Source organism: Muscardinus avellanarius (genome assembly GCF_963383645.1).
Source record: "Muscardinus avellanarius genome assembly, chromosome: 3".
NCBI classification, from domain to species: Eukaryota; Metazoa; Chordata; class Mammalia; order Rodentia; family Gliridae; genus Muscardinus; species Muscardinus avellanarius.
The window spans coordinates 97,035,743-97,177,550 of NC_137788.1; the positions used below are offsets into that span (position 1 = coordinate 97,035,743).

The window sequence follows — 141,808 nt, forward strand, 5'->3', positions numbered from 1 at the left end:
CAAAAGTGATGTACAGATTCAATGTAATACCCAGTAAATTACCATGGTTATTCCTCATGGACATAGAAAAATCAGTTCTTCAGCCATGCATGGTGGCACATGCTTGTAATCCCAGCATTCAGGAGGCTGACCGAAGGATCGCAGTTCACAGACAGCCTCAGCTACTTAGTGAGGGCCTCTGCAACTTAGTGAGACCCTGTTTCAAAAATAAAGAATAAAAAATAGGGCAAGGGGTGTAGCTCAGAGGTCAAATGCCCCTGGGTTCCATCCCCAGACCCGAAAAAAAAAAAAATCAGTCCCTAAATTCATTTGGAAAAACAAAAAACAAAAATCCAGAATAGCCAAAGTAGTTCTCAGCAACAAAAACCATGCAGGAGAAATCACAATACCTAACTTTAAAGTATACTACAAAGTCATAATAATAAAAATAGCATGGTACTGGCACAAAAACATATATATATATAGATCAATGGAGTAGAAGACTCAGAAACAAATCCACACACAGCCAATTGATTTTTGACAAAGGGGTCAAAAACATACACTAGAAAAAAGATAGCCTTGAACAAATGGTGTTGTCAAAACTGGTTAGCCATATGCAAAAACATGGAAATAAATTCCACTTTCTCACCTTGCACAAGAGTCAATTCAAGATGGGTTAAAGATTGGAAATTAGACCAGATACCTTGAGGCTCCTTGAAGAGAGGATAGGTCCAACACTGCAACACCTAGGCACAGATTTAAAAAAAAAAAAAAACTTTCTCAACAAGACCCCAAAGGCACAAGAAACTAAAAGGCTAATCAATATGTGGGATTGCATTAAACTGAAGAGCTTCTGTACAGCAAAGGAAACTATCAAGAGCCTCAACCAAGCTGGGTGTGGTGGCACATGCTTGTAATCCAAGCACTGGGGAGGTTGAAACAGGAATATCACACAGATGTGAAGCCAGCCTCAGCTATTTTGTGAGGCTATCAGCAACTTAGTAAGACCCTGTTTCCAAATAAAGTATAAAATAGGTCTGGGAGTATAGCCTGGAGGTAGAAAAGCCCCTGGGTCCCACCCCCACTACCACAAAAAAAAAAAAAGAAAAGAAAAGAAACCAGCTGGGTGTGGTGGCACACGCTTGTAATCCCCACTCTTGGGAGGTGGAGACAGGAGGACCGCACAGGTTCGAAGCCAGCCATTCTGGCTTGAGAGACCCTGTTTCCAAATTAAAATATAAAAGATAGGTCTGGGAGTATAGCCCAGAGGTAGAAGGGCTTCTAAGAACCCCAGTACCACCAAAAAAAAAAAAAAAAAAAAAAAAAATCTCAACCAAGAGCTAAGAGAATGGGAGAAGATTTTTGCTACTCTTCTTTGAACTACTCTTTGTAGGACTTCTGCCTCTTTCCCCTGCTTTAGACCCAGAATTTCAACAACCAGGCATTCTTGCTTGCTCTGTATTATTCCTATTAAAATTAGACAGATGTGTTCCTTGATATAAAAAACCTAAAAGGAGATAGTGACCGTTGTTATATGCCCATAATTTCTTCCTTGAATGAAATAATGAAAAAGGTAGAAACCCTTGTTGCAGTTACATAGTGAGTTCCATGGAGATTTGGGCCCAGGTCATCTCTATGTTGCCTGCCCCATCTTGAAAGGGACTTCAACAGTTCTAATACCCAGTTAATGACTTTCACCTATAGGACTTTCATTTAATAAGAAACAAAGAGTGAGTGCAACTCTTGGACTAGTCTCTGTCTCTTGATGTCACAAGTCCCATTTCATGGAAAGAATCAAAGGATGGACTAGGTCCACACACACAAACACAAAAGGAAATTTTTTGCCAGGTATGGTGGCACATGCTTGTAATCCCTGCACTTGGGAGGCGGAGACAGGAGGATAGCGCAGGTTCAAAGCCACCCTAGCTGAAGAGACCTTGTTTCCAAATAAAAAGTATAAAATAGGTCTGGGAGTGTAGCCTGAAGTTAGAAGGATTTCCAGGAACCCCAGTACTACCAAAAAAAAAAGGAGATTTTCCTAATTTTGTTCCTTCCTAAAACACTAGTGTTGATATTAGAATGAGTTTAATGATTTATTTACATATCTGTCTCCATCACTAAACAACAAAGTGTATATGAATATGCCCTCAGGATGAGTTCAGTGCCTGGCAGCTTGCTGAATAAATGGGTCTAGGAGATCGCGAGCAATGAAGTTATTTGCACATGTGGATAGCAAAGAATATTACTGACACATCTGAAATCCTCCCTTTAAGAAGCATCAAATATTATTCATATGACTCAAAAACATACACATGAACCATACAACATACCTCCATTAGGATTTTTAGATGGTCCAATGGTGCTATGCAAATTTGAGCACAGGTACCAGCTTTTCCTTCAGCCAACAGGTATTTCCACAATAAGCTAAATTTTCTTTCCTCATCAATTAAATGATGAAATGTCCATCTATCTCCTATACCAATTCCTTATTAAAATAATACATAATAAATAGATGATCTCAAAGACAAATTTTATGTCATAAAGATCCAAGGACTATTTTATCTACCTTAGCTCCACAGTAAATATCAGACTTTTCTCAAATATTGTGCTCTACCAACTGATACAATTTTAAGTCATTCATAAGCCAATTTGAAATACTATCTCTAAGAACTAAGAAACTCAGCACTAAGAAAACAAATAACCCAATAAAAAATGGGCAAATGAACTAAATAGATACTTCATGAAAGAAGAAATTCAAATAGCCAAAAAAGATAGCCTATTCAACAAATGGTGTTGGCAAAATTGGTTAACCAAATGCAGAAAAATGGAAATAAGTCTTACTTTCTCACCCTGCACAAGAGTCAATTCAAGGTGAATCAAAGACTTGGAAATTAGACCAGAAAGCTTGAGGCTCCCTGAAGAGGGAATAGGTCCAACACTGCAACACATAGACACAGATGAAAACTTTCTCAAAAAGACCCCAAGGGCACAAGAAACTAAAAGGCAAATCAATACATGGGATTGCATTAAACTGAAGAGCTTCTGTACAGCAAAGGAAACTATCAAGAACCTCAACAGAGAGCCAACATAATGTGAGAAGATTTTTGCCAACTACTCCTCCAATAGAGGACTAATATCTAGAATATACAGACAACTCAAGAAACTCAGCACTAAGAAAACAAATAGCCCAACAAAAAAATGGGCATGTGAATTAAATAGACACTTCACAAGAAAGAGATTCAAATAGCCAATAAATGCATGAAAAATGCTTAACATCATTGGCAATCAGAGAGATGCAAATCAAAACTACCCTGAGATTTCACCTAACTCCAACTAGATTGGCAATCATTCAAAACACAAACAACAACAAATGCTGGTGAGGATGTGGAGAAGTGGGAACTCTAATACATTGTTGGTGGTATTGCAAATTAGTGCAACCACTTTGGAAAACAGTATGGAGTATCCTCAGAAGAATGGGAATGAACTTACAATATAATCCACCAATACCACTTCTGGGTATCCACCCAAAAGAAAGGAAACCAAACTACCAAACTAATGCATGTTCATAGCTACACAATTCGCATTTGCCAAACTATGGAACCAGCCAAGATGTTCATCAACAAATGAATGAATTACAAAACTATGGGATATGTACACAATGGAATTTTACTCAGCCATAAAGAAAAACACAATTATATCATTTACAGGGAAATGGATGGAACTGGAGAGCATAATGCTAAGAGATTAGTCAGTCACAAAAAATAAGAAATCAGACGCTCTCCCTAATATGTGAAAGCTAGGGAGAAAATGGGTCATAGGAGGAACTCTAGACAAAGAAGGAGATAATATAGATGAGCAAATAAGGTGACCTAACTGAGTGGATGGGTGGCAGGAAGAAGGAAATTCTCTAATGTTCATGATGTACATTAACAAACGTATTAAAGTTAATCATTAAGCCAAACATGAGAAGGAGGGAGTGGGAGGGAATGGGGCAGAAATTGGGTAAGGGCAAATTAGGTGATGTATACATGTATGCCTCCACCATCTTGTACCCCATTAAGATGTGTGGCTACAATGCACCAATAAAAAATTTAAAAAGGAAATACTATCAATTATAAGTTATTAACTGTTTTATCATGTTTGGAATAAACTTCACATTACCCACTTAAAACCTATTACATTTCCAACTAAAATTTATTTATCTAAGATTGGATACAAAAAGAACAATCTTTCAAATTCTAATTTTTTTTTTTCTAGGAATGAAATCCAGGAGCATTCCACCACTGAGCTACATTGCCAGTGGTATTTTAGTCTTTTATTTCAAAACAAGGTCTTGTTAAATTGCTGAGGCTGATTTTAAACCTGCTATCCTCCTGTCTCAGCCTTCTAAGTACTGGGATTACAAGCATATGCCACCATGCCTGGCTCTAATAAATGTTTTTAGCTATGGCAAAACACAAGCTATACAAACTTCTAGTGAGGTAGTAACTATTTAATTGGCAATAATATAAAATGGTCTTTAGTGCTCAAGATCTAGTGGATCCTTATGTTATTTTGTCAGACTCGACCTTTAATGAAATGAATATGAAATATACAACACACATTTAAAAGCAGTTTTCTTTTATTTCCTTACTACAGTGGAAGTAATAAAAGTCTTGACTATTTCCACATAGCGACCAAAGCAGATAATAAGTTCTTCTATACATATATGATAATTTGGGGTTTTTGAGGGTCTGAAACATTGTTTACATATGTTATAATTAAGGATCTGGTCCCAGGAGTCAGGTGGAATTTAAATTCAAACGCCTATAATTTCTAGCTGAATGGCCTCTCTGGGTCTCAGTTTCTTCAAATGCAAAATGGAGACAGTACTAATATCTACTATGTAAGGTTGTTAAATAAATGACCTAAAACTAGGTCCTAAAACTAAATGACCTAAAACACTTAGCATTAAAAAGCACTCTGAATGTTAGTTACTGATATTAGTTGCAAAACACAGTGTTTGGTGGGCCTCCAAGTGCGTTCACTGGTATAGTTATTAGCAGTGTGACTAGGAAATAGCAGCTCAATGTCTGCCAAACAAAAACTAACATTTACAGAGCAGTTCAGCTCTGTATAAAGGATATATGTCTCATCACTAATTTTATGAAAGAAATATTATTATTTCAACTTTAGTTTAGAAAACTGAGGCTCAGAGGTTTATTTATCCCAACAAACCCAAATAGTATGTGGCAGAGCTGAGATTTAAACCAAAGATGCCTGAATCCAGAGCCTACATTCTATATTCTTAATTTCTCATGAAATTAAGCCAAAGAGTGAACATACCCCTGGACAAATGAAGCACCTTTTGTTAGCACTGTCCCCCAAGAGATACTTTATTAGGTTCTATTTATTAGGTTATCACAAACACTGTATCATTTAACCTTCAAAACAACTATCTTCTCAATCTTCATTATAAATCAAAAACTTTTCCTGTATTAGGTATATGATAACTATTTTTAACTGACTTTAAATTCCTTTAATCATCTATAAAGGAAGAGGATAAAGTAAAAAAAAAAAAACCAAAAAGATAAAATTTCTTCTCAGAATTTTTTTATTAAATGTATGTTGGGAACTGAAGGGTATCCTAGCATCATAAGAGATAAAACATACTGTTAAAGTTAAGGCTATAATGGAATGTCTTTCTTTTTTCTTCCTGTCAATAGAAATGTGAGCTGGGCATGGTGGTGCATGCTTCTAATCCTAGTACTTGGAGACTGAGACATGAGGATCGCAGGATTGCTCCCAGCCTCAGCTACTTAGTAATACCCTCTGCAACTTAGTGAGACCCTGTTTCAAAATAAAAATTAAATGGGACTTCGGGTGTAACTTAGAGTCTGAATGTCCCTGGATTCAATCTACAGTAACACACACACACACACACACACACACACACACAAATAGAAATGTGATCCTACTAGTCATCTCTCTTTTTCAGAAGAATCTTTCAAAGATATAAGTAAAACTGTAGCACCTCAAACAAAACACCTTTCCACTTAGTTTGACTCCCTGAAAAGTAAGTTTAAAGCAGTTAGGTTATGTTTCACTTTTATATGTTTGATCATGCCATTTTGGGATTGGGGAGAAGATGATGGGGGTAGGCTACTATTTACTATAACTTTTTCTTAAACACATAGGCTGTGTGTGTGTGTGTGTGTGTGTGTGTGTGTGTGTGTGTGTGGCTAAGGATTGAACCTTGGGGCATTCCACTGCCTAGCAATACCCCAGCCCTATTTTATTTTTTATTTGAAGATAGGGTCTTGCTAAGTGGCTGCGAGCCTCACTAAATTGCTATGGCTGACTTTGAACCTGCAATCCTTCTGTCTCAGACTCCCAAGTACTAGGATTACAGGCATGCACTATGACACCCAGATGCCCTTTTTATTTTATTTTGAGATAGGGTCTCACTAAGTTTCCCAGGCTGGCTTTGAACGTGTAATCCTCCTGCCTCCGCCTTCCAAGTAGCTGGTATTACAGGGATGTACCACAGTGTCCGGCTACAATACATAGACTATTAAAAGAAGGTCCTCAGCCAGGCGTGGTGGCTCAGGCTTGTAATCCCAGCACTTGGGAGGTGGAGACAGGAGGATCGCACAGGTTTGAAGCCAGCCTCAGCTACTTAGTGAGGCTCTCAGCAACTTAGTGAGACCCTGTTTCCAAATAAAAGTATAAAATAGGTCTGGGAGTGTAGCCTGGAGGTAGAAAAGCCCCTGGGTTCCATCCTTGGTACCACACACAAAAAAATGTCCTCATGTTAAAAATTAAAGAAATATGTAATTTCATGAGGAAGCAATAGACAACATAAGTTTGAAATACAAAGTTTAGTTCGAAGTCCTTTATTTTCTACCAGTAATAACTAAAATATAATGGTACTTAACATATATCAACTGCTGTTCTAAGTGCTTTTCATACATTAACTATTTTAATCCTCACAATGACCTAAGGAGTAGGTGCTATTCTTAATTTCATTTTATAAATATTAGAAACCTGAGTGGAGAGCAGTCACACAGCTTAGAAGGTTAGAACAAGAATCTGAACCAAGCAGATGTCCCCAGGGCCCTTTATCTTGGCCACCTAGTGATATTCAGTGACTTCCTGTTTGCCAGGTATGGGGCTCAGTATTTTTACTTCCTAAATCAGTAGATATTTTTTATACTAGAAGTTGAACCCCTGGGGGCATTCTACCTCCAAGCTATACCCAAATTTGTTTTAATTTTTCATTTTGTAACAGTGTCACAGGTATTTGCTGGGGTCTGGGGTGCAGGTGCCCAAACAGGGCCAGGCAGGTGGCATCAGGCCCAGCACATGGATAAGTGGGCCCCATCTCAGGCTGGCACTTACTACTCAACTCCAACTCATTGCTGCTATGGAAAAACTTGTATTTTTCTGTAAAATTTCTCACTTTTTAAAAACCTTGTGAGCCGGGTGTGGTGGTACTCTCAGTATTTGGGAGACTGAGTCAGGAGGATCACAGGTTTGTGGCCCCTCAGCTACTTAGTGAGGCCCTGTTTCAAAATTAAGAATAAAATATGGGGCTGGAGGTGTATCCCAGAGGTAGAATGCCTCTGGGTTCAATCCTTAGTACTGCAAAAATAAATAAATAAAAACCCTGGGAAAGCCAAACAAAATAATTTGGTTTGGAGGCTCCACCTTGCACCCTCTGCTCCACACTTTCTCTTTAAATTCTTTTTAAATTATTATTATTATTATTATTATTATTATTATTATTGTAATTATATATCATAGAAAAACAAAGGCATATAATTGCTCTGGGTGGAAAACAAAACTTCAGTCCACCAGGGGTGGGGTAGGCCTTGAAGTAGGAAAACTTTTTTTTTTTTTTTTTGCAGTACTGGAGATTAAACTCAGGGACAGTCTATCTCTGAGCTATATCTCCAGCCCTATCTTTTATTCTTTATTTTGAAGCAGGGAGAATCTCACTAAATTGTGGAGTGCCTCACTAAGTGGTATATATAGTGGTATTGGGGATTGAACAAAGGGGCATTTTTCCTTCTAGCTACTCCACCGGCCCTATTTTTTATTCTTTATTTTGAAACAGGGTCTCACTAAGTTGCAGAGGCCTCACTAAGTAGCTGATCCTTCTATCTCAGCCTTCCAAGTACTGGAATCCTCCTGTCTCAGTCTCCCAAATACAACCATGTGCTACCACACCAGGCTCAAAATTTTTCTTCTTTTTTTTCCTTTTATTTTTTGTGGTACTGGGGATGGAATCAAGGGGCTTTTTTCTACCTCTGGGCTATACTCCCAGACCTATTTTATACTTTATTTGGAAACAGGGTCTCACTAAGTTGCTGAGAGCCTCACTCAGTAGCTGAGGCTGGCTTCAAACCTATGTGATCCTCCTGTCTCAGCCTCCCAAGCACTGGGATTACAAGCGTGCGCCACCATTCCTGGTCAAAATTTTTCTAATATCCTTGTTTTTAACTGTTGTGGCTTGCTGAGCAGAGATTAACTTCCAAGATTAATTCATCATTCTGGGCTTGAGATACCAAACAAACAATATCTGGCCTCATTCAAACCTTGCAGATATATTTTTCCCCCAAGAAATTTAAGATTTCAATTAAAAAAACCAATAGGCATAGACAAACCTCATCTTGTAATGGAAGCTCAGTAACACCCTTGATCATCTTCTGTGCATGACTACAGAAAGTGTAAGGGTAGACAGTTCATTCCTATTCCCATCCTTTGTGATCCAGGAGTCTTTCTTTTTCTTTCCAAGGAAACTGGGCTCTACACTGATGTGAGTCAAGCACTTGGGCAGAGCTCCTCTGGAGCCCCTCACAGAGTGATGTCCCTTCAGAGTGATGTCAACTTTTTCCGGAATACCAACAGTCTGATTGCTAATGGATTGCTAATGGTCTTTGTTCTCACAGTGAATGTAGGAAATAGAGTGAGGGTCAGTATTCTAGATGGATGTTCACTAATCTTCCCATCAACCTAGTGCAGTAAGTAATATTATTACCATCTCTATATTATAGCTGGAAAAAGAGGGTTAGAAAGATCAAATGATTTCCCCAAGGTCACAAAACTAATAAGTAGGGGCATGATGGAGCATACACAAGTAGTAAAATTCTAGAGTTCACAATCTCAAATGTTACAGTAGGATTCTTATCTAAAGAAGGCCAATTGCTACTTAACCTCTCTCTACCTTGATTCCTCATCCATAACATAGGAACAATAATCCCTACCTCAGAGATGTGTTGAGATGGATAGATAGATGATCATAGATATCATAGGACACAGAAAGATGGTGTACATTATGATTTGTAATTACCAAGCAAAAATTTTAAGACAATCAAGAAACTCTGAGGATTTTAAGAAATGTATGAAGCATAGATCACTAAGTATATTGGAGACAAGAGCCATGGAAACTATGATATATAGATCTGAATATGAACCTTGCCACTCTCTCAGGAGAATTTCAGTTATAGTTAACTTCCTGACCCTCCAAATATTTATTGAGAAAGTACTATATGACACAGAAATCAACAACCTATAGTGCCTACTTTGAGGCAACTGAATGGCAACTACAATACAGAATGATAGTGCTGAGTAACACTAATCAGTTCTTAAGAATGTAGTTATTCTCAAAAAATAGATGACTTTTTCAAACTGGAATGTTGGTTGAAGTAGTTATTGTATGCCAATTGTTTTGACATAAAACAAATTTATGGGGAAGCAACATTCTATATAGCATCATTGTTTAATCACTAAGAAAGACCTCACTAGATAATTTTCTAGCCCCATACATTTTCTAACATTTTGTGCTTCATTATACTTATTTACTTATTTTGGTACTGTGGATTCAACCTAGAAGCATTCTACTTTCAAACTATACACCCAAACCTTTTTATTTTGAAACAGAGTCTCACTAAATTGCTGAAGTCAGCCTCCAACCTGCAGTCTTCCTGTCTCAGCCTCCCAAGTACTAGGATTTCTGGCATGTACCACTGACCTCAGTTCTATATTTTTATTTTTATTGACATACAATTTTACATATATTTTATCCCATGACTCATGGCATAAGATATATGAATAGTAGAAAGAGACCACTTACAATAAACAGTTCCAGTAATGAACAACTTCTTCAACATTCTTTTCAGATTTAAATGTAAAATATATCTTCCATTCATCCCAGTTCACTGTCATTAACCCATCAATATCCATGCTGTACATTAAAAGGAATATCTCAATAGAATTTTTTATAAATTTTCAAAAATCAAAATGACATAAAGTCAGAAAATCTGGGTTATATTAGAGCTCTGTCTATTATTACTTTTGTGATACAGAGTCCACCTAATATCTCTGAATCCTAATTTATATGGGAATCATTTCTTCAACACAGAGATATTATAGTATTAAATGAAACTATATCCTTGTAATTATAAAGAAGTCCAGAAATGTCTGTATTACTGCATCTCATCTTCTAGTGTTTCTTCTTCAACATTTCTTCTTTCTGTCTTACAACCTCATAACTTCTTTACCTTCTCTAGCAACAGAACAATGCTTTTTACACACTCAATTCTTTTTGTTTTTAGATCTTGAAAGAATTTTTATTTTTAAATATATAAAATGACCAATATCTGAAATGTCAAAAGAAGTCCAAATTCCCATGAAATATAATTTTCCATTAAGATGATAATGCTCAAGTCCATTTTAAGAACATTTTTGAAATTCTCAGAGAATTTCTCAAATACCTAAATGAAATTTAAAAATTTGGAGAAATTTAAAGCTCAACCAGAAGCCTTCTAGAATTGATAAATTCAGCAAATTAGTCAGATACACAATGGATTTACAAAATAGGCAGGGTGGTACATAACCTATAATCCCAGTACTTGGTAGGCTGAAATAGGAGGATTGCAGATTCAAGGCTTACCTCAGCAACTTAGCAAAGCTCTCAGCAATTTAGAAAGACCCTGTTTCAAAATTTTAAAAAGGCTGAGCGTGTATATCAAAGATAGAATAACCCTGAATTTCATCCCCATTTCCACCAAAAAAACCAACTTATAATAATCACTCTTCTATATACTAACCATGAGTCAACTGAAAAAATCTGGAAAACAGTTCCATTCACAATAGCCTCAAAAAATAAGATACTTAAGAATAAATCTAAACAAGGAGGTAAAAGACTTCTACAATGAAAATTATAAAACACTAAAGAAAGAAATTGCTGGAGTCCTTATAAGATAGAAAGATCTCCCATGTACTTGGACAGGCAGAACAAATATTGTCAAGATGGCCATACTACCAAAAGCAATCTACAGATTCAATTAAATTCCTATAAAAATACCAATGTCACCAGGCATCGTGGCACAGGGTTGTAATCCCAGTACTTGCAAGGCTGAGGCAGAAGGATTGCAGGTTTGCATCCAGCTTCAGCTACTTAGGCACTCCACAATTTAGTGAGACCCTGTTTCAAAACAAAGAATAATAATAATAATAAATTAGGGCTGAGCTTTTAGCTTGGAGGTAGAATGTCTCCTGGGTTCAATCCCCAGTACCACAAAAATACCAGTGTCATTCTAAACAGAGCTAGAACAAATAGGCCTAAAACTCATATGGAAGAACAAAAGACCCAAATAACCAAAGCAATGCTGAATGATAAGAACCAGGCTGGAGGAATCACAATACCTGATTATAAATTATACTATGGAGCTATGGGGGGAAAAAGCATGGTACTGGCACAAAAATAGACACATAGATCAATCGAAGAGAATAGAAGATACAGAAACAAATTATCCCACAGCCAGTTGATTTTTGACAAAGGAGCCAAAAACGTACGCTAAGGGAAAGAAAGCCTTTTCAACAAGTGGTGATAGAAAAACTGGATATCCACATTAGAAGAATGAAATTAGACTCTGCACAAAAGTAAACATAAGATGAATCAAAGACCTAAAATATAGACCAGAAAATTTTCAACTACTAGAAGAAAACATAGGATCAACTGTTCAACATATAGACACTGATAGAGATTTCGTCAGGAAAGATCCCTAAATCTCAGGGGGGAAAAAGAATCAATGAAATCCATAGCATCAAATTTAAAAGCTTCTGCACAGCAAAGGAAACAAGAATTTGAAAAGAGAGCCCAAAGAATGAGAGAAAAATCTTTGCCAGCTACTTCTCTGGTAGAGCACTTAATACCTAGAATATATAAAGAACTAAAATTCTTTTTTTTTTTTTTCTGGGAATGGAACCCAGGAACATTTGACCTCAAGCTACACCCCCTGCCCTATTTTTTATTCTTTATTTTGAAACCGGGTCTCACTGAGTTGCAGAGGGCCTCACTAAGTAGTTGAGGCTGTCCGCGAACCCGGATCCTCCTGTCTCAGCCTCCCAAATGCTGGGATTACAAGCGTGCGCCACCACGCCCGACTTAAAATCTTTTTTTTTTTTTTTTTTTTTTTTTTGTGGTGGTACTGGGGTTCCTGGAAGCCCTTCTACCTCCGGGCTACACTGCCAGACCTATTTTTACATTTTTATTTGGAAACAGGGTCTCCTAAGCCAGCGCACGCGGCTGGCTTCGAACCTGCGTGATCCTCCTGTCTCTGCCTCCCAAGCGCAAGGATTACAAGCGTACACCACCATGCCCGGCCTTTAAAATTCTTTTTTTTTATTTATTTTTTTATTGGTGCACTGAATTCATACATCGTAATGGGATAAAAAAAAAAAAAACTTTTGTAGACATACATGGACACATCGCCCAATTAGCCCCTACCCAATCCCCACCCCATTCCCTCCCCATCCCTCCTTCCCATGCTTGGCTTAGTGGTTGACATCTAGTATTATAGCCATTTATCCAAAATTAACAATGATAATCTCACAGAACAGTTTCATTTGTCTGATACCAAGCTTTTGATGACTTAAAGATAACGTTTCAATATTTCTTTTTGCTTTCTTTCTTACCAGAGAATACTTTTTAGGTGAAACTATCATACATTTATTTATTTATTTATTTATTTATTTATTTATTTATTTTTCCAAAAAAATCTGTCCTAACGTGGTATATGGATTCTAGATACCCAAACGATCTCGAAAAAGAACAAAGCTAGAAGATGTATATTTTCTGATTTCAAACCATATAAAGCTACAATAATTGAAACAGTGTAGTACTGTTATAAAGGCAGATATATAAACCATTGAAGTTAAATAAAATCCTAGAGATAAATTCTTCCATATATTGTCAAGTTACTTTTGACAAGGTTTCCACGAACATTTGGTGGAGGAAATAATAATCTTTTAACTAAATATTGTTGAAAAATAATAATTACATGAAAAAGAATAAAATTGGACCCTTACCTAACACCATATACAAATATTAACTCAAAATAGATAAAAGACCTAAATATAAATCTTAAGACTATAAACTTTTAGAAGAAAATCTGGGTCATTAAACCTCACAACATTGAAATTGGCAGTGATTTCTTGGATATGATTTCAATGGCACAGGCAACAAAAGGGTATACAAACTCCCTAAAAATTAAAAAAATATTGTATATCCAAAGACAATGTAAACAGTTAAAAGTTACTGATAGAATGGGATAAAATATTTCCAAATGCTATATCTGAAGGTATATTAATATTCCAACTAGAAATCCTAAAAATTAGCAAAAATAAAAAAAAATACAGTTTAGAGATAGGTAAAAGACTAACATAAATAATGAATCTCCACAGATAACCAATCTTAGTTGTCTGTTGGATGGAAAATCTTGTTTCTCTGGTTCTGGTGTGTGTTACTTAATTCTTCTTTGTAGTTAATCTCTTTGAGTATTTTCTCTAGCGCTGGTTTTGAAGACATAAATTCCTTCAGTTTCTGTTTGTCATGGAAGCTTCTTATTTCCCCATCTAATTTGATAGAAAGTTTTGCTGGGTAGGAAATTTTTGGCTGGAAGTTGTTTTCTTTCAGAGTTTGGAATATGTTACTCCAAGCCTTCTGGCTCTCATGACTTGGTTTGGGAAGTCTGGAGTGATTCTAATTGGTTTGCCTCTGAATGTCACTTGGCCCTTTGTTTTTGTTGCCTTTAAGATTCTCTGCTTGGCTTCCACATTGGTCATTTTGACAATTATGTGGTGTGGGGATCCTCTTCTCCGATCCTGTCTAAAGGGGGTTCTATAAGTTTCCTGGACCTGTGTATCAACCTCTTGCTCTATGTTTGGAAAATTTTCTGCTATTACTTCTTTGAAGAGATTGTTGATCCCTTTGGTTTCACCTTCTTTTCCCTCCTCTATTCCAATTATTCTTAGGTTAGCTCTCTTAAAATGGGCCCATATTTCTTCAATGTCAGATTCCTGCTGTCGGATTTTTTTTTTTCCAAGTTAGGAACTATGCGTTAATTTTTGGAGTTATCATCTTCTAAGAGTGAGATTCTATTCTCCATGTGGTCTAATCGGTTGTTTGTACTTTGAATTGAGGCCTTTACTTCATTAATTGCATCCTTTATCTCTTTTTGGCTCTCTATGAATTCTTTTCGAAACACCTCCATTATTTCTACAGTTATTTTCCTCATTTGATCTTCTAGAAATCTCAATTTCTGTTTTATCGGGTTCTGATGTTGTGGTTTTGTGGGCATTCATTGCTCCATTGTTATTCCTCTTTCCCATGATTTCGGGAGTTTGTGCCTTCTCTGGGTTCTTCCCTTGGGTCACTATGACTTCACTTAAGGTGTTCTGGATCTCGAGTCTGTGGTATCTCAGTCCCCACTACTCCTTTACTGGGTTGTATCGCAGAGTCTCAGACCCAGGGAGTCAATCGAGGCTGCTTTATACCATGGGGGGGTGCCAGGTTGGGCATTCTCCTATGGTGTGATATCTCTGCCACTGCCACTCCCCCACTGGGTCAAGTCCCTGGGAGTGTGTACTGGGATTTCTTCTCTAGGGGCTGCAATTTGACTCCCTGTTGTTGAGTGCGCTGATGGAGCTGTAGTGGACTCGGTGAATTCGCTGCTGCTGCCACCAGTGGCAATATGGCGCCACTGTCACGCCCTCGGCCATGAGGCTGGTGTATTTCTTCTCTGGTTTTGCGCTCCGCTCTGAGTCCCTGCAGGATGTGCTGATCCCAGCCCCTGGGAGTTTTAGATGCTCCCTGTGCTGAAAAATCTGCCGAATCCCACCCGGCTGTTCCGCAGCAGCTCACCTCAGCTCACTGTCCGCCACTCCTCTCTGGAGCCTGGTGATCTGTTGAGTGCATTCATCTGGAGCCATGCGGTGAACTCACCGCTGCTGCCGGCAGTAAGGCACTGCTGCTGCGTCCTCAGCCATGAGGCCGGTGTATCTCCTCTGTGGCTCTGAGCTCCGTTCTGAGTCCCCCTCCTCTTTGGGGGCCTAGTTCTGCAAGGAAAGATGGCGCCCACAACTCTGCGCCACAGCTCCGGCCGCAGAACTGCGATCTGGTTTCTTTCTGGTGTCTCGTTTTTCCAGCCCTCTTTTTCTCTGTCCCTTGTAATTACATTTTTTATTTCTCTGCTGATGGTGTTTTCTGACTATGAACGGTGCTGATTTTGTAGTAATAGAAATTGGTTGTTAGCGGGGCTCGTAAGCCCCGCTTTTCTCTGTCGCCATCTTCTCAGAAGTCCCCTAAAATTCTTAACAATAAAAAAATTCAATCAGAAACTGGGCAATTGAACCAAATAGACACTTTTCAAAAAAGAAATACAAATGGCCAAAACATTACTCTTCTAATTTTGCTTTCAAATTTCCAAGTTCTTGCCTCAGTCAACTCCCTTTCTCATTTTCTTTAGTCACTATTGCTAATCTTTATGCATCTCCTCAAACCACCAGTTTAATTCCTAACACCTTTTCTGAGGCCTCCCAAATGCTGGGATTACAAGCATGTGCCACCACGCTGGGCCCAACATACGTTTTTAGAAATTATTTATTTATTTATTTATTTGCAGTAATGAGGATGGAACCCAGGAGAATTCTATCTATGAGCTACACCCCCAGCCCTATTTTTTTATTCTTTATTTTGAAACAGGGTCTCACTGAGTTGCAAAGGGCCTCACTAAGTAGCTGAGTCTGACTATGGACCACGATCCTCCTATCTCAACCTCCCAAATGTTGTGATTACAAGCTCGCATTACCACTCCTGGCCTTTCCATTTTAAAAAATCTAAATAGATCAAGATATATAGTGTTTTTGTTGTTGTTATTGTTGTGGTTGTTGTTGTTGGTGGTGGTGGTGGTGTGTGTGTGTGTGTGTGTGTGTGTGTGTGTGTGTGTGTGTGTTGCTAGGGATTGAACCCAGGGCATTCTACCTCTGAGCTATACCCCAGTCCTATTTTTCATTCTTTAGTTTGAAATAGGGTCTTGCTTTTTGGAGGGCCTCACTAAGTAGCTGAGGCTGGCCATGAACCTGGATCTTCCAGCCTCAGCCTCCCAAATACTGGGATTACAGCATGTGCCACCATACCTGGCTTATAATGTTTATAAAGTTAACATAAATATCTCAGTTCTCCACCAAATCAATTTATACATTCAACAAACTGTGATCAAATTCCAAAAGGGGTGCCAGGCATGCCAGTGCATGCTTGTAATCCCAGTATTAGGGATCCTGAGACAGGAGGATCATGGTTCGTGGACAGTCTCAGCTACTTAGTAAGGCCCTTTGCAACTCAGTGAGACCCTGTTTCAAAATAAAGAATAAAAAATAGGACTGGGGGTAGAATGTCTCTGGGTTCAATCCCCAGTACCACAAAAAAAAAAAAAAATTCCAAAAGAAGAGTTTGAGTATATGTGTGTAAATATACTCATGTGCATATAACTAAACAGGCTGCTTCTAATTTATACAGAAGAGCAAAGGTCTAAGAACAGCATTGATGCTACTGAAGATGAAGAAAGACAGGACCTTAAAATGATTATAAGACATTATGTTAGTTCGCTTTTTGCCACAACCACAAAATGTCTGAGAAAATCAACCTAAGGGGGGAAAGATTTATTTTGGCTCATAGTTATGGCAGTTTCAGCCTGGGGTTGGTTAGCCTATTGCTTTTGGGCTCGTGACAAGTCAGTGCATCATGGCAGGGAGTGCATGGAGAAGCAAAGCCACTCACCACATGGCAACCAGAGAGAGAGAGACAGAGAAGGAACCATGATCTCTTCAAGAGCATGCCCCCCAACAACCTAAGTTCCTTCCACTCTACCCCACCTCCTAAAGGTTCTGCCACCTCCCAATACTGCCATGGGCTGGGAACCAAGCCTTCATTACTTGGGCCTCTTGGGGACATTTAAGATCCAAATTATAGCAGATATGTATTATAAAGAGATGGTAATTGATTGGTCATTGGTGTGGCATTGTAGTATTGATGCAAAACAGACAACAACCAGCATAAATTGATTGGTAATCGATGTTGCATTGCAGTATTGATGAGAAACAGACAACAACCAGTGTAGTAAAGAAACCAGAAACCACACCCATACACAGATAAAAATTTAATATATGGCAGAGCTAAGTATTTCAAATCTGTGGGGAAAAGACCAATCAATAGATGGTGATGGATTATATTTTTAAAAATGAGAATGAGCCACTATTTTGTAATACTCACAAGCACCAATTACAGGTGAATTAAAGAACAATGTGAAAAACAAAACAAAAAAATGTAATGAGATATATATAGGTAAATATCTTTATGTCTTAGGACAAGGAAAATTTTCTTAAGTACGATCAAAGAAAAACATGGACAAATAAGACTACATTAAAATTTTACATTTTTGCACAACATAAAGATATCTCAAATAAATTTTAAAATAAGCAACAATCTGGGAAAATATATTTTAATGCATCCTACCAACATGGGATTAATATCCAAACTTTAGAAAGGATAACTATAAGCCATGAAGAACAAACAATCCAGCTGAAAAATAGGCAAAAGACATGAAAGATAACTCACAGAAGAGGAATACCCAAATACATGAAGAGATACTGGGTCTCACTAGTAATCAAAGATTATAATTAATTACATTGAATGAAATTAAAACAATGATGACACAATGTTTCTGACCCATAGGTTTAGAAAAATTAAAAGACTACATGATCAAATGTTAAAGTGGAAACATTACTGGTAAGAATCTATTGGTACAACTACTTTGCAGAGCAATTTAGGCTATATGATCACAGTTAAATGGCCCTACAACCAAACAACTCTTCTACAAGTAATAGATAAAGACATGTATACAAGAATATTAATTACATCAATGTTTTGTTTGGTTTGGTTTAGTTTGGTTTTCACGTGGAACATATTGAAAAAGGCATACATTCAGACTATGCTTGGTGCCCTCACCACACCCCCGCTTCCCCTTCCACCCCTCCCAACAATGAGTGTCTAGTTTAACCATGCTATGTTCATATTTTTACACATATTCAAATGTAGCACCTCCATTAATCAACCTCAGCCTTCTTCCTCTCCTATCCTTCCATTATAGCTTTGCTGAGATTTCCCCTCCATTATCGGGAGTCCCTCTGGTATTCCTGATACTCCATAGTTACATCCCCACTACCGGGGAAAAAAAATTAAAAAGATCCCTCAGCTAGGCGTGGTGGCACACACCTATAATCCTAGTACCTGTGAGTCTGAGACAGGAGTATCACAAGTTCATGGCCAGCATCATCTTTTTAGTGAGGCCCTCCACAATTTAGTGAGACCCTGCTTCAAAATAAGAAATAAAATAGGGCTGGGGTAGAGCTCAGAGGTAGAATACTTCTGGGTTCAATTCTCAATACTACACACACACACACACACACACACACACACACACACTCATACCCTTTAAGCCGAGTGTGGTGGTGCACACTTGTAATCCCAGTACTTGGGAGGCTGAGATAAGAGGATCACAGGTTCGCCGCCAGCCTCAGCTTCTTAGTGAGGCCCTCCACAACTTAGTGAGACCCTGTTTCAAAATAAAGAATAAAAAAATAGGGCTAGGGATGTAGCTCAGAGGTAGAATGCCCCTGGTTTGATCCCTGGTACCACAAAAAAAAAAAAAAAAAAAAAAAACTCTAGCTAATGAATACAAAGTAGAAAATGTTCAGAAGCCAACATAGGAGATTCTAAGAAAGGTCAACTTAAATTAGGATGGTGGCAATGGAGAGGGAGAAGCAGACAGATCATGATGCATTGTGGGGGGAATTCCAAAGGGATTAAACCCAGGGGTGTTCTACTTCTGAACTATACCCCAGCTCTATTTTATTGTTTATTTTGAAGCAATCTCACTGAGTTACTAAGGGATTCTCCAAGTTTCTGAAGCTAGCTTCAAATCTGCAATCCTCCTGTCTCTGACTCCCAACTGTTGGGATTACAGATGTACGCCATCATGCCCAGCTTATGATACACTTCAAAACTTTGTGAAGGATCAGGTGAAGGGAGAAAATGATACCAAAAATAATTTTCTGGTTTCTGGCACAAATCACCTTATAGATGGCGTTGCCACTCTCTGAGAATGATTAGGGATAAGATCAAGAGTTCAACTTTAGATAAGTTTGAGGTTAGCCAGGCACAGTGGCACACACCTGTCAGTCCAGTGACTTGAGAGGCTGAGACGGAGGTTGAAAGTTTGAGGCCAATCTGAGCAACTTAGCAAGCTCTGCCTCAAAATAAAATTTAAATAAAAAGGTCAGCTGAGGATATAACTCAGTGGTAGAGCACCCCTGGGTTCAATCCTCAATACTGAAAAAAAAAGTTTGAGATGCCTGTGAGTCATCAAGTGTCAAAATTGCATGCACAGCTCAGGAAGTAAGTCTAAGAAGGAAATATAAATGTGCAAGTCATTGGTACACAAATAGCTTTTAAAGCTATAGAAGAGAAGAGGGCCCTAGATCAACTATGAAAAACTCTACGAGATAGATGTAGATGTTAGATTGAGGCAATCGCACAGCATTGTATAGTGGTTAAGCATGCAGCCTCAAATTCAGTCTGTCTGGACTTGAATAGTCTTGGGCAACTTACAAAGGTTCTCTGAGCCAGAGCTTACTCATCAGTACCGTTTCTAACAAGAAGTCTTTTGTGAGAGTTAAGTAGAAAAATGCCTAAACATAGGATCTGCATATAAAAAGTGCTTCATAAATTATAGCTATTGTTATTTTCATTTAAAGGGGACTGAGAAAGAGACATCAAAGATGTGGGAGAAAACAGGAAAGTGTATTATTAAAGAAACCATGGAAAGAGGTTGTTTTTAGAATGAAAGTCGCCAAAAATACCAAATGCTACTGAAAGACTTAGTAAAATGAAAAGATAGAACTGAAGAGTTTCTCTTGGATTTGGCGAGAAATGCAGCGGCATTTTGGTCAGTTGGTGGGACAGAAACCAATTGAGCAGCGTTAGAGACTAGATATATCTCTACCTCGTACTGTGCATAAAAATAAATTCCAGGAGGAGACCAAAATGTAAATGTAAAAGATGAACCTTTAACATACTATAAAGAAAAGGAGGAGAATATATTTGTGATCTCAGTGTAAAAAAGAATATCTAAAACAAAACATAGAAAGAGCTGGGCGTGGTGGTGCACGCTTCTAATCCCAGTACTTGGGAGGCTGAGACAGGATTAGCAGTTTCGTGGCCAACCTCAGCAACTTACTGAGACCCTGTTTCAATATTAAAAATATAAAAACATAGGGCTGGGGGTATAGCATGGAGGTAGAATGCCCGAGTTCAATCTTCAGTTAACACACACACACACACACACACACACACACACACACACACACACGAAAAAGAAAAGCCACAGATAGAAAATTCATCTTATTATCAACAAAAGGTAGTGGTCAGAATGTATAAAAAAATCCTAGCTGGGCATGGTGGCACACACTTGTAATCCCAAAACTTGGGAGACTGAGACAGGAGGATAGCACAGGTTCAAAGCCAGCCTCAGCTAGTGAGTGAGGTTCTCAGCAACTTAGTGAGACCCTGTTTCCAAATAAAGTATAAAATAGGTCTGAAAGTATAGCCCAGAGGTAGAAAAGCCACTGGGTTCCACCCCCAGTACCACAAAAAATAAAAATAGAAAAGGAATGTATTAAGAATCCTATAAATCAACAACAAAGAAAGACAAATGACTTAATAAATAAGCAAAGGATATGAACAGAAACTGCCACAAGACCTATAATTTAGTAACAGTACCACATTGTTATGGTCCCACCTTTACTACATCCTCCATTCTCTCTTCACTCCCGAGAGTCCATGATCTATCATCTTTTTTAAATTTTTTATTGGTGCATTGTATTTATACATCATGATGAGGCAAAAAATGCTTGTGTAGACATAAATGCACACATCACCCAGCCAGCTCCCTCCCAGTACCCACCCCACTCCCTCCCCATCCCTCCCTCACATGCTTGGCTTAGTGGTTGACTATGATATGAATTAGTACATCGTGCGCTTTAAAGAGTTTCCTTCTTCCCCCTCCCATCCCCACAGTTCGGTTTCCTTGTTTGCTCCTCTATAGGATCTCCTTTTTCACCTGGAGTTCCTCCTATGACCCCTTTCACCTTAGCTTTCACATATTAGGGAAAGCATATGATTCCTACTTTTTGTGACTGACTAATCTCACTTAGCATAATGTCCTCAAGATCCATCCATTTCCCTGTAAATGCTGCAATTGTGTGGGGTTTTTTTTGTTTTTTTGTTTTTGTTTTTGTTTTTTAGTGACTGAGTAAAATTCCATTGTGTACATATCCCACAGTTTTGTAATCCATTCATCTGTTGATGGACATCTTGGCTGGTTCCACAGTTTGGCTATGGTGAATTGTGCAGCTATGAACATAGATACACATGTATTAGTTTGGCAGTTTGGTTTCCTTTCTTTTGGGTAGATACCCAGGAGTGGTATTGCTGGATCGAATGGTAGATTTGTTCCCATTCTTCTGAGGATGATCAATCATCTTAATCAATACCTTATATATCCCTTTGATCCCTACCCCCTCCCCCATTTTCCTTATTCGCTTAATAAAGCCATAACTTTAATAAAATTCAATTATCCATATTCACTGCAACTTTTTCTTTTTTTGGTGATTCTTGGACTGGAACCCAGAGGCATTCTATCTCTGAGCTATACCTTCAGACCTGTTTATTCTCTTATTTGAAAACAGTGTCACTAAAATGAGGAGGGCCCACTAAACTGCTGAGGCTGGCTGTGAACCTGCGACCTTCCTATCTCAGTCTCCCAAGTACTGGGGTTACAAGCATGTATCACCATGCCTGGTTTCATTGCAATTTTATGCCTGAAGCCAATTTCAGCTATAGATACTCTTCCTCCAATGCAACTAAAAAACAGGTGCAAATTCAGATGAAAGTCTGTAAACATAAGTGGGAAAAAGAAGGCCCATCCAGTAGCTTCCATTTCTTCAGTGACGAATGAGCTCTGTGCCTATTTACTCCACTAGTATGCACAGCTTATGCGTGGTGAAGCAATAAGATAGGAGTTAGGATCCTGATAACTACAAAAATTCACGCCAGACCTAGACTGTAGAGGTTTGTGTGTGACCGAAATAAACTCAAACCTTACTCCACTGGTATTTCAGGTTTCCTGCCTCCTACAGATGATCCTAATTCTAAATAAAAAAATCCTCTAATCAATAATGCACAACTATTCAGAATAACAGTTAACCACAAAGGTGTCCATGTTAAACTACAATCAAAATAAATAATGGCTATGAAACTGTTAATTATATCAAAGTCAATATAACAAGTATTTCACATGGAATCAATATTTTTAAAGTGTTTTACTAATTTTTATAAGTATACATAATTATATTTATTAAATAAAGATCTTCATAAAATGATACATATATATATCATTAATTATGCAAATTGCCTCAGCATTTAATTTATCCAACATTCACTGAGTGTATGTAATTTACTAAACAGTATTTTGACTACTAGGAAAATGAAGGTAAGACAAAGAATCCCTAATTTCCATTGAGGAATTCAGAGAAATGAGAATCTAAACTTATATTTTCTTATTTTCAGTATTATTTTTATTTATAAGCATATTTTGTAGATTTAGCAAATGAACAAAAAGTATTTATTCTTTAGGAGGAAAAATTAACTTAAGCCCAGAAAAGGATTAGCTGCAACTTGGCTCTCTGAGCAGTAGAGGGCGACAGAACACCAGATCAACAACTTAATGCTTTTGTGGACGTTTTTGGCCTTTTTTTTGTAAACGAAATTCATTTAACCAGTATTTTTCCCCCAAAATCAATGACATATTTAGCTATGACTGCACAAAGTAAACAATTAATTCATAATAATATTCATGATTTAACTAAAATAAAAATAACAATTTTCATTTATTCTTGTACTTATCATTCTTTTTTACATTTTCTCTGTTATAATATTATTAAAACTCATTAACCATGGAAATACATTGCACTAGTCTTTCCTCACAAGTGTTTCAAATACAGTTTATCTGCTTTATTGGGCTCTTTCCAAATTTGTTGTCAAATTAATAAACTCCAGTGTGGTAGATAAACCAAACCAGCTGTGGCTGTTGACAGAAAAAAATAAAATCTTCAAATTACCTGTAAGTAGCATCTCTTTTCAGGGTAAAATATGATAACCCTAGTTTATGCTAATTCTTTTGGAAATTCATATAAAAATATTCATGTGATCAAAGCATTTTATAGTAACCATGTGTTTTCTACAAAAAATGAAAAGAAAAAAAATGGTGGCTTTCTTTATCCGAATGTTTTGTTTGTTTAATTTGCTTATTTTTTTCAATACTGGGGATTGAACCCAGGGGCTACACCCCCGGCCCTAATATTTTTTATTTATTTTGAAACAGGGCCTCACCAAGTTGCTGAGGCTGGCTGAGAACCTGTGATTCTCCTGTCTCAGCCTCCCAAGTACTGGGATTACAAGTATGTGTCACCATGCCCAGTCAGAATGTTTTAAAATTACTGTGGAAGCCAGGCTTTGTGGTGCATGCCTGTAATCCCAGTACTTGGGAGGCTGAGACAGGAGGATCACAGGCTTGAAGCCATCAATTCAGCAAGATCCTCGGCAGCTTAGTGAGACCATTTTTAAATAAATAAAAATTGGGCTGAGAATGTAACTCTGAGGTATAATCCCCAATAGCACAAAAGAAGGAAAGAAAGAAGAAAAAAGGGCTGAGAGCGTAACTCATTGGTAAAGTATACCCGGGTTCAATTCCCAGTACTACAAAAATAAAATGAAAATAAAAGACTATCTCTAGTAAAGGTGATGAGTACCAAGCAAAATAAATGAAAAAGAACAGACATATCATCATAAAATATTAGAACAGCAACTATTAAGAGGTTTTTCAAATTATTTCTTACTTTGGTAAGAACACATAAGATCTACCTCTTAAATATTTAAGTTATAGTACAGGGGTGTTAACTGCAAGCTCAATTCATATGACTCTCTAGAAGCTATTCACGACAAAGCTTTCTACTCCCTGAACAGCAACTTCCTGTTTCTCCTTCCCAAGCCCCTGGCATCCACCATTCTAATTTCTGCTTCTATGAATTTGACTATTTTATACCTCAAATAAATGGGATCATACAGTCCTTCTGTAATGAGTTACTTCATTTAGCACATCTTCCAGGTTCATGCACGCCATCACGAATGTCAAAAATTCCTTCTTTTTATGATTGAATAATATTTCATATTATGTACATACTACACTTCCTTGGTCTATTTATCTTTGAGAGACATGTAGGCTGATTCTATATCCAGCATACTATCAGACAAACACAGGAAGAGATTTTTTTTTAACTCTAGAGAGGAAGAGTAAAAAGGTCACATACCAAGGAATAGCAATAAATTAGCATTAAAATTCTTAATAGTAATGCTCTGTGCTACAAGAGAAAGAAAAGATGCCTTCACAGTTTTGAGGAGGAAACATTTGAATATAGATTTCTGTGCTCTGCCAAACTATAAATCAATGTGAAGGCACATTAAAGACATTTTCAGATTTGCAAGCACTCAGCAATTTCATCTCCCATCTGTTTTTTTTTTTCTCTTAAAATTATTTTGGATATATTCCAGAGAAGTGAGGTGTTAACCAACAAAGGGAAGATATGGAGTATGAGAAGGGGTGGATCTAGGAGTGGCGTTTAACCCAAAACAATTCCAGGGTGATGGTTGAGCATGGGGTTTGCAAAACAATCTAAATCAGGACAGGAAGTAGGCTGGCCCCAAATACAATGTCTCCAAGAAGAAAAAATAAATGTAATCTACACTACAGATAGAAAAACTATAGCAATGGATGATATCAGTGGTATGGTGAAGAAAGCATGTATTTTGCCTCTCAGCAAAAGAAAAAGGGAAATTCCAGGAAAAACAACAAAAAATGTGTAAAAAAAAAAAAAAGGCATGATACAAATATGAAACCAGTAAAAAATGTGGCATCATCTTAAGCAAATTCCAAACTTTATTTAATTTGGATACAATAACATTCTTCTCCTTGGAGACTAGAGATTGTGACCTTAGGCCTATAAAAAAGGAAAAGTCTTTTGTGTGGGGGGGGGGGGTCTGGGGATTGAACCCAGGTGCATTCTACCTCCAAGCTACACCCCTAGCCCCATTTTTTATTCTTTATTTTGAAACAGGGTCTCACTAAGTTGTGGAGGGCCTCACTAAATAGCTGAGGCTGGCCACCAACCTAGGATCCCCCTGTCTCAGCCTCTCAAGTACGGGATTACAAGTGTGTACCACCACGCCCAGCTGGAAAAGTCATTCTTGCACATTGTTTGATTATACAGTAAACAATAAATAGTCACAATAATATAAAGTGAGAAAGGGTTGACTTTTAACTTTCAAGATCAATCTATTAACAATACATGAAAGACTGGTTACAATAAGGAATGAATTTGAGCCAGGTGCAGTGACAAACACCTGTAATTCCATTATTTGGGAAACTGGGACAGAAACTCTCAGCAACCTGGTGCAACTCTATTTCAAACCAAAAGAATAAAAAAGGGGTGGGGTATTATTTGGAGGGAGAATGTCCCTGAGTTCAATCCCCAGTAAAACACACACACACACACACACACACACACACACACACACACACATAGTAAATTTAGAATTAACCCTGAACATGTAAAAATACAGCTGGGCATGGTAGCGCACACTTGTAATCTTAGTACTTCAGAGGCTGAGACAGGAGGATCACAGGTTTGAGGACAGCTTCAGCAAGTAGTTAGACTCTCATCAACCTAGCGAAACCCTGTTTCAATATAAAAATAAAATAGGGTTGTGTGTGTAGCTCAGAGATTGAACCCCGGGGTTCAATCCCCAGTACCACCAAAAAAAAAAAGTAAAAATAAAAATGCAATTGACAGAATATAGAGACTTACAAAGGTAAAAGGTGGAAGAAAGGGAAAAAAAAAGTGTCAGTCACTTCATCAAAGCACATGCGGAATGTGACTACTACTCCTTCCCAACTCAGGAACTAGCATCTGCTGGCATGGTGGCATGAGCCTGTAATCCCAGAACCTGAGAGGTGAAGCAGGAGGATCACAGATCCAAAGCCAACATGCAATAACTTAGTGAAACCTATTTCAAAGTGAGAAAATTTTTAAAAATTAAAAAAATTTTATAAAGGCTGTGGATGTAGCTCAATGGTAGAGTATCCCTGGGTTTAAGCCCCTGAACCCTGCCCCCCAAAGACCTAACATCATGCCTTGCAGTTAGTACCCTGCTTCCGCCAATGACATCCTACAGCTCTTAATCAGAAAACTATATACACACAGGTCAGATCATGTCATTTCTCTGCTCAGAACCTTTCAGTGGCTTCCCATTGAACCCAGAGTAAAAGCAAAAATTCCTTGTATCGATCCACGCAGCCCTCCGTTACCACCTCCGCCACCTCTCTGGCCTCATCATCCACCTCCCCTGGACAGGCAGCCTCCTCCGTGAGGCCCTGGCTGTTTCCCTGCCTGCAACTCTCTTCCAGAAGGTATCACATGGAACATTCTCCCAGCCTTTAAGTCTTTGCTCAAATATCACCACTCTAGGAGGCCAAATCTGACCACCCACCTTTAAAGTATTACCCCTGCCTCCGGGATTCCCAATCTCTTTTTCTGTGTTCTACTCTTTGTTTTACATTGAATTTACCAACATCTATGTGTCTGAATCACACCCCACACTAGAATATGCCAATGAGGCGGGAACCTCTATGTTGTTCAAATAGTGCGAATCACTATATAATAATAAATAAAAATACTTGTTGAATAAATAAATATAGCTTAGAAGTCAGGAAGTATTAGATAAGACTGATGGGACAAAACCTAGAAGTTCATCATTTAGAAACATAAAAGCAATCAAGAATGAAACTATAGTAATAACTACAAAAACTGGGAGAGAGTAGCTAAATCCTTGTTCTGACTCTAGGGGATAAATAGATAGTATCTTTCATTGTTTTGTTTTATTTTCTGGTGCTAGAGATTGAACCCAGGGCCTCATACATGCTAAGCAAACATTCTACCCCTGATTACATCTCCTCCCCTTTAATTTTATTAATTTATTTATTTATTTTGGAGTACTGGGGGTGGAACCCAAGGGCTTTTCTACCTCCGGGCTATACTCCCGGACCTATTTTTTTATATATATACTTTATTTGGAAACAGGGTCTTGCTAAGTTGCTGAGGCTGGATTTGAACCTATGTGATCCTCCTGTCTCAGCCTCCCAAGCGCAGGGATTACAAACATGCGCCACCACGCCCAGCCCTTAATTTTATTTTTGAGAGAAGGTCTTGCTAAGCTGCCAAGGCTGGCCATGAACTTGCGATAATCTTGCCTTAGACTCCTGAGTTGCTGGGATTACAGGTGTAGACCACCATGCCCAGAAGATAATGCCTTTTAAGTTAAGAAATCAAGAAATACCAGCAAAGGCATATCATTGAAAGTTTAGAAGACATTACTAGACTACTGAAAATGGAAAAAAAATGTTTCTATTTTATCTTTGAAGTGCTGGAGATTCAAAAATGGCTGCTTCTTCTACCTATGTACAGACATTTCAGTCAGTGATATCCACACACCACAAGGGTTGTCTACAAGACTGCATCTAGTAGTTGATGACATTGCAGTGGTCATAGTTTAGGTAAGCACACTCTCTGATACCCACACAATGACACTGCCTAATGGTGCATCTCTCAGGACAGGGCCCCACCTTAAGCAATGCATGATTGTAGATATGTTTGTTATGAGCATAGAAACATTCTTGTAGGATACACATTAGATTACTTGGAGTAGTGACATTTCAGAAAGCAGTTTAAAAGAATACAGGGATAAAAATCAGTATTTAATTTTTTAATCTTTTTACCATAAAAAGGGGGTTGAGGAGACTGTCTCTTTAATGTAGAACTGGGAAGTAGGGCAGAGAGAGTTGTATATTGAGCATAAACTCAATACTATTTTATTTTTATCATGTACATGTATTACTTTGGTGTACATTCAAAAGAATAGTTTAAATATTTTTTGGTGCTAGGGATGGAACCTAGGAGCATTCTACCTCTGGATTACACCTCCAGCTCTATTTTATTTTTTTATTATTTTAAAACAGAGTATCATCAAGTTCCTGAGGGCCTCTGTGAGTTACTGAAGCTGGCCTCAAACCTGAGCTCCTCCTGTCTCAATCTGTCAAGTACTAGGATTACAGGCATGCACCACCATGACCTGCTAAAGACAATAAATTTTTTTAAAAAAAATAAACAATTCTAGGTTCTCTAGCACAAACAAAAAAATTAGTTTCCCAAAGTTTCATAACAACTAAGATGATGTCAGCCTTGTAAATTTACAAAGTGGATATTACCAGTTGATCCCCATGGTGTAAAAAATGAAATGTTATAACACTTGGTTTCAAGCACTTCAACTTCTTGGTGTGTGTGTGTGTGTGTGTGTGTGTGTGTGTGTGTGTGTGTACGTGTTCCTTTATTAACCAAAATCGTCACTATTTGAATACCAGTACCACCTCTCCTATCCACCTGTCAGCCACTAGGAAATCTGTCCAGTAGTTTTGCATTTGATCTTATTTTTTCCTTCTGGATCACATGGCTTGGCTTGGCCTCTTTATGATATTGCCAAAAGCAAGCTTAATATGCCAGACCAAACATGGGTCACTAGACAAAGGAGATCTATTACTCTTACCTAAAAGAGTGTTTGCTCCGCAAGAAATCCTGCAGTTGTTAAGCCACGAGGAGGCCCCGGCTCTGGCAATGGTGCAGCCCGACCTCGAGGTCTGAGGAGCACCCACTTCTCCCTACGCTCACAGAGCCCTGGGAGAACCAGCCTCTCCTCCAGGGTGCTGTCAAGAAAGAGACCGGGTGGGAAGTTCTGTTGGGATATGCAGATGTACAAAGAGTTCTTTGAGATGTTTTTCTAGTTCCTACAAAACTCAAGGCCTGAGATTAAAATGATCCTGCGTTGCTTATTCATTCATCACCCTTGGCATCTGATACAACGACTCCTCCAACTCCTTGCAAGCCAGGAGGGCAATAAAGACAGCTTTTGTCCAGAACTCAGGCAAAAGAGAAATTCTGGTTCTCAACACCAATTTTTATCCCAGGAGGGCAGGAAAGAAAACAGGGAGCGAATATGAAAGAACAAAAGGTTCCTGTATCCTCCCAATGTCTTTAGAAGCTGTTGCCCTGGTTACAAAGATCAATCTACTACAACACAGGTAAGTGAGAAGCCCCAGACCAGGTGCCTATGACCCCAGCTCCTCCAGAGGCTGAGGCAGGAGGATGGTAAATTTCAGGCCAGTCTGAGCAACTTAGCAAGACTGGTCTCAAAATAAAATTTAAAAAGGGCTGAGAAGCTGGGTGTGGTGACACATGCTTGTAATCTCAGTGTTTGGGAGGTTGAGACAGGAGGATCGCAGGTTCAAAGCCAGACTCAGCAATTTAGCAAGGCCCTTTGCAACTTAGTGACCCTGCTTCCAAATAAGAAATAAAATGCTGGGGGTATAACTTGGAGGTAGAAGGCCTCTGGGTTCAATCCCACAATAATATAGAATAGAGCCGGGTATGGTAGCACATGCTTGTAATCCCGGTACTTAGGAGGCTGAGGCAGGAGAGTCACAGGTTCAAGATCAGCCTTGGCAACTTAGCAAGACTCTCAAACCTAGCAAAATCCTGTTTCAAAAAAAAAAAAAAAATTAAGGCCGGGTGTGGTGGCGCACGCTTGTAATCCCCGCGCTTGGGAGGCGGAGACAGGAGGATCGTGCAGGTTCGAAGCCAGCCGCATGCGCTGGCTTAAGAGACCCTGTTTCCAAATAAAAATATTAAAAAAAAATAGGTCTGGGAGTGTAGCCCAGAAGTAGAAGGGTTTCCAGGAACCCCAGTACCACCAAAAAAAAAAAAAAATTAAAAATGAGCTTGGGGTGAAACTTGGAGTTAGAATGCCCCTGGGTTCAATTCCCAATAACACACACACACACACACACACACACACACACACACACACACACACCTGAGGAGGTAGTTCAGTGAATAGAGCACTTGCCTAGCATTTGGGAGACCCTAGGCTCAATCCCCAGTACTATAAACACACACACACACATACACACACACACACACACGTAAGTGACAAGCCATTTAAGGTGGTTAAGACAATAAGTACCAAAACTTTTATCTGTACATTTTTATGTAAGTTTTGAAAAAAATGCCTGAAAACTATATTTAGACCCCACTAGGTACATTTATTATGTAGCTTTAGACATCTAACAATTACAGGTTAGAGGGAAAAGTTGGAAGCATAGCTCAGTCTTAGAAAGCATGATTAGCATGTACATGGCCCTAAGTCCCAACAGCAAAATATAAATAAAAGAAAAATGAGGAGGGCAGGTGACTTTTTTTAGAATTATTAATATTATACCATTTTTTCTGACATTTCTTCTCAAGGACTAATTACCCTTTGAGGTCATTCATGGTTCTTGAAAGAAAACCCCTATTATCACACAATCACCTACTCCTGTCCCCAGTTCTCTAAAGTTGTGTGTGGGGGGGCAATGGAAAAGAATTCAAATAAAACTCTGTGTGGTCTCAGTAAGGCCCCCATGCTGGACAGGAAATGAAGTGAAATACTCCTGCCTCCCCCTACCAGAGCCACAGGAAAGGATTGCAGGTATCAAGAATCTTTCCATGGGCATCTATCTTCCAGTCTCAAGGAGCTCCTCACCTCTCTGATTCTACCACCTACAATATACAGCCATAAGGTGGGCAGGGAGTAAGGACCCACAGAACTGGTTGTGGTTGGTTGGTTGGTTGGTTGGTTGGTTGGTTGGTGCTGGGCTCTTACCTAGGCAAGCACTCTACCACTGAGCTAAATTCCCAGCCTTCCGTATGTCCGGTGGAAGACTGCATGGCACTCCACTTACCTGTCTGTCCAGCTGTGTCCCATGCTGTTCTTTCCTGGCTCAGCCACACTAGTCTGCTTGTAGGTCCCTGGATTCCCTAAGTTCTCTCCTACCTCAGACCTTCATATGTGCCTAGAATGTCCTGCCTCCCACAGCACTTTGCCTTCTCATTTTGTAGGTCTCAACTTAAATACCACTTCCTAGCATAGGACTTTCTGAAATAGCTTCCTACCCCTACCCCATTATTTTCACCCATATATTCTATACAGCACTTCTCACAAGTTACACTTTAAAATTGTGGGCTTACTGGTTTGTACCTATATGGACAAAGAGCAATTAACTGTTTTTAATACACTTTTATTGGGACATTGTCATCTCGTATTGTCATGTAGTTCAGAGCGATCCTGCCATACGTGCACACGGCACTTGGTGAGCTTTTTCCCAGCTCCCTCCCCACTCCCCCTTCCCCATACATGATATTGAGATTGGCACTGGTAATTTCACGTGTGTAGATAACATCAATGGGAGTGTTTTTCTCCCTGATTCTCACCCCCCACACACACACCACACTCCTCCTAGACGCCCTCCTTTGCTCCACTGGAGTTTCTCCTCCATTATCTGAAGTCCCCCTGCTATCCTGATTGCTCCCTAGCTTCCATATATGAGAACAAAATATATTGCCCTTCATTTTCTATGACTGACTAATCTCAATATTCTTCAAGTCCATCCATTTTCTTTCAAATGACATAATTTTGTTATTTTGTATTGCTGGGTAGAATTCCACTGTCTGTATATTCCATAATTTTGTAATCCGTTCATCTGTTGATGGACACCTAGGCTGGTTCCATAATTTGGCTATTGTAAATTGTGCTATTATAGCTACGAATATATCATATATCACTATAATATATATCACTATAATATTCTGAGTTCAGGCACTTTTGAAAGATACCCAAAAGTGGTATAGCTGGATTGTATAGTGGCTCCATTCTCAGTTTTCTGAGGAAACTACACTGATCTTCATAGTGGCTGCACTAATTTACAATCCCACCAACAGTGTATAAAAGTTACTATTTCCCCACATCCTTGCCAGTATTTATTGTTGTTTGAATTCTTAATAATTGCCATTCTAATTAGGGTTAGATGGAATCTCAGTGTATTTTTTATTTGCATCTTTTAAATTGCTAATGATATTAGACATTTTTTCACATAATTATTGGCTTTCTTTTTTTTTTTTTTTTTTTTTTTTGGTGGTACTGGGGTTCCTGGAAGCCCTTCTACCTCCGGGCTACCCTCCCAGACCTATTTAACCCTCCTGTCTCCACCTCCCAAGCATGGGGATTACAAACTTGTGCCATCACGCCTGGCATGAGGTATCTATTTAATTGCCTGTTTCTTTTCTTTTTTTTTTTTTAATTTTTTGCAGTACTGGGGATTGAAGCCAGGGGCATTCTACCTCCAGGCTATACCCCTAACCCTATTTTTTATTCTTTATTTTGAAACAGGATCTCACTAAATTGCACAGGGCCTAAGTAGCTGAGGTTGACCACGAACCTGTGATAACTCCTATCTCAGCCTTCCAAGTAATGGGATTACAAGCGTGCACCACCATGCCCAACTATTTGCCCACTTCTTGATTGGGTTATTTTTTCTGTTGTTGTTGTTGTTGCTGCTGCTGCTGCTGCTGTTGTTTAGTGTTTAATCTTTTAAATTCTTTGTATATTCTAGATATTATCCCTCTATCACAGGAATATCTGGCAAAGATCCCCCATTCTGTAGGCTCTCTCTTTAGATTTTGATGGTTTCCTTTGCTGAACAGAAACGTTTTAATATCCCATTTATTAATTATTGTTTTAATTTCCTGAGTTTTCGGGGACTTATTGAGGAAGTCTCTACTAGTGGCTATATGTTGGAGTCTTGGCCCTAGGGCCTCCCCTAGTAATTTCAAAGTCTCTGGTCTAATTTCCAGGTCTTTGATCCATCTTGAGTTGACTCTTGTGCAGGTTGAGAGGTTGGAGTTTAATTTCATTTTTCTACAAATGGATAACCAGTTTTCACAAGACTATTTGTTGAAGAGGTTGTCTTTTCTCCCACGTGTATTTCTGACACCTTTGTGGAAAATAGCAGTTAACTAATTGCCAAACCATTTCCGTTTTCCTCCTGGGCATTCAATCAGCCTACATTTCCCAGCCTCCTTTGCAGTTAGGTCCAACCAAATTACTCTTCTGGTTGACAGAATATAGGCAGAAAAGACTACTGCCACGCCTAACTTGTAAAATTCTGCCATATGTCATTCTCCATTCCCTTTTTCCATTCATTAGCTTCATAGAGAAGATTCCAAAGACCACAGGAATATAGTCACAAAAGACAAGTGATCTGAGTCAACACTAAAAGGAGAATGTCTGAGACAGGCCATTAGCAACAGCCTCACCAGACCATGACCTCACCAAAAGCAAACTTTTACTGGGTTAATCTGCTGAGATCTGTGTGTGTGTGTGTGTGTGTGTGTGTGTGTGTGTGTGTGTCTGTCTGTCTGTCTGTCTGTCTGTCTCTGTCTCCCTTTCTTTCTCTCTCTCTCTCTCTCTCTCTCTCTCTCTCTCTCTCTCTCTCTCTCTTTCTCTCTCTCTCTCTCCCTTTGTACTGGGGATTGAACCCAGGGCCATTCTACCTTCAAGCTATACTCCTAGCCCTTTTAATTTTTAAATAGGAACATGATACATTGCTGAATTTTCCCTCCAGGCTGCAATATTCCTGTCTCAGCCTTTTAAGTACAAGGATTGCAGGCATGTGCCACCACACCTGGCAGCGCTTATCACTACTTGAATATATATATATATATATATATATATATATATATATATATATATATTTGTTATTTTTATGTTTAAAGCCTGCTTTACAAGAGGTTCATGAGCGCAGAGATTTTGTTTACCTTTCCCCCTGCTATTTCTTCAGTGCCTAGAGAGGAGGCTGCCAATGAGTGAGAATATATATTTTTTTAATATAAAAATTACCGATTCTCGGCCTTTTGGCTAAGATCAAGTGTGTGAATATACAAATTAATGAATGAATTCTAAACCAATGAGCATAAAGCCTTCCATGTCTGACTCAATTACAGTTATGATATATTTTTAATATACAAATGAATTAATGATTTCTAAACCAATGTGCATGAAGCCCTCTATGTCTGACTAAATTACAGCTATGAATATAATTTAGGAAATCCTGATGGGTTTCTGTTACTTACTAATTGGGTAATGTTGGGAGAGTTGCTTAATCTCAGTTTCTTCATCTACAAAATAGAAGAATAATGTCATTCATTTCACTGAGTGTGAGGTTTAAATAAATGAACATGTGAAATGCTTTGGCTAGAACAGTGCCTACTACTATATAATATAAGTGCCCAATAAGTGCTTGTTGATTTTATTGTTATTATTATAGAAATCTGGACTTTCACGGTTTAAATTGAGGAGGTAGAAGTAAGGGCCATTTTTCACATCATAAAAGAAATTTAAAAATCATATAAACATGTACTCAGATTTACACAGCAGGACTCAACTGCATGAGAGATTTAAAAAAAAGCAGCAGAGAAACTGAGAATAAAAGCCTTAGAAACCTATACCAATTAAAAATCAATTCAAGGTAGGTGTGGTGGCACATGCCAATGATCCCAATACTTGGGAGGCTGAAACAGCAGGATCACGTGTTCCTGCCATGGCTAGCCTCAGCAACTTAGTGAGACCCTGTTTCAAAATTAAAAGAGCTAGGGTTGTAGCTCAGAGGTAAAATGTCCCTGAGTTACAATCCCCAATACCAAAAAAATAATAAAATAAAATAAATTTCAGCCAGGTGTAGTGGCTCACACTTGTAATCCCAGGGACTCAGAAGGCTAAAGTAGGAGGATCTCAAGTTTAAGGCCAGCTTGGGTAATTTAACAAGATTCTGTTTTAAAAATAAAAAGTAAAAGGGGCTAGGGATATAGCTCAAAAACAGTATGTCCCTGGGTTTGTAAAAAGGATCAATTTTATTTATTTATTTATTTTGGTGGTACTGGGGGTGGAATCCAGAGGCTTTCTACTTCCAGGTAATACTCCCAGACCTATTTTATATTTTATTTGGAATCAGGGTCTCACTAAGTTGCTGAGAGCCTCACTAGGTAGCTGAGGCTGGCTTCGAACCTGTGTGATCCTCTCGTCTCAGCCTCCCAAGAGTGGGGATTATAAGCATGCACCACCACGCCCAGCAAAAGGATAAATTTTAAATAAAAATAAAAGAATTCTGAAAATGCAATGTAGCCAGTCAAATTTGATTAATAATGAAAAATTAGTTTAAATACAACACTTCAAGTCAGATATGGTGGTACATGCCTATAATTCCAGTACTTGGTAACTGAGATAGGAGCCTCAGCAACTTAGTGAGACCCTTAACAACATAGCAAGATCCTATTTCAAAATAAAAAATTAAATATGGCTGGGGGTGTAGCTCAGAGGTAGAGTGCCCCTGTGTTCAATCCCCAGTACCAAAACAAAAACAAAGTTAAAAATAAAAATAAAAAGGGCTAGGGGTATAGCTCAGAGGTAGAAGGGTCCTGGATCCAATCCTCAGTACCAAATAACAATAACAATAAGTAATACAAAAAAAACTTTTTAGGAACACTTCTACAATGTAATTTAAAGCCCATCTATACTAGCAAGTGCAACTCTAATCAGCAAAGGAGATAGAGTCCTTTTCTTCTCTTTGTTTTTTGTTTGTTTGTTTGTTTGTTTTTGTTTTGTTTTTGCTGTACTGGGAATGGAACCCCAGGGGCATTCTACCTCCAAGCTATACCCCCCAGCCCTATTTTTAATCTTTATTTATTTATTTATTTATTTATTTATTTATTCCAGTGTTACTGGGAATGGAACCCTTCTACTTCCAGGCTATACTCCCAGACCTATTTTATATTTTATTTGGAAACAGGGTCTCTTAAGCCAGAGAGGCTGGCTTCAAACCTGTGGCATCCTCCTGTCTCCGCCTCCCAAGTGCGGAGATTACAAGCGTGCACCACCACGCCAAACTTAACAGAGCTCTATTCCTCTTGTCCCTCTCCATATCATGCAACCACCATGCTCCTTTTTCACTACTAGTATCTTTCTGGAGGTGGCAGCCTCATTCTTGATCTAACCCAGGCATTAGTGCAAAGCCAATAAATTTGACCCATGTACAAATGAATGTGCTTGATGTGCTAGGTGTTAAGACATCAATTCTGCACTAAAAATAAAGCCAAAAGCTGAAGCAAAACACTGGATACTTTTGATAAAACTCTATTTTAAATCAATTGTGTGTACATTTACCTCTGCTTCTTTTCCTCCATTATCACCGAGGAAATTGCTTTTCTTTTGTTCTTTATCATCTGCACATTGTTCTGGTGTTTTTGCTTCATATGAAAACCATCAGGATTCTGTTACAATCTCTTCTGGCCAAAACGACTTGCCAAGCATGCAGCCGCCTTCCTGTTCCCACACAGCAACCCACCATCTTTTCTTAGTATTTCAAAACATGCCAAAGGAAAGAAATGACACTGGGTGTCTTGACAACCTCAAGTCTCAGCCCTTCTCTCCCTCAAACAAATAAACAGACAAAAACTAAGCTATATGCTTAGCCCTTTTAAAAATACTTTGTCCCTTTTTAAATTCATTTTTATTTTGAGGCAGTTCTCACTAAGTTGTTCAGGCTGGTCTCAAACTTATAATCCTCCTGTCTCAACCTCCCAAATAATTTTGTGTGTGTGTGTGTAACTGAGGATTCAGCCCAGAGATGTTCTACCTCTGAGCTAAACCCCCAACACTTTTTATTTTTCATTTTGAAACATAGTTTTGCTAAATTACTGCACACTAGCCTCAATTCCTGCTATCCTAATCCCAAGGACAGGTAAACATCCCCAAGCCCAGTTCAGCCTCTTAAGTATTTCTAAGAAATACTTGCTTTTTTACTCTAACTAATGTATTTTATTACAAGGCTGTGAGTAGTTCTTAATGGACAAACATGCTAATTCCTTAATTTTCAATTTCTTTATTATTAATAATACAAGGCAATACTGCTGATTTGACCCTACCTAGCTCAAATAACATTTGAAACACCATCAATTCTAAATATGTTTAAAGCAAACATAATAGCCAGTAAGTTATTTCCTGAAAAATATAGACTGTTTCACTCACTATTAACTTTTCAGATCACCTTTAAGATGTCATCAAATTCAGGTGTTCTTTTTGTTTTGTGTGTGTGGTTTTGCTTGTTTGTTTCATGTGTGCCTAACAAAGACATCATACATTTTCAAAATTACTAAATATTTCTTCTATCAATAAGACACATGAGCTGGGCGTGGTGGCGCACGCTTGTAATCCCCGCGTTTGGGAGGTGGAGACAGGAGGATCGCGCAAGTTCGTTCGAAGCCAGCCGCACTGGTTTAAGAGAACCTGTTTCCAAATAAAAAAATATAAAATAGATCTGGGAGTGTAGCCCAGAAGTAGAAGGGCTCCCAGGGATTACAAGCGTGCACCACCACGCCCGGCTTTTAATCAGCTTTAATGTAGAATGGAGGGAGAAATATGTGTTCTGAGCTTGCTTTCTTTCTTTCTTTCTTTCTTTCTTTCTTTCTTTCTTTCTTTCTTTCTTTCTTTCTTTCCAAAGGCTATATATTCTGATCTATAAACATTGTCTGAAAATCTGGCGCAGTACTTTAAACAACAACAACAGTGCCGGGCGTGGTGGCGCACGCTTGTAATCCCCGCGCTTGGGAGGCAGAGACAGGAGGATCGCGCAGGTTCGAAGCCAGCCGCGCGCGCTGGCTTAGGAGACCCTGTTTCCAAATAAAAATGTAAAAATAGGTCTGGGAGTGTAGCCCGGAAGTAGAAGGGCTTCCAGGAACCCCAGTACCACCAAAAACAAACAAAAAAAAAAAAAAAAAAAAACAATGCTTTCAAAGCTGGACATGGTAGCGCATACTTGTAAATCACAGTACTTGGGAGGCTGAAACAGAAGAATCACAGGTTCAAGGACAGTCTCAGCAATGTAGATGCTCAGCAACCTAGTGAGAACCTGTTTCAAACTAAAAAATAAAATAGGGCTGGTGGTGTGGTTCAGAGGTATAACTCTCCTAGGTTCAATCCCCAGTGCCACGCACACACACACGCTTACAAAGTGTCTAGCTGAAAAAACTATTACAATATTTTGGAATTGAGCCAATTTAACTAGAAGATTCACTCACAGAATAGGTTATTTTTGCTTTGGTTTATTTTATTTTATTTTATTTTGGGGGTCTGGGGATGGAACCTAGGGGCATTTGACCTCTGAGCAACACCCCCTGCCCTATTTTTTATTCTTTATTTTGAAACCTGGTCTCACTGAGTTGCGGAGGGCCTCACTAAGTAGCTGAGGCTGTCCTCGAACCGCAATCCTCCAGGTCTCAGCCTCCTGAAAGCTGGGACTACAAGCGTGTGCCACCATGCCCGGCTGCTTTGGTTTATTTTAAAGCATTTCTAGATTTACTAACTTGTGGAAATTATCTGGATCTTAAATAACAAATAAATACAGTTTGTTATGATTCAAAATTCTAAGTTGGTTTAAACTGGGTTTTATTTGTTGGTTTGGTATGGGAGATTGAACTCAGACATGTCGTACCTCCTTGCTACATCCCCAACGCTTTTTATTTTTTATTTGAAACAGGGTCTTGCTAAATTGCTGAGGCTGGCCTTGAACCTGTGGGTATATTTGTTGTTTCAGTTAGAATTACACACCGCGTGCCTGAAATAGAATAGATCCTCAAATAAATGTTTGCTGAGTGAGTGATCCCTTGGCATCAATACCCAACCACCAGATGGAGGAAGAGAGAAAGGCTCACACCCAGAGGTTTTTATGGGCCCCGCCTTGAAGTCATACACGTTCCATTGAGTGTGATTCAGCCTTACAGTTACATCTAATTGAGTGGAGACTGAGAAATAGAGTTGACCTCTCTCCTCAAAGAGAAAAGAGAACAGGCTTGGTGATGACCTAGAACACTATGCCATAGTCTATCCATTTGGTAACCAAATAGCCGTTTCATCCTTCTTCCCAAACAAATAATGCAATACCTAAAATCCCACTCAGTCACTGCATTAAGTTCAAAGCATGGGATCCCCAGGTCATGCACAGGATTTTCCATCAGCCCTGGATATAACTCCATATTATCTTCAGCCCAGTGATCCTCAACCAGGAGTAATTTTTGTATCCCCCGGGATCCTGAGCAATGTCTGGAGACATTTTTTTACTAGAACAACTGAGAGTGAGAGGGTTGCTGCTGCTGGCAACGAGTGGGTAGAGAAAGACTGCTGAACACTGTACCGTACACTGGACAGCCTCCAACAAATCAGTAGTGCAGAAGTTCGAAACCCGATTGTGATCTGTGAAGAAATAAGGTATCTCCTCTCCCCATCTCCAGCACCCAATATCTAACAAGGGAACGAATGTTTTGCAGCAAATACTTCCAGATGGATAAAGAAGATGCTGGCCCATTGCAAAGATAAAATTGTTGCTGGGCATGGTGGTGCACACCTGTAATCTCAGTACTTGGGAGGCTGAGTCGGGAAGGTTGCAGGTTCAAGGCTAGCCTCAGCAACTTGGCAAAACCCTCAGTCATTTAGCGAGAATCTGTTTAAAAAAAAAAAAAAGGCCAGGGGCATAATTCAGAGGCACGATGTCCCTAGGTTCAATCTCCAGTCCCCCCCCCCAAAAAAAAGTAACAGCCCTGAACTGGCAGGGAAGAAGTTCCTCTACTAGACACTGTTTCCACTCTCACTGAGAGTGCTCCTTGTGTGTGCTCTGTCTGTGTTCACTGGCTCTGCTGCCTGGAAGTTCTTCCTCTAAGCCCACATTTGAAGTTTTCAGGAACATGACCTCCCCGGGTAGAGTCCAGCCTTTAAAACAGGCTTGAGATTTCTTTAAGCAGAACAATCTGAAAGCACTTCCGATCAATTTGCTTCTGGCCAGTTCCCTCTGCCAGTAACACTATAGCTTCCTAGAAATGATTCTCCAGCCAGATTTATTTCTGTGCTTCCTCACTCCCAGGCCTCTGCTCCCCTCAATTTTTTTTTTTGGTGGTACTGGGGTTCCTGGAAGCCCTTCTACCTCCAGGATACACTCCCAGACCTATTTTATATTTTATTTTTGGAAACAGGGTCTCTTAAGCCAGTGCGGCTGGCTTCGAACCTGCGCGATCCTACTGTCTCTGCCTCCCAAGCGCGGGGATTACAAGTGTGCGCCACCACGCCCGGCTGCTCCCCTCAATTTTAAGGTGGCTACTTGGAGACCCTCAGACTCAGTAAGGGGCCATACCCCAAATCAAACCTTTACTCCATGGCTCAGTCTTAATGGGCCCTTCTTGCTCAAAAGCTTTTTCCATTTTATTTCCTATTCTTTGAAGTATAAAGTAGTGGTTTTTTTTTTAACTCCTCCTGGCTCCAAATTCTGGCATTCTGTATTTCTTCTTCATTCGTGTTTGGAAACCTGTTGATTATTGCTTATTTAGGTTTCTAATATCTTGTTAAATGTAGCTAGTAAATATCTCCTTCTAACATTTTGTTTACCACCGTGTGTGTGTGTGTGTGTGTGTGTGTGTGTGTGTGTGTGTTACTAGAGATTGGACCTAGGGGCATTCTACCTCCTAGCTACACCTCCAGCCCTGTTTTTATTTTGAAACAAGGTCTCATTAAGTTGATAGTGTCTCATTATTTTCTGAGGCTGGCCTCCAACCTGTGATCCTCCTATCTCAGACTTCCATGTGCTGGGATTACAAGCATGTGCCACCACACCCACCTATGGGCTTTACAGGCACATTATTTTTCTTCCAAATTATTGCAAGCAACTCTTATTAAATGTCTTGTGCTGTGGTTTGCATATGGCTCAAACCTCCAAAATTTGTATTGAAATCTAATACCCATCATTAAATAATTAAGAGGTGGAAGCTTTAAGAGGTGATTGAGCTCTGCCCTTATCAATGGATTAATTCATTATGCAATTAGTAGACTACTAGGTTAACTGGCTATCTTGGGATTGGGTTTGCTGTAAAAGCCAGTTTGACTGGGTCTCTTTTAAGCTGTCTCTTACCATGTGGTGTCCTGCACCATTTTGGAGCTCTGCCAGCAGAAGGTCCATTACCAGATGCAACCCTTCCACTTGGACCAGAAACATGAACCAGACTAAACCTCTTTCTTTACAATTTACCCAGTCTTTGCCAAGCACGGTGGCACACGCCTGTAATCCCAGTACTTGGAAGGGTGAGACAGGAGAATCACAGATTCAAGGACAGCCTCAGCAGTGTAGCAAAACTCTCAGCAATTTGGTGAGACTGTCTCAAAATAAAAAATAAAAAGGTTTGAGTGTGTAGCTCAGAAGTTAAATGCCCCTTGGGTTAAATCCCAAGTACCCCACATAATAATAATAATAATTATTATTTAATAGTATTAATAATTAATTTAATAAATAATAATATAATAATAATAATTTGCCCAATCTCTAGTAGCAACAGAACACAAACTAAGACATCTTGTCATGGGTTTCCATTTTCCAGTTCCCTTGTTGTCTGCTGTTTGCCTAAAGAGTTGGAGATTTTTATAATATCACTCTGCTTCTGTTACAATTTTTGTGTTAAGGCAATGCTAGCTGTTATGGAAAAAATATTCCAAAGAATCACAATAAGATTTCATTTCTTGCTGAGCATGGTGGCACACACCTGAAATTCCAGGAGGGTTGCAGTTTAGAGAACAATCTCAGCAGGTAGTGAGACTCTCAGCAACCTAGCAAGACCTTGTTTTAAAACAATAAAAAGTAAAAAGAGCTGGGGGTGTAGCTCAGAGGTAGAATGCCCCTGAATTCAATCCTCAGTAGCACGAGTGCACATGAGAGAGAGAGAGAGAGAGAGAGAGAGAGAGAGAGAGAGGAGAAAGGAAAGGAGAGAGAGAGGGATGGATGGAGGGAGGGAAGGAGATTTGCTCATGGAACAGTTCAGTGTACATTTTCTTGTTCAGGCATGAACAGGTCATCCTGCTTCACAACCACCTAGGGACGCAGGCTCATGGAGGCTCTGTCATCTTCAATATGTAACTTACAAAGTTTTCCTTAACATCAAAATCCAACAGGCAGGTGCCAGAAGTGTGGGGGTTAACTATGGGCCAGGCCTGGAATTGGTGCTGTCACCTCTGTTCACATCGCGGTGACCAGTGGGATGTAAAGTGGAGTGTGCATCTTCCAGGAAGTGTCCTTGAAGGAGAGAACATACCAGCTTCTTGCTGGCTGAAATGAGAAATGGTGGTGGAGCTGGGGCGGCCATCTTCAACCATCTGATGAAAACCACGCATTAAGGCTGATGGAGCAACAGAGCACAAGTTCCTGGCGATCACGGAGCTCCCACAACTGCTCCAGGACATTCACCTCCTGACTTTAATAACGCAAGAAATGCCAGGTGTGGTGGCGTACATGTGTAATCCCAGTACTTGGGAAACTGAGACAGGAAGTTCTCAGGTTCAAGGACAGCCTCAGCAACTAGTGAGCCTCTCATCCACCTCGCCAGACCCTGTTTCAAAATAAAAATAATAAAGTAGGTCTGGGGATGTAGCTTGGAGGTACAATGCCCCTGCGTTAGGTCCCCAGTACCACAAATAATAATAATAATTAGGAAAGAAATGAATTACTGGTATATTTAAGCCACTGCTGTTTTGAATTTCCTTCTATTTACAGCTGATCCTAATTTTAACTCACCTAAATGGTCTCTAATTGTTTGGTATGGCCACATTTTCTACTATCCATCTCCACCACTTCTTAGCAGTGACTTCCACTATTCCCTTCTCATACTACAAAATACTTTAAGAACTTTAAGATGATAAGTCAGGCATGGTGGCACACATCTGTAATCCCAGCACTTGGCGGCTGAGATAGAAAGATCTCAGGTTTGAGGACAGCCTTAGCAAGTAGTGAGACTCTCATTCACCTAGCGAGACCTGATTTCAAAATAAAAAGCAAAATAGGGCTGGGAGTGTAGCTCAGAGGTAGGATGCCCAGTAACACACACACACACACACACACACACACACACACACACACACACACACACACAGTCTCACATACACAAGAAAAACAAAACAAAACTGTAAGATGACTAATAAACCACCTGCCTTTGAGGAACTTATACTATAGGTATCATGTTCCTAAACCTGATTTTCAATTTTCATTTCACCATCCTATTCAAAGAAGTTGGAAATCTAAAAATTATACTTTCAGACTCCCTATAAGGTCTGTGAAAGAAAGACACATTTATGAAAAAAACAGATTCAAGTAAATGAAGGCTACCTTCCTGTATTTGTGGCCCCTTGTAAGTAGGTAAGGTGTAATAACACGAGTGTGATGTTCACATTCTTCTTAAGGCCTTCATGGTGTGAGGGGCAGTGTGCTGGCAACAGCAGTATCAGTGTCCTATGGTCACCTTCCTATCCCAGCTACGTGATAATCAGAATAAGCTAGCCTAATGCTCTAGTAACAAGTAATCCCCAAAATCTTAGTGGCCAAATGCAATAAAAGTTTCTTTCTGTCTCCTGCAGGTGTGCACAATTGCTCTCCATGTTCTCACTTAGAAATCAAGGATACTTCAACTTTGTGGCTGCAATATGTTAGCTTAGGGTCCTCCATGACTATTACGTCTGGGAAGACACAGTTTGGAAAACTGCTCACAGGCCTGCAACTGTCTCCTCCTGAACATCACACAAGTGGGCTGGGAAATGGAAACTGCCATATGCTGAGAAGTAAAAAAAAGAAAAGAAAAAAAAACCGGACTAGTTATGTTTATAATAAGTAATATGACTTTGAGTTTAATGCTCTGGGATTTCCACTCCTCTGGCCCTTTCAAGAACTTCAGAAGCACTGAAATGTTAGATGAAATCCCTCTGTTTTTTTTTTTTTAAATATCCAGAGTGGCTTGTATTCTTACGGTAAACCCTGGCTGAACCACATCTGTGCTGGTAGCTTTCTACCCCCTTACCGCCAACCATCCTCATCTTTCACAAAGCTGTCTTCTTTCTATAAACTACGTCTTTCAGGCTCCTTTGCCCTCTGGCTTTGGTTGGTTTAGGATCATGGGAGACTCCGGCAGGAGATAAGAAATAGGAGGTAAGAAAGATTGGGATCTTTATCCCTGCCTTTTAACTCTCCACCAGACTGTGGGTCCCTGGCTCCTCCCCCAGCTCCGTAAGGTCCTTCCATGAACCTTTCCTCATCTAAACACTTTATGATGTCTGTTTGACGCTGACGCATACCAGGGTGTTTAATAATCAAACTGTGAGTCTAAAAAAGAGTAATAAAATGTCTCCCATCTTCCAGTTTTACAACAGCTAGAGATCTTTATAAAATGTGAATCTGGAGCCGGGTGTGGTGGCTCAAGCTTGTAATCCCAGCATTTGGGAGGCTGAGACAGGAGGATGATAGTTCATGGACAACCTCAGCTACTATTTAGTGAGGTCTCTTGCAACTCAGTGAGACCCTGTTTCAAAATAAAGAATAGAGCCGGGCGTGGTGGCGTATGCTTGTAATCCTTGTTGCTTGGGAAGCAGAGACAGGAGGATCACGCAGGTTTGAAGCCAGATGCGCTGGCTTAAGAGACCCTGTTTCCAAATTTTGAAAAGTATAAAAATAGGTCTGGGAGTGTAGCCTGGAAGTAGAAGGGTATCCAGGAACCCCAGTAAAAGAAAGAAGAAAGAAAGAAAGAAAGAAAGAGAGAAAGAAAGAAAGAAAGAAAGAAAGAAAGAAAGAAAGAAAGAAAGAAAGAAAGGGCTGAAAGTGTTACTCAGAGGTAGAATGCCCCTGGGTTCCATCCCCAGTACCATAAAAAAATAAAATGTGAATCTGAAAATATCATTCTTCTGCCTTAAAATGTCAATGGCTCCCAATTATCCCCCATCACCACACCCCACTCTAAATTGCAACCAAACAGAAGTAATTTCAGTTCCCTCTGCAATGTGTCCTCTCTTCCTCTGAGCCTCTGCTCATGCAGAGTAGGGTGGAAATCACTCCCTTCCCCCACTGGCGCTATTCGCAAGAGTCACTTATGCCAGAAGACTTTCCATAAACCCACTTAACCTGGTTAGATGGTGCTATATTCTCCCACAGAAGTGTTTAGGCACTATCACACATAGGTAGCATTCAGTGTTACATGGACCAGCAACTGCCTTCTGACTATCTGTGCCCTCAACAGACTATAAGATTCGGGGCAGGCCCTGCAGCTCAGATCCATTAAAGCACTTGGCACATAATAGGTACTCAATAAATACTGAATGGTTCCTGAATATTATTGGAAAAGCTTGAATGTTACATTTTTCTCCTCCAGTTACTGACTTCTCTTTTCATTCACTAAAATCAAAACAAAGTAAATAAATTTTAATCACCCATGGTTCATTACGACTTCCCATCCACTTCCTAGACCATTTTAACTTAACTTTCCTACTATCTTTTTTGGAGACTTCTCTTGCCAAGATTACCAAAGACCTCCTAAATCTTCAATTCAGTAACTTCTTTTCAGTCCAAACCCTCCGGGAAGGCTGAGACAGGAAGGTTGCAGGTTCAAGGCCAGCCACACCAATTTAGTGAGACTCTCAGTAACTTAGCAGGACCTTGTTTTAAAATTAAAAAAAAAAAAAATTTAAAATGGAGGGTGTGTGTTCGGAGATGGAAGGCCCCTGGGTTCAATCCCCAGTACCAAAAAATAAAAAATAAATTTAAAAAATCTCAGCTTCAGGCTTGCTTTCTTGGTCTCCTCTGGCTGCTCATTCTTGGAAGGCTTCACAATTGCCTCTTCCTGCCGGCCCATTAAATAGTCTTCTCAGCAACTCACTCTTGTCTGCCTTTTGGGCTTCAGCCATCAGCAAATACCACAATCCCCAAATGCATATTTTCAGTCTTAACCTTTCACTTGAGCTAAGGTTGCCCCTCTCTTCCTGCAAGCAGTCCAGATAAAGGCTCAGTGTCTCGTCCATTCCAACATGAGCTCCTCCTGCGTCCATGCCATCCAGTTGTCCAGGTGACGAACCTCAAAGTCCCCTAACTCTTCCCACGGTTTATCCTCCCCCTGCTGGGCTGGCAACAAGCTTCACCCAGTGCCAAATCCCCACCCCCAATTTTCAAAACCCTGACTCTGGGTTTTAATTTCTTTCATCTAGAATACCTTTTCCCTCTTTATCTCAAATCCTACCATTCTCTGGCATTCAGAAAAATGGATGACTTCATTGCTTTCTCCTCTAAGTTCCAAATAGCTTGATGCTGTGGGGGTTTGTTTTTGTTTGTTTGTTTGTTTGCTTGAGGTTCTGTTGTTGTTTGCGGTACTAGGGATTGAACCCAGGGTTTGCAAAGGCTAGGCAAGCCTTCTACCACTTATCTACTGTCCCCAGCTCTTTTTTAGTTTGAGGCTGGGTCTCACTAATTAGCTCACACTTGCCTGGAACTTGTGATCTTCTTAAGGTCAGTTATATTTTATTATTGGGTCTTGGATACAGCCAGTGACTGACATTTTAGGCAATTAAAAATATTTTATAAGCCGGACGTGGTAGCGGACGCTTGTAATCTCTGCGCTTGGGAGGCTGAGACAGGAGGATTACACAGGTTCGAAGCCAGCCTCGGCTACTTAGTGAGGCTCTCAGCAATTCAGTGAGACCCTGTTTCCAAGTAAAAAATATAAAATAGGCCTGGGACTATAACCTGGAGGTATAAAGCCCCTGGGTTTCACCCCCAGTGCCACCAAAAAACAAAAAATATTTTATATGAGCCCAGCATGGTGGCACACGCTTGTAATCCCAGCATTTGGGAGGCTGAGACAGGAGGATAGCTGTTTGAAGACAGCCTCGGCTATTTAGTGAGGCCCTTTGCAACTCAGTGAGACCCTGTTTCAAAATTAAAAAAAAAAAAAAAAATAGGGCTGAGGGTGTTGCTCGAAGGTAGAATGCCCTGAGTTCCATCCCCAGTATCTATCTATCTATCTATCTATCTATCTATCTATCTATCATCTATAGAGAATAAACATATATTGAATAAATATGTATTGAATAAATATATACATTGAATATATATTGAATAAACATATATATATATTGAATAAATAAGTGAACTGAGAGAATTTTTTTCAATTGTACCCTTTCAGAGGTTGCTAAAAGAGAATGTTTGCGTGAAAAGGACAGAAATCTCAGTTTAAAACATTAACGTTAGGCAGGCGTGGTGGTGCACGCTTGTAACCCAAGCTCTTGGGAGGCTGAGACAGGAGGATCACACAGGTTTGAAGCCAGCCTCAGCTACTAAGTGAGGCTCTCAACAACTTAATGAGACTCTGTTTCTAAATAAAGTATAAAATAGGTCTGGTGTATACCCAGAGGTAGAAAACCCCCTGGGTTCCACCCCCAGTAACACACACACACACACACACACACACACACACACATAATTAACGTTAGCCAAGTGTGGTAGCGCATCCCAACATTTGGGAGGCTGAGACCGGGGGAATCACGACTGTTCACCGACAGCCTCAGTTACTTAGTGAGGCCCTTTGCAACTCAGTGAGACCCTGTTCAAAAAAATAGGGCTGGAGATGTAGCTTGGAGGTACAGTGCCCCTGGTTTCCATCCCCAGTACTGCAAAAACAAAACAAAACAAAACAAAACAAAACAAAAAAACACTTGAACGTTATGTAACCAAATCGTCACCATTTGTCCATTCCTTTTAACAACAGACACAGTATGTCCATACATGACAGGTAATTGCTATTCACGCAGAGAGACTTCTTTAAAAAAAAAAAAAAAAAAAGCCTGCCCTGCATAATTTGATTTCAGGCATTTCAATCCCCGATACGGGCAGACAATTTTTAAAAGGGAACATTATCATTTCAACTCTCTTAGGCTCTTCTATCTTTTATCCTGGATGACAGGAATTAGCTAAGGCAAACAAACACACAAGAGGAGACACCCGTCCGCAGCAGCAGCAGCAGCAGCGGCGGCGGCGGCGGCGCCCGGGGATCTCGGGCGGCCCTGCACGCATCTTAATCCCTTTCCTTTTTCCTGCTTCATTTCACATCTGGAGGCTCGTGGGCTGAAGAGTACTTGGAGGACATTTTCGTTTGGGGATTTCAATTTGACCCGCACGGGCCCAACTCTCCCTATTAACCGGGTCTCTCAGACCCAAGCGCAGGAAACCGCGGGAGCCGGGCGGGAGGGAGGGCGGGGCGAGAAGAGGGGCGGGGCTAGAAGAGGCGGGGCTAGAAGGGGCGGGGCTAGAAGGGGCGGGGCGCGCGGGAGGAGGCGGGGCGGCGGGAGGCCGCAGCTCTCCTTCGGGCCGGGCGGGTCTCTTTCCCGAGCCGCGCTAACGGCCCCGGGGCCTCCCGCGAGCTCGGAGGGCCGGCCGCGCCGCCCGGGCGTCCGCAGGGGGCGCCGCCTCGGCCCGCAGCTCCGCGCCGGCCCCGCCCGGCCCCGCCATGGGGCGCGCCGGCTCCGCGGCTCTGCCGAGCTGAGCCCGCCCGGCCGCCCGGCCGCCGGCCCCCGCGATGATGAAGAAGAAGAAGTTCAAGTTCAAGGTGGACTTCGAGCTGGAGGAGCTCTCCTCCGTGCCCTTCGTCAACGGCGTCCTCTTCTGCAAGATGCGGCTGCTGGACGGCGGCAGCTTCGCCGCCGAGTCCTCCAGGTAGGCGGCCGCGGCGGCATCCCGGCGGCGGGCCGGGATGCGCGGGGAGGGAGCGGGCCGCGCTCGCCCGGGACCCTCGCGAGGCCTCCGCCGCGGGCGGCCACGGCGGGTCCCGGCCCGGGTCTCGGGTCTCGGGGCGGGGGGAGCCCTCTCCGCTTCTGAAATGAGCCCCGGGCGGTCCTGAGGCAGAGGCCGATTCTATAGAGCGCAGCCAGGTGTGGCCGTGCGCCTTGAATAATTTCAGGGCCAGCCACAGATTGATTTTTCTTTTCAAGAAAATACAAAACAAAGACTTTTAAAAAGGCACTTGCGAGTTTCCCGAGGTCGAAGAGAAGGGTTAATAATTAATGTGTGTTTTGCCTACAAAAACTGATCGTAGACTATTTTTACACTAAAATGGTTTGCTTTTTATCTGTCATGCTATTAATAATGTAAAAGAAATAATGTCAATGGGTTGTGGGACTGCGGCCAGAAAATTGTCCACTATGTCAATATTGAAACCTCTGCAAGCCAGAAAATATGTCGTTGACTAAACCAAAGAATGGATTGGATTCTCAAAATTTAAAAAAAAAAAAAAATGGTCCGCTGAGGATAATTTGTCAAATTAAACTGTGGAGCTAGATGTGTAGACATTCAGCTAATTATATTGCTATCATTTTCAGCACTTGGTGCAAATGAAAATTGTACCAGTTACTGAAGTACTGAAAAGCCTAAATCAGTTCTGAGTGTCCTGGAGGTGAATGTGGCAGCCTTGTCCTGAGGCCTAGACTGTTGTGGGTCTTGCCCCATCCTGGAACAATTAGACCAGTGCTTCTGGCCCGGGGGTGACACCTGGTGGTCAGGACACTGTCAACGACCTCAAGTCAGTTTAGTTATTGCAGGCATTTGTTCAGCAAATGTGTCCACTAGGCCTTTTAAATACGCTGTCTAATTCTCACAGCAAGGTAGGTATCCCCAATTCTGTGGATAAGTAAATAGAGGCTCAGGAAACATAACTAACTGTCCCAGGGTCCTCACAGCTTATATGTGTAATGCCAAGATAATGATACAAGTCTAACTTCGAACAAGGTGATGCCAAATAGAGAAAAAGGTGTGGGCACTGTGCTAAAGAGTTTCTGAATAGGCAGCATTCAGGTGGTGTGTGTGTGTGTGTGTGTGTGTGTGTGTGTGTGTGTGTGTGTGTGTGTGTACTGGGGTTCCTGGAAGCCCTTCTACCTCCGGGCTACACTCCCAGACTATTATATATATAATTTTTTTTTTTTAATTTGGAAACAGGGTCTCTTAAGCCAGGGCGGCTGGCTTAGAACCAGCGTGATCCTCCTGTCTCTGCCTCCCAAACACGGGGATTATAAGCCTGCGCCACCATGCCCAGCCGTTCTAGTGGTTTTAAGTTGCAAGGGGTATAACTTGAATTGTGCTCTGCAAGACTTGTAAATGAAAAAGTTTGAGGATTCTGTGTTAAATTTACTCCTTCCTCTTAAAACTAAGCTCTGGCTTTAATTAAGGCGAATAAAGTTAAAGTAGTGCTTTGTAGAACCAAACAAAACACCATATACTTTGAGGGAAGTGATTCATAATAAGGAGCAGGAGCATATTGCCTTTGACGTTGGGTAGGGAGAGTTGGTGTAAAGCTAAGAACAAGAGTTTGGAATGAGGTGGGTTTAGACCTAAATCCCAGTTCCACCATGGTAAGCCTGTGGGGTTACGTATGCTCTCAAAGCTAAAATCTGTAAAGTTGAAATAGTCAATGACATATGGGGTTATTTTGAGGATTTGGTAGGATGATGTGCCTAAAATACCTACCAGTGCTTTTGCACCCAGTTGACATTTAAAGAGGAGACAAGGAACTTGTTCAAGAAAGCCTGTTTGCTTTAGATGTTATATTTAAGCTCTTTATCGTGACAACTGCAAAATTGTTTAAGAAAGATACTTCATATTAAAAGGGGAATAAATGAAGGCTGAAATACCAAAAGAAAGTGACTTATTTAAAAGTGGCACAATTTTTTAACTAGTGGGTACCAGTCTAGGCAGGGCATCTCTAATTAAATGATTAGATTTAAATTTTTAAAAATCCCTTTAGGAATTACTACCATCCGCTATGTGTACATATGTGAAAATACCAGTGTCAGTCTCAGTGCCCTGTATAGGGAAGAGAGGAGTAGGGGAGGCCGTCCGGGGGCCCCGCCAAGTGCCATATGCATGTATATCACTGTCAATGTGATTTATGTTTTGTGAGACTATAATGCACCAGTATAAACATATTAAAAAATTTAAATCCCTTTAGGGGACCCTTTTAAATCAGAAAGAGTTAACACTCCTGGTGCAGTGCTGCATGCTTGTAATCCCAGCATTTGAGAGGCTGAGACAGGAGGATCATGGTTCGCAGACAGCCTCAGCTACTACTTCATGAGGCCCTTTGCAACTCAGTGAGACCCTGTTTCAAAATAAAGAATAAAAAATCAGGCTGGGGGTATAGCTTAGAGGTAGAATGCCCCTAGGTTCCATCCCCAGTACTGCAAAAAAAAAAAAAAAGAGTTAACACTGTAGCATATCTCCCATAAAAATATGAAATTAATTATATGTAAAAGAGTTAACAGAGCAGGCCCAAGACTGCTGACTTTAGAAAGGCCTGCATACTGACTGTGTTGCCCATGGCCAGGGTCTGGGAACTGAATGGTAAATGGAGTATTTGTACAGTGTGGTTGATTCTGAACAACCTGTGAGATAGATTCTAGAATTTTGTTTCATGCTAGGCAAAGGGTGCGTAAGTAACGAGCCTAATAAGAACCTTGGGCACTGAGTCTCTAATGAGTTTCTCCAGTAGTACATGGCACAATTTGATGCCAGAGAAATTGTGTGCTGATGCTGCTTTGTATCCTGTCCTTGTAATCCAACCTGTGAGTACAACTAGATGTTGAATCCTATGAGTTTCTCCTAAGTAATCACCAAACCCAGGGTTGGTCTTGGGGACTCCCATGAATGAACCTATGTAAAATAACATTTGTTTTGTTGGCAAAAAGTCTTAGAGATAAGCCGGGCATGGTGGCGCACGCTTGTAATCCCAGCATTTGGGAGGCTGAGACTGGAGGATCGCGGTTCGCGAACAGCCTCAGCTACTTAGTGAGGCCCTCTGCAACTCAGTGAGACCCGGTTTGAAAATAAAGAATAAAAAATAGGGCAGGTAGTATAGCTGGGAGATTGAATGCCCTCGGGTTCTATCCCCAGACCCGAAAAAAAAAAAAAAGTCTTAGAGATACATAGAAAATTACCTTCACACATATTTGGTTTTGTGCAAAAACTACACATACAAATAATTCATTGTTCACCCAATATAACTGAGTACTTACTAGATTTCTAGCTGTTTGTCAGGGGCTGTGAGAAGTCCAACAAATAAGAGCCTAGCTGGTTGTAGTGGTTCCCGTCTGTGATCCTAGTACGTGGGAAGCTGAGACAGGAGGATCGGAGTTTAGAGGTCAGCCTCAGCAACTTAGTGAGACTCTTAGCAGCTTGGTGGGGCCCTGTTTCAAAATGAAAAATATGAAGAGCTGCAGTATAGCTCAGAGGTAGAATGCATCTGTATTCAATCTTCAGTAGTCTCGTCCCTATAAAAGGTCTAAAAGGGAATTACCTATACTTAATGAAATTAGAACAAAATTACTTGGCAGTTGAACACAGTATGACTTACTGCCTAATCAGTGGATCAAACAGTAGGTGAGTGTTGAAATTCTGAAGGTAAAATGTTTATTTACAGCCACAGTGGCTACTGAAAACCATATAGTGTTTCACTGGAGCATGCTGGGAGGGTGAATTTGCATTGTGAGGAGTGAGGTGGGAGGCCTGCTTAAGCAAGACATTAATAGTTGGTGCTAGATCATCCTGAGTGCAGAGAGTTCACATTGAACACGGCAGAGAGAAGATTAGAAAAAGACTCTGAGTGCCATTATAAGGAGTTTGCTTTCCACTGCTTATCGGATAAAATTCAATCTAGTGTTCTTGAACTAGGTTGTAATACGATGAAAGTGGTATTTAAGCTGGCCGGGGGAAGGGGGAGCTAATGCTGTTTGGATTCAAGTGGCAATAGGTTAGAGATGAAGAGACAATAGCCCGGGCAGGAGCTAATGAGAACCTGAACTCGGGTTTCTCATGTGACTGAGGAATGAAAATGAAAGGCCTTAATGCCCCTGAATGACTGAAATAAGGAAGCCAAGAAAGTTCTTTGTTTTGTTTGGGGTGATTATTGTATATGGTGGTAGAGGATACGAAGTGTTAATTGTTTGCTTAATGTGATTGAAGTGAAGGTGAGCTTCATAAAGCAGATGGAGATACATTTACCATGGCTGTGGGTTTCTTAGTTTCTGGTGTGTGGAGCCACACAAGCCTGCTTTGCTTTCTTTTTCTCTTTCCTCTTTTGTTCTTTTTTTCTTTTTCTTTTTCTTTTTTTTTTTTTGGTATTGGAGATTGTATTCAGGCATTTTACCTCTGAGCTATTTCCCAAGCCTGTATATGTGTCTGTCTGTATGCCTGTGCCTCTGAGCTTCATCCACAGCCCTATTTTTTTTTTTTATTGGTGCATTATATTCATTCATCATATTGGGGTAAAAACTTGTGTGTAGAGACATTCACACATCACTGATTTAACCCCTACCCAATTCCCACCCCATTCCCTCCCCTTCTCTCCCTCCCTTGCTCGGCTTAGTGGTTGACTTCGATATGTTTGAGTTCATTGTGTGTTTTAGAGTTTTCCTCTTCCCCCCTCCTTTCTCCTCCTTTAGGTTGTCTTGTTTGCTCCTCCATAGGATTTTCTTTTTCATCTAGAGTTCCTCCTATGACCCAATTCTCCCTAACTCTCACATATTAGGGAAAGCATCTGATTTCTTATTTTTTGTGACTGACTAATCTCACTTAGCATAATGTCCTCCAGTTCCATCCATTTCCCTGAAAATGATGTAATTGAGGTTTTTTTGATGGCTGAGTAAAATTCTATTGTGTACATATCCCACAGTTTTGTAATCCATTCATCTGTTGATGGACATCTTGGCTGGTTCCATAGTTTGGCTATAGTGAATTGTGCAGCTATGAACATAGATACACATGCATTAGTTTGGTTTCTTTTCTTTTGGGTAGATACCCAGAAGTGGTATTGCTGGATCAAATGGTAGATTTGTTCCCATTCTTCTGAGGATTCTCCATACTGTTTTCCAAAGTGGTTGTACTAATTTGCAATCCCACCAACAATGTCTTAGAGTTCCCACTTCTCTACATCCTTGCCAGCATCTACTGTAATTTGTGTTTTGAATGATTGCCATTCTAGTTGGAGTTAGGTGAAATTTCAGGGTAGTTTTAATTTGCATCTCTCTGATTGCCAGTGATGTTGAGCATTTTTTCATGCATTTATTGGCCATTTGAATTTCTTCTTTTGTGAAGTGTCTATTTAGTTCACTTGCCCATTTTGTTATTGGATGCTTTGTTTTCTTAGTGTTGAGTTTCTTGAGTTCTCTGTATATTCTAGATATTAGTCCTCTATCGGAGGGGTAGGTGGCAAAAATCTTCTCCCATTCTGTTGCCTCTCTATTGAGGTTCTTGACAGTCATTAGGCCGGGTGTGGTGACACACGCTTGTAATCCCTGTGCTTGGGAGGCGGAGACAGGAGGATTGCGCTGGTTTGAAGCCAGCCTCGCTGGCTTAAGAGGCCCTGTTTCCAAATAAGAAAATATAAAAATAGGTCTGGGCGTGTAACCAGGAGGTAGAAGGGTTTCCAGGAACCCCAGTACCACCACAAAAAAAGAAAATAATAATAATAATGATAATAATAATAATAATAATAATAATAATAATGATGAAGAAGAAACAGGGTCTTAGGCAGGCATAGTGGTGCACACTTGTAAGTCCAGTACTTGGGAGGCTGAGACAGGAGGATCACCAGGTTCAAAGCCAGCCTCAGCTACTTAGTGAGGCCCTCTGCAATTTAGTGAGACCCTGTTTCAAAATAAAGAATAAAAAATAGGGCTAAGGATGTAACTCAGAGGTAGAATCCCCCTGGGCTCCATCCCTAGTGGAAGAAAGGAAGGAAGGAAGGAAAGAAAGAAGGAAGACAGTCATTCAGGCTTGCTAAATTGTTGAAGCTGGTCTTGAACCTGTGATCCTCCTGTCTCAGCCTTCCAGGTATTGGGATTACAAGTATTAGCTGCCGCACCTGGCTTACGTTTGAGGTTTCATTAAGAACGTCAAGACAGAGTTCATTCTAATCTGCTTAAATAAAGGAAAATTTTTCTTACATATTTTAGGATTTTCCAGTTTGCCTTATTTTGTTCTTTTTTGTTATTGTTTTGGTTTTCTGGTTTTGGTGCTGATTGCTAAGTAATTTCCTAAATTTCACATGAGCTATGGCAAAAACACATGTAAATTCAGGGAGTGTCCAGGAAGCTAATGAGCACATCTGTGTATTGGAGCTTTTACTTTGTAAACAAGCTAAGATTTCTCTCTTCTTATTTTTTTCTCCCAAGAGAACATCTTTGTGTTTTCAAAATTTTAATTCACTGCATATTGTGTAGATCTTTTTGGTAATTGTTTCCTTTTGCAAAAGTAATGCAGATTCATGTGGAAAATTTAGAAAAGCAAAAGGAAAGGAACAAAACTGCTCATAAATAAAGCACCCAGAGCCGGGCGTGGTGGCACACCCTTATAATCCCAGCGCATGAGAGGCAGAGACTGGAGGATCGTACAGGTTTGAAGTCAGTCTCACTGGCTTAAGAGACCCTGTTTCCAGTATATATAGATATATATATATATATATATCTATATATATATATATCTCGGAGTGTAGCCTGGAGGTAGAAGGGTTCCATCCCCAGTACAACCAATAAAGCACCCAGAGATAATTACTATTCTTAATATTTTGGTGTATAATAGAGGAGCTTCTATTGATCTCCTTTTATACTTAAATACACATATCTCTTTCCCTTTACAATTATCACCTTTTTAAACCAAAATGAGATCTGAGTATACTTAATACATTCTTTCAATTAATGAATCTTCTCTATCATTATATATTTGGTTACAAAATGCTTTAAGTAGATGTAAATCATTCTATTGTTTAATTTTCATGATTTATTGATCCAAACCCCTTTCAATTTTTTTTTTTTTTTTTTTTTTGGTGGTACTGGGGTGGAACCCAGAGGCCTTCTACCTTCGGGCTATACTCCCAGACCTATTTTATATTTTTATTTGAAACAGGGTCTCACTAAGTTGCTGAGAGCCTCACTGAGTAGCTGAGGCTGGCTTCGAACCTGTGCAATCCTCTTGTCTCAGCCTCCCAAGTGCGGGGATTACAAGTGTGAGCCACCACACCCAGCTCCAAACCCCTTTTATAGTAGTCTTCTGACCTTCCTTTTTAATACTTTTATAAGTGAACTACAATAAACATCCTTGTACCCAAATTTGGTGCATATCTATTATTATTAATTTAGGACTAATACTTAAAAATGGAATTATTGAGTCATATATTCACATTTATAAGACATTTGGTATATATTATCAACTTACCCTTTATTGCAGTATATTAATTTTTTATGATTAAAAGCACTAATAGAGCCTGGCATGGTGGCACAATCTTGTAATCCCAGCATTTAGGAGGCTGAGACAGGAGGATCAGAGTTTGCAGCCAGCCTCAGCAACTTAGTGAGGCCCTTTGCAACTCAGTGAGATCCTGTTTCAAAATAAAGAAGAAAAAATGGGGCTGAGGGATGTAGCAGTAGAACACCCCTGAGATCCATCCCCAGTACCCCCCCCAAAAAAAGTCATTTATAGTGGCAAGTATCAAAAGTAGCCAAAATTAGAAAATGCTTTCTGACCATATGGCACATAGTTCTTTACACCCTGGATCCCGTCACCCCACTTCTGGGTAAATATACAAAGGAATTGAAATCAGTATGCTAAAGAAATAGCTGCATTCCCATGGTCATTTCAGCATTATCCACAGTAGCCAAGACATTGAAACAACCTAAGTGTCTGTAAATGGATGAATAGAGATTTTAAATGTGGTTTATCTAATGGAATGCTATTCAGCTTTAAGAAAATAAAGAAATGCCAGGCGTGGTGGCGCACAGTTGTAATCCCAGCATTTGGGAGGCTGAGACCTAGAGGATCGTGGTTCGCGGACAGCCTCAGCTACTTAGTGAGACCCTCTGCAACTCAGTGAGACCCGGTTTCAAAATAAAGAATAAATAATAGGGCAGGGGGTGTAGCTCAGAGGTCGAATGTCCCTGAGTTCCATCCCCAGACCCGCAAAAAAGAAAATAAAATAAAAAAGAAAATAAAGAAATCCTGTCATTTGTGACAAGGTGGATGAAGCTGGAGGACATTATGCTAAATGATATCATAAGCCATTCACAGACAGACAAATAGCACATGACTTACTTCTACATGGAATATGTGAGAGGTCAACTCATAGAGGCAGAGAAGAGAATGGTGGTCTCCAGGAACTAGAGCGGGAGGCACAGGACATTGTTTTGTCAAAGGAAAAGTTTCTCTAAAGATGAGTAAGTTCCAGAGGTATATTGTACGTAATGACTATAGTTGATCTTTTATACATTTGAAAATTGCTGAGAGTATTGTAAATGGCCTAACCATAAAAATAAATGAATTATTAAATATGCAAATTCACTTCATTTAACCATTTCAAGGTGTATGCAAATATCAAAACATCATGTAGAGGCCAGGCATGGTGGTGCACGCTTGTAATCCCAGCATTTGGGAGGCTGAGACATGAGGATCTCAGCTGCTTAGTGAGGCCCTTTGCAACTCAGTGAGACCCTTCTCAAATAATAATAAGTAGGGGTGTAGTTTGGAGGTAGAATGCCCCTGGATTCTATCCCCAGTAACACACACACACACACACACACACACACAAAATCATGTACACCATAAATACAATTTTTGTCAGCTATTCACTAATATAAATAAATATTTAGAAAAACTTCTTTATACCCTGGCCAGAAATGGGGTCATCAATTCATATTATTGTCATAGCTGTAATGCATTTACTTAAGCACTTAGCTAATGTACTTTCTTTTTTTTTTTTTTTTTTGCGGTACTGGGGATGGAACCCAGGGGCATTGTACCTCTGAGCTACACCCCACACCCAGTACTAATGTATTTTCTTAATCTTTACATTAATACTCAAAATAATCCTGTGAGGAGCCAGGCGTGGTGGCTTATGCTTGTAATTCCAGTACTTGAGAGGTTGATGCAGGAGGATCACAGGTTAGAGGACAGCCTCAGCAAGTAGTGAGATTCTCATCAACCTAGTAAGATTCTGTTTCAAGATAAAAATAAAATAGGGCTGGGGGTATAGCTCAGAGGTAGAACGCCTCTGGGTTCAATCCCCAATACAGAAAAATAAAATAAAAATAATCCTGTGAGGGAAGTGCTATTATTATATCATTAATACTAATAATATTATTACTGTTATTATTGCTGTTATTCTCATTTTAAATCTAAGGAAATATAAACACAAAGGGATGTTGAGAGTTAGTCAGCTAGTAAGTTCAGGGCTAAGAGATGTGCTGGTTCTAGAAACTACAATTACTATCATTATTTTTTTGGTGGCACTAGGAATTGAACCCAGGAGTGTCCTACATCTGAACTATACCTCCAGCCCTATTTTATTTTTTATTTGAAACAGTGTCTCACTAAGTTAGCACTCATTAGCCTTGAACCAGCAATCTTCCTGTCTCAGCCTCCTAAGTACTGGTATTGCAGGGATGCGACCCCATGACTGGCTCCAGGGACCACTCTTAATCACTAGACTCAACTTATCATATTTTGTGTTGTATGCTTTCTCAATTTTGTGTTTTAGAAAAATAATAGATAAATATATACATGTGTATATGTGTATATATATACGTATATATATTTATTACTTTTTCTGAATGTCACTTGTTGAAAACTGGTTCCAATATGTACTACCACTAAATAGGTTACTAAACCTGGCTTCTTTACGTTTGCCTCAAGATAGTTGTATATGAAAGATAAGAAACAATACTTATGCCCATGCTGTTTTCTTCAAGGTGTGGCTTTCCAGGTCTAAGTTAGCAAAAGTTAGTTACATTCCTAGATTTGTTTGTTTGTTTGTTTGTTTATTGTGGCACTGGGGATTAAACCCAAGGGCATTCTACCTCTGAGCTACACCCCCAGCCCTATTTTTTAGTCTTTGTTTCGAAACAAGGTCTCACTAATTTGTGGAAGGCCTCACTAAGTAGCTGTGGCTGGCCACGAACCTGCGATCCTCCTGTCTCAGCCTACCAAGTACTGGGATTACAAGCGTGTGCCACCACGCCTGGCTTAGATATGATTTTATAAAAAGTATTGTTAATACCATTTTATGCTAGTAAATTAATATTCACCAATGTTATCACTAAGCCATGCATAGTAGGCATTTTATGAACACTTACTAGAAAATTTAAGATATTTGGACAAAGGATCTGTTGTAGATTTGCTAAGTGTGACAAATATAGAGATCCCCAAATTAGATATATGAGGAAGTCATATGGGGAAGTATATGGTATCCTGTGTGTATAACGTATAAAAAATATGTTCAGTTTGGGTGTTGGCCTTTGAGGGACATTATCAAATGAAGCTCTAGGGAAGACAGTGGATCCTGGGGAATCTTGAAGTATGTTAATAACAGAGACAGGGGTTAGTTTTGAGAGACGATGGTCTTGAAACACTAAAAAGTCAACTTCTATATTTTATATTCCTAATTTTATTTAATTCTCACAAAACCTCTTTAATTATTTTTGTGGTACTAGGGATTAAGCTCAGGAGCATCTACCTCCAAACTACACTCCAGCCCTATTTTATTTTTTTATTTTAAACAGGGTCTCGCTAGGTTAATGAGAGTCTCACTACATCATGAGGCTGTCCTCAAACCTTTGATCGTCCAGTCTCAGCTGCTGAAGTACTAGGATTACAGGCATGCAACACCACCCCTGGCTACAAAACTTCATTAATAAAAGTGGGAAACTATTGATCCTCTTGGGTTAAGAGAGAATGTCAGGTGCTGTAACACATATAATTTTTAAAAGTAAAAAGTAGTTTAAACAAAATAGAAAAAAAAAAAAGCTTATTTCTCTCTCATATAAAGTCAAAGCTGCCAGTCTGCTCTGTCAAGTTGTCAGGGGCCAGGCCTCTTTTTTTATCTTGTAGCTCTCAGGATATTGTTCTGAGGGACTAACCTGACTTACCCACATCCGAATTCCAGCCACTGGGAATGAGGAAAGGGTAAGCGGAGGTCCCTTCTGCACACAGTCACTGACCAACTTAGCATGGGGCCATATCCAGTGGCAAGGAAGGATATGGAATGTAGTCGTTGCAGAGTGTCCATATACCTAGAAACAATTCAGTTATAATAAAGGGAGGGAGGCCTCTGCTACACCTCCCTCCCTTCCTCACCCCGTCCTGGTTGAACACAGAGTAAGCACTGGCTCAAAGATAAGCAAGGGCTCTACTTGCTGAGCTGCATCCCCACCCCTTATTATTTTTAATTTTGAGGCAGGGTCTGAGTTGCCTAGGCTGGCCTCGAACTTACAGTCTCCCTTCCTCAGCCTCCAGAATAGCTGGAATTGCAGGATGCACCACCAACACCCAGCTTATACCTCTTATTTATTTATTTATTTATTTATTTATTTATTTATTTATTTATTTATAGTACTGGGGATGGAACCCAGGGGCATTTTACTTCTGAGCTACAACTCCAGCCCTCTTTTTTCTTCTTTATTTTGTAACAGGGTCTCACTGAGTTCAAAGAGCCTTACTAAGTAGCTGAGGCTGTCTGAGAACCTCCATTTTCCTATCTCAGCCTCCTACATCTCTGTTAGATATGAGAGAATTAATCCTCAAAAAATTTGTTCACGGTCACACATCAACTAAATACAGTATGTCTGAAGGACTGTCCCCTAAAGGAAGTAGACTTATGCTGGGTACATCAGAGGACAGAACTAGGAGCAGTGGTGAGATGTTAAAGGAGCCATGTTTTTATTTGGTATAACATTAGAACAAATAATTTTCAAGCCGGGTGTGGTGGCGCACGCTTGTAATCCCAGCATTCAGGAGGCTGAGACCGGAGGATCGCGGTTCGCGGACAGCCTCAGCTACTTAGTGAAGCCCTCTGCAACTCAGTGAGACCCGGTTTCAAAATAAAGAATAAAAAATAGGGTAGAGGGTGTAGCTTGGAGGTCAAATGCCCCTGGGTGAACAAATAATTTTCAACATTTACGACAATAGTGAATAGGCTACCTCAGCGCTTCTAACGCTTGAATGGCCTTGTCCATTTGTCAGGAATGACGTTCTTCATTAGAGGAGGGTTACCTAAGTGATTCTTAAGGGCCCCCCCTTTTTTTTTGGCGAGTCTGGAGATGGAACCCAGAGGCATTTGACCTCCGAGCTACACCCCCTGCCCAATTTTTTATTCTTTATTCTAAAACAGGGTCTCACTGAATTTCCAAGGGCCTCACTAAGTAGCTGAGGCTGTCTGTGAACCGTGATCCTCCAGTCTCAGCCTCCCAGATGCTGGGATTACAAGCGTGCGTCACTGCACCTGGCTTTCTTAAGGCCCTTTCTAACTACAAGGTTCTATGATTATACTCTCAATCTTATCTCCTAATATCACTGTTCATAAATATTTCTTTTTTATCCAGGACTGGTGAGCCTATATGAGCCATATGTGTGTGCATTTGTTTTCCACCCTTTTCTTCACACTTCTTTTAGTTAATAGAAATTTCAGTCATTTTTAAGACCTAGCTATAATGTAACATGTCATCAGTTTTATACCCACACCTGTCCTAACCTACAGTCCACCCACTTGTTTCTCTCCAACCTTACTGCACATACTGTATCTTAATAGGTTGGTTATTTGTTGAATGAATAAAAAAACTCGCCTCACCATCCCACTATGACTTCCTCTCGGTCAGTTCTTAAAATTGTTTCTATCAGTCCTTTCACACCCAATTTGTTCTTTTAATTACCTTAATGAAAACTTACTGTTTAGTATAAAGATTGCAGTAATAAAAATAAACAAGAAAAATTGAAGAGGGCAAGAAATGTTTAAATGGCTTCTCTTCCTTTTTTGTGGCAGAGGAAGTGAGGAAACAGAATGGCAGAAGGAACAGCGTGCAGAGCCGCGCCAAACAGCACAGTGTGCTGAGGGCTCTGTGCAGACAGCCGTGTGTTATGCTGCTGCACATAGAGGGAGAGAGGCCGTCCTTCAAGGGGTCTAGGCTTGCGTCCATTCTGTGTCTAGGGAGCCAAAGCAGAGGAGTGATTTATGCAGAGCAGCAGGTTGCTTTGGGCTGGAACTGAAAAGAATTCTCATCTGACGGGCCTCTTTAGCTCACTCAGTTACAATCAAAAAAGTGTGTTAAGAGTCATTGGTATAATGATAAAGGGTCAGCAAAGCTTTCACAAGTAATTGAAGAGGAAGATGACTGAAAGCAAGTGCAAAGGCCCAGCTGAAATTGTAAAATATGTATTTTAGTGACGACAGTTATGCACATTCATGAAATTTCCTCTGGCAGTACTCATAGATTAGGTGTAGAAGAAAATGGACAGTAGGATTGATTCTGGTTTAGGAGTTCATATTTAGATAGAAAGGCCAAAGAGACAATTCCATTCTTATTGGTAAGAATAGAATTTAAGGAATCAGGTGTGGGGTCTACATATTGTAAGGAAGGAAACCAGGCTGGGAAGATACATCAGGAAAATACAGACAAGCTGGAGGGCGAAGGCCTCAGTGATGTTGGAGGAGTGTGTACGGAAGCAGTGGTGCTGACTGGGTCGGAGGCCGGGTGGGGGTTGTGTTCAGAAAGTACGATATTAGTTTGCGATTACTTCACTGAGGCAGTGCAGAGAGGTGGCAACGTCCAGGGTGTAGGTGTTGCTGGAATGGTGTGAAGATTGAGGCAGGGCAGAGACCCTGAGCCTAGGGCATTAGGTTATTTGCATGGTATTAAACTAGCAGGTATGATTACAGGTGCTGGGGTGAAGACAGAGATTGCAAAACAGATACTTTACTGTGCTATCAACTAGGAGAAGAAGAGCATGACATAGCCAGGTGTCTGTGCCTCAGGCTCTTAAGCCCGTAGCTTGAAAGTATAAGGGCTATAGCCTGCAAGTGACAAGTTTAAAAAGTGCCAAGCTGCCTGTGGACCTGTGGGAGATGGAGGTAGAGAATAAACACCACTAACTGCAGGGGCACAATACCAGCAGTGTCCTCGGAGCTTCAGGTAGGCAATGAGTGGGGTGTTGTGTGAAGAGGAGAGTATGAGTTTGTTTAACCCGAGAACAAAGGTCTCAGGTGGTGTAGCAGAATGAACTGGGAAAGGGGACAGCAACAGAAGGAATCAGCGAGGAGAGCGAAAGACAGGGCGGAGGGAGAAAAGCTGACAGGACTCCCATGTCTGTCTTTTCCTGTGGAGTACAGGGATGAGAAGTATAGACAGAAGTGACAGGCCTCAAGATTTCCAATATGGACGTGAAATCGTTTATTATTATATCTAGTATATCTAAGGCCCAGGAGAGCCAAGGTAGCTGTTCCTTCTAGGAGTGCAAGGATGAGGTCATGTACCTCTTGTCGTCCGCTTCCCAGGAGGCCTTGCCTCCTCCTGTTTTATTTATTTATCTGCCTCACAGGCTTCCACATTTTGGCAATTATGCACAAAGCTTCCATAAATATCTGCATGCAAGTTTTTGTGTTGACGGAAGATTTCAACTCATTTGATTAAATACCAGAGAACGTGATTTGCTAGGCCACAGAAAAGTATTGCCCACCCACCCCTTTTAAAGGCTGGTTGTTTCACAGTATTTGTGAGGCAAGGAGGACAATTACTAGTATTCTACTTTGTTAATAAGTTAAAAAAAAGCAAATGAATTACTCAAGATTACGCTGGTAATAAGTGATGGTGCAGAAGTACAAATCAGGATTTCTGCCTGCTAGCTTTTTTCACTCTTGTGTGACTTCCTCATTACATAACAGACAAATAATGTAGATTTCTTGCCCATGGTCTTAATTCTAAAACTGTCACATTGCTATTAAAAAACTGCAGTGAATTTGTGCCTAGAACTGGGCGGGAAGAATAACTGAAAAAGTACAATATTTGTTAGATTGTTTTAGAGTGACGAGAACAATACTGGCATGGTGGTGCGTACATGTGATCCCAGTGACTCAGGGCTGGGGCAGAAGGATCACAAGTTTGAGGAAACTTAGTGAGACCCTGTCTCAAATTAAAGAATAGAAAGGGCTAGGGATACAGCTCATTGGTAGAGCATGTCTGATTTCAATTCCTAGCACTGCAAAGAAGAAAATAAAAGTATGATATTATTAAAGTTTTCTAATCTAACAATTTTGTTTATATTTAAAATGTATTCACTGGGCATAGTAGCACATACCTGAAATCCCAGCACTTGGGAAGCTGAGACAGGAGGATCACAGGTTCGAGGACAGCCTCAGCAAGTAGTAAGACTCTCATCAACCTATTGAGACCCTGTTGCCAAAAAAAATAAAATAAAATAGGGTTGAGGGTGTAGCTCAGAAGTATCATGCCCCTGGGTTCAATCCCCAGTATCATAAAAAAATAATAATAAAATTAGGGCTGGGGATGTAGCCCAGAGGTAGAATTCAATCCCCAGCACTACAAAAAAATAAAGTAAAAAATAAAATGTGTTAGGCCAGCAATGAAAAGGCAGTCCATAGGAGGGGAGAAAATATAAATCATATATCTCATAAGGGATTAATAGACTAAAGCAGTACTACAACTCAGTAACAACAAACTTGATTTTAAAATGGGCTTAAAGAACTTAGAGATTTATTTTTTTTAAGTTATACAAATGGTCAATAAACAGAAAACAGAAAATAAGTGTTGGCAAGGATAAGGAAAAATGGGACCACTTTTTGTATTGCTGTTGGGAATATAATATGGTACTACATGGAAAGCAATATGGCAGTTCCTCAAAAAGCTCAAAATCACATGATCTCATAGTATCATAGGGGTTACAAGCGTGTGCTACCACGCCTGGCTATTTTTTTTCCTTTTAAACTTTATAATTTAGGAACATTTTACCATAAATTTTTTACAGTATCATTGTTGAGTTCAGTCAGTCACCCTACCAACTAATGTGATTTAGCAAAATACAGACATACAGGCTTATATAATTACTCATTTTTATTTTACAGTTTTAGGAAAGTCCCTCTGTCATCAGATTAACATTTTAGCATCTGAGGCTTGCCAGACCATTTTTAAAAGATGCTGCACTAGAAGATGCTTTCTGGTCTGAGATAGCTTCAGGTTGCCTGGTCCTGAGGTCACAGTCCTGCAAAATGAAGACTTACACACACGTTCATGGCAAACCATCTGAAGTCTTATCACCAGGCCTGTGATTGTGCAGGGAGGGAATGTGGAAGGTGCTACAGAGCCCGAGCAGAATCCTGGCCATGGATGGGCTCCCTGAGGACACTAAGTGACAGGGATACTATGAGAAGCCTTGCCATCCAGGGCTGCAGGGAAGCCGTGAACCCTGCCAAGGAGGGAGTGGCTCTGGAGATCAACTTCTCTCTCTCTTTAGACATGACCTTAAAAAGTTGCCCAGGGGTCCTTACACTGTGATCCTCATGCTTCAGCCTCCCCAGTAGCTGGCATTACAGGAAGATCAGTTTCTTGATGAGCAATAGCCAGGCAGATCTGTGGCAGGGCCGCTTAAGCCTGTGTGTGGATAGAAGGCCCACATGTTGAGTTTGTCTCTTTGCCTCTTTTCTTTCCCAACCCTATTTTCTGTTTCCTTACAAGAACCCAGTCACATTTAATCATACTTGTGTAAGAGGGCTTGCATTGCCAGAAGCAATCCCATTAGTCAGCAGTGGGCCTCTCTTTTATTAAGTGAAAAAGGAACTGAGTCCAAAAGTACTCTAGAAATAGAATGGTGGTTGGTAGGGACCAGGGGACTGGGCAGTTGCCAGTTCAGTTTGCCGAAATGAAAATATTCTGAAGATGAGTGAGCCAGGCTACCTCTGAGATACACACCAGCCCCCGCCCCTGCTTTTTTTTAAACAGGGTCTCAGTAAGTTGTTGAGAGCCTTGCTAAGTTGTTGAGACTGGCTTTCAACCTGTAATCCTCCTGTCTCAGCCTCCCAAGTACTGGGATTACAGGTGTATGCCACCACACCTTGCTGAATATTCTTTTTTTTTTTTTTTTTTGTGGTACTGGGGGTGGAACCCAGAGGCTTTCTACTCCAGGCTATCTCCCAGCCCTATTTTTTATTTTATTTGGAAACAGGGTCTCACTAAGTTGCTGAGAGCCTCACTAAGTAGCTGAGGCTGGCTTCGAACCTGCACAATCCTCCTGTCTCAGTCTCCCAAGCGCGGGGATTACAAGCATGCACCACCACGCCTGGCCTGAATATTCTTAAAACACTGAATTGGACACTTTAAATAGGTAAATTGTATAGTATGTTAATTATATCTGAAGAAAGTTGGGTTTTGGGGGGGATTGTTTGTTTTGATACTGGGGATTGAACTCAGGGGCATTCTACCTGCAAGCTACACCCCCAGCCCTATTTTTTATTCTTTATTTTGAAACAGAGTCTCACTGAGTTGCAAAGGGCCTCGTTAAGTAGCTGAGGCTATTCTCAAACTGCGATCCTCCTGTCTCAGCCTCCCAAATGCTGGTATTACAGTGTGTGCCACCACAACTGGCAAGAAAGCTGTGTTTTATAAAAATATTTTTTGACAGAATCCCATTAAGCCAATCTAATTCCTTGGACAAGCCCATTCTTTCATGTAGTAAATACATGTTTATTATCTGTAGTAAATACTATTCTAAGCAATTGAATTAGTTCTGCTGTTTTTTGCTTTAAATTTTTATATTATGAAATTATTTAGCTAGGCATAGTGTTGCACATTTGTAATTCCAGGACTTAGAAGGCTGAGACAGGAGGATCACAGGTTTGTGGCCAGCCTCAGCTACTTAGTGAGGCCCTCTGCAACTTAGTGAGACCCTGTTTCAAAATAAAGAAAAGAAAATAAGGCTTGGGTTGTAGCTCAGAGGTAGAAAGTCCCTGAGTCAATCTCCAATACTGGAAAAAAAATTGTTTTTCTTAGTGTTTATTCTCCTATCTGTACAATGATTATAAAGATTTTAGTATCCCAGTTTTTATTAAGCTGCTATAATTTATGTAGTTGCTGTTATTTTTATTAAGTTTAGTTTTTAGGGTCAAATTTTATATATCTAAATTTCATAAACAATTCATAATTTTTGTGAAAGTTCATAATTAAGAGTAAATATTATGTATCATTTTAGCCAGTGAGCTTAATGTTTATTATTGCTATCAATAATATTCATTATAGATTGAATAAAAGACCTCATTTCTCTTTTTTTCTTAGCTAATTTTCAGCATTGCCCTCCAGCTCTATATTAGGGCATAGGGAACAAAGATCTCCAGGGTCAAAATATCCTGCTTTTAGTCGACTTGATAAGACAAAACCATGAGGGTGTGCACTGTGGAGAACGTGGTGTCCAGGAAGTGAGCAGAGCAGAGCGTATTGGGGCTGTAGAGAAAATGAGGGGGCTTTGTGGCATCACAGGAGCTAAGCAGGAGTTGGAGTATGGGCGTTCATGCCGCCGTACTGTGTAGGCATGTGTGTTATGCGAGCTGCTTGCTTAACTCGACTTGAAAGTATGTTGGGGCCAGTTTTGCTTGGATAAAATCATATGAAGATTAGATTTAATTCTGTATGCAATATGATCTTACACCCATGCCTTTTTGTGATTTTAAAATTGTAAAAAGGTCAGTATAGAAAATTAATGAAATGTATAAAATTACGAGAAAGAAAAAATATTACCCATAGCAGTAATTACAGTTAACATTTTGTTTTTCAGGTCTGGGAATGGAACCCGGGGGCATTTGACCTTCAAGCTACACTCCCTGCCCTATTTTTTTTTTTTAAAACAGGGTCTCACTAAGTTGTGGAGGGCCTCACTAAGTGTCTGAGGCTGGCTTTGAACCTGTGGGATCCTCCTGTCTCAGCCTCCCAAAGGCTGGGATTACAAGCATGTGCCACCATGCCTGGCCAGTTAACATTTTTTGATATAGCTTTCTAGTTTCTTCCCATGCCTTTTTAACATAGTTGAAACCAATTTGCATACACAGTTTTTTTTAGTATTGATTGATTGATTGATTTGTGTGGTATGGGGATTGAACCCAAGGACATTCTACCTCCAAGATATACCCCAGCTCTATCTTTTATTCTTTATTTTAAAACAGGGTCTCACTAAGTTGCAGAGGCCCTCACTAAGTAGCTGAGGCTGGCCATGAACCTGCGATCCTCTTGTCTCAGCCTCCCTAGTACTGGGTGTGCACCATGACACTCACCTAGTATTTATTTATTTATTTATTTATTTATTTATTTTGGTGGTACTGGGGTTCCTGGAAGCCCTTCTACCTCCGGGCTACACTCCCAGACCTATTTTTACATTTTTATTTTGGAAACAGGGTCTCCTAAGCCAGCGCACGGCACGCGGCTGGCTTCAAACCTGTGCGATCCTCCTGTCTCTGCCTCCCAAGGGTGGGGATTACAAGCCACGCCCGGCTAGTTTTTATTTTTTTTAATAGCCAGGTGTAGCCGGGCGTGGTGGCTCACCCCCGTGCTTGGCAGGCTGAAACAGGAGGATTGCACAGGTTTGAAGCCAGCCTCAGCTACTTAGTGAGGCTTTCAGCAATTTAATGAGACCCAGTTTCCAAATAAAGTACTAAATAGCTCTGGGAGTCTAGCTCGGAAGTAGAAGAGCCCCTGGGTTCCACCCCCAGTACCATGGGGGGGGGGGGAATAGCCAGGCGTGTTGGCCCACACCCATAATCCCAGCAGTTAGAAGGCTGAGATAAGAGAATCACAGGTTCAAGTGACATTGTTTGGTCCTGTCTCCTTCCCCAAACCTCCCCTTTCCCTTCCCTCCTCCCTATTTGCAAAGCCAAGTTGTAGAACCAACGTCTGTCAGCAAATGAATGGATAAAGAAAATGTGGTATATCCACACAATGGAGTTTAACTAAGCCATAAATAAGAACAAAATTATATCATTTGCAGGAAAATGGATGGAATCGGAGAGCATACACAAATTTTTATCTTGCTTTTTAAATGCTTTGTAATATAAGCATTTTCATGTTGTTAAAAGCTTTAGTATATGTTATTTTAGTAGTCTCATACATATATTCTTTCATGACTGGAGTATAAATTAAGTAGCAGCTCTTTTGCTTTGTATATTCCTGTTGTTTCTGGCTTACTCCCTCTATTGCTGATGCTGAGCTCCTTCCCTCAAGCATCTGAAAGTGAGGTGCAAGCAAGGTGTATACCACGCGGTAGGTGGCTGAGGGATTGCACATAGAACAGAACACAGGGGCCAGAAGATTGAACCTTGGCAGAAAAGCCCTAATTCAGGAAATTCAGGGAGCATCACAGGAGCTAAGCAGAGGCTGGAGTAGGGGGTGTTCACCCTGCCACAAGTGAGGAGACGTGGGTGTTCTGAGAGCGCTCTCTTGACAATTGGCAAGTGTCTGGTCAACTCAGAAACTCGTTGAGTCCTCGGAACAAAGTCAGGCTCATAGTGAGCATGTGCTACGGCTGCAGAATCAGAGTATAACAGGTTTTTTTTAGGGGGGTGTTGTTAATGAAAAGAAGTGGAATTAAGTCAAAGGGTGAAGACAAGAACAAGGAGCAATTTATTTCACACTTTTTTTTTTCCTTTGGTGGTACTGGGGTTCCTGGAAACCCTTCTACCTCCAGGCTACACTCCCAGACCTATTTTTATACTTTTTTATTTGGAAACAGGGTCTCTTAAGCCAGCTCACGGGCGGCTGGCTTCGAACCTGCGCAATCCTCCTGTCTCCGCCTCCCAAGCACGGGGATTACAAGCGTGCGCCACCACGCCTGGCCACACATTTATTTTTAAGAGGGAGTAGAACATGATTATAATCATTATTGGGGCAAAGGAATAATTTTAAAAAGGGGATACAAATTTAAAAGAATACCAGGGCACAGTGGTGTGCACCTATAATCCCAGTACTTGGAGGCGGAGACATGACTACAGGTTCAAAGCCACCTCTGCAACTTAGTGACACTTGCAGCAACCTAACAAGGTTCAGACCTTGTTTTCAATAACAAATAAAATTGGGCTGGGAGTGTAGCTTGGAGGTAGAATGCCTCTAGATTCAATCCCCAGATACACACACACACACACACACACACACACACACACACACGAACACGCGCGTGTGCGAAAAACCAACTTCTAATTGAAAATCTTAATTTTTTTCTTCTGTCTTAAAACCCAGTCACTGTCAGACATGGTGGTGCATACCTTTAATCACAGTACTTGGGAGGCTGAAATGGGATATCAGGTTCGAGGACAGCCTCCATAAGTAATGAGACTCTCATTAACCTAGCAAGAACCTGTTTCAAAATTTAAAAAAAAAATTAAAAATGGGGCTGAGGTTGTAGCTCAGAGATAGAAGCCTCTGGGTCCAATCTCCAATCACACACACACACACACACACACACACACACACACAAGCAAAAAAAAAAAAACAGTAACTGGGTTCAGAAGAAATTTTCAGACTTCTAATAAAATGCTTTATCCAAACATCACTAAGAATCTGGCAAATACCCAATATTTATTTTATCTTAATGAGGAACTATCCAGAGTATCAATCTGAGGCTTTGCATGTTTGCTTTGTTTTATGTAGTTATCACTAACATGACATTAGAATAAACTCATTTAGTGACATCTTTCTAGTTAAAATTTTGTTTCCTTGGTCACAAACTGTATCCACAATTCAATACCATTTCTGGGAATTCTGTAGTGCTGATATCTAAATATAAACTTCTTAACATTTTATCTTATGTAATTAACTATTTTTGGCCAGTTCAGATTTCCATAAAGTTATTATTGTTGTTGTTTTGTGTGTGTTGTTGTGTGTTTGTTTTATTTTGGAACACGGTCAGCCAGGCATGGTGCACACTTGTAATCCCAGTACTTGGGAGCCTGAGACAGGATGTTCACAAGTTCACAGCCAGCCTCAGCAATTTAGTGAGGCCCTCCACAACTTAGACCCAGTTTCAAAATAAAGAAATAAAACAGGGCCAGAAGTGTAGTTCAGAGGTAGAATGCCCCTGGGTTCAACCCCCAGCACCATCAAAAAAGAGGCAACTGGGGGTATTGCTTGGAGACAAATGCCTCTGTGTTCAATCCCTCCTACCACAAAAGAAAACTTAATTTAAAAAAATAAAAAACCATAAGTAATTACTTTTATAGTTTCTGTTAATGGAAAGATAATCAAGCTACTGTAGATTTGCAATTACACATCATTGCAAACTGTAAACTCTCATAGTACTAATAATATGTAAGGCTTCCTGAAGCAACCAGGAGCTCAGCAATAACTGTAATATTAGCACTTACATTTCCTCATTGAGAAACTAACTCAGTACCAACTGGTCAAGATAAACTTGGTAGCACTCTGCTAGTATTGTACTTCCTGCAAAGAAGCATGAGTTCACTTAAAATAACGAAGAAGCTCTTTTAAACATGCATTGCACTGTAACTCACCTATCCTGTTGAAACGGGGGTTCTTGTCTACGGAGAGCGAAGAATGACACCCGCAGACCTCAGGAAGGGGAGTAAAAGGTTTATTGGAAGCAGCAGGGAATGGGGCAAGGTGGCTGAACACCCCCAAAGGGGCTGGAACTCTGGGTCCAGCAGCTGCCTTCAGGACAACACTTGAGAGTAGCCCAAGCCGAATTGCCTTCAGGTGCAGGCTGCTTTCTTCCGGAGTCCGCGCGATCTGCCAGAAGGGAATAGAGAAAAGTGGCCGAACACCCCATAGGGGCGGTCGGAACTCCGGGGTCCAGTAGCTGCCTTCAGGGTCACTACCCGAGTGTCCAGCCACGTGCCTTCAGATGCACTCTGCCTTCTCTCAGTGCCAACACGACCTGCGAGAGAGAGAGAGAGAGAGAGAGAGAGAGAGAGAGAGAGAACAGCTCCCCAAAAGGGGAGGGGGTCCCGAGCGGGAAGTCCCCTACTTTTGCCATCTGACTGGCCGATGCCTGACCGCTTGCAAATCCGTTTGTGGTTAGGGCGACTTTGAGATTTCAAGGAGAATTTGCATAGGACATTTGCAAGTTCTTTGAAGGGTCTCCTTTCAGGAATGCCAGACTTGCTTGGTGGGTTTGTTGATTAGGAAACTCAGGATGGCTTTGTGAAGCTCTGGCCTTCTTATCTCCTGAGCCTTTGGAATTTCAGGCATTTGTCGCCCCTCAGGAAACTCAGAAAATTAACTTTTTTCTACCAAGGCCTTTTCCCTATCTGCCTATTTCCTTTCTATCTCCTCACTGTTCCCCTGGGGTTTTCTTCTGTGTGATGAGCCGTGCCAGACAGGTCGAGTTATGTCATGTAATGCATAAACAAGAGGCTTATTTGTACTGACTGTGGTCAGTGTCAGCAGGAGGTTCCACAGAAAGCTGTGCCACTCAAGAAATACCCCAGCATGAACACTCAGTACAGACCTTTCATATCAGCCCTCTTGGAACCTCATCCTCCACCGACCAAAGAGCCCTCCTGGGCTCCTCCCAGACAGACCTTCCTTCAAAGTAGAGCAGCTAGATTGTGTTGCTGTGCCTTTGAATGCAATTTACTCTATCTTCAGGAGCTTGCCTCATTGTAATATCAATATCGTAAAGATAACCAAGAGAGTCAGAGCAGACCTTTTAACTGGAAAGGTGTCACTCAATGAGTTTATTGAAACAAAGCAAACACAATGCCCATTGTACAGCTATCCTCTCGCAGTGTTATTGGCTCCTTACACCCATGGCCTCAAGAATGTCAACATTCTACAGCCTTCTTATCTAAGTATGTCCTGGTGGCCTAAAACAGTTCTTTTGAATTCACTACTTAATATCCCTTTACCAGAAAAACCAGATACATTTTATTCCTCTGATATTATAGATTATCCTTTTGATCATTTTATTTGTAATACCTCTGCTGAGAGGACTTTCACAATGCATAACAATTTCATTAAAACTTATTTCATTCTGTTTTCTATTACTTCTGTAGATTTCTTTGTCTCTTTTGAATCATAAGCAATGGCCACAGCAACATTATCCTCTTAGTCCTCTGCTTATTTCATGTCAAACTCAGCAGCTTCATCTTTTTATCTTAGAAATACTTGGCTTTCCACAACCTCAACACTAATATTCTGTTGCTTTGTTTTTTGTAAGTGGCTAAGTAACTGTATAAAACTCATAGGAAATTAATGACTCACATAACGGAAAGCATTTATTAATGTGACTTTTGTCTCCGTTGCCAAGTAGTCTCTGTGTGTTTCCATGGTAACAGGTCAGTATCACAAACTAACTATGCCACTTTTTTTGGTTTGTTTAGTTTGGACAGCTCTCTCACAGCTGTGAGTGTGTATGTGCATGCATGCATGTACACATTAAACACTATCACAAAAATTCTGAGTAATTGCCTAGGCACACAAACAAAATCTTTTTTTATTTAGATTGTCTAATAATCTAGAGCTATTATTTTGATGTTACAGACTAAAAAGGTTAAACTTAACATATCTGTTCCTACTTGAGTTCTAATTAAGAATAGGCCTGTTAGCAATGTTTAAAGCTTATACATTTAAAAATTGTATTTATAATATTTGTTCACATGATATTATACATAACACAGGAGAGCTGCCAGAAACAAAGCAGGGAAAAAAGGAAAGTAGGACCCTGTCTTAGGGAATGAGGACCGAATGGGATGAGGGAGGAGGCCATCTCTCCCTGGGTGACCCTGCTCTGCAATAAAGGAGAGAGGAGCCTGAGGTCTTGAGGGAACCAGGCCAGACCAGGTCATGAGGGACACCAGACTTTCACCCGAAGGCAGTTAGGGAAGGATTCATAGAGAAGGTAATGACTATACCAAATGAGCGAGGACTAAACTGGTGAATGTGTGGAAGATGAAAGTTTGCAAGAGGAAGAAGACATTATGAACACGAGCACACAAATGAGAAAGGTACCGCAAGCAGTGGGTCCAGAGATAAGACTAAAGATAGCCAGGGGCTTAATCACTGAGATGCCAAGTTAGGAGGCTGAACTTTTTTTTTTTTTTTTTTTTTTTTTGGTGGTACTGGGGTTCCTGGAAGCCCTTCTACCTCCAGGCTACACTCCCAGACCTATTTTATATTTTGAAACAGGGTCTCATAAGCCAGCGCGGCTGGCTTCGAACCTGTGCGATCCTCCTGTCTCCGCCTCCCAAGCGCGGGGATTACAAGCGTGTGCCACCACGACCGCATCTTCCTTGTATTTTAGAGGATTTAGTTCAGCCTCCTTGCCGGGCGTGGTGGCGCACGCTTGTAATCCCCGCGCTTGGGAGGCGGAGACAGGAGGGTCACGCTGGTTCGCTGGTTCGAGGCCAGCCTCCCTGGCTTAAGGGACCCTGTTTCCAAATAAAAAGTATAAAATAGGTCTGGGAGTGTAGCCCAGAGGTAGAAGGGCTTCCAGGAACCCCAGTACCACCCCCCAAAAAATAAAACAAATAAAATAAAATACGAGGAAGCTGTGAAGCATTTCAAATAGAGGAATGACATCACCACATTTCTACTTTAAAAGGAGTTCTCTGGTAGCAAGGAGAAAGGTAGATTTATTTGAGCAGAAGCCATTAAGAAGGCTCTTACCATATTTCAAGGGAAAAGATAGTGAGCATCTAAATTAAGGCAATAGTGGCAGACATAGGAAGGGCTTGATTTTCTGAACACCTAGGAAGTAACATAGGCAAGAATTGGGAGCCTGTACCAGACACTGTGGCCCAGGGGTGACGTCAGTTATTCATTTGATCAGCAAATATTTATTGAGTGGTCCCTGTGATTGGTAGACTATGTCCATAGGACTATGCTGGACCCTATAATTTCTGTCTTTATCATTCCTTGGTTTCTTCTTCAATAAGGATTCTTTGTTATACACTCGGGAGGTCATTAACAGACAAGTACACTTTTTGCAGATGTAATTAATCCAAACCTGATCTCTTGGATGGCGTCTTCATCCCCAGGAACTGGATCTGAGCTTATTTGTGGCTTCATTGGGTGGCGCTATGCAGATCGTGAAAACTACATAAAGTATATTCCAAGGCATTTCATCCATACAGTAATCCTTTTTTTCTTTTTTTCCTGTTCTTGTGATACTGGGGATTGAACCTTGGGCATTCTACCTCAGAACTACACTCCTAGCCCTGTTTTATTTTTTTATCTTCAAACAGGGTCTCACTAAGTTGCAGAGGGCTTCACTAAGTGGCTGAGGCTGGCCATGAACCTGTGATCCTCCTGTCTCAGCCTCCCCAGTACTGGGATTACAAGTGTGTGCTACTACACCTGGCTTTTTTTCCCCTAAGACAAGGTCTTGCTAAGTTGCTGAGGGTCTTGCTAAATTCCTGAGGCTGGCCACAAACCTGTGATGATCCAGTCTCAGCCTCCCAAGTGTGGGATTACAGGCGTGTACCTCCACCCACAGTTCCCACCTTCCTTCTTTCTCTGCACCACCATCTTGCAGCTTTTCTTAAAGCTGAAGAAGCCTTGTGGTCCAAGGTGGCTTTTGACACTCTTACCCCTGGTTTCCTAGGCAGAGGAAGGAAGCAAGGGTAACAGGTAAAAGACTCACTTCCTCTTTACCTTTCCAGAAGTCACATCTAGTTACCGTTATTTATTTCTCATTAGTTTATACTCAATCCCATGCCGACCCCTACCTTCAAGGGAGATTTGTAAAATGTAGTGTTTTTAAGTGGACATGTGCCAGTCTGAATAAAATTAGGATTCTTTTTTTATATACATATTTTTTATTGAAAATAAATGGTATACATTTAAACTGTACTTGGTGCCCTCTACCCCCCACCCCCGTTAAACTTAAGATTCTGCTAAGGAAGAGGAGAGACTGCATAAAGGATAAGCATAGCAGTCTCTACCACGTATACTTATGAAGGCAAACCACTTAACTAGTTTAACTAGATAGTCTGCTCTATGATGGACAGATGTCAGGGGCCTTAAGCCTTACCTAGAAGTCAAGAGTACCAGGTAGAATGCTAGTTGGCAGGTGAAAATAGAAAAAATTACTATGTTCTCAGTCTATAAATGATAGGTAAGGCCATCAAAGTAAGCAGATTAAGCCAAGGATAGAGGCTTGGTGGACAGCAACATTTTAAGTAGTCAGAGGAACAAGAAATAATCGCAGAAGTAGAAAGAAACAGGAGTATTTCCGAATGTATCAGAAGAGTCAAGTATGATCACTTAAAAAGTGCCCATTAACTTTGTTCCTGACTGGTGGGTGGTTTCAATGGAGCAGTATCAATGGAACGGCAGGGGTAGGAGCCTGATTGGAGATACTGAAAAGTAACTGGGAGATGAGGAGATGAAAAATGTCTACACTGTAGATCTTCAGATTCTAATTCTAGCCCTTTTTAACTGTGTGACCTTGGACAAGTCACTTAAGTTTTCTGTATCTTAATTCCTTTATAAAATGAAGCTACCAGTACCCTTTCCATTACAGTTTTGAGGAATAAGTGTGTCACAGGCTTAAAGCAGTGTCTGGTGTGTAAAAAGCACTAAATAAATTATCGTTAGTATCATCTAAGGAGCTTGTACCTGAAAGCAAAGAAGTGATAGTAAGTAGAAAGGAGCAAGGGGTTATAGAAGTATATTTTCCTCCTTAAAATATGCCATATTCATTATTAAAACTTATTTTATATCTCTCTTCCACATTGCAATTCTTCTTCATTGCAATTATCTTCCCATATTTATAATTCTGTACGGAAGTTTCTTATAATCTTGTTTCTTCTCAAGCCTACCAGACTTAATGTTGGCTTTCTCCACTCTCTAGCTAAACTAGATGAGTATTTCTGCAAATGCTTCTTTGTTTTTTGAAGAGAAACATCCACATAAAGAGTCCATTTGATTTTTTTAACTTTTGCTACACAGGCTAAAACTGCTCTTTGTTTGCGAAAATGCATATAAAAGCTGTTGTGGGTGTTTATAAATAAGTGTGTTTTAAACTAAATAAGAGCCGGGCGTGGTGGTGCACACTTGTAATCCCCGCGCTTGGGAGGTGGAGACAGGAGGATCGCACAGTTTCGAAGCCAGCCGTGCTGGCTTAAGAGACCCTGTTTCCAAATAAAAATATAAAAAATAGGTCTGGGAGTGTAGCCGGGAGGTAGAGGGCTTCCAGGAACCCCAGTACTACAAAAAATAAAAATAAAAAATAAACTAAATAAGAGCTGTGCGTGGTGATGCACACTTGTAATTCTAGTACTTGGGAGGCTTAGACAGAAGGTTTTCAGGTTCACGCCCAGCCTCAGCAACTCAGTGAGGCTCTCAGCAACTTAATGAGACCCTGTTTTGAAATAAAAAATAAAATATAGGCTGGGGTGTAATCCAGAGGTAGAATGCCCCTGGGTTTCACCCCCAGTACCAATAAATAAGATGTATTTCTATACCTAGTATGGTTACCAGGCCTGGTGGTACATGCTGGTAATCCCAGCTATACAGGAGGCTGAAGTTGAGGATCACAAGTTCAAGACCAGCCTGGGCAATTTATTGAGACCTTGTCTCAAAATAAAAATAAAAGAGCCAGGTGTAGTGGCGCACACTTGTAATCCCAACATTTGGGAGCCTGAGACAGAAGGATCGCAGTTCGAGGACAGCCTCAGCTACTAAATGAGGCCCTTTGCAATTCGGTGAGACCCTGTTTCAAAATAAAGAATAAAAAATAGGGATAGCTCAGAGGTAGAATGCCTCTGGGTTCCATCCCCAGTACCATAAAAAAATAAAAATAAAAGGGTCTAGATATATAGGTCAGTAATAGATGCTCCTAGGTTCAATTCCTAGTACTGAAAAAAAATATATGGTCAAGGAATTACTGATACTTTACAAACAAATGAAAAGTAAAAAAACTTAAAGCAAGGTTATTATTATTATTATTATTATTATTATTATTATTATTATTGTGGTACTGGGGTTCCTGGAAGCCCTTCTACCTCCAGGATACACTCCCAGACCAATTTTATATATTTTTTATTTGGAAACAGGGTCTCTTAAGCCAGTGCGGCTGGCTTCGAACCTGCGCGATCCTCTGTCTCTGCCTCCCAAGCACGGGGATTACAAGCGTACACCACCCGGCTAAAGCAAGGTTCTAGACCTGCACAATACTAATGAATTTTTGTATTCATGATGTAATTATTAGAATAATTGGCTTAATAACATTTTAAGGTACTGCTATAATTTAAGTCTTAAATTTGGATCCAGAAATCTTATGTGGTAAAAGCTTGGTCCCCAGCGTTGTACTATTTGAAGGTAGAGAAAATTTTAAGAGGGCCTGGGAGAGGGCTTTAGGTCCCTGGTGTTATGGGGGTGCCGGACCTTTTTTCTTCCTCTGCTGCATTGATGGGCCATGAAGTGAGCAGTTTTGTTTTACCACGTTTCTGCCATGATGTTGCTCCCTGGCCACAGTCCCAGAGCAATGGGGCCAGTTGATCATGGACTTGCAAAAGCGGTGAGCCAAAATTTAACCCCTTTCTCTTTGTAAGTTGATTTATCTCATTTATTTTTTATGGTGATAGAAAACTGACTGACACAGCTACCATCTGATTTTCATATTTGACAACAAAAGGTTTATAGTGGGTTTAAGTGATTTTAAGAGTTTAAATGTTTTATACTTTAGCTCTCATTTTCAGATTTTTCAAAAACTTGAAAAAGTTTTTTGAGTTTGTTAATTTAAATTTTATTTTAACAGAGTTAGAAATGTACATAATCTAGAGCATAGATTCCCAAAGTGTGAAACCACCTCAGGGTGTGGGGGGTACACTGGACCAATAGGGAAAGGGCTGTAACTGGGGGTTACTGGGAGGAGGTGCAACTCGGGGGAGGGCACTGAATAAAAATAAGAGGGTAGTGGAAGTACCCAGGGGAACAGTGAATAGTTTGTTTGTTTGTTTGTTTGTTTACAAAAGGTCAGTAAGCCAACAAATTTGTGCATGGATTAGCATCTAGGCACACTGTGGAAGTAGCGGTCCCAAATGGGGGTTATCCATTTCCCACATAGCCTAACAAGGAAGGAGCCAGGAGAATAATTGTGTGGACTTCTCCCTCCTCCTGCCCTCCATCCTTCTGGTGTTGCCCTTTTCACACATTTAAAACTAGAGGGCAAAGAAGCCTGGTTGATGTAGTCCACAAACACCAGGGTAGAGTGGAACTAGAATGACAAACAGAATGTCAAGCCCAGTAGTTTTGATTTTCATGAGCACTTTTTAGTTCCCTGTGTATTCTTTTTTTTATAGCATCTTATTCCTGTATGCTAGATGCAATATCTATTTTTATGTCTCTGAGGATTTTTCTCCTTCTAACTGCATAGTTCAAGTCACTTTTTTTCTATTCATTCTGGTCTCTGCCTTGCTTCCCTCATGTGCCTGCTCATACTTAACAGAGGCACTAGAAGTTAATCAGCAGTTTTGTGCACGTGGAGGATGCTGGCCATCTCAGGTTTTTACTATAGGTTGAGCTGGCTGAGCTCATTAGATCGTATCATAAACATCATCTGGATTCTAGAAAATACTCTTCTCAAACCTTCTTGATGAGTATATTTCGGCCTGTTGAGGAGCCAGGTTGGCAGAGGAAGCTGGACTTGTCAGCGTGGAGCAAGTGATCTTGGCTTCCTCCACTGTCGGGCCTTCCTGCCATCTGTCACCTGCCCTGAGTCAGGCAGACCAGGGATTCCTCTGCTTTACCTAGTAAGTAAAATAAATCTTAGTCTTCCAAAGGAGTCAGGGTCTGAGTGTTTCTAAAACAGTTTTCAGTCAGTCCTTCTGCCCTTTGTCCCTCTTTTCTATTTCAGAACCAATTTAAGTTTGCTCCATTAGCTTTCAACGTAACAGCATAAGGTTCAGATTTCTTCAATATGCTAAATTAGTTAATAACACTTGTCTGTCCCTGAACACTATTTTTGTTGCCTCTCTGGCTCTTTGTCCTTGTGAGATAATGCCTTGATATTTTCTAAGGTAATATATTCTGGGGAGGGAGTAGAGGCTAATGCATGTTCTCTACTACTAGAAGTTTATATGTACTTTCATTAGAAATTAAAATAATGGGTGTTTAAATGTTATTTATTGATACTTAATCCTATGTCACTGGTCTTGGTGATAGAAACAATCATGTGCCTTGAAGCTAGCATATTCCTAAAGGGTCCGGGACATCAGTATGTCTGCATACTTTTCAGGGGAGCTCCATAGACTATGGTTAATGTCTTCAGCAAGTCTGCAAACTAAGAGATATTGAGAGGGAAGTAACAGTTTAAAATTCTGGTTTTTCTTCCTTGTTCTATTCACTGATATCTTTAAATTTACTTATCCATAAAACCAAAGTGATTGGTCCTAATACAAATTCATTTTATTCACTGAGACAACTACAAGTTGACCCTCCCTTCCCCATCACATTCACTGACAGGGTTTGTCCTACATGTCCTCACACCTTTATCAAAACCTTCAAGTCACCCAGTAGCCGCTAGCACTCCACAGAAGCGACTGTACTTAGCCAGGCATGCTGGTAGTCCTAGTACTTGGGAGACTGAAACAGAAGGCTCGCAGATTCATGGTCAGCCCCAGCCACTTAGTGAGATCCCAGTTCAAAAAATAAAATAAAATACGACTGGGGATATAGCTCAGAGGTAGAATGCCCCTGAGTTTATACACACACACACGCGCGCGCGCGCGCGTGGCTGTACTACTTATTTGTTTGTTTGTTTATTCTATGCCTAGTTTACTTATTACTTTTGTAAGAAAATCAGAACCCTTCATCCTGTGCTCTTTTGCCTAAATTGATTGAATTGATAAGTAAATCAAGAGAAAGCTCTTTCCTTTCTCCAGTTTTCTCTTTATATTCTCCAATTATCTTTTTTCTTCCTCTATTAAAAATAATTAAGCCAGATGTGCTGGCGCACCCTTGTAATCCCCGCGCTTGGGAGACTGAGACAGGAGAATCACGCAGGTTCGAAGCCAGCCTCAGCTGGTTTAAGAGACCCTGTTTTCAAATAAAATATAAAATAGGTCTGGTAGTGTAGCCCAGAGGTAGGAGGCCCCTGGGTTCCATCCCCAGTACCACCAGAAAAAAGGAAAAAAAATTATCCTTGCTATCTAAGGCTAAGCTCTCTGAAACTACACAGAACAGTAGACAGAACAGCATGTACAAAAGCCAGGACACTTGGAAGAGTGAAGTTGTTGGAAAAAAATACATTGATTTTTATTTGTGGACAAGGAGACATTAGAGTTAAATGGGCCTGATTTGAATGCCAGTTCTGCCCTTGTACCAACTGACCTTGAGTTAACTTCCCTGAGCACTTCATTTTTTATGAAGTGAGGAAAATGCCAGGTATAGTAGTGTTGTGATGATATTAAATAGAGTGTGATATGCATTCAATAAATAGTAGTTACCACTGCTGAAATAGCTGGAGTAAAACTCAGAGTAAATATTTGATAATACTTAACAATATGTATCTGTATATTTCTATCTCTTGCATTACCCATAAACATAAGCCCTACAAGGATAAGAACCCTGACCTTTTTGTCTTTGTATTTCAAGCATCTAGCATATACCCAACATACATAAAATAAATGTACATTGTATATCAGATGGATAGTGAAGCATCAACTTATACTGACTGAATTGATAAGTAAATTTGCCTTTTTCAGTTTCTTATAATTAAAACTTTCCAGCTGAGTTTTAGTGACTCACACATATAATCTCAGCTACTCGGGAGGCTGAGACATGAATATTGCAAGTTTGAGTCTAGCCTCAACAATTTAGCAAGACCCTGTCTCAAAATAAAAAATAAAAAGGGCTGAGGATGTCTCTCCGTGGTAAAGTGCTAATGGGTTCAATCACCAGTACCAAAACAAATCAGAAAACAAGAGCCTTCCAGAGAGTCTCAGGTCACGTTAGGAATTCAATTTCTTCCTGTTCCATTATTGATAAATATTGGCTTTTAATATATCACTTTGCATTATAGACGTGAGTAAACTGTTTATGTCCTCTTAACACATCATCAATAATAATTAATTGGCCTTTTTTATTATTCAGGGAGGTGGTGCAAGCAAACTGCGTTCGCTGGAGAAAGAAGTTCTCGTTTATGTGCAAAATGAGCGCCAGTGCTGCCACCGGCATCCTAGACCCGTGTATCTACAGAGTATCTGTGCGGAAAGTAAGAAGACAGCCCGTTACTTCTCCCCTCTTAGAGGCCATAATTAATTCCACAGTCACTAGCTCACTTTATTAGCTCTGCTTTTTCTTCAGAACTGTTATATATAATTTTACTTAACACTTATAGCAGTAATTTAAATTCCTGTGGCAAATATGAAGAATCTGGAGTCATAAATCAAAATATTCAGAGACTTTCATCTCTATCACTGTATATAAGAATGTTAACCTTATTTGTATTAGTTTGGGGACAATATGTGTCTGTATCCTGCCACTTATTAAGCTCTTATTCTTTGATAGGCATAGTTCTGGACAATATGTATGTATGTATGTATGTATGTATATAATCATGTCTAATAACAACCCTGTAATTTGGTGCTACTTTCTGGAAAATTGAGACTCAGAGAAGTAAAGTTACTTGCCCAAACTTATATAGTTACTAAATGGAAGAGGGACTCTTAACACAGATCTCTCTGATTACTATTCCATGTTTTGTTTTGTTATAAATTTTTTTCCTAGAGCCTGGCGTGGTGGCTCACACCCTTGTAATTCCAGCACTTGGGAGGCTGAGACAGGAGGATCACAGGTTTACAGCCAGCCTCAGCTACTTAGTGAAGCCCTCTGCAACTTAGTGAGACCCTGTTTCAAAATAAAAAGGAATAAAAATAGGACTGGGAGGTAGAACGCCCTCGTGTTCAATCCCCAGTACCACTAAAAATGTTTTAATGGTAACAATGGAGGTGACGCCTCTGTGGAGAGGCGTCAATTCTAGTGGGTGAAATCATTCATCATCAGTGTATTAGTATGCTTACCCAAGAAAGTAATGTAATCTCTCCCTGGTAATCAAGGTTCTTGCAATAAACCAGGATAGTCTTTAGCAGTTCTTTAGCAAATAAATAAAACATGAGCTTCTCTTCTCACCATTTGTCTGGTTCTGATTAAAGTCACATGCTAGAAGGAGACACGGTGCCATGTGCCTCTGGCCCCAGCTACTTAGGAGGCTGAGGCAAGAGGACCACTGTAGCCCAGGAGTTCCAAGCCAGCCTGGACAAAATCACAAAGAACAGTAACTTTAAAAATAATAGTTACATACTAAGGAAAACTTTTGGTCATTTTGGGGGGTTACAAGAGGTCCAAAAAGTTGAATTTAAGATCATTAGATTTTTACCATTTAGATATTTGCCCTCATATAAATGTCTAGTTTGGCTTTATTTGACATATATTTAATTTTAATTCCTTAATTATATGGTATCCTTAAAGTATTTTCTATCTTTGGCAGGAATTAAAAGGTGGAAAGGCTTATGCAAAGGTAAGTGGATATTCTTTAACTCTTGGAACTTGGAGTACCACTCATTGATACCTGTAGCTTAAAATTAAAATGATTTCCTTTAAGTTTGTGCAAGTCTAACTTGTTTTAAGTAAAGGATCTTGGAGATGAATAATTGGATTCAACAATAATTTATAGACATATTGTCTAAATGCTCATTGTGGGATGTTATTCTTTAGGTTTAGCTTCCCTACTATAGAGGATGACCTTTGGCTTTTTTATTTATTTATTTATTTTATTTATTTATTTATTTATTTATTTTTGGTGGTACTGGGAGTGGAACCCAGAGGCTTTCTACCTCCGGGCTATACTCCCATACCTTTTTTATATTTTATTTGGAAACAGGGTCTCACTAAGTTGCTGAGAGCCTCACTAAGTAGCTAAGGCTGGCTTCGAACCTGTGCGATCCTCCTGTCTCAGCCTCCCAAGCGCGAGGATTACAAGCGTGCTCCACCACGTCCGGCTGACCTTTGGCTTTTTTGAAGCTATAGCTTGCTGATAATTCACACGCAGGTTCATTGCAGGCTTCAGCAATGTAGTGGGGCTGTCTGGAACTTAGTGAGACCCTGTTTCCAAATAAAGAATAAAATAGGTCAGAGAGGTAGATGGCCCCTGGATTCTATCCCCAGTACCAAAAAATAGATAAACATTAAAATTTTTTTAAAATTATACAACCTAGCTTATAAAATTCACTTTGGTTTGCAGTTCATTTCTGCTATTTCATCCCTCCTATGTGTGCTCTCTGTTCTCTTTTCCTCTCACCCCTCTCTCTCTTTCTCTCATCTTTAGCGGCCATGCTGCCATCATACAGTTCCTGGAGTGTCCCATGGTATTTCAGCTTTCTGCCTTGTGACTTGATGTTTGTTTTTCTCCTCCTCTTGTTCTGTCAACTCATGTATCATTAAATACTCAGCTTAGTCATCCCTCCCCGCTAAGAGCTTTTCTTTTCCTTTTTCTTGTAATTGTGTCTTCCTCTATCACAACACTAACCAAGCTATATTATTGGGATTTGTTTTCTTTTCTATTTTCCCACATTAAACAATAATTCTGTAGGGACTGGGGATGTGGCTCAGAGGTAGAGTATTTCCCTAGCATACATGAGACCCTGGGTTCAATCCCCAACACCACACAAAAAAAGGAAAGACTTTATATTCCCAGAGCCTAACATTTGCCTGGAATGTAAATGCTGCAAACTATTTTCAGAATAAATTAATGTCTGCCACAGGGGTGTGTGTATGCACACATGTCTGCTATTCTCACAAGACAGTTATCTCAGTGAAGCCAAAGAAAAAGTCATAAGAAAATATGGATGCCTAGTACCTCAGTAGAATGTAGGCTCTTTGAAGGCAAAGTGTCCGAAGGCAAAGTGTCCGCCCTGTCCATTGTCTTCCTGTGTCTACAACAGAACTAGGACGTCAAGCTGCTCAATAAATGTCTGTCTCATTCATTGGCAGCCTGCAGTCTGCAGCGTCATATTCACTCCCACCCTTTCGTGTGTTTTCTTAGTAGGGACTATCTTAGTCAGTGGGCCACTGTAGACTGTGTGACTTGAACAACATTTGTTTCTCACAGTTGGAGCCTGGGAAGTCTGAGCTCACACTGCCAGCAGAGCCAGTGCCTCGTGAGAGCTGGCTTCCCAGTTCGTCCTCACGTGGCAGGTGCAGAAAGAGAAGCAAGCTCTCTTCTGTCTTCCAAAGAGGTCATTAGTCCAGGGCTGGGGGCATAGCTCTGGATTTTGTTTGCTCTTTGTTTTTAATTTTTGTTTTTTTTTTCAGTTTTGGTGCTGGTGATTGAACCCAGGGCAGGTTCTACCTCTGAGCTACACCCCCAGCCCCATTTTAAAATTTTGAAACAGGGTCTCACTAAGTTGCTGAGGCTGGCTACAAACCTGCAATCCTTCTGGCTCCACCTCCCAAGTACTGAAATTACAAGTGTGTACCACCACATCCAGGTTAGAGCTCTGGGTTTGAGCCCCAGCACCACAGAGGGGCCGGTGGGAATTAGTCCATTAATGAAATCTCTGTCCTTATGACCTAATTGCTACCCAAAGACCCCACCACTTAAAAGCATCCTTTTGGGAATTAGAGGTTCAGTGTATGAATTTTAGGGAAACACAAGCATGTACTCCTAACAGAGACTGATCAGGGTTTTTTTTTAACTTAGTGACAATATAATACTAGTATACAGTAGTGGATGGTAAACCAGTGGATTGTCTTTTAAATATGTTAAGTGTCTGCCACATGCCAAACATTTTTCCTGGCACTGTGCTAAGTACCAGAACTACAGCAGCAACCAAAGCACACAACAATTTCTATATTTATGGAGCTCAGACAACAAAATACATAGGAAAGATGTATGGACATGATGTAATCACTAAGGAGAAAAACAATGCAGGTAAGGGGAAGAGGGTAAGAAAAAGGAGCCAGGCATGGTGGCACATGCCTGTAATCCCAGCAAATGGGAGGCTAAAACAAGAGAATCGCCAGTTCAAGGCCAGTCTCAGCAATTTATCCACACCCTGCTTCAAAACATAAATTAGATAGATAGATAGATAGATAGATCGATCGATCTAGGAGTATAGCTTGGAGGTAGAATGCCCCTGGGTTCAATCCCCAGTACCAATAAAGATGGGGTTGTGGAGAGGAGGAAAGGACTTATTTTAGGACGGTCAGAGAAAGGCTCCTTTAGAAAGATGACATTGAACATTGACACGAATGCAGTGAAAGAGAAAGCTACCAGACCATCTAAAAGAGTGTTCCAGGAAAAGAACAAGAAGAGGTAAAGGCCTTGAGGTGACGCTGGCATTTTCAAGGAGCAGGATAATGTGGCTAGCAGAGAAAATGACAAGAGAGAAGAAACAAAGTTGGCCAAGGACAGAGAAATCAGACAGGGTACATAACTCTTCAAGAAGTTGTTGTTTTCTCTTTGGGGGAAAGTGGGGCATAAAAATGACTCCATAGCCTGGAGGGAAATGGATGAGATTTTGCTTTGTTCACTTGGACAAGAGAAAATCTAGCATATCTGTGTGCTAATGAGAACGATCCAGTAGAGAAAGGGAATTTTAAAATGGCAAAGAGCAGAGAGAACTGCTGAAGTAATGAACTTGAGCAGGCAGGAGGACAGTCGGCCGCGGGAACCCAGCCAGTTCACCCACAGTCTGGAGGTGGGAGGCGAATTAGCACACGGGTGCAGGTAGGTGAGTGGATGTGGCTAGCAGTGAGAGCTTGTGGAAGTTAAGTGCTCTTTTGATTGCTTTTATTTTCTGAGTGAAATAGAAAACAAGGTCATCAGCAGAGAGGTCAGGAAAGAGGTGTTGGAGGTTCAAAGAGAAACAGGTTGTGTCAGTAATGTAAGATCAAATAACTTGGGTCAAGCTAGGAGCGGTGGCACATGCCTGCAGTCCCAGTACCTGAGAGGCTGGGAAGGAGGATCACAGGTTTGAGGACAGCCTCAGCAACTTAGTGAGGCTGTTTCCAAATAAAAAATAAAATGAAGCTAGAGGTGTTGCTCAGAGATAGAATGCCCATGGGTTCAAAACAATAAGTTACAGAAGCGCCACATGCTCAGCAGGTGTACTTAATCCTAGGCATATCCAGGCTTTTTCTGCTGACATCTTGTCCTCTCGGAGGCAAAAAGACCAGAGTAACCACGGGAAAGTTCGGCAGATGCCACTTACTACATTTGGGGCTTCGACTATTCTCTAGGTTCTTCTTCTTTATTCCTTTTGTATCATTTAAAAGCTACTAAAAAAAGCCAGGCGTGGTGGTGCACACTTGTAATCACAGCACTTGGGAGACTGAGACAGGAGGATCGCACAGATTCGAAGCCAGCCTCAGCTACTTAGTCCATTTGCAACTCAGTGAGACCCTGTTTCAAAATAAAGAATAAAAAATAGGGTTGAGGGTGTTGCTCAGAGGTAGAATGCCCCTGGTTCCATCTCCAGTACCACAAAAAATAATTAATAAATAAATGCTACTAAAATAAACCGGGTATGGTGGCACATGCTTGTAATCCCAGCATTCAGGAGGCTGAGACAGTAGGAGCGTGGTTTGAGGCCAGCCTCAGCTACTTAGTGAGGCCCTTTGCAACTCAGTGAGACCTGTTTCAAAATAAAGAATAAAAAATAGGACTGGGGGTGTCACTCGGAAGTAGAATCCCCCTAGGTTCCACGTCCAGTACCGAAAAAAAAAAAAAAAAAGCTACTAAAATAGATAGGTATGATGGCACAATCCTGTAATCCCAGTACATGGAAAGCTGTGACAGCAGGTTTGAGGACAGCCTTAGCAATGTAGCAAGACTCAAAAACCTAGTGAGACCTCATTTCAAAATAAAAATGGATTGGAAGTGCAGCTCCGAGGTAGAATGCCTCTGAGCTTGATTAGTTATAACCTAACTTCATAGTTTATTAATAAAAGACTCTACGTAGCCGGACGTGGTGGCGCACGCTTGTAATCCCAGCATTTGGGAGGCTGAGACTGGAGGATTGCAATTCGCAGACAGCCTCAGCTACTTAGTGAGGCCCTTTGCAACTCAGTGAGACCCTGTTTCAAAATAAAAGAAAAAATTGGACAGGGGGTGTAGCTCAGTGGTCAAATGCCTCTGGGTTCCAACCCTAGACCTGCAATAAATAAATAAATAAATAAATAAATAAATAAATAAATAAATAAATAAATAAAAGACTCCACATACACCTAGTCATTTAAAGTAGACTTAGTCTGTGTGCCACTTGGAAATGAAAATAGGGTAGAGCAGGTTGAGCAACGTCAAGGGAAGGCTGTAGAGCAGCCTTTGGTGACTGCAGAAAACGGGGACCAAACCTAGAGTCATAAGGAAACAGATCAGGCTTGAAATGAACTTCTAGGGTAGCTGCATGGGGGTAGGTGTGGGCAGAGCCATGAGAAGGGAGGGAGAGCTTCCATAAAGAGGTTTGGTACAAAGACACTCAGCAAGGCAGCTCTGCAGAAGAGTAGGGGGAGAAACGGGGCTTATACCCAAGAAAGTGTGTGGATGTCTTAAATCATTCTAGTTCTCACACGGAGGATGAAAACTTAATAACCTACAACTACTGGCAGTTAACAGTGGTTCACTCAGCACAGAGCATGAACTTAGGTGTTCTTGCGCACGATCGCGATTGGTGTGCTGGTCTTTTCCAGTGTGCTGCCCGTGCCTAGGTGTTAGCTCTTTGATGTATATTAGTTTACTCTAACAGTGATGTGTTTATTCTAATGTACACAGAAAAATGTATGTCTAGCACATCAAATTAATGATATCAAAGATAGCTATTCTTAAGACAAAAGTAGAATAGGTAATAATTTTTATAAAAAAGCAAACCAAAATCTGAGTTTGGTGGCACGGACTTGTAATCCCAGTACTTGGGAGGCTGAGATAGGAAGATCTCAAATTCACGGCCAGCCTCAGCTACTTAGTGAAGCCCTCCACAAGTTAGACCCTGTTTCAAAATAAAGAATAAAAATAGGGCTGGGAGCATAGCTCAGAGGTAGCATGTCCTTGGGTTCCACTCCCAGTGCTGCAAGGAAAAAAAAAAAAAAGCAAACCAATTTAAAAACAGATATAAAGTAAATAACAGAACAGGCAGAACAGGTATTGTTAGGATGGCAGAAACTACAAAGGACCAAAATTTGAGAAAATTTATTTAGCGCATGAGTTGAATGTTTATTTTAAGGAAGATATTATAGAAGCCTACTAGATAGTCTATTAATATAATTCTCTTTCTTTTCATAGCTGGGCTTTGCAGATCTAAACCTGGCAGAGTTTGCTGGATCAGGAAATACCACTCGTCGCTGTTTACTGGAAGGCTATGATACCAAAAATACAAGACAAGATAATTCCATTCTGAAAGTAAGCGCACTTCAAGATTGGCAGGCCAACAGCTGAGACGCTTTGCTTTTAAATAAGCGCAGGTGTATACTATCAAAACAAGCTGTGAGTCAATACTGAGACCATAGCTACACCGTGGAAATGTGTAGGGAAAACCATCCAAGTCACAAAAGCAGAAAAGAGGAACAAATGCGATCACATTGGTGGTCCTAAGGTTTTTCGTCAGTGCTGCAGACCTTCAGTACACATGCTACTATGGCATAAACGGTCCTTGGGAGGAAGGAGCATGATGAATAAACAAATCCCCTAAGATGTTGATAGTTTCCAGAGCAGCTGTGGTGAACTCACAGCAGTCACAAAGTTCTCAACCGGGCACGGTGGCACGCACCTGTAATACAAGTACTCAGGACGCTGAAGCAGACTTGCACGTTTGCAGCCAACTTCAGCAACTTAGACTCTGGCAGCTTAGCCAGACCCAGTTTCAAATTAAAAAGTAAGAAGGGGCTGGAGGTATGACTCAGAGGTAGAATATCCCTGGGTTCAATCCTTGATACCAGAAGAAAAAGAAAAAAGAAAAAAAAAAAAACAGAGTTCTCCTGTAACTCGGAAGTGACAGGCAAAACCCACTTCTGGATAGCTGCCCTATTTTCCCCAAATACCATCAGGAGCCTTGTGTTCTGGTAATTACCAAGAAAATATATACTGCACAGGTTTGATGGAAGTGTTAAATGAGATCAGTTGAAAGAATATTTAGGAAGTGTCTTGTGCCTAGTAAAACTCACTGGATAAACCTTTTGCTGTATTTTAGTTTAGTTTACCTCATGATGATTGATAGGTTACCTAAGAAGTAAGGGAAATAATTCTTGAAAAGAAATTGTATAGTTTTTGTCCAGGAGTTAGTAGAGCAAAGATTAGCTTATACTTGTGGCTTTCAAACTTTGTTTTCAGTATTTGGCTCTGAAGATATGGAAACACAGCCAGGAGTGGTGGCACAGGCCCGCAATCCCAGGAGTTGGGAGGCTGAGACTGGAGTAGCATGGCTTCAAGACCAGCTGCAGCAATTTGGCAAGGCTCTCGGAATTTAACAAGACCCTGTTTCCAGATTTAAAGAAAAAAAATTTTAAAGGAGTTAGAGGTATCACTGAGAGGTAGAACACCCCAAAGTTCAATTCAGATGCAATTATTTTGTGTGGTTTTGGCACTAGGGATTGAACCCAGGGACATTCTACCTCAGAGCTGTACCCCAAGCCCTATTTTATTTTTGTTTTGAAACAGGATCTTGCTAGGTTGGTGAGAGTCTACTTGCTGAGGTTATCCTCTAACCTGAGTTCCTCCTGTCTCAACCTCCCAAGTACTAGGATTACAAGCATGTGCCACCAGCTGGATGGTTCTTAAAAGGTAGTCAGCAACCAAGGATTTTTTTTTTTTCCGGTACTGGTGATAGAACCCAGGGGCATTCTACCTCCGAGCTCCACCTCCAGCCATTTTTTAAAATTATTATTATTCTTTATTTTGAAACAGGGTCTCACTGAGTTGCAGAGGGCCTCACTAAGTAGCTGAGGCTGTCCACGAACCATGATCCTCCGGTCTCAGCCTCCGAATGCTGGGATTACAAGCGTGCGCCACTATGCCCGGCTCTTTAAAAACGATTTTTAATCTAGGTCTATTTAAAGCAATAATTTCATATTGGATGTAACCCAATTCGATGATCATTTTATTTAATGCTTTCTAAATGGAAAATATTGAACTAGCTGCTGTGGAAGCAGCTTGGATTCACAGAACATAACTTCTGCTCTCAAGAAATCTTTGACAATCATTTGATTTCTTGTTCTTACATTTAGGTTTTGATCAGTATGCAGCTGATGTCTGGTGATCCGTGTTTTAAAACGTAAGTTGTTGTGCAATGGACGGGCTTTTTATCTGGAAGTACAATAGAGATTTGTTAAATGTTTACATATTAATGGTTTGTAGCTTCTGTGGGGGGCGGGCAATGGGGATTGAACCCAGGGACATTCTACTTCTAAGCTACAGCCCAATCCTTTTTATTTCTTACTTTAAAACAACATTTCTCTAAGTTGCTGAAGGTCTCACAATAAGTTGCTGAGGTTGGCCTCAAATCTTCTATCCTCCTGTCTAAGCCTCCCAAGTACTGGAATTACAGGCATATGGCACAGGACCCGGCTAATATTTTGTAGCTTTTACAGGCAATTAGTTCCCTTTCCGGGAGGCCGACCTGACCTTCAGAGAAGTTACTATTGTCTATTACCAAATGACCTCTCCACACTCTAAATTATTTAAGTTATAGGTCTTTTGTCATCTTCAGGTTTGGGGCAAAAGCATACAAACTGAAAGTTGTAATTTGAGTTCTGTGAACTTACACATTTCTTCAACAGATACTTAATACATGTGTTATTTTATTCAAGGCCCTATTCTAGACCCTATAGAAACACCATTGAACAAAACAGGCTAAGTCCCTAACATCCTGGAGCCCATACTCTAAGAGGAGCATGCATATTAAACTAGCAAATAAATACATAAGTATGGTGGTGAGTGCTTTGGCGAAGAAGTAAAGCAGGGAGCGGGCCACGCGGGAGCGACGAGCTGTTTCATCGCATCATCAGGAGAGGCCTCCCCGGTAGAGATATTTGAGCAGACACCTGAAGGGGATGGGAGAGCAGCCACGCAGATATTTGAGGAAGGAGCATATAAGGTAGAAAGAACAAGGGCAAAAGCCCTGAGGAGGACTGTTCTTGGCAGGTTCAAGTAACCAGGATGTCTAGAGCAGTGAGTGCAGAGGAGGAGACAGGAGTTGAGGTCAGATGGCAGAGTCTTGTGGGTCATTATAATAAGGACTTCACTTATTCTCTGAATGAGATAAAAAGCTAAGGGACACCTGGCTCAGTGGTGCACAGCTATAATTTCAGGTTTCAGGAGGCTGAAGCAGAGAGATCGCAAGTTCAAGGCCAACCTGGGCAATTTAATGAGACCTGTCTCAAATCAAAAATATAAAGGGCTAGGGATTGTAGCTCAGCAGTAGAGCACCCCTGAGTTCAATCCCCAGTCCTCCCCCCCAAAAAAAATTGCTGATGAAAAAAAGTATATTTTGAGAGAGAGAGATTGTATATTGTATTGGCATAATCTGGCAAGAAAGAAAACCCAGGGATGATGTAACTCTTGAATAGTAAGGTTCTGAAGATACACAGTGCAGAAGAAAGGAAATTACCATTTCTGTAAATGGTTTCATAAGTGCATTCTACCTCTGAGCTACACCCCAACCAAATTTTTTTATTCTTTTTTTTTTTTGTGTGTGTGTGTGTGTGTGGTACTAGGGATGGAACCCAGGGGCTTTCTACCTCTGGGCTATACTCCCGAACCTATTTTTTATATTTTATTTGGAAACAGGAGGGTCTCACTAAGTTGCTGATAGCCTCACTAAGTAACTGAGGCTGGCTTTGAACCTGTGTGATCCTCCTGTCTCAGCCTCCCAAGCACTGGGAATACAAGTGTGCGCCACCACACCCAGCTCTCTTAATTTAATTTTTGAAACAGCTCTGTAATACTGAGGATGTTGAGACTCAGATCAAGCAACTAATTGTTGGGTGCAGTGGTGCACATCTGTGATCCCAGTAGTTGGGAGGCTGAGATAACAGGATCACAGGTTCCAGACCAGAGCCTGGCAACATAACCAAACCCTGTTTCAAAATAAACAGGGCTGGAGGTGTAGCTCAGAGGTCAGGTGACCCTGGAGTCAATCCCTAGTGCCTCCACACACACGCACACAGTAACTAATTTGTCCATAGTCCTAGGACGCACTCACTGGCTCAGCACATGTTTATTAATTGCCTGCCACATGTTAACATTTACACAGTCAAGGATGAGTAGGAATTTACTAAGCACAAGAAATGGGCAGAGGCATTCCAGGAAAACAATTTGCACAAATTTACAGCATGGTTATAGTGCATGGAATATTTATAAGATGTCTAGTGGGTGACTCTTCTTCGTTTTCAGGTTCATTTTTCTCTACCACTGAGCTATACACTCTGAACCCCTTTTTACATATTCTCTCTTGGGGGAAGAGGAATTGGGGATCAAACACAAGGTCTTGCATATGTTAGGCAAACACTGCGCCATGGAGCCACATCCCTGTCCCCACATATTCTTAGCATTATTATAAAATGCTTTCTCTATATATATAATTGAGCCGTATCAAGGGATTTCTGATAAGGGATTTTAAAACATTTTCAAGACAAAAAGTGTAATAGAACAAAAAGTGGCACATGATGGACACTCAGTTGGTGATTCAACAATAAACTGAGTTGTCTAGGGAGACAGGCCCGCTGCTGCGGCCCAGCAGAGATTCTAGAGTCTTAATCTGCTGTACCGTCAATCCCCATGATCAGTGAGTTTTCTCCATGAAGCTTAGTTGCCCCAATCTTAGAGCTTCATGGTCCCTTCAGTCACCTTTCAATTTTATCTCAGGTCACCACAGGATAATTTCTAGGAAGTTGTGGATTTCCTCTGGAATATCAACTTCAAAAGATTAGGGATATTTTATAGTGAAAATCCTCATATCAAAAAAAAAAATTTATTCTGGGCATAGTAATACATGCCTCTAACCCCAGCACTTTGAAAGCTGAGACAGGAGGATCGTAGGTTCGAGGGCAGCCTTAGCAATTTAGCAAAACAAAAATGGGGGAATGAAGTCCTGGGTTCAATCCTTACTACCAAATAAAAGAAGAAGGAGGAGGAAGAAAATTAATGTTAGAAATATTAGAACTTGAGCCGGGCGTGGTGGCACATGCTTGTAATCCCCGCGCTTGGGAGGCTGAGACAGGAGGATTGCATGGGTTCGAAGCCAGTCTCAGCTACTTAGTGAGGCTTTCAGCAACTTAGTGAGACCCTGTTTCCAAATGAAATTTAAAAAAGGTCTGGGAGTATAGCCCAGAGGTAGAAAGCCTCTGAGTTCCACCCCCAGTACCACCAAAAAAAAAAAAAAATTAGAATGCAAACCTGCTCCTCCTTGTTTCACAGCTTCTACGTGGAATAGGAGCCTTGAATTAGCCAGTGACAGTAAATCATCACCTATTCCCAGAGAGTCCATACTAAAACGCAAATCAAACTACCAGGGCTCTCCATAGACTCTTCCTGGGGCAGGTATATTGTTTATAGAGAGAAAGGTAGAGATAAAGTAAAACATGGGCACGATTTAAGAAGCTAGTGGTGCACGCTTGTAATCCCAGCATTCGGGAGGCTGAGACAGGAGGATCCAGGTTCACAGTCAGCCTCAGCTACTTAATGAGGCCCTCTGCAACTCAGTGAGACCGTTTCAAAATAAAGAATAACAATTAGGGCTGGGGGTGTCACTTGGAGGTAGAATGCCCCTGGGTTCCATCTCTAGTACCACAAAGAAGCAACAGCTACGGTGTATTCATTCGAGTCACCCCTCCATGCCAGTCTGGTATGGAACTGTACCTATCTTCTGTATTTCTATCTTTCTTATAAACTTCTTTAAATCTTAAAAAAAAAAAAAAAAAAAAGCAGCAGCAGCTAGTGGGCAGGAACAGGAAGGTCCTCCTCCCAGCCTCAGCTGCAGAGGCCTGTGTCTTCTTTCCAGCTCAGAGATGCCTCCCTGAATCTGGTAGAGCACCTCCATTTCAGTGCTGTGCACGCACTGGTAATTTTCAATAATTTTCTTTCTAGTACATTCCATGGAAGTGGTAACCTCTCTGTTCTCACCATTTTGTTGTACAAGAAACATTTCCCCTATGAATTCTATTCAAGTGTTTCAAAGATGCTTCTACATTATTTGTTGATTTTTATTACTTTCTTTTGTTTGTTGTTTTTGGTTTTTGCAATGCTGAGAATTGAACCCAGGGGCATTCTACCTCCAAGCTCTCCAGCCCTATTTTTTATTCCTTATTTTGAAACAAGGTCTCACTAAAGTTGTGTAGGGCCTTACTAAGTAGCTGCGGCTGGCTGCACACCTGCAATTCTCCTATCTCAGCCTCCCAAGTACTGAGATTACAAGCATGCGCCACCATGCCCAGCTGATTTTTATTATTTTTACTCTCAAAAAAACTAATATTATCAGGAAGCTTACCAAGGCTTTGTAACTGGCTACAGCCAATCCCTAACAGTATTTCAGACTTTCAGACTCACCCATGCTTCAAGCTCTGATCCTTAGAAGTCTTTCTTTACAGGCCTCCGTCTACATCAATGTCTATACCAATCGCTGGTGAATCTGAGTCTCTGGAAGAGGATAGAAAAGGTGGAGAGACTCTCAAAGTCCATCTTGGAATAGCAGGTATGGAGGTATAGCTTACTGTTTTTTGTAATGTGTGAGAACCTGTACTACTTGATCTTCTAAATGATTTCCAAAGCCCTTCCAGATTTAAAATTGGGGGGCAGTAAGTACCAACAGTTTTAATTCTGAAATTCTCAGTGAAGCCAGTGCTTTATTTTGACTGGAGTCGTGTTCTATGACAGATTGAAAGCTAAATGTTGCAGTTACACACACACACCCCCATGCAACAGGCGACAACAGCAGTTTTCCTTCCCACGCGCCCAGCCTCCCCTGCCAGTCGCCTCTCAGGTGTTGCTTCTCTTCCAGAAAGTTTTTCCTCTATCAGTGGTTCCTAAGCCTCAGTGCACATCAGAATCACCTGGAGGGCTTGTCAAAGCAGACTGCTGGCACCAGCAGCCACAGTTTTTGACTCAGTAGACATGAGTTGGTGCCTGAACCACATGAGTGGTGTATATGTGTATACCACTGTCTTAACCAGTCTGACTTTGAACTCCCAATCCTCTCACCTCGGTCTCTGGAGTATCTGGGATTACAGGCAATCCACCGCCACACCGAGCCCGGTAATGAATGGCAACTGAGCATTCTCAGGTGTCTCAAATCCACACCTCTAGCTCAAGTCTTCCTAACTCACATTTTTCTATCCCAGTTGTCCTCTCTTTCTAACCTTCCCACATCTTTCTATCCCAGTTATCCTGCACAAACGTCTGCTTAGTGACTGTCTGTCATTTGTGCCTGCCAAACATCTCTCGCCGTCAGCTTGGTTACTATGAAAACCTTCACTTCACCCTGTTGCCAAAGTGATCTTCCCAATTGTTTCCCTCATTAAACTCGCAGCAAATTCTGCAGCAGCAGGCGCCCGCTCCTCTCTCCAGCTTCTTTCCCCTTCATACATCGGCACCACTGCCAGCTTTACCAAGCCATTTGCTTCTCCGTGAGCAAGGTTAAGCGCGTGCCTGTGCATCTCCTTCCTCATCCGCCTCAGGCGTTCAGAGATGTTGCTGCAGCCCCGGCTGACCGCCCCTCTGAAGTCCTTCCTCTGCCGTTACTTGCACTGCCCTTTGGAGCTCCCGATTTCTTTTTGGTGCTTATATTTTACTGCTTGCAACATTGTATTGCAGACATTTGCTTCTACCTCTAAACTCTGAGCATGTATTTTGCCTTATTTATTTTATATTCCTTATACCTTTGTACCCTCCATACCTCTGGCACCTGACTTGATACGAACTTAATAAATATTTATTGAATGAATACATTCTGAAAACCAGAAGATAAACGGGTGAGTTAAGATCTGAGCCAAATCCAGGAGGAGAAGTTTGGCTCTATATGAACCAACTTTTTGAGTGGGTTTTGCTGGAGTTAACCTTCGGGTTTAGGACGGCTGTAGTGAGGTGCTTGGGATACTTGAAGTCTGCCCAGAAATGAGTAACCTTTTCAGAGCACCAGGTCGCTCCAGTAGCTTGCTTATTTGGCAGCATTTGTTGGTCCAATTGTGTACAAAGTCATTTATAGAACTGCTGCTATAATAACTATATTACTCAACTGCTTTCCTTCTTCTAATTTAAAAACAGTTCTAGTTTCCAAATATTTCATCCTAATGAAAACAATTACAGTTCTGCATTCTGTGGAAGAAGCCAAGTTCTGGAAGCACATAATTGACATCTGGAGCGTGCATGTGATAGGGAACTACTAGAAACGACTCTGGCACTGCTTTTTTGTACATTTACTCTGAAACTGACTACCATAATCAGTTTTGTAAGAGTTTTATCCTTAGTGCAATATTCCATACTGTGTTGACTAAACCAGCATTGCCCAAATTATAGCCTAGTAATAATCTACATTAACATTAAAGTAACGTTTAGTTTACTGCTGTGATAGATTACTGAGAAAGCAACATTTCCTCAAAAAACACACAAAAATCCAGCAATTTTGGGAGCATTTATAAGAAAATTCTGACTTATTTTTACTAAAGGAGTGCTGAACATGAAAGCTATAATATTTTAAGATAGAGTGCTATTGAATTTATGAAAATACTGTAATTCCTCAATGAACTAAGGTTGTGTGTGTGTGTGTGTGAGAGAGAGAGAGAGAGAGAGAGACAGACAGACAGACAGACAGAGACAGAGAGAGACTGAATTCAGTGGCATTCTACCTCCAAGCTACACCCCCAGCCCTATTTTTTAGTCTTTATTTTAAAACAGGTTCTCACTAAATTGCAGAGGACCTCACTAAATAGCTGAGGCTGGCTGCAAACCTTCAATTCTCCTATCTCAGCCTCCTGAGTACTGGGATTAAAGCATGCACTGTCACACCCAGCCAAGTTTTTTTCCTTATAGTATTACTTCCATTGTATTGATTGATTGATTGATTGATTGGTTGGTTGGTTGATTTTTGGTGGTACTGGGGTTCCTGGAAGCCCTTCTACCTCCGGGCTACACTCCTAGACCTATTTTATACTTTTTTTTTAAATTTGGAAACAGAGTCTCTTAAGCCAGCGCGGCTGGCTTCGAACCTGCGGGATCCTCCTGTCTCCACCTCCCAAGCGTGAGGATTACAAGTGTGCGCCACCATGCCCAGCCATTGTACTGATTTAAAGGGACTTCTATCACTTTGTAATTTATTTTTCTTGATAATGAACCTGACAGAGAATAAAATCTTCAGAGTAGGATACAAATTGGCCAGTGACTTTTGGCGGTAATAGTAACATCACATTATGACATATTGCAGATCTTTCAGCAAAAAGTGCCTCTGTTCCAGATGAACTTGGTGCCTGTGGACATTCCAGAACATCAAGCTATGCAAGTCAGCAATCAAAAGTATCAGGTAGAGGCTAGCAGTAGAGTTGAATCCCTTCTTGTTCTAAAGGGGCTTAGAATTGCCATGATGTGGGAGAACAACATTAGATCAGTGTGTCTGATATTAGTGTTATATCAAAAGTTATTTTTCTTTGACAGGGTACAGCACATGTCACTCCCGGTCATCTAGTTTCTCTGAGCTCTGCCACAGGAGAAATACCTCAGTAGGAAGTTCATCAACAGGAATTGAAAGTATTCTAGAGCCTTGTGATGAAAATGAGCAAAACATTGCTGAACCCAATCTTGACACAGCCGATAAGGAAGACACAGCCTCTGAAAAACTCAACAGGTATCCTTTTAGTTTAAAAATATACTTAGATTTAAAAAATAACTGTGTGAGGCCTTCCCTCTCCCTCACAAAAAAACAGCCTTTATTTTCATAACATAATTAATAAAATGGGGGGACTGTGTTTTTTTGAAGATGCCCAGTGAAACAGGATTCTGTGGAATCTCAGCTGAAGCGAGTGGATGATACCAGAGTGGATGCAGATGATATTGTGGAGAAAATACTGCAGAGCCAAGATTTCAGCCTAGATTCCAGTGCAGAAGGTGTGTAGAGAACTGTTAAACAGAGTTCTGCAGTCCATGTTCGTGGAACCCACTGGGTCATCAGGAATGTGGCAGTACATTATGTTATCACTGCATATTTGTAAAATATATTCCATGCCCATGAAAATCTGAAAATCTCAAAATAACTTTGTAGCTCATTTATCTCTGATAATGAATATTGAATTTGTAAGACAAACAAATTTTAGTTAAGAGATCAATTTTAAGAGGTAGTTTAGTGATAGAGCAAGTGTTTAATATGTGTGAGTCCTGGTTCAGTGCCCAGAACCCCCCAGAAAATTAAAACCAACATTAAAAAGAGTTGTTTTTTTTGTTTTGTTTTGTTTTGTTTTTTTTGAGGTACCAGGGGTGGAACTCAGGGGCATTGTACCTCCGAGCTACACCCCCAGCCCAATTTTTTTTAAACAGGCTTCTCACTGAGTTGCAAAGGGCCTCACTAAGTAGCTGAGGTTGTCCGTGAACCACGATCTTCCCGTCTCTGCCTCCCAAATAATGGGATTACAAGCGTGCGCCACCCCGGCCGACTAAAGAAAGTTTTGATTTGCTCTTTAAATTATCCTTCAGTGCCTACCACGTTCATACAGTAGATATCTACATCTGTGTCTGTCATGGTGCTTCAAGTCACCACTATAATTTGGAGGGTTGGGGCAGTGATCTTGAAACAATAGTGAATAATAATAGTTCTTCAGATCCTCCTTAGCATTTTCCCTAAAACTGGAAATTTCTGTGCCACTAACTGGAAAGGTACAATTACTCATGCTTGTGGTATATAGAGTACCCAACAATAGTTTGGTATCATTATGTAACTATTTGTAAGGGGAAATAATTAAACCTTCTGAAAATTTGTAGGAAGGACTGTCTGCATTACTCAGTTAAAAGAAAAAAAGATTTAGGAAAATTAATGAGAAATAATTGTTAGGATTGCTTTTAAATTTTTTTTTTTTTTCCTTGCGGGTTTGGGGATGGAACCCAGGGGCATTTGACCTCCGAGCTACACCCCCTGCCCTGTTTTTTTATTCTTTATTTTGAAACCAGGTCTCACTGAGTTGCAGAGGGCCTCACTAAGTAGCTGAGGCTGTCCGCGAACCACGATCCTCCAGTCTCAGCCTCCCCAATGCTGTGATTACAAGTGTGTGCCACCACACCCGGCTTATAAATTACCTACTTTAAAACAGTATATAACTTTGATTTTTTAATCTTTTATTTCTTTAATAAATTTAAATGTAAAGTTGGAATTACTACAATATAAATATTATTTGACATTAGTCTAATAATTGTAAAAAAATAACAAAATTTTAAATGTGTATTACAGAAGAAGGACTGAGATTATTTGTGGGTCCTGGGGGAAGTACAACCTTTGGTAGTCATCATCTTCCAAATAGGTATGTAATCCAAATAGTACCTTATTTAAAATACAGAGAAATACAAGAGAGAGAGAGAGAGAGAGAGAGAGAGAGAGAGAGAGTGTGTGTGTGTGTGTGTGTGTGTGTGTGTGTGTGTGTGTGACTAGCATTTGAATGTAGGGGTGTTCTACTACTGAGCTATACCCCCAGCCCTATTGTTTATTTTTATTTTGAAACAGAGTCTTGCTAAATTGCTGAGGGTAAACCTGCAATCCTCCTCTCTCAGCCTCCCAAGTACTGGAATTATAGATATGTGCCACCATGCCTAGCTCATTTTCTCTTTAAATCTACATTATACGGATATAATTTACAACGCTGGCCACACATGACCAGTGGCACAGTCCTGTAATCCCAGCTGCTTAGAAGGCTAAAGCAAAACTGCAAGTTGAAGGCCAGCCTGGGCAACTCAGCAAGACACTATCTCAAATTAAAAAATAAAAATGGCTAGGATTGTAGCTCTGTGGTAGAGCACTCCTAGGTTCAATCCCCAATACCACAAAAAGAAAATTTTAAAAAGACACTGCAGCCAGGCGTGGTGGTACACACCTATAATCCCAGTACTTGAAAGGCTGAAACAGGAGAAATGAAGGTACAAGGACAGCCTCAGCAAGAATGAGACTCTCATCAACCTAGAGAGATCCTGTTTCAAAAGTAAAAATTAAAAAACAGAGGTAGAGGTGTAGCTCACATATAGAATATTCCTGGGTTCAATCCCCAGTACTACAAAAAAAAAAAAAATTGTATACTAACTAAAAGAATTCTCTGGTGGAGCTCTGTAGTGTATACCTGTAGTCCTAGCTACTCAGGAGGTGGGTGGGGTCAAGAGGATCACTTGAACACAGAAGTTCAGGGACATAAAGAAAAGGCTGGGTGTGGTGGTGCTCACCTGTAATCCCAGTATTTGGGAGTCAGACTGGAGGATCACAGGTTCGAGGCCAGCTTTAGCAATTTAGCAAGACCTTGTTTCAAAATAAAAAATAAAAAGGCTTGAGCCGGAAAAACACATTTGAAGAGAATATATCTTGCCAAACTTTGTTGATAGGTCAAGAATTGGAAATATTACTAGATTATTGAGGAAATAAATAAGGATTAAGGCCTAGACTCATCCAGTGTATTTATTATAAAAACTTAATATTCCAAGCTGGGCATGGTGGCACACGCTTGTAAACCCCAGCATTCAGGAGGCTGAGACAAGTGGATTGAGGTTCACGACCAGTCTGTTACTTAGTGAGGTCCTTTGCAACTCAGTGAGACCCTGTTTCAAAATAAAGAATAAAAAATAGGGCTGGGTGCAGCTTGGAAAGCCCCTAGGTTCCATCCCCAGTACCGCAAAAACAAAAAACTTAATATTCCAAGTATTTTCTATCTGTGATACCTTTAAACCTTACAGAAATCAAATCTAGTAGAAAACCATCAAATGCACCATCTCTTGGAAAAGAGTTACTTAGAACAATTTCAAACAACATAATATCTCAGCATTTTGAAGGTCTTATTCTCCCTTGCTGTTTTAGGGTGGGGTCTGGAGCTTATGAACAAGTTGTGATCAAACGCTAGAAGTCAAGCCGGTAAAAAGAAGCATCCCTGTGAATTTAAGATGTGGGCAATTGGTGTATGCAGTTAATCAAGCACTTAAGAAAAAATGAACCTATTTAAAGATGAAGTTCATTCATCAAGAAGAGAGCGCCCACCACTGGCTTTCCTACCCAGTGAAAGGGAGCGTCTGAATGGTAGTCTTGAGCCAATGTGCCGGCGGCATGAGCCTTACAAGTACACCAGAAGCCTGCTCTCTCTCAGAACATCTCAGTGGGAAAAACAGCATAGACACATCTGAGTATAATTTTTGTATTTAAGTATCTGTGATCGAGGTGCTCAACAAATTTGGGCTCTATGTTTTTCATTTTAATTTTTCATTTGAGAGACTATGTGAATATAATTTAAGCCCTAGAAATTCTGTCAAGATAGTAATTCCTCTTCAGAAAAATTTTCATATTATATTACCAACAGTATTGTACTAAGCTTATTAACTCCTTTTGATGTGATGATTGATAAAAAGCACGGGTGTTCATGCATTGGGAAAGTGTTATACTATAGTTTAAACATGTAAAATGCTTAATAATAATTCTAAATGTATCATTCATAAATCAGTTGAGAAGTATGTTTAAGTCTAAGATAGGTGAATGGATGTGATGCTGTATTATGTGGCATATAGTGTTATTTGTCATTAATATTAGATGAGCTAGAGAACCCCCGCTAGCACTGTAGAAGAGTTTCAAAATAAGCTTACTAGTCAGTATGTTAGACTACTGTGAAGTGCCCTAACAGAAGAGCCATTTTAATTCACTAAATTATTAAGATCTGCTGGCTTCAACGGTCAAAATTTAGAATAAGGGGAAATTACAATATAATCAGAAACAGAGCATCCTTTTCTGTGGAAATTGGGACTTACCTGAAACTGAAATTTGGATGTGGAAGGCCTGGTGGTTTCTGTTTTAGTTCCCTGTGATCAGATACTGTGTTTTCTTCTTTACCAGAAGTTCATTGTTTTGAGGTAGGACTAGACTGTGACGTGTATCAAATATAGCTTTGTATCAGATATGAACATCTGATCTGGATCCAGTTTAACAGCGTAGCAGATAAACCTTAAGAGTTTTTCTGGTATTACATGATAGTTTCCATATTGAAAGATCAGAACTTTCTTGGACCAACTTAGTCACTGAAGAAAAATGTAGATTCTGTAGAACTAGTGACATCCCAGTCCTTATTTTAAAAATCATGTCTAAGAAAGATAATGTATCAGAATAGAATTACTTTAGCCTAGGTATTTTCATGTTGGCATACTAAGAAGACAATTATTTTATTATCTAAATTTAAAAGTTTGGAAAAATTGAAACTGTTCATTTTAGGACTTATTTTTAATATCTTAAGGATTGGATATTCCATATTAATTTAATACTGTTTTTACTAATAGATTCTGAAATCTTTAAGAAGATGATACCCTGTTTTAGAATATTTTGAATATTGAGAAGATTATCTGAATCAGTTTTACTTTTTATTTTGTAAATATATTTTGAGGGGGGGAAAAAAGCGACCTGAACATTTTAGTCTAACTAAGGAAAATGTTTACTTATGAGGTAAAGACATACTGTCAGCCGGGCGTGGTGGCGCATGCTTGTAATCCCAGCATTTGGGAGGCTGATACAGGAGGATCACGGTTCATGGACAGCCTCAGCTACTTAGTGAGGCCCTTTTCAACTCACTGAGACCCTGTTTCAAAATAAAGACTAAAAAATAGGGCTGGGGGTATCGCTCGGAGGTAGAATGTCCCTGGGTTCCATCCCCAGTACTGAAGAAGAAAAAAAAAGACATACTGTTTATTTAGGTAAACTGATCCATTCATTATATATTACAGAAAGAATCAATGTTTAGAGATAGGAATATAGGAGTATACTGTTTAGAGAGAGATTTATTATGACATATTAAAGGCATATTTTCTATTTTCAAAATATTATTTCTAGACTATTTTTATTGGCGCTTCTATAAATGATTTCTCAGTTTTAAAAATGATAAAACTAGGATGTAAGCCTGGTTCAGCAAGGACACTCGTGACACATCTTGAAAGTGCTGTAATCAGGGCAGTGTCCCGTCTTATTTATCTTTCCCTGGCCCTGGCCCTGGCCCTTTCTTTATACAAGATTAGTTCTTAGTATTTAAAATGGTACAGAGTTCTTTTCTGAAAAGCAAAATGTGAAGAGGTTCTTTAAAGCATAAAAAGCATGTATTTATAGTTTTAGCAGCCACCAAATACATCTTGATAGTAGTAAGTATAAAAATAATAAGCAGAAACATTGATTAAGAAGGAAAAAGAAGTCATGGCCATGACCTCTGTAATCAGTGAAAAGTCTGGATTTGTTTTCTTCTAGTGCCCATCAACATACTTCACATTCAGATTTCAGTACAGTCCTATCGCACTGTTTGCTAAAGGTTGCCTAAGTCTGCCTACAGTGCTCCAGTGTTTCTTTTCTTAGAGCATGTATTGTTAATCTCTTAGCCCTGTTACTTATTATGTTTAACCATGAAAGAAAGCTGCTTATCGAATACAAAGTCCACTTTAATTCTTTTTAAAGTTTAGAAAATTGGACTTGGAAAACTAGATTTTTTTAATTTTTTTCTTAATTTTACATTTTAAACTAGATTCTTAGTGAATTAATTTTTTAACTATTTAGTCAAATTTTAAATGGCTCAAGATGAGAATCTGCAGATACATAACTTTTTCTAATTCTATCCTAGAGAAAAACACCCATGACATTTTAAAAGCTACTTATTTGTGATGAGATTAAGAGTCTTAAGTATCTTGCTAGGAAAAATGCATAGGCTGGTCAAGGCGCCCTCTGCTGCTGATGTCCAGGCGGGATGTGAAAGAGCAGAGGGCAGAGAAGGCCCTGGGCCACCAGTTTCCCAGTTTCCCTTTTTTTTTTTTTTTTTTTTTTTTTTTTTTTTTTTACTCTGGGGATTGAACCCAGGGGCATTCTGCTCTGAGCTACTTCCAGCCTTTTGCTAGTCTGGCCTCAATCCTGTGATCCTCCTGTCTCAACCTCCCAAGTACTGGGATTTACAGGCATGCACCGCCAGGCCCAGCTCTATCAGTTTACACTTTAATGGTTGACTCCCATTGTGGTGGTTTTGAAGGCTTCTTCATAAATGCAAGTAGTGTGAATTAAATGCAAGTAGTGTGAATTAGTACTTATGATATAAAAAGGTCTTGGCCAATAATCCCAAACTCCACCTTCCTATTCCAACATAAAAGTATCAGAATAATATCCAAACTAGATTCTTCTTTATGGGGTTTTGTACAAAACTGTGAGCCACAACAGGTTGAAAGCTGAGTTCCTTAGTTGCTAAAAGGAAAACAAAACCAAAAAACTCTGCTTAGTCTGCATTTAAAATGTTTGAATTTAAGCAGCAAGTATCCAGAAGTCAACTTAGTTTATTTTTGGCAGTGCTGAGACTTGAACCCAGAGCCTCATGCATGTTGGACAAGCACTTTAACCACTGAGCTATCTCTTCAGCCCTCAGAAGTCATCTAACTAAACCACTTTGTGAGCTCAAGGGAACGGTATTATTCTTCAATGAAGTGCTCTGAAGTGTAAGGCTTCCAATATATATAACAGAGCTCTGAGAGACAGACTGGGCTCGTATGACAGGGTTGCATTCTATTTTCTTAAGTCTTTAATTTAGGAAGTTCAGAAATTATGCTTGGTCAGTTCTCTTAGATGGTACGTGATATGAATATAATCAAGTACACTAGTTGAAATATTAGGCCACTGTTTATATGTTGGCTTAGGTACTGTGCATAATATTCATACCCGAGATGTTAAGGAATATAAAGTATAAAATATCTAAAATACAAAGGATAAAATATTCTGTATTAAGCCTATTTTAAGACTACCCCAAAATAAAGGCCTTATTACCCATATATATCTGATTTTCATAAGATAATGCATACACTCTAAATGAACATGTAGGTGATCTAGGTAGCTACTCTCCATATGACAAAGCTGATCATTTTTTTACTTTATTGACAATGTATTCTGCCTTTTCCAGTGTTTGTGTTTATCTTGCATATATAAAATAGAACATTCTCTTGATGATATTCATTGACCAAATCCCATGCAAGGGAAACCATTTAGTTATATACATACTTGACTGTTTTTTTAGAAGTACATTTGGGGGCTCACCTTCCTCTTGTGTGTTTATTTGACCCTTTGGAAGTTATTTAAGTGTGTGGATAATCATGTAGATGTTTATGAAAGGTGTTACTGATGACAGCAGAATGGATCGGTGGCAGCACTTGCCTGGCATGCACAAGGCCCTGGGTTTGATCCCCAGCACCACCAAGAAAAAAGTTATTGAAGTGATTCCATGAGTATTCTGTTATAATACTTGGAGAATGACCTTCATGTTTATATATTATTTTTTGTTTTAAGTGTACAATGATAATCCAGGAAATGTTTCCTTTTTTTAACAAAAACAAATTTTTTATTTGTAAAGTGTTTGTAATAATGTAAAGGTGACTCTTATACATGTTCAATAAAAATCTATATTAAAAGTTTAGATGCTCTTCATATTTTAAAATATTAATAAAGACTATCAGAAAACTGTGCCAAAATAAAAAGAACAGAAGCAAAACTCCAGTATAACTTTTATTACAGATAGTATCTGACATGAATGCTTCCAATGAAGACATCTCTTTGAACTCTTAAGCCACCCATGCAGGGACTCAGCAATGGCTTTGGAGTAGGACAAACCCCCCTCTGAACCTGTTTCCTCATCTAGGATGGAGATAACACAACAAAGTCTTATCAGGTTGTGACAAACACATGAGTTAATATTAAGAGTATAGCCAGACGTGGTGGCGCACACTTGTAATCCCAGCACTTGGGAGGCTGAGACAGGAGGATCACACAGGTTTGAAGCCAGCCTCAGCTACTTAGTGAGGCTCTCAGCAACTTAGACCCTATTTCCAAATAAAATATAAAATAGGTCTCCGGGACATGGTGGCACACACTTGTAATCCCAGCACTTGGGAGGCTGAGACAGGAGGATCACACAGGTTCGAAGCCAGCCTCAGCTACTTAGGCTCTCAGCAACTTAGACCTTATTTCCAAATAAAGTGTAAAATAGGTCTGGGAGTATAGCCCAGAGGTAGAAAGCCTCTGGGTTCCACCCCAGTACCACCAAATATATATACATATACACACACACACACAATTGCAGGTTTGAGGCCAAACTGCAATTTAAATTTAGCAAGACCTTCAGCAACTTAGCAAGACCCTGTTTCAAAATTAAAAATTAAAAGGAGCGGGGCGTGGTAGCACACGCTTGTAATCCCAGCATTCGGGAGGCTGAGACCGGAGGATCACGGTTCGCAGACTGCCTCAGCTACTTAGTGAGGTCCTCTGCAACTTAGTGAGACCCTGTTTCAAAAATAAAGAATAAAAAAATAGGGCAGGGGGTGTAGCTCAGAGGTCAAATGCCCCTGGGTTTCACCCCCAAACCCGCAAAAAAAAAAAAATTAAAAATTAAGAGGGCTGCAAGTATAGCTTAGGCTATACTTAGGCTTGATCCCTAGTCACCAAAAAAAAGTACGCCAAACATTTTAAAATAAGTTAAAGTCTAAAAAGGAAACAATAAGAGCATGTCACTTAGTAGGCACTCAGTGTTGGCATGAAAAATCATACCAACACACCTCCTCAGCCAGTATTCAAATTATAATAGCAATTTAAGGTTAATAAAGAAATACAATTTATCCAGGCATAGTGGCGCACGCTTGTAATCCCAGCATTTGGGAGGCTGGGACTGGAGGATCGCGGTTCGAGGACAGCCTCAACTACTACTTAAGCCTTTTGGAACTCAGTGAGACCCTGTTAAAAAAGAATAAAAAATAGGGCTGGGGATGTAGCTTGGAGGTAGAATGCCCCTGAGTTTCATTCCCAGTACCGAAAAAAAAAAAAGGAAAGAAAGAAAAAAAAAAAAAAGAAATAGTTTAGTATGCATTTGAGCCCAGATTGCCTCTGCAGACTATCAAGGCTTCCCTGGATGGTGCAGATTAAGGAAGGGCATAAAACTAAGAGAACAGCCCAGCGTGGTAGCGCATACTTGTGATCCCAGTACTTAGGAGGCTGATATAGAAGAATCACAGGTCCGCAGCCAACCTCAGCTACTAACCTGTTTCAAAATAAAGAATAAAAAATAATAATAGGGCTGGAGGTATAGCTTGGAGATAGAATGACTCTGGGTTCAATACCTAGTACAAAAAAAAAAGTCGGGCGTGGTGGCACAGGCTTGTAATCCCAGCATTTGGGAGGCTGAGACAAGAAGAACTGAGTTTGCAGATAACCTCAACTACTCAGTGAAGCCCTTTGCAATTCAGTGAGACCCTGTTTCAAAATAAAGAATTAAGAATAGGGCTGGAGGTGTAGTTCGGAGGTAGAATGCACCTGGGTTCCACCTCCAGTAACACAGAGACAGAGAGAGAGAGAGAGACGAGAGAGAGAGAGAGAGGAGAGAGGAGGAGCACTGTGCTTGTTGTTGGGGGTATGAGCACTCTAGGGGATGCCTTCAAACCCTCCCCTTACCCAGGAGCATCCAGGATCTGCGCCCCAGGGCCCCTTGTCCTATCCAGCACGGAGTGCCCAGGCCATCTTGTTGACTCAGCCGCCTTCCCTCAACACCTAGTGACTTTCCACTTCCTCTCTGTCCTTCCTTCTCTTTCACCTACTTGCATCTCTTTTCTTTCTGTACTTAATGTAGCACTTATCTGGTAGCAGCATTTAATGAAATCATTCCTTTCACTTGTACAAAAGGTAGAAAATCACCGATGGAGTTTTCCCTATCTGTGTTATATGAAATGTAACAACAACAACAACAAAATTAGGAGACAAACCAGAAAAGCTCAAATGCAGACATTCCCTGGGTCAGTGATCTCTATTCCAGGTAAACCCCACATAGTGAGGAAATGTCAGAGAGCTCTCTGTGTGCCTTGGTTTAGACCCTGTTCCTATGCAGTTACAGCTCAGGCTGAGGCATCTCCTCAAGTGGGATGCCTACGAGGTGGTTCCCTTTGGTTGGGGGGTGGGGAGTCATCTGGTTTGTTTTTTCATCTTGGCTAGCAAGTTACTTTAAGAAAAGTGTGCCACCTTCTGGCACCGCACTTCAGCGATTCCAGGAGCTCTGCTTTCCCCAAGCGAGCTGGTGTCTGCTCCTCACATACAGCCCCTGGAATTAAGACCAGAAGAAAAACACATTCAAAATTTAGTAAGAATTTTAAATAGTTTGCAATACTTGCAAAGACAGTGGTGGGTTTTTTGTTTGTTTGTTTGTTTGTTTTGTTTTGTTTTGTTTTTGTTTTGCAGAGCTAGGGGTGGAACCCAGGGCATTCTACCTCCAAGCTATACCCCCAGCCCCATTTTTTTTTTTTTTTTTTTTTTTTTGCAGGTCTGGGGATGGAGCCCAGGGGCATTCAACCTCCGAGCTACACCCCCTGCCCTATTTTTTATTCTTTAATTTGAAACAGGGTCTCACTAAGTAGCTGAGGCTGTCCAAGAACCGCGATCCTCCAGTCTCAGCCTCCTGAATGCTGGGATTACAAGCGTGCGCCACCACGCCCGGCAGAAAGGGGTTTTTAAAGCATTGTGTACCCTGGTTAAATTAAGCCAGGCGTGGTGGCACAGTTATAATCCCAGTGCTTGGGAGGCAGAGACAGATTTGCAGGTTCACCGCCAGCCTCAGCTCCTTAGACCATCTGTAATTTCCTTCCCAGAAACAGTGCTGCTTGCTCCCGCGCCTCATCCCAGGTCCGTAGATCCCTTGGCTTTCATGGAATGGGCCTGTGCTTTCCTGCTGCCGTGTCTGTGTCCAGACCTCTCTCCATTCACTTAATCATGCAGCTTATCCAGCACTCTTGAGTAGAAACACCAGTGAATCCAGAACCATTCATTAATCCCACACCAAGGGAAGTAATTTCACCCTGTTTGATTGTTTATTCATTTTGCAGTACTGAGGATTAAACCCAGACACATTCTACCTCCGAGCTACACCCCCAGCCCTATTTATTTTTTATTTTGAAACAATGTCTTCTCACTAAATTGCTAAGGCTATTCTCCAACCTGCAACCCTCTTCTCTTGGCCTCCCAAGTACTGAGAGTCCAGGCAAGTGCTACCGCATCTCAGTTGTATACATTTTTATAATTTCCAGCTCCTACCAGCCTCTTGCTAGATGTCACTAATATTCTTAAATGTCCTGTTTCTCTGCTATCCCCCCAAAGAAGAGCATCATATATTTTTATTCCTTATTTTGAAACGGTCTCACTAAGTAGCTGAGGCTGGCCGAGAACCTGTGATCCTCCTGTCTCAGTCTCCCAAACAAGTACTGAGATTACAAGCATGCACCACCATGCCTGCCTTCCCCCAGTCCTTTTTATTTTTTTATTTTGAAACAGAGCCTCACCAAATTGCTAAGGCTATTCTCAAACCTGCGATCCTCCTGTCTTCACCCCGCCAGGTACTGAGATTCCAGGCATGGGCCACCACATCCCACTTGTATAAATTTCTGTAATATTCAGCTCCTGCCAGCTTCTTGCTAGATGTCACCAATACTCTCAAATGTCCCATTTCTCTGGCTATTCCCAAAGAAGAGCATCATATAGAATGTTTACCAAAGTGAACACCTAGCATCCTCCACAAAAACAGAAAACCATTGTTCTCAAAGTCCTCCAAAGATTTGCATCGCAGGGCATGGTGGCACACGCTTGTCATCCCAGCATTTAGGAGGCTGAGACAGGAGAATCGCAGTTTGAGAACAGCCTCAGCTACTTACTGAGGCCCTTTGCAACTCAGTGAGACCCTGTTTAAAAATAAAGAATCAAGCCGGGCGTGGTGGCGCACGCTTGTAATCCCTGCGCTTGGGAGGCTGAGACAGGAGGATCACGCAGATTCGAAGCCAGCCTCAGCTACTTAATGAGGCTCTCAGCAACTTAGCGAGACCCTGTTTCCAAATAAAATATAAAATAGGTCTGGGAGTATAGCCCGAAGGTAGAAAGCCTCTGGTTTCCACCCCCAGTACCACCAAAAAAAAAAAAATCAAGCCGGGTGTGGTGATTCACGCTTGTAATCCAGCGATTGGGAGGCAGAGACAGGAGGATCACACAGGTTCGAAGCCAGCCTCGCTGGCTTAAGAGACCCTGTTTCCAAATAAAAAATATAAAAATAGGTCTGGGAGTGTAGACTGGAGGTAGAAGGGTTCCATCCCCAGTACCACCAATAAATAAATAAATAAATAAATAAATAAATAATCAAGCCGGGCATGGTGGCGCATGCTTGTAATTCCAGCATTCTGGACGCTGAGACCAGAGGATCGTGGTTCCCGGAGAGCCTCAATTACTTAGTGAGGCCCTCTGCAACTTAGTGAGACCCTGTTTCAAAATAAAGAATAAATAGTAGGGCAGGGGGTGTAGCTCAGAAGTTGAATGCCCCTGGGTTTCATCCCCAGACCCGAAAAAAAAAAAAAATCAAAAATAAGACTGGTGGTGTAGCTGGAAGGTAGAATGCCCCTGGGTTCCATCCTCAGTGTGTGTGTGTGGGGGGGGATTTGTGGGGGAGGGATTTGCATCATCATTGCTGCTGCTGCTGAGTGCCTGACTTCCTGCAACTGTGTCAAATAATCTCCACAGGTGTGGTGAGTTGTGTTGTTGTTGTTGTTGTTGTTAACCAAACTCCAATTCAGGAAATCACCTTAATTTGCAACAGCCTTAGGAGATCTCTGTTCCCTGACCCTTATATAAAGTTGAATGAGGAACGGAGACTTAATCAAAATTGGCTAAACAGAATCTCCTGAAAAGTGGGACCTGGACACCGAGAGTGTGTCTGTTGAGTGAGGGCCCAGCAGCAGGCTCCAGGGCTGAGGCCATCATCGGCCCCGGGCCCTTCTCATGGCAATAGCTAATTTATTTGTCAAATTGACTGGATCAAGGTGCCCAGATATTTGGTTAAACTTAGTGTCTGTGTGTGTGTGTGTGTGTGTGTGTGTGTGTGTTACTGGAGATGGAACCTAGGAGCATTCTACTTCAGAGTTACATTCCCAGCCCAATTTTATTCCTTTTTTTCTATTCAAACAGGGTCTCACTAAGTTATGAATGGCCTCACTAAGTTGCGGAGACTGGTGGTGAACATGCTATCCTCCTGTCTCAGTCTCCCAAGTACTAAAATTACAAACTTGCACCACAATACCCAGGCTTGGTAGAACATTATTCTAAATATTTCTGTGAAGGTGTTTTTTTTTTAATGAGATTAAAATTTAAATCAGTAGAATTTTTGTTTATTCATTTATTTTTGTGGTACTGGGGGTGGAACCCAGAGGCTAAGTTGCTGAGAGCCTCGCTAAGTAGCTGAGGCTGGCTTTGAACCTGTGCAACCCTCCTGTCTCAGCCTCCCAAGCGCTGGGATTACAAGTGTGCATCACCATGCCCAGCTTTAAATCAGTAGAATTTAAGGAAGGCAGATTACTCTACACAACAGATCTTGGCCTAATATAATTATTAATCTATTAATCCTGAGTAGGACAAAGACTAATCCCTTCCCCAGCCCACCCCTCCCCCATTCCCATCTCTACCCAACAGGAAAGCATTCTTAAACTAATTGACTTTGGACTTGAGATACACCTCTTTCTTGAGTGGCCAGGCTGTCCATCTGTCCTGCAGGTTTTGGACTTGTACCTTAATAGTCACATGATCCAATATATTAAAATAAATCTCTGAGCCCAGGGTGCTGGCGCATGCTTGTAATGCCAGCATTCGGGAAGCTGAGACCAAAAGATCACGGTTCGCGGACAGCCTCAGCTACATAGTGAGGCCCTCCACAACTTAGACTCTATTTCAAAGTTCCAACCCCAGACCCGCAAAATAAATAAATAAAATAAATCTCTATACACACAAAATTTTTTTTTAATTTTTTTGTTGTTTTATGTGGTTTTTCTGTTTGTTTGCTTGCTTGTTTTTTTTAGTTTGAAACAGTCTCGCTAAGTCCCTGAGTTTGGCCCTAAACCTGCAAGCTCAATCTCAGCTTCCCAAATACTGGGAACACACCTGGCTCCTTTTTATTTTTTAGTACAGGGTTCTATTAAGTCAATTAGTTCTGGCCTTGAAACTTGAGATTCTCCTGCCTCAGCCTTCTGAATAGCTGGGATTACAAGTGTGTGCTGCCATACTTGGCTAAAATTACAACTTTGTACATCTGACAACTGGAAGAATTTTCCAAACATTGGAAATCATACATTTCACATCTTATTTCTCATTTCTGATCCTGCACCTTTTTGCCAGGATGCCAGACAGTTTCTCGGCCACTCTTGGTTTTGTTTCTTTGTTGCTTGTTTGTTTTCACATTTGTGGAACTAGGGGTTGAACCCAGAGGCATTCTACTTTCAAGCTACACCCCAGCCCTATTTTTTTTTTATTTTTATTTTTTTTGCGGTACTGGGGATGGAACCCAGGGGCATTCTACCTCCGAGCGACACCCACAGCCCTATTTTTTATTCTTTTTTTTTTTTTTTGGTGGTACTGGGGATGGAACCCAGAAGCTTTCTACCTTCAGGCTATACTCCCAGACCTATTTTATACTTTATTTGGAAACAGGGTCTCACTAAGTTGCTGAAAGCCTCACTAAGTAGCTGAGGCTGGCTTCAAACCCGTGCTATCCTCCTGTCTCAGCCTCCCAAGCGCAGGGATTACAAGCGTGCGCCACCACGCCCGGCTTATTTTTTTATTCTTTATTTTGAAACAGGGTCTCACTAAGTTGCAGAGGGCCTCACTAAGTAGCTGAGGCTGGCCAGAAACCTTTGATCCTCCCGTCTCAGCCTCTCAAGTACTAGTATTACAAGGGTGCACCACCATGTCCAACTGTTTTGTTTGTTTTTCAGTGATGCTCGGAATAAAACCCAAGGCCCTTGTATATGCTAGACAAGTGCGTTATAAGTTGCGCGCGCACACACACACACACACACACACACACACACACACCAGCCTTTTTTTTTTTTCTTTTAAGACTGAGTTTCGCTAAATGCTAAATCCTCCAGGCTGTCCTTGAACTTGTGATCCTCCTGCCTGAACTTCCTGAAGCCAGCTAGAATGATGGGCATAAGCCACCTCATCCACTAGCGGGAGCTGAGCTTTTGTACACCCATCTGTCATTTGCCCTGCCCTGCCTAGGGGTACATAGGTTATGAGACACTTGGAGATCTAGGTGTGCATGGGAAAGCTGCTCTGATAGGTCCTCAAGGATGCGCTAAAGTGGCTGAAGAGAGGCTGGGTACCGAGGTGCGCACTTGTAAATAAAATAGGGCTGGAGTATAGCTTAGAGGTAGAATGTCCCTGGGTTCAATCCCTAGCACCACATAAACTGCCGGAGCCAGCCGGCAAAAGTACAGGTTCCGAAGAGGGGAGTGAGGATTAAAGAATTCAATCCAAGCATGGGAGGATCGCCAGTCTACTCCTGGGTGGATATCTCTACTGGCCGATCCGGGGTTTATTTCTCTTGTGATATTTATACAGTTTCTCGCTTCAGGTTACACCGGAATACAATAATGACAAATCCAAAGTACACACATCACGGGCAGGTCAATCAATACCCTCGTGCCATCACGAACAACACGAACCTAATATCCTCTCAGACCTTAATTACTTTGAACCCCCCATGACCCCAAACCTTGTTGACTCTGGGCGAAGGACAGTCAGCTGAGCAAAGGGCAGTCAGAAGGATTTTTTTAGTAAAGATAAGGGGAAAACCTTAATGGCTCCCCACAATAAACACACACACACACACACACCACAAACTTTTTTTCCCAAGACCTCCTATTGTCTCATCCTATTATGAGTATCATGCTCAAGCTGGCATCAGGATAACTGGCTATTGTTGATTTCGTTTTTGTTTTTTCTGGTACTGGGGATTGAAGCCAGGGGCATTCTACCTCTGAGCTACACCCTCAGCCCCATTTTATGTTTTATTTTGAAACAGAGTCTCACTAAGTTGCTAAGGCTAGCTACGAAAATGCAATCCTCCTATCTCAGCCTCAAGAGTACTGGGATTACAGGTGCGTGTCACCATTCCCAGATAACTTTTGTTTTAATTTGAGACAGGGTGGCCCAGACTTGGCTCCAATTCCTAGATTCAGGAGATCCTCCTGCCACAACCTCCCAAGTAGCTGGGACTGTAGGTGCATCTCATGGTACCAGCTAAGAATAACCTTTGATTCCATGTTACATGTCAGATGCCTACACATGCTGGACTGTAAGAGCCGTGAGAGGGACTTTTTCTGTCTTTTTTTCATTCAAATCAGTACTTGATCCGTAATAGATACACTATACACCTATTTATGAAACAGGTTTTTTTTTTTTTTGAAGTACTGGGGATGGAACCCAGGGACATTATACCTCTGAGCTAAACCCCCAGCCCTACTTCTTAGTCTTTTTAAAAATTTTTTTGAAACAGTGTCTCACTGAGTTGCAAAGTGCCTCAATAAAAAGCTGAGGCTGTCCATGAACTGCGATCCTCCAGTCTCAGCCTCCTAAATGCTAGGATTACAAGCATGCGCCACCATGCCCAGCTAGGTGACCTCATTTAATTCTTATTTTTCAACTGAAAAAAAAAAAAACTCAATGCTCTGAACACTCACTTATACACTGTTGGTAGGATTGTAAATTAATACAATCACTATGGAAATAAATATGTAGGATTCTCAAAAGACTAGAAATGAAAAGCCTATAATCCCAATATGTGGGAGGCTGAGACAGGAGGATCACAGTTCCAAGCCAGCCTCAGCAACTTAGCAAGACCATCTCAAAAAGTAAAATTGAGCCAAGTGCAGGGATACATGCCTGTAAACCCAGAATTTAGGAGGCTAAGACAGGAGGATCACAGGTTCAAGACTAGTTTCTGTAACATAGCAAGACCCTCAGCAGTTTAACAAGACCCTGTTTCAAAATAATAAAAGTTCTGGGGTGTAGCTCAGAGGTAGAATGTCCCAGGTTCAATCCCAAGAACAAAAATAAAACAGAAAGTGCTAGGGATGTAACAATTTAGTGGTGGAGCACCCATGGGCTCAATTCCCATTATTCCCCCGCCAGAAAATGCGATGTGTATGTATGTATGTGTGTATGGAGTTTTATTCAGCCATAAAGAAGAATAAAGTTATGTCAATCATGGGGAATGAAATGAACCCAATTGTGTATGTACATGTGCCCGTATGTAAGAACATACCCCCGTATTATGTGTGATCATAATGCACCAATAAACCCTCACTCTCAGGACAATTTCCAAAGGTTAAGAAGTACTTAAGCTCTCTTTGACTTCAAACTTGTGAAGAGATATAATACAGTCTGCATCTCAGTGGGACCTGCGGTCTGGCGCAGGACGGTGTTATGATGCCAAGGGAACGGATGTGATGACAGCTTGAAGAGGTGACTCTCTGGGGTTCGTCCAAATGCAGGAAGTGCAGAAGCTAACAGAGCCAAGGATGATTTCCAGAGCCTGGCAGGACACTGAGTGGTTAATGAAATATGGAAATTTGGAGAGAACTGATCATGAGGAATTCAAGTTCATAAGTGGGTCAAGCAGCTGGTGAAGCAAAAACTCTAGATATAATGATCCTGTATAGATCATATATTAACTTTTAAAATTTCTTTAAATTTTTTTTTAAGTTGTGGCTGGGTGCAGTGGTGACGCCTGTCTGTGATCATAGCTACTCAGGATGCTGAAGCAGGAGGCTCCTAAGTTCCAGGTAGCTGGAGAAACTTAACAAGACCCTCTCTCAAAATTAAAATAACAAGCCAGGTGGCAGACCCTTGTAATCCATGTGCTTGGGAGGTGGAGACAGGAGGATCGTGCTGGTTTGAAGCCAGCTGTGCTGGCTTAAGAGACCCTGTTTCCAAATAAAAAAGTATAAAATAGGTCTGGGAGTATAGCCCAGAGATAGAAGGGTTCCAGGAATCCCAGTACCACCAAAAAATAAAATAAAATAAAATAATAAGTGCTGGGAACTAGCTCAGAGTCCTGGGCACTAAACAAACAAACAAACAAACAAACAAACAAAAAAACCACCAATAACTCCCTATTCTTTCTCCCAGCCCCTGGAAACCAACGTTATACTTCCTGTCTCTATGAATTTGACTTAAATACTTCATATAAGTGCAATCACACTATATTTACCTTTTTTATTTTCAGTACTGGGTATGGAACCCAGGGGCATTCTACCTCAGAGCTACACCACCAAACCTATTTTTTATTCTTTATTTTGATACAGGGTCTCACTGAGTTGCAAAGGGCCTCACTAAGTAGCTGAGGCTGTCTGCAAACAGCGATCCTCAGGTCTCAGCCTCCCAAATGCTGAGATTACCAGCATGCCCCATCAAGCCTGGTTTAGTATTTACCTTTTTGTAACTAGCTATATCATGTAGCATAAGATCATTTTGTAACAAGTGTTATAATTTCCCTTCTTTTTTTGTGTGTGTGAGTGTAAGAGATGATATAGATAGATAGATGATAGATAGGTAGGCAAGCAGACAGACAGGTATTAAACCAGGGTATACCCCAATTCTTTTTATTTTGAGACAGGGTTTTGCTGAGTTGCCCAGGTAGGCCTTTACCCAATCATCCCAGGGTCTCAGCTTCCCAAATACCAGGATTATAGGCACATTCCACAGTGCCTGGCTGAGAATTTTTCTTCTTTTTTTTTTTTATTTTTGGTGGTACTGGGGGTGGAACCCAGAGGCTTTCTACCTCCGGGCTATACTCCCAGACCTTTTTATATTTTATTTGGAAACAGGGTCTCACTAAGTTGCTGAGAGCCTCACTCAGTAGCTGAGGCTGGCTTCGAACCTGTGCGATCCTCCTGTCTCAGCCTCCCAAGCGCTAGGATTACAAGCGTGCGCCACCACGCCCGGCTGAATTTTTCTTCTTTTAAAGGCAGACTTTCACCCTGGGGTATAGCTCAGGGGTAGAGCTCTTGCCGAGCAAGTACCACTCCGTGGGTTGAATCCCATTGTAACAGTTTGAAATGTCACTGGGAGTTCTTCTTCTTAGCTAGTTTAGAAAAAAAAAAAAAAAATAGCCAGAATTGCACTGCTGCAAGCTTAAGAAAAGTTTTATTATTACCAGGTAGGAAGGAGGACAGAACAAGTAAAGCGCTACGTCAGAGGCACCGTAGTAGGATGCCTTGAAAGTAAGACACTGATGTCTTTAAACCCATACAATTTTTATAAGAATTCATCATCTCCTTTCTCCCATCCTGCTTAGCCAATAGTCCTCTTTCCCCACCAATAGCAGGTGCCAGCCTGCCAGGTATCTCTGCTGTGTGAGTTTTTTCTGTTAACCACAGGGACAGACAGGCCTAACATCACCGAGCAAGACGTGCTACTGTAAGGGGACTGTGAGGGCTGTGAGGGCCATCCCCCTTCCCTTATAGAATTAAGATGTTAGAATATAGAATTAAAATATAGAATTAAGTTAGAGTGATGTTAAGAGCTGTTTTGACCTTAAGACTTGTTTTGATGTTAAGAGTTGTTTTGATCTTAAGACTTGTTTTGAAGTTTGAAATGTTTTTGAAGTGTTTTGAAGTGTTTTTGAGATTGTGCGGATGTGGAAAATATTTTTCTTTGAAAATCATTGGCTGTACTTGTTTACCTTGTAAATCTATTGGCTGTATCCCAATGTGAACGCCCCCTCTGGGGCTATAAATGTAAAGCCTGAAATGTGCTCGGGGTCTTGCTCTGACCACTTGCCTGCGTGCTTGTGAAAGAGAATTGACCCTGGCATGCCAGTTTCTGCTGCACTGCCATAAACTGCCTGTGGTTTGCATCCTCTGGTGAGTTCTCTGTTGTTTGGGGTGGGGGCGTCTCTCAGACCCTAACATTACCTGGTTAGCAAAGTCAGAGGGCTGCAATGACAGAAGCCTACTTTGTTTTTATTTTTATTCTTAAAGCATATGTTGTCTATCTGTGTCCTTGGTGAATTCTCAGCTTCTCCTTATTTCTATCTGCTACAAGTTACTTACCATGTCGAAAACTTGTTTTATAATAAAGAAAAGAAGCCAGGTGTGGTGATGCAAGCTTGTAATCCCAGCATTTGGGAGGCTGAGACGCGAGGATCACAGTTCGTGGACAGCCTCAGCTACTTAGTGAGGCCCTCTGCAACTCAGTGAGACCCTGTTTCAAAATAAAGAATAAAAAATAGGGTGGGGGATGTAGCTTAGAAATAGAATGCCCCTGGGTTCCATCCCCAGGATTGCAAATTAAGAATAATAATAATGAAAAGAGAGCCGGGTGTGGTGGCGCACACTTATAATCCCAGTATTTAGGAGGCTGAGACAGGAGGATCGCAGGTTCTCAACCTCAGCTACTTAGTGAGGCCCTTTGCAACTTAGTGAGACCTTGTTTCAAAATATAAAAAGAATGAAAAATAGGGCTGAGGGTGTAGTTCAGAGGTAGAATATTCCTGGTACCACAAAATAAAATAAAGACACAGGAATATAGTCTTTAAAAGTATGGAGGTTTTGGAGGCCATAACTATTTTGTTATTAGTCATTAATATTGGGTTAATATAGCTTGCTTTTTATCTTTTAGCTTTAGTCTAAACTGTTGTGAGAGTCTACAATTCTTTCTCTAAGTGTAGGTGTCTGCGTTTTAACATTCAGTGTTCAGTTGGGCTAACAGCCAACTTTTAGCTGACCTTGGCTGCAGCTCTTGGCTGACAGCTTAATGCCAGAGAAAAGGATTTTATTGTGCTAAGTATGAAAGCTTGTTCTTATTAGCAATTAATGCTGTCCTTATTAACAATTAATACAGGCTCGACCCCCATCATGGCAATGAATAACAGCAAACGATTTTGTCTATCGTTGATGAGCATTTGGGGTTTTTTGGCTACTGTAAATAATGCTGCTATGAAGTTGGGTGTACAAATATCTGCTTGCTCCCTGGCCTTTTTTTTTTTTTTTTTTTTCGGTACTGGAGATTGAACCCAGGGGCATTCTACCTCCCAGCTACACCCCCAGCCCTAGTATTTTTTATTCTTTATTTTAAAACAAGGTCTCACTAGGTAGTGGAGGGCCTAAGTTGCAGAGGCTGGTCGCGAACCCGCGATCCTCCCGTCTCAGCCTCCCAAGTCCCGGAAGCACAGGGGCGCACGGGGCGGCCTCGGGCCTCCAGGTCCTGCGCGCAGGCGGCACCTCGCGCGCGCGCCCCCGCCGCCCTGCTCCTGCCCGCGGGCGCGCGCCGGGCGCCTCCACCCAACAGTCGCGGCGCCGGCGGGGGCGGAGGGCGGCCGCGCGGCTCGGGGCGGCGGGGTCCGAGATCTGGACCGCAGAAGACCCGGAAAATAACGTGGGAGCACGGGCCGCAACCGGGGGTGCAGAGAGACCCCAACCCAGGGCTCCGGGCGCCGGGCCCGCCCTGAGCGCGCGCGGCCGGGCGCGCCCCCGACGCGGGCGCGGCGGGTAAGGTCACGTGGCGGGGCCGCGCGTGCGCGTGCGCGTGCGCCGGCGGCGGCGGCTCCGCGTCTTTGGGCCCCGCCGGCTCCCTGCTCTCGGCCCGGGACGCGCCCCCGGCTCGCCGCCCGGCAGAGGTGCGAGGCCCCCGGCTCCGCGCAGACCCGACGCCGGCTCGCGGGCGCCGGGCGTCCTCAGCCGAGGGTGGGAGATCCTCAGAAGCCAGCGGTCCACCTGAGGCCCCCACCTCAGGCTGAGTTCTGGTTAACCGAGACGTGTGTGCAACCGAGAACCAAAATTTAAATTCAAGCCCGCGCGTGACTTTGGATGGGTGTCGCGGCACCTTTGGCTTACCAAGGGCACTCCCTCTCCCCTCGAAATTTCATTTTGACCGTGTCCCATCAAGTTACTGACCGCAGTGTGGGTGAGGTTGGGGATCTTTAGCAATGTAATAGAACCTAGGAGTATCCGTTTGCATCAAATTCAACTGATAGTAGTAGAAGGAAAGAAAAGGTGAGTTTGATGTAGTGAAAGTTAGGCTTTCAAGAGCTTGTTTGCTAATGTCTGAACCAATTCCAACTGGGTAAATGACAACACCTAAAAAGAGAGAGAGCCTCTTTCACCCCCTTCCCATCGGGGGAGCTGTGCCCTGCAGGTGTCTTTATTACAAGGAATTATTTTGTATTTACAGCTCAGTTGTTGCTGATTCCCTGGTAGCAACTTGGAGGATACATCTGTGTTTTTTTGTCTCAACAAAACTTGGAAACAAAATGGAAGAAAAGAATGGACAGGTAACTGCTACCTTTAACTGCCAAAATGTGCTAAGAGGAAATGACGTGCAAAATTCATTACATTTAGGGCCGTAGCATTTCCCAGGCATGTTAAACTGAACAAGACCTTACACGAGAGACATATTCATATTTGGTGCATATAAAGTAAAATAAGTGTTTTTATCATCAGTTGATACTTTTTTTTTTTTTTTTTTTTTTTGGTGGTACTGGGTATGAAACCCAAGGGCTTTCTACCTCCCGGCTACACTCCCAGATAAATTTTATATTTTATTTTATTTGGAAACAGGGTCTCACTAAGTTGCTGTGAGCCTCACTAAGTAGCTGAGGCTGGCTTCAAACCTGCACTATCCTCATATCTCAGCCTCCCAGGTACTGGGATTATAAGGGTGTGCCACCATGCCCGGCTGATATTTAGTTTTTAAAAACACTGTCTATAATGTAAATGTGTGAATGGGTTACCTGGAGACTTTATTTTGGCCCTAAGAATTGAACCCAGGAGTGTGTTACCACTGATTTATATCCCCAGCCCTTTTTTGTGTTTTTTTCTTCCTCCTCTCCTCTTCCTCTTCCCCCTCCTCCTCCTTTCTTTCTTTCTTTTCTCTTTCTTTCTTTCTTCCTCTTTCTTTTTGGTACTGGGATTGAACCCAAGGGTGTTCTACCCTCCGTCTCACTGAGTGACTGAGGCAGGCTTCGAACCTGGTATTCTCCTGTCTCAGCCTCCCAAGTACTGGGATGACAGGCGTGTGCCACGTCACCTGGTCCCAGCCCTTTTTATTTATTTTGAATACAGAGATTTATTTTGAATACAGAGTCTCCCTAAATTGCCCAGGTTGACTTTGAACTTAACATCCTCCCACTTCAGCCTCCCAGGTAGCCGAGATTACAGGCACACTCCATGTACCTGGCTGCCTGGAGATCTAAAACTCTTACAGATCTTGCTGCAGTTTTTCCGTTTGAGGAGGTATAAAGTAAGGACAAAGAATTTGCCTTTTTTTTTTTTTTTTTTGTGGTACTGGGTTTCCTGGAAACCCTTCTACCTCCGGGCTACACTCCCAGACCCATTTTTACATTTTATTTGGAAACAGGGTCTCCTAAGCCAGAGCGTGCGGCTGGCTTCAAACCTGCGCGATCCTCCTGTCTGCCTCCCAAGCGCGGGGATTACAAGCGTGCCCCACCACGCCCGCACCTTTTTTTTTTTCTTGCAAGGCACTGAGGCTTGAACTCAGCACCTCCTGCATACAAGTCACGTGTTCTGTTACTGAGCTACACATCCCAAAGCCCTTTTTATTTTTTATTTTGAGACAGTCTCTCCCTATCTTGCCTTTGTTATTTTATTCTTCTGCCTCAGCCTCCCAAGTTGCTGAGATCACACTCTTGGGCCACCTCATCTGCCTAAAATTTTGCATTTTTATGTAGTTTCAAAGTAAAGAGATCCCTTTCATCTAGTAGGTATGCAGGGCAAATAAGTATATGAATTGGGGCTAGTACTATAGCTCAGTGGTAGAACATGAATGCATCCTTGAGCTCAATCACCAGCACCAACACACACACACACACACACACACACACGTTGCATATGTGGCTTGTATATAATTTTTTGCAGTGCTAGGGATCAAACCCAGGGCTCTAGACCTGCTGGGCAACTCCTCTACCAGTGAACCATGTTTCCAGTCTTTCTTCGTGTTGGCCCTTTTTATTTTTTATTTTGAAATAGTTCTTCACTATGTTGCTGAGAGCCACACTAAATTGCTGAAGCTGATTTTTTTTTTTTTTTTTTTTTTTTTTTTTTGCGGGTTTGGGGATGGAACCCAGGGGCATTCGACCTCCGAGCTACACCTCCTGCCCTATTTTTTTTTTTTCTTTATTTTGAAACCGGGTCTCACTGAAGAGGGCCTCACTAAGTAGCTGAGGCTGTCTGCAAACCGCGATCCTCCAGGTCTCAGCCTCCCAAATGCTGGGATTACAAGCGTGCGTCACCACACCCAGCTGCTAAAGCTGATTTTTTTTTAATAAAATTTATTTTTTTTTCAGAAAATTTATTTTTTGCATATACATATGATATATAAAACACTTTTCTGAGCTTTTAAACATAGCTGAAACTAATGCATATAAGAAACTAAACTAAATGATATATTCGTCTTAACGCTAATTGTAATCCTAATTCTAAACGTATGTGAAACTCTTACAATATACTGAAATTAAACATAATTGCACATATTTATGACATGTAAAACACTTATATCTAAACATATGTGAAACTCTTACAATACACTGAAATTGAACATAATTGCACATATATGTGATATATAGAACACTTTTCTGAGCTTTTAAACATAGCTGAAACTAACACATATAAGAAACTAAATGTTTTATTCGTCCTAACGCTAACTGTAATCCTAAGTCTAAACGTATGTGAAACTCTTACAATACACTGAAATTGAACATGATTTCACATATATATGATATGTAAAAAACTTTTCCGAGCTTCTAAACATAACTGAAACTAATGCATATAAGAAGCTAAACTAAATGTTATATTCGTCCTAACACTAACTGTAGCCTAAGTCTAAACGTATGTGAAACTCTTACAATACACTGAAATTGAACATAATTGCACATATATGTGACATAGAACACTTTTCTGAGCTTTTAAACATAGCTGAAACTAACACATATAAGAAACTAAACTAAATGTTATATCCGTCCTAATGCTAACTGTAATCCTAATTCTAAATGTATGTAAACTCTTAGAATACACTGAAATTGAACATAATTGCACATATATATGATATGAAAACAGTTTTCCGAGCTTTTAAACATAGCTGAAACTAACGCATATAGGAAACTAAACTAAATGTTATATTCACCCTAACACTAACTGTAATCTTAATTGTAAACGTATGTGAAATTCTTCCAATACACTGCAGTTGAACATGATTTCACATATATATCATATGTAAAACGCTTTTCCAAGCTTTTAAACATAGCTGAAATTAATGCATATAAGAAACTAAACTAAATGTTATATTCGTCCTAATGCTAACTGTAATCCTAATTCTAAACGTATGTGAAAGTCTAACAATACACTGAAATTGAACATAATTGCACATATATATGACATGTAAAACACTTTTCCAAGCTTTTAAACATAGCTGAAACTAAAGCATATAGGAAACTAAACTAAATGTTATATTCGCCCTAACGCTAACTGTAATTCTAATTCTAAACCAATGTGAGACTCTTACAATACACTGAAATTGAACATAATTGCACATATATGTGACATAGAACACTTTTCTGAGCTTTTAAACATAGCTAAAACTAACACATATAAGAAATAAAACTAAATGTTATACTAGTCCTAACACTAACTGTAATCCTAATTCTACTTATGGACTTCCTCTCTTTTCTGGTTCTGAAGTCTGCTTTTTTCTTCTTTATGATTTATTTCTTTAAGAATTTTCTCTAGTGTTGGCTTTGAATTCATTAATTTTTTTAAATTCAGTTTATCCTGAAATACTTTTATTACCCATTGATTTTGAATAGTAGTTTGCTGGATAGAGTAGTTTTGGTTGGAAGTTATTTTCTTCCAGGGTCTGAATCACGTCGTACCAGTCTCTCCTAGCATTCCTGACCTGGGTTGTATAGTCTGGGGTAATTCTTGTTGTTTTGCCTCTATATGTCACCTGTCCTTTTGTTCTCACTGCTTTTAAGATTCCTTCCTTGGCCTCTTTGTTGGTCATTTTGGCTATTATGTGGTGTGGGGAGGTCCTTCTTTGGTCCTGTCTCAATGGTGTTCTCTATGCCTCCTGGACATGAAGATCCAAGTCTCTTTCCATGTTTAGAAAGTTCTCTGAAATTATTTCTTTGAAGAGATTACAGATGCCCTTGGTCTGTACCTCTATCCCTTCTTCAATGCCTATTATCTGTAAGTTAGGATGCTTCATATTATCCCATATTTGCTGGATGTTTAGGTTTTGTTGCTGTAAAGATTTCTGTATATCGCTGACCGTGTTTTCGGTTTTGGATGTACTGTCTTCTGTTTTCCATTTCATCTAATCTTCCAGAATTTCTTTCTATTGCTGTCTTCATTTCACTTATTGACTCTTTCGTTCCAGACCTCTTTCTGATTCTTTCTTAGTGTTTCCAACTCATCTTTCATCTCCTCTAGACTTGTTTTAAATCTTTTCATCATATTGTAAATCAAGATTCAGAAATCCCCTTCTTGCGTTTCTTGTAGGTCAGTATTAGTGACTTCTGTCGTTTCTCCACTATTCCTGGTTCTCATATTTTCAACGTTCCCAGGCCTGTTCTTCTAATGTCTTCCCATTGATTGTGGGTATTATGTATAGACCAGTCTTAGTAGTGGGGATTTAGAAGAGTTAACCGCAAGTAGTACTTTTTCGAGTGGTGAGGGTTGGGTAATGGTGGAGTAGCAGGGGTCGGAAGTCAGGAACCATGAACACCAAAATTTTGTTTCTCTGCTTCACAAAATGACAATAAACAGTAGCCAATGCCAACGGTTGTTGAGTGCACTGTTGCAGACTCGGTGAACTCGCTGCCACTACCGAAGGCAATATGGCGCTGCTCCCACACCCTCAGCCGTGAGGCTGGCGTATTTCTTTTCTGGTTTTGAGCTCCAATCTGAGTCCCTGAAGGGCATGCTGAGCCTGGCCCCTGGGAGCTTTAGACACTACTTGCGCCGAAAAAACTTGGTGAATTACACCCAGCTGTTCTGCAACTGCTCACCTCGGCTCGCTGTCCACTGCTCCTCCCTGGAGCCTGGTGGGCTGTTGAGTGCATTGGTCTGGAGCCGTCCGGTGAGCTCACTGCTGCCGCCGTCAGTATGGTGCTGCTGACGCGTCCAGGCCGTGAGGCCGACCGGCGTATCTCTTCTCCAGTTCTGAGCTCTGTTCTGAGTCCCTCTCCTCTCTGGAGCCCAGCACTGCAAGAGAAGATGGTGCCCGCGGCGTATGCAGGCTAGTTTCCTCTCTGGCGTCTGGCCATTCTTCTAACCTTCCTTCTCTCTGCCCCTTGTACTTACAGCTTTTATTTCTCTGCTGGTGGTGTTTTCTGGCTATAAAAAGCTCTGATTTTGTAGTAATAAAGATCGATTGTTAGCGGGATTCTTAAATGCTGCTTTACTTGGTCACCATCTTCCCGGAAGTCCCTGAAGCTGATTTTGAACCTGCGATCCTCCTGTCTCAGCCTCCCAAATACTGGATTACAAGTGTGCATGACCAAGCCTGTCTTGCTTGTATTTTTGTGTTTTTGTTGGTGGTACTAGGGGTGGAACCCAGGGGCTTTCTACCTCTGGGCTATACTCTCAGACCTATTTTATATTTTATTTAGAAACAGGGTCTCACTAAGTTGCTGAGAGCCTCACTAAATACCTAAGGCTGGTTTCAAACCTGTGCAATCCTCCTGTCTCAGCCTCCCAAGCACTGGGATTACAAGTGTGCGCCACCATGCCCAGCTGCTTGTATTTTTTATTTAAACAGTTTTACTCAAGATATCAAGTGCCTTTTGGCCTAATTCTGAATAGTACTGGTATATAGAAATAACAGTAAAAGTCATGACAGCTCAGTCTTTTAAATCCTACTTTTTTCTTTGAGGTCTATTAACAAAAAAGACCATTCTGACTTTATTTAGGACTCTTGCAGTACGAATATTGCCAGCAGTGCGTAACTCTGAATATATACAGTAAAGGCAGCTGGGGATATGTATTCAACAAATAGAATGTGAGCTAGTAGGATGAGTGAATGGATAATTAAGAAAAACCATCGAGCCAGGCGTGGTGGCGCACGCTGGTAATCCCAGCATTCAGGAGGCTGAGACCGGAGGATCTCAGTTCGTGGCCAGTCTCAGCTACTTAGTGAGGCCCTCCGCAACTTAGTGAGACCCGGTTTCAAAATAAAAGAATAAAAGTAGGGTGGGGGGTGTGGCGTGGAGGTCAAATGCCCCTGGATTCCATCCCCAAACCCACACACACAAAAAAGATAAACCATCAAATGGGGGAGGGGGGTGTAATGACACATGCCTGGGAGACTAAGACTGGAGGGTGGTGGGTTTAAGAGCAACCTCAACAACTTAGGGAGCGCCTGTTGCAAAATAAAGAATTAAAAAAACAGGTCTGGGAAGCTGGGCGTGGTGGCACACACGCTTGTAATCCCCGCGCTTGGGAGGCAGAGACAGGAGGATCATGCAGGTTCAAAGCCAGCCGCGTGCACTGGCTTAGGAGACCCTGTTTCCAGATAAAAACGTAAAAATAGGTCTGGGAGTGTAGCCTGGAGGTAGAAGGGCTTCCAGGAACCCCAGTACCACCAAAAAAAAAAAAAAAAAAAAAATAGGTCTGGGAAGCCGGGCGTGGTGGCGCACACTTGTAATCCCAGCATTTGGGAGGCTGAGACAGGAAGATCACAGTTTCAAAGACAACCTCAGCTACTTAGTGAGGCCCTTTGCAACTCAGTGGGACACTTTCAAAATAAAGAAAAAAATAGGGCTGGAGGTGTAGCTCAGAGGTAGAATGCCGGTGGGTTCACCTTTAGTAACAGGAAAAAAAAAATGGGAGTAGTTGTTGCTAAACAGACTTAATAGGATTGTTGCTGAAGCCAGGCCAAGAGTTTAGACAAATCAAGGATGAAGGATGAAGAATTTGTTTAGATTCCGAGAATGGTCAGATATCAAGGATGGGAGGTTGTTGTTTTTTTAAACTGACTTAGCAGAATTCTTGTTAAAACTTGGCTAGGTGGGCCAAACACTGGACTCAGACGAAGGCCAAAGCCCAGTAGAACTAGTCATGGTGATACATGCCTCTAATCTCAGTACTTGGGGAGGCAGAGACAGAAGAATCACAGGTTCAAAGAGAGCCTCAGCAATTTAGTGAGACTCGGCAACCTAGTGATACCCTGTTTCAAAACAAAAACTAGAAAAATGGGGGTGTGGCTCAGAGGTAGACTGTCTCTCAGTTCCATCCCTATAATACAAGAAAAAAAAGAAAACCTGGTAAAGAAGAGATCTTAGAAAAATCTGAATAAAATTGGGTGGAAAGTCTTTTGTCAAGCAGTTCTAGCCTCCTGTCTAACTGGACCAGTTGCGGATAAGACATGTCTGTTTTTATAAAATACATCATTAGATAAGTTACCTTTCGGAAGCACAAAGCCTGATTCTCACCCAGGAAGAGGCCCGAGACAGTGGTAGAAGAAACGCAGTGTGGTCTAATCTCAGGACAGGGCTTTTTGTGTTCTCCAAAGTAAAAGGGGGGGAAAGATTAGTTATTTACGTATTTATTGTGGGTCTGGGGATGGAATCCAGAGGCATTTGACCTTTGAGCTACATCCCCTGCCCTATTTTTTATTCTTTATTTTGAAACAGGGTCTCACTAAGTTGCAGAGGGCCTCACTAAGTAGCCGAGGCTGTCCGCAAACCGCGATCCTCCGGTCTCAGCCTCCCAAATGCTGGGAGTACAAGCGTGCGCCACCATGCCCGACTTTGTTTTCTATATTTAATTTCTGAAGTCACATATGATATTAAGAATTCTTCTATTTTTGTTTAAAAACTTTCAGTGCAATAGTGTGATTGGTGGTAACTTTGAAGAAGTTTGTCCTGAGAAGGTAATTAAGTTTAAACCTCCATTATACAAACAACGGTACCAGTTTGTTAGAGATTTTGTCGATCAGCATAAACCCAAGAAGGTAGGTATCTCTTTCCACTTAGAAGGGTTTCATTTATAAAACTGTCCTCATGCCCTTCCCTGTGACGCAGCGGGACACAGATGCGGGTAGGCGCTGCTCTTCCTTCAGGTTTTGTGTAGGTAACGCCTGAAGACTGGCTGTACAGGTGTGAATACGCTAACTAGTCCTTCTGCAGTTGTAGCAGGAGTGACCTCATTACGCTACAGCCTTGGATTTGTTTTTTGTTGTTGTTGTTGTTTTTATGGTGGTACTGGGGTTCCTGGAAACCCTTCTACCTCTGGGTTACACTCCCAGACCTATTTTATATTTTTATTTGGAAACAGGGTCTCTTAAGCCAGAGAGGCTGGCTCCGAACCAGCGCTATCCTCCTGTCTCCGCCTCCCAAGCACGGGGATTACAAGCGTGCGCCACCACACTGGGCAAAGTCAGGTATGGTGGCACACACTTTTCTTTTTTTTTAACAACCTTGGATTTGCTGGCTGACTAATTGTGCCATGAGGTGAAATGTAATTCAGGTATTCTGCTCGCAAGAAATGCATCCTGTACTTTTCTTGGTATCTCTTCAGTGGAAATGCTCTCATTAGCCAATAGGATTTTTTTTTCTTTCTTTCTTTCTTTTTTTTTATGGTACTGGGGTTCCTGGAAGCCCTTCTACCTCCGGGCTACACTCCCAGACCTATTTTTACATTTTTTTTTTTTAATTTGGAAATGGTCTCCTAAGCCAGCGTGCGGCTGGCTTCGAACCTGCACGATCCTCCTGTCTCTGCCTCCCAAGCGCGGGGATTACAAGTGTGCGCCACCACACCCGGCAGCCAATAGGATTTTAAAATAATGTGGAAGTTGCACAGAGGGCTTTTCATGCGCCTTTTTAAAAAGAGTGTACTGTGTGTGTTGGAACGTACAACATAAGCAATAAAATACTAGTATAAAAATAAAACTGTCTTAATAAATGAATTGTAAAATATACTGATAAGGAGAGACTTTTTACTTTTGGGGGGGGTACTGGGGATTGAAACCAGAAGCATTTTACTGAGCTATGCCCCCCTAGCCGTAGTATATTTATTTACTTGTTTATTTATTTGCAGCACTGGGGATGAGACCCAGGGGCATTCTACCTCCAACCTACATCCCCAGCCCTATTTTTTATTCTTTATTTTGAAACAGGGTCTCACTGAATTGCAAAGGGCATCACTAAGTTGCTGAGGCTATCTGCAACTGTGATCCTCCTGTCTCAGCCTCCTGAATGCTGGGATTACAGGCGTGCACCACCATGCCTGGCTTACTTGTTTATTTTTTTGAAATAGGTTCTCATTACGTCGTCAAGGGCCTCTATACATTGCTGAGGCTGGTCTTGAACCTATGACCTTCCTATCTTAGCCTCCCAAGTACTGGGATACCCTGCCTTTTGTGAGATTTTTTTCTTTTACCTTTTTGGCAGGGGAGGTGCTGGGGATTTAACCCAGGAACATTCTACCTCTGAGCTATGCCACTGAGCCTGATTTTTTTTTTTTAATAGGGTCTTACTAGCCAGGCAAGGTGGTGCACACCTGTAATCCTAGTATTTGGGAGGCTGAGACAAAGAGGATTGCAAAGGACAATCTCAGCAAGTGAGACTCATCAACCTAGTCTCTGAGACCCTGTTTCAAAATAAAAATAAAATATGGCTGGGGGTATAGCACGGAAGTAGAATGCCTGTGGGTTCAATCCCTGGTAACACACACACACACACACACACACACACACACACCCAAAAAAAAAAAGAAAGAAAGAAACAGGATTTCACTAAATTGCTGAGAGTCTTTTCAAGTTGCGGAGGTTTTCCTTGAACTTGCAATCCTACCGTCTCAGCCTCCCAAGGACTGGGATTACAGGCATAAGAATTCTTGTTTTATAGGGAGAAGTAAACAAAATGACAGTGAGTTGGAAATTAGTAGTAAGAAAGGACAGTAGAATTTTTACCCTGAGAGCAGCTTAACTTGAAGGAGGAACCCGTAAGGAGAGGTTTAGTCTGTAGACTGGGAGCCTGCCAAAGTTCAGAGGTGCTGGGGAAGGAAGGAAGCGGACAAAGGTATGATTAGAGACAGTTTTGTTCCCAGTCATCTGTGGGGACAATCGTTATGCTAAACATTCAAGGCAGCGATGCAAACCCCGGAGTTGGAGCTAGGTCTCCTGGAAGGTGCTTTGCAGTGGTCCCAGAACACAAAGCACAGGCGATTCCTCCACCCACTTACCAGGAGCACAAGGCACAGGTAGAATTCCATATTGCCAGGTTTAAATGGGAAGAAACATCCTAGTTGTGTAGGTGGATGTGCTCTCATAGGTTCCTTATTTCTGGAGTTTTGTCAGACAGGCACACTGCATTGTGACCACAGGTGTGATGGTGCTCTTCAAAGCAGAGGATGAGAGAAGTGTCTCTAAATGGCGACGGCCGGACGCAGCACATCTCAGTAGCTGAAACAAAGTTCACCTACTGAGAAGGCAGCGTCTTGACAAATAAATAAAGCTCACAAACCAAAGCAGAGGATGTCAGGTGAGCCCTCGTGGCACACAGCTGTAGTTCTAGTCACTCTGGAAGCTGAGGCAGGAGGAGGTTCAAGGCCAGGAGTTCAGTGCCCTCGTGGGCAACACAGCAAGACCCCAACTCCAAAAAGAAAAAAGTAGTATATTAGATGTCAGCCTCTGCTCACCAACTTCAGAGCAAAGTCCCGATTTCATAGGACATATATACTAGGTTACCATCTGAACAGATTTGATGTCCTGACTAGATTTCAGTAAAGTGAACAGCTAGAAGAAGGGTTTTTTTTTTTGTAATTTTTTTTTTTGCTTCATGTTAACAACTCAGCTAAGATTCCTCTGTACTACCGCAGTTTCTGCACATGCCCACAAAATTGAACTGTTTCTTGTGTGTGTGTGTGTGTGTGTGTGTGTGTGTGTGTATGTGTGTGTGTGTATGTGTGTGTGTGTTACTAGGGATTGAATCTAGAGGCACTCTACCACTGGGCTAATCCCCAGCCCTTTTCATCTATTTTTTTTATTTTGAGACAAGCTCAAGCTTGCCTTTAACTTGAGATCCTCCTGCCTCAGTTCCTGAGTCATTTACATCATCTTTTTATTTATTTATTTATTTATTTATTTTTTTGGTGGTACTAGAGATTGAACTCAGGGGCATTCTACCCCTGAGTTACACCTCCAGCCCTTTTTACATTTTATTTCTTATTTGTTTGTTTGTTTATGTTACTGGGAATTGAACACCAGGGCTTTCTATATCTAAGCTACATCTCCAGCCCTATTTTATTTTTGTTTTGAAATAGGATATAAGTTGCCAAGGCTGTTCTCAAACTTTCTTATTTATTTATTTATTTATTTATTTATTTATTTATTTGTAGTACTGGGGATGGAACCCAGGGGCTTTTCTCCCTTCAGGCTATACTCCCAGACCTATTTTATACTTTATTTGGAAACAGGGTCTCACTAAGTTGCTGAGAGCCTCACTAAGTAGCTGAGGCTGGCTTCGAACCTGTGCGATCCTCCTGTCTCAGCCTCCCAAGTGCGGGGATTACAAGTGTGTGCCACCATGCCCGGCTGGCCTCAAACTTTCAATCCTGAAAAGTCTAAGGATTGAAACTTGTCTCAGCCTCCGAAGTACTGGAATTAAAGGCATGCGCCACCATGCCTGACTTTTTTTTTTTTTTTCCTCTTTTTCTTTTGGTACTAGGAATTGAACCTAGGGGCATTCAACCTCCAAGATATATGCCCAACCCTATTTTATTTTCTTTTACTTTATGTTATTTTTTATTATTTTTTAATTTTTTATTTTTTTGTGGGTCTGGGGATGGAACTCAGGGGCATTCGACCTCCGAGCTACACCCCCTGCCCTATTTCTTTTCTTTATTTTGAAACTGGGTCTCACTGAGTTGCGAAGGGCCTCACTAAGTAGCTGAGACTGTCAGCAAACCGTGATCCTCTGGTCTCAGCCTCCCGAATGCTGGGATTACAAGCATGCACCACCACGGCCAGCTTATTTTGATTTTTGAAACAGGGTCTCACTAAGTTGCTGAGGCTGACCGTGAACCTGCAATCCTCCTGGCTCAGCCTCCCGTCTTGGCATTACAGGCTTGTACCACCAAGCCCAGCTTTATTCACATCCTTATAGCCAGTTAAGCAAATGTATTTAGTTGAAGTATCTACAATGGCCTTTTTGGCAGCTCAAAGTTCAATATAAAATTTTATATGGTTGATGTGATTGTCTTATCAAATAAGAAATCAAACTATTCTGAGAAATTAATGAAAGCAAAGTTTTGAGAACTTTGTTGAAACACAATGTTAAAACATTTAAGACTCCAAGGTCTGATTCTGAATGGGAAAACTAGTTCTTTACCCTTTCTCACTAGACAGTGGCAATTATTCAGGAATAGGAACAGTACTTTCTATGTGAGTTTCATCAAACAAATACTTATATCTCCATAGGCTTATAAATATTAATGTGTGACAGACAGACAGACAGACAAAGGGATTTAACCCAGGGACTCTGAGCTATAGCCCCAGTACTATTTTATTTCATTTTTAAAAATTTATTTATTTTCATACTAGGGGTTGAACCCAGGAGTGTTCTACTTCTGAGCTAGACCCTCAGCCCTATTTTATATTTTATTTTGAAACAGAATCTTGCTAAATTGCATAAGCTGTCCTCTAACCTACAATTCTCCCTGTCTCAACTTCCCACATACTGGAATTACAAGCCAGTATTATAGGCCACCATGCCTAGATTGTGTGTGTGTGTGGGGGGTTATTGGGGATTGAGCCCCCAAGGGCATTCTACCTGTGAGCTATACCTCCAGCTCTATTTCATTTTTATTTTGAAACAGGGGTCTCCCTAGGTTGATAATCTCACTACTAGCTGAGGCTGTCCTTGAACCAGAGATCGTTCTGTCTCAGCCTCCCAAGTACTGGGATTACAAGCATGCACCCCCACGCCTGGCTTAATTTGATTTTTGTGAATACTATTTTATCAGAAAGATCTTCCCATATAATGGTTTTATTGTGGTTTTACTTCTGACATACTATCTCCATCTCTCCATTTTTTGTTTGTTTATACTTTTCTGGCTCCAAATATCTCTGAAATGACATTCTGTCTCATCTACAGGTTGCAGACCTGGGATGTGGTGATACCGAGCTCCTAAGGCTGCTTAAAGTCCACCCATGCATTCAGTGGCTTGTTGGAGTGGATATCGATAAGGAAAAATTACAGTCGAATGGGTAATACTTGGTGCTTTGGCCTATAGATATGGCTTGTCCCCCAGGTTCATGTTCTGAGCTTGTTGCTCAGAGTGGTGTACCTAAGGTAGTATAAGCATTAAGAGGTGAGGCCTAGAACTGGGTGTGCTGCCACGCTGTGCGCTTGTCATTCCAGCATTTGGGAGGCTGAGACCGGAGGATCGCGGTTTGTGGACAGCCTCAGCTACTCAGTGAGGCCCTCTGCAACTCAGTGAGACCCGGTTTCAAAATAAAGAATAAAAAATTGGGCAGGGGGTGTAGCTAGGAGGTCAAATGTCTCTGGGCTCCATCCCCAGACCCGCAGAAAAAAAAAAAAAAGGGGGAGCCGGGCGTGGTGGTACACACTTGTAATCCCCGCGCTTGGGAGACTGAGACAGGAGGATCGCACAGGTTCGAAGCCAGCCTCAGCTACTTAGTGAGGCTCTCAGCAACTCAGTGAGACCCTATTTCCAAAAAATATATAAAATGGGTCTGAGAGTGTAGCCCGGAGGTAGAAATCCTCTGGGTTCCACCCCCAGTACCACCACTACAAAAAAAAAAAGGGTAAGGCCTAATTAAAGGTGACTAGGTGCTGGGGTGCCACCCTCATGAATGGATTAATGCCTACCTCCAGGGAGGGGGCAGCTCTCATGACTGGATTAGTTCTAAGGGTGAATTCTGAGATTATCCCATGTTTTTGGCCTCTTTATGCCACCTTTCACTCTCTAATTCATGTATTCATGTATTTTATTTATTTATTTATTTATTTATTTATTTATTTATTTATTTGGTGGTACTGGGGTTCCTGGAAGCCCTTCTACCTCCAGGCTACACTCCCAGACCTATTTTTACATTTTTATTTGGAAACAGGGTCTCCTAAGCCAGCGCGTGTGGCTGGCTTCGAACCTGCATGATCGATCCTCCTGTCTCTGCCTCCCAAGCACGGGGATTACAAGTGTGCACCACCACGCCCAGTGTATACATGTATTTTAGATTGTCAAAGATTACATTGAGAACATTTTTCTTCTAAAGAACAAAAAGTAGAGCCGGGCGTGGTGGCTCACGCTTGTCATCCCAGCATTCAGGAGGCTGAGACAGGAGGATCATGGTTTGCAGACAGCCTCAGCTATTTAGTGAGGCCCTCTGCAACTCAGTGAGACTTGTTTCAAAATAAAAAATAAAAAATAGGGCTGGGGGTGTAGCTGGGAGGTAGAATGCTCCTGAGTTCTGTCCCCAGTACCGCAAGAGAGAGAGGGCGGGGGGAGAAGAAGAAGAAGAAGGAGAAGGAGAATGAGAAGGAGAGAGGGAGGGGAGAGAGGGAGGGAGAGGGGACAATATAAAATATTCAAAATCTTCTCAGTGGCCATTATTTTCTCACTGAGAGAAAGTTGCCCTAAGACCTGGTGTCTATCAAGACAAGGAAAACAGACAAGTGACACATCAGTGTAGGAAGGAGAATATCAGGTGTTCAGAGTTCTGTTGCTGGTGAGAGACAGACAGACAGACAGACAGACAGACAGACACTGTGTGTGTGTGTCTGTGTGTGTCTGTGTCTGTTTGTATGGTGTGTGGTTTTTGCTGGGGATGGAACCCTGGGCCTTATAACTGCTAGGCAAGCGCTCTACCACTCAACCAAATCCCCCAGACAGAATTCCTAAGTATGTTGTGTTCAGAATGTTTCTTACTTATGCTTTTTTTTTTTTTTTTTTTTTTTTTTTTTAGGCATCAGTTGTCTCCCTATTTGGGGGAGTTTATAAAACCCCGGGATCTGGACTTAACTGTTACTCTATATCATGGCTCCATTGTAGAAAGAGATTCCCGCCTGCTTGGATTCGACTTGATAACGTGTATTGAATTGTAAGTTTTAAACCATTAACTGTTCGTTTTATAACTTATGAAAGAACTGGGTGGGCATGGTTGCACAGGCCTACAATCTCAGCGCTTGGAAGGCTGAAACAGGAGGATCACAGGTTCTTGACCAGCCTCAGCAGCTTAGCAAGGCCCTAAGCAATTTAGCGAGACCCTGTTTCAAAATATAAAAAATAAAAGGGATTGGGGGCATAGCTCACTAGCAGAGTGCCCCTGGATTTAATCCTGAGCGTCAAAAGAAAAAAATAGATGAAAGAAATGACCTCTATAACCAGGTATAGTAGTGCATGCTTATAGTCCCAGTATTTGGGAGGCTGAGATAGGAGGATCACAGGTTGGAGGACAGCCTCAGCAACTTAGTAAAACTCTGTTTTTCTAAGTAAAAAAATAGTAAAAAATAAAATAGGGCTGGAGGTGTAGCTCAGAAGTAGAATGCCCCTGGGTTCAATCCCTAGTAACTCCTGTAATCCCAAAACATGGAAGGCTGAGACAGGAGGATTGTGGGTTGGAGGATAACCTCAGCAATATAACGAGACTCAGCAACCTAGCAAATCCCCGTTTCAAAAACAAAAAGTAGAAAGGGCTAGGATAGTAGAGCTCAGAGGTAGAATGCCCCTGGGTTCAGTCCCTAGTATCAAACAAAAAGCAGGAAGATACAAGCTCAGATACATTTTCTAGGAGAACTGATAACAGGTCCATATTACACAGCAAAGGACCTTAGTGGGTTAAGGTAGCACATCGGCAGAGCTGGGGATGAGGAAGGATTTGTGAATAATTGTGTGTAGATGGTAGCACTGTTGCATATTCAAAGAAAAGAGAAATCAGTTTCCTTGTGGAAAAATGATTTGTAATTCCAGCTACTTGGGAGGCTGAAACAGGAGGATCACAAGCTTAAGACCAGCCTTGGCAACATAGATCCGTTCTCCAAAAAAAAAGAAAAGAAAAGAAAAGAAAAAAGAAAAAGAAGAAAGAAAAAAGGCTGGGATAAGGCACCCCTGGATTCAATCCTCAGAACAGCTCCCTGCCCCCACCAGAGAAAATCCTGATGGAAATTGTTTTGCTAAATCTCCAAGTGAAGCCACATTAATTGTATCTTTCCCGTTAACCATTTAGAATAGAACATTTGGATTCAGATGACCTGGCCAGATTTCCCCAAGTGGTATTTGGGTACCTGTCTCCAACCATGATTGTCATCAGCACACCAAACTCTGAATTCAACCCCCTGTTCCCCACAGTGACCTTAAGAGATGCGGATCATAAGTTTGAGTGGAACAGGATGGAGTTTCAGACCTGGTGAGTTGAGAGGGATTTTTGTTCTGGGGGAATCCCTTTGGATTTTAAAGTTGTAGGAAGTAAACCTTGATATGTCTATCTTTTTATTTATACTAAATTAAAGTCTTACTGAATTAAGAACACTCGAGCCAGGCGTAATGGCACATGCTCGTAATTCTAGCATGCAGGAGGCTGAGACAGGAGGATCGCGGTTTGTGGACAGCCTCGGCTACTTAGTAAGGTTCTTTGCAACTCAGTGAGACCCTGTTACTTTCTTCCAACAACATCCTAGTGTAGAAGTTCCCATGTAATAAGATCATAAGGGAATTGTCACTTTGGGGCAGCTGGGGAAAGGGTATATGAGAACCAGGTACCATTAGGTCAAATCATCCGCAGTGTTGGCATGGTCATGAGGAACGAGGCTGGGAAGTCCAGAGCTGTGGGGTGGGCTCACCCATGCCCACGGCCAGCCCCCTGCTAATATTTTCAACATAACTGCAAACCCAAAAAAGTATTTGGGGCTGTAGCCTTTGCGGTCTCCTTGTCCACCTTACACCTGCCTGTCCTATCACTTTTCCTTCCCTCCTGTGCATTGTGGTCACTTGGGACCTGACCCTGCCACTGCCCCTGCTTTCCTGGAAGCCAAACAAACCCTGTGACGTGGCGTACGTGATGGTGTGGGAATGCGTGGTGAAGGATTTTAATTCATTATATTCATGTTCCGCTGTACTACTGACTAGAATTTAACAACAGTTATTCATTTGGCAGCTGTTTAGAAGAATGTTTTCCGTCATTATTGTGATTTCAGGGCTTTACAAGTGGCAAATTGCTACAATTACTCAGTGGAGTTTACTGGGGTAGGGGAGCCACCAGCTGGGGCTGAGCATGTCGGATACTGTACCCAGATAGGTGTCTTCCGGAAGAATGGCGGAAAGGCAACTGAATCCCGCTTTTCAGAACAGCACGATCAACATGTTTATGAATCTGTGAGTATTTGGGAGATAGCTGTCAGTCAAGAAGTCCACTGATTGGGGCGGTGAAGTTTTTCTTCATAAAAAGCTTCCAAAGTAAAGCCGGCCTGGTGGCACACACCTGTAATACCAGTACTTGGGAGGCTGAGGTAGAATTGCAGGTTCAAGGCCAGCCTCAGCAACCTAAGCAAGACCCTGTTTCAAAACAAAAAAGAAAAAGGACTGGGGGTGTAGCTTGGAGTTAGGATGCCCTTTTGTTCAATCCCCAGTACAAAAAAAAAAAAAAATTCTTTAAGTCTTCAAATGGCAGGCATGGTGGCACACACTTGTAATCCCAGCATTTGGGAGAATGAGACCGGAGGATCGTGGTTCGCAGACAACCTCAGCTACTTAGTGAGGTCCTCTGCAATTTAGAACCTGTTTCAAAACAAAGAATAAAAAAAATAGGGCAGGGCGTATAGTTCGGAGGTCGAATGCCCCTGGGTTCCATCCCCAAACCCACAAAAATAAATAAATAAATAAATAAATAAATAAATAAATAAATAAATAAATAAAGTTTTCAAACAAGCTGGGCGTGGTGGCTCATGCTTGTAATCCCAGCATTTGGGAGGCTGAGACAGGAGGATCGCGGTTCACAGACCTCCTCAGCTACTACTTAGTGAGGCCCTTTGCAACTCAGTGAGACCCTGTTTCAAAATAAAGAATGAAAAACATAGGGCTTAGCTGGGCGTGGTGGCCCACACCTGTAATCTCCGCGCTTGGGAGGCTGAGACAGGAGGATCACATAGGTTCGAAGCCAGCCTCAGCTACTTAGTGAGGCTCTCAGCAACTTAGTGAGACCCTGTTTCCAAATAAAGTGTAAAGTAGGTCTGGGAGTATAGCCCGGAGGTAGAAAGCCCCTGGGTTCCACCCCCAGTACCACCAAAAAAAAAAAAAAAAACCAAAACATAGGGCTGGTAGAATGCCCTTGGGTTCCATCCCTGGTAACACACACACACACACACACACACACACACACACACACACCACACACACGTCTCCAAACAGCTGGGCATGGTGGTGGTACATGTTTGTAATCCCAGCATTTGGGAGGTTGAGACAGGAGGATCACAGTTCGCGGCCAGCCTCAGCTACTTAGGCCCTTTGCAACTCAGCGAAACCCTGTTTCAAAATAAAGAACAAAAAATAGGGCTGAGGGTGTCACTCAAAGGTAGAATGCCCCTGGGTTCCATCCCCAGTACTGGGTTTCTTTCCCAGTATCACACAAAGGAAGGAAGAAAGGAAGGCAGGGAGGGGGGAGGGGAGGGAAAGAAGGAAAGAAAGAGAGAAAGAAAAAAGAAAAAGGGAAAGAATAGAAAAATAGGGCTGGGGTATGCCCCTGGGTTCCATCCCTAGTACCGCTAAGAAAAAAAGTCTCCCGAGTAGAAATGAATGTAAGTGACCTTGTTTTGAGACTCACATTAGGAAGATCCTTCAGTAGACTGCTGGTAGCATAGGTCCTCAGCGTTCTCAAGGGACGTTACAGAAAACAGCCTTCTGTGGAGTCTTATTAGAATACTTAAAAGCGAGACTTGCACAGCCCCATTTGTAATCTCTCAGAAGTACCTACAGTAAAGAGAAACCCAGTAGTACTATCTCTCCAGTCAGGAAATGACTATTGGACTAAACCTCTGGAATGCGGTGTACAGTGGTAGAGTGCTTGCCTAGTGTGTATGAGGGCCTGGGTTCCATCGCTAAACACACACACACACACACACACACACACACACACACACACACACACACACACACACGACAGTGGGTCTTCCAAAAGAAATCTCTCTTTTTCTTTAGTATGTGTGTGGAGAGGGGATTGAACCTACAGGTACTAGGGATTGAAGCTGATGCCAGGGGCATTCTACCTCTAAGATACACCCTCAGCCCTATTTTTTTTTTTAAACAGTCTCCCTTGGTTGATGAGAAGTCTCAACTCTTGCTGAGGCTGGCCTTGAACCTATCTTGAACCTGTGGTCTTCTTTGAGTCTCCCAAGTATTGGGATTACAGGCATGCGCCACTACATCCAATAGGGGTGGTCTATTTCTGAGGTACACCCCCCAGCCCTATTTTATATTTTATTTGAAACAAGGTCTCACTAAGTTGCTGAGGCTGGCTTCAAACCTGTGATCCTCTTGTCTCAGCCTCCCAACTACTGGAATTTCAGGCATGGGCCACTAGGCCCAGCTTTGAAAGTCAGGGCCTTGTCCTGCCCAGCATGGCCACAAATTCCTATGTTGAGCAGTCCTCCTGCCTCAGCTTTCTAATCGCTAGTACAGGCATATGCCTCTGTGCCTAGATTGAACCATTTTTCTTGTTCTTTTTTTTTTTTTTCTGCCTTTTTTCATATAATGTCAAGTAGACATACTGGACTTGAATGAATTGATAGAAACTTGGCTGGGAGGAAGTTGGGCATTAGAATTGGAAAGCAAATCAGATACTTCTGTCAATGTATAAGTAATTTGATTCCCATTTTAATTGTGGGGGGTACTGGGAATTGAACCCAGGGGGTTCTGCCACTGAACTACAACCAAGCCCCCTCCCATTTTGTGTGTGGTTCTAGGAGATTGAACCCAGGGTCATTCTTCTGAACTATACCCCAGCCATATTTTTTTTTTAATGTTTTGATTTGAAAGTAGTCTTACTAGGTTGCTAAGAGCCTCTCTAAATTGCTGAGCCTGGCCTTGAAACTGATCCTCCTGTCTCAGTTTCCCAAGAACTGGGATTACAGGAGTGGCTACCATGCCCAGCCCAAACCCCTCACCCCCCAACTCCCCCTTTTTTCTGTGGCACTGAGGATTTAACACAGGAAGGTTCTACACCCCCACGCCTATTTTATTTTTCTTATTTTGTTTTTGTTTTTTGCAGGTCTGGGGATGGAACCCAGAGGCATTTGACCTCCGAGATACACTCCCTGCCCTATTTTTTATTCTTTATTTTGAAACCGGGTCTCACTGAGTTGCAGAGGGCCTCACTAAGTAGCTGAGGCTGTCCGCGAGCCGTGATCCTCCAGGTCTCAGCCTGCCGAATGCTGGGATTACAAGCGTGCGCCACCACGCCCGGCTATTTTTCTTATTTTGAAACAGGATCTCACTAAGTTACAGTGCACTGGCCTCGAACCTATGATCCTCCTGTCTCAGCCTCCCAAGTACTGGGATTATAGGCACATACCACTGCACCCAGCTTGACTCTCATTATAATTGAGTCATTTACAATGAAGATCTGATAAGTATCCAGTAGGCAAGTGTGG

At 41.2% G+C, this 141,808-nt stretch overlaps 2 protein-coding genes across 2 annotated transcripts in view; both read left to right on the forward strand.

The window, feature by feature from the left end:
• Nucleotides 1–48,918: 48,918 nt before the first annotated feature.
• On the forward strand, nucleotides 48,919–102,205 carry EEIG2 (EEIG family member 2; the record flags this gene model as incomplete). Its single annotated transcript, XM_080693254.1, has 11 exons — nucleotides 48,919–49,055; nucleotides 82,244–82,364; nucleotides 83,640–83,669; nucleotides 89,430–89,546; nucleotides 91,367–91,413; nucleotides 95,726–95,829; nucleotides 98,554–98,649; nucleotides 98,781–98,970; nucleotides 99,103–99,230; nucleotides 100,561–100,630; nucleotides 102,163–102,205. 11 exons carry the CDS (start codon nucleotides 48,919–48,921, stop codon nucleotides 102,203–102,205), a joined length of 1,083 nt encoding a protein of 360 aa, XP_080549380.1.
• A 19,056-nt stretch (nucleotides 102,206–121,261) lies between these two features.
• The window catches only part of HENMT1 (HEN methyltransferase 1), a gene marked incomplete at both ends in the record, with an annotated part of 21,040 nt that continues 493 nt past the window's right edge, over nucleotides 121,262–141,808 (forward strand). The window contains 6 exons of the mRNA XM_080691483.1: nucleotides 121,262–121,465; nucleotides 129,031–129,159; nucleotides 134,303–134,415; nucleotides 136,135–136,269; nucleotides 137,395–137,574; nucleotides 138,362–138,539. Coding sequence (XP_080547609.1) covers nucleotides 121,262–121,465; nucleotides 129,031–129,159; nucleotides 134,303–134,415; nucleotides 136,135–136,269; nucleotides 137,395–137,574; nucleotides 138,362–138,539 — 939 coding nt within the window. The remainder of the gene's footprint in view (nucleotides 121,466–129,030; nucleotides 129,160–134,302; nucleotides 134,416–136,134; nucleotides 136,270–137,394; nucleotides 137,575–138,361; nucleotides 138,540–141,808) is intronic.